This window comes from Chelonoidis abingdonii, chromosome 7, assembly GCF_003597395.2.
Source record: "Chelonoidis abingdonii isolate Lonesome George chromosome 7, CheloAbing_2.0, whole genome shotgun sequence".
Lineage (NCBI taxonomy): Eukaryota > Metazoa > Chordata > Testudines > Testudinidae > Chelonoidis > Chelonoidis abingdonii.
This window is the reverse complement of record NC_133775.1, coordinates 3032912-3168145: the sequence shown is the minus strand read 5'-3', so window position 1 is coordinate 3168145 and position 135234 is coordinate 3032912. Positions and strand designations below refer to the sequence as shown.

The window sequence follows — 135234 nt, the reverse complement described above, 5'->3', positions numbered from 1 at the left end:
ACATTGTCAGAATGCAGGTAGTGGAAATTTCCAGGGCAGTATATATATTTATATATATATGCAAGTGCAGCAGAGATATTGAGGTTAATTTATATAAACAAATGTTAGGGAGCTTTTTGGCATAAGGATTTAGCAATCTAAGAAATTAGGTTTTTTTCCCCTATAGAAAAGCAATTTTCAACTTAACTTATGCTGTTTTATCAAATGGATTCTTTAAAACTAGCAAGTTGAATTCAAGATTATTGATAACAGTGAGGTGGCAACATTTGGCAGATGATACAAAATTGCTCAAGATGTTAAGTCCAGGCAGACTGTCGAAGAGCCACAAAGGAGCTCACAAAACTGGGTGACGGGACCACCAAATGGCAGATGAACGTCGGTGCGAATAAGCTGCAAAGTAATGCACAATTGGAAAACTAATCCCAACTAGCCTATAAAACGATGGGGTCTAATTAAAGCTGGTACCAGGGTATTCACCCACGAAAGCTCATGCTTCAAAACATCTGTTAGTCTATAAGGTGCCACAGGATTCTTTGCTGCTTTTACAGATCCAGATTAACACAGCTACCCCTCTGATACCCTATTCAAGCAAGTGTGTACAGACCTTTGCCTACCAGTTTGGGCCCTGTGGGTGTGTGAGGTGGAAGAATGTCTGTCTACCCTGGTTTGTGCATCACAGTGTGGGTTAGGAATCTAGATGCCTGGTGTGGGGCTACAGCGCGGTCATGTACAGGCAGCAACATAAGGCACCTAAGGAACTGCTGAGGCAAGAATGTGGCTGCCGAGTGAAATTAAACATCTACAAAGTTCAGCAGCAGCTGTGTAGGGGTTTTGGGAATCCCAGTAGGGCCTGATTCTGGGATTTAGATGCCTAAGGTGATGATTAGGTGCATAAGTACTTTTGTGAATCTAGCCCCAAGTGATCAAAGAACTAGGGTTAAAGATGCACTGTGCCCAGGGGATAGTTGTCGGTAACGAATGTGCTGCAGTCAAGGAAGTGAATTAAATGTGTTTGTTTGTGTGCTGATTTTATTAGGAATTGATACTATGGGTTGATGTTACATAATTTGTGGGTTGGGCTGTACCTCAATGACATTTTTCAGCTGAGTTCTACCCCCAAAAATTCATTGAATGAACAAATAACATAGGGAATACATAACTACTTGATTAAAAAAAAAACAGTGAACTAAGAACACAGTGCAAATCTGAGGCCAGTGGAACCGTGGCATGGCCAAACTGAAGGCTCAAAAACTCCTGTAGGTGATGTGTTTGAAGGGGTTCTCCTTCTTCATATCCTGGTAGGTGGATTGTTCTGGAAGGAGTTGTAAAGCTTGAATGAAATGGTGATCCCAGTCTGGTATGTTCCCTATAGTCTGCAGGGCATTGCAAGGTTGGGGAGCAGTGCTTGACCTTTGTCCCAAAAGGTGCTCCAACAGCGCTGTTGGAGTCTGTATCGTGTCCCTTTCCAAGGCCATGCACTCTACTTTGATGCTTTGTGGTCACACCAGGAAACCTTCCCTCCAAACTTCTGCCTTCAAGGCCCTCTGTTGGAATGCAGTCACTAGTTCCTGGAACATTTCCTCTCGTCTTTTTTTTCCAGCCTCTCTGCAGGTGCTAACTTCCCTCTTCACATAGGCCGTGGCGTTACAGGTTCTAAAGGAAACCAGAAAAAATACAAGGCCCTACTGTCCCCAATCCTAGTCTTCATGCATTTACTAGGTGTCACGGAGTGTGGGGGAGTCCGGCCCTGCACCCCTCTTCCTGGGACTCACAGTGACTCTTGGACAGCCAGTAAAACAGAAGGTTAATTGGACAAGAGGAACGCAGGTTACAGCAGAGTTTGCAGGCACAGTCAGGACCCCTCAATCGAGTCCTTCTGGGCTTTCAGGGTGCTTGGATCCCAGCTAGGATACCCTGAATTCGGCCACACAGCCCTAAACCCAAACTGAAAACTACTTCCCTCCTGGCGCAGAAAGTGCTTATCAAAGCTCTTTGTAGGTTTGGGTCCCCCCTCACTCATCGCAGTCGGGGCCCCACTGCTTCTCAGCTGGGCCGTTCCAGCTCATGTTCGCTGTTTCTCCTCTCCTTCCGCTCATGTTTACGCTGGTTCCTCATGTTTACTCTGTTTCCCCTTCTCCTCCACTCTTGCCTCCTTAACTCGAGCTCCTCCGTTTCAGCTTCCTTTCATATTCCAGCCGCATCTGCTCCACGATGCCGAGCGTCGCCGGGGAGTCACGGTGCCCTCGGTATTCACTGGCTCCTCCCACCCTTCCCTAGGCCTAGAAGGAGGGGTCTCCCCAGGTAAAGCCCCTCCAGCTGCCAAAGCTGACCACGTCCGAGAGATGTTGTCGGTGGTACACGGTGAAGTGTCGCCCAAAGAGATATGGCTCTAGTTTCTTAAGGGCCCACACCATGGCCAGGCAATCCTTCTCGATGGCCGCGTAGTTTTGCTCCCGGGGTAGCAACTTCTTGCTCAGGTACACGATGGGGTGTCTCTCCCCCTTTTCATCCTCCTGCATTAACAACGCCCCCAGTCCCTGTGTCTGATGGCGTTGTGAACACCATAAAGGTTTGTCAAAATCTGGGTTTGCCAGAACTGGGGCCACTAACCAGAGCCTCCTTCAGCACCCGAGAGCCTGCTGGCATCTGCTCGGTGCAGACACCTTGTCTGGCTTCCCCTTTCTGCACAGCTCAGTGATGGGGGCGGCTATGGCGCTAAAGTGGGGCACGAACCTTCGATAGTACCCGCGCATCCAATAAAGGCCTGGACCTGCTTTTTGGTTTGGGGAGCAGGCCAGTCTCTGATCACCTCCACCTTGGCTGGTTCTGGTTTCAGGCAGCCACTCTCCACCTTGATGGCCCAGGTAAGATACTTCCGCCATCCCCACCTTGCACTTCTCAGCCTTTACGGTTTAACCCAGCTCCCGGTCGGGCCAGCACTTGTTTAACCTGGGACACGTGTCCTCCCAGGTCTAGCTAAAAGACGATTATGTCGTCAATATACGCCACGGCAAAACTCTCCAATCCCCCCAAATAGCTAATCCACCAGGCGCTGGTAGGTGGCTTGGTGCTCCCTTGAGGCCAAAGGGCAGGGTCAGAAAACTTGTAGAGCCCCAGAGGGGTGATAAAGGCCCGATTTCAGCCTGGCATCTGCGTCCAGCGGCACTTGCCAGTAGCCCTTGGTAAGATCCACGGTGGTGAGGTACCGAGCACCTCCCAGCTTGTCTAGGAGCTCGTCAGGCCTTGGCATGGGTAGGCATCGGATACGGTGATGGCGTGAGCTTTCAATAGTCCACACAGAACCAGATTGACCATCCTTCTTGGGGACCAGCACCAACTGGCAAGGCCCAAGGGCGAAAGACTGCTGGATCACACCCAAAGCCAGCATGTCCCTGACCTCTCTTTCTAGGTCCTGGCAGTTTTACCAGTGACCTGAAAGGGGAGCATCTTATAGGAGGATGTGACCTGGTCTCCACCCGGTGGACAGTCAAATTAGTGCGTCCAGGCTGGTTGGAAAACAGCTGTCTGTATAGATGCAGCACCCCTCTGATCTCAGCGTGCTGGACCAGGGTCAGCTGATCAGAGAGGGGAATTGCCTCCAGGGGGAACCAGCTTTTGTCCCAGGGAATAGATCCATTAAGGGATCATCTCCCTGCCCCTCCCAATGTCCACACACGGCCAGCACCACATTCCCCTGTCATAGTATGGTTTCATCATGTTCACATGGTACACCCGACGGTGATGTGCCCGGTTGACAGCTCCACCACATAGTTACCTCATTCAGTTGCTTGATAACCTTGAAGGTGCCTTCCCAGGCGGCCTGGAGTTTGTTTTTCCTCACGGGGATGAGAACCATCACTTGATCCCCCGTGGCGAAGGCGCCGGGCCACGCCGTGCAGTCATACCAGACCTTCTGCTTCCTCTGGGCTCGGGCCAGATTCCCCCTGGCCAGGCCCATGAGCTCGGCCAGTCTTTCCCGGAAGGTCAGGACATACTCCACCACTGATTCTCCCTCGGGAGCGGCCTTCCCCTCCCATTCGTCCCTTATCAGGTCTAGGGGCCCCTTACCTGCCTTCCATACAACAGTTCGAAATGCGAAAATCCGGTAGATTCCTGGGGTACCTCCCTGTACGCGAAAGCAGCAGGTGAGGTAAGTACTTGTCCATAAATGTTTTAGCATCATCTTCAGTGTTCCGTTGAATCTTTCCACCAGCCCGTTGGACTGGGGGTGATACGCTGAGGCCCAGTTATGCCGGACCCACATTTTCCCACAAGCACCAGAGCAGGGCCGACATGAAGTTAGACCCCTGGTCCGTTAAGACTTCCTTGGGGAACCCCACCTGGCTGAAAATTGTCAGCAGTGCATCTGCCACGGTGTCTGCTTCGATAGAGGACAAGGCCACCGCCTCTGGGTAGCGAGTGGCGAAATCCACCACCACCAGGATGTATTTCTTCCCCAACCAGGTCGTCTTGCTGAGAGGTCCCACTAAGTCCATGGCCACCTTCTGGAAAGGTTCTTCTATGATGGGTAAAGGCCTCAAGCCGCTTTCCCCTTGTCCTGGGCCTTCCCACCCTCTGGCAGGGGTCACAGGATTGGCAGTACTGTCGGACCTGGGTAAAGACCCCAGGCCAGTAAAAGTTTCTGTAGCAGCCTCTGCCTGGTGCGCCGGATTCCCCGGTGCCCTGCGAGAGGGATGTCATGGGCCAGGTACAGTAGCTTGTGGCGAAACTTCTGGGGGACCACAAGCTGCTTCCTGATCCCCAGGAAAATTTCTACTTCCCCTGGGGGAGAGCCATTCTCAGTACAGGAACCCTTCTCCCACAGGAACCTCTCCTTGCAACCTCTCCTCATGGTCTTGTACCACACAAGGTCAGCCCGGTCCCTGGGCTTCCGCAAGGAGGGATCTTTCTGCAACTCGGCCTGGAACTCAGCAGCTGGGACAGGGACGGGGACCGGCTCTCTCTTGCTGGCTGGGTCTGAGGCCACATCCTCTCTGAGCCGTGTCCCCTGGGCGTTCCCCGCGCCCCCAGGTTAGAGTCCTGCACCTCGGGCCGAATACTTTCCCCATTGTCGGGGCGCAGTGTCCTTTGCCGACTCTGACTACGAGTCACGACCAGGGCACTTGGGTGTTACTAGGCCACTCCTCGAGGTCCCCTCCCATTAACAAGTCTGTGGGCAAATGTGAGTTTACCCCCACGTCCTTGGGGCCCTCGTTGGCACCCACTTCAGGTGTACCTCGCCACGGGCACCTTGAATGGGGTCCCGCCCACACCCATCAGGGTCAGGTAGGTGTCGGGCACCATCTGATCTGAGGCCATCTCGGGCCGGGTTCTTCCCTCCCCTTTTCTTCAGCGTCTCTCTGCGCCCATCCCTCCCCCTTTTCCCCTCCCTTCCTCTCTTCTTCCCTCTCTTCTCCCCTCTCCTCCTTTTCCCCCCCTTCTTCCCCCTTCTCTTTCCTTTGTGTCCCAGTAATCTCCCCAGTGACCTCCCTCCCATCTACTACCTCCAGGGAAACAATGCACTCTTTCCTGAGGGGCAGCCCGCACCCACCCGGTAAACCAAAACCCGAGCCTGGAGCATCCAGCCCCCAGAGGAGCTGACCTGGGGATTCCTCCTCCTTCACAGTGGTATGCTGCCAGCCCCCCTGTCCTGGGAATGTAGCCCCTCCTCCGACTGGGTTTTTAGCCAGTCAACCCTCTGCGGCTTGGGTCTGCTTGGTCTGTTCCTGAGCTTGGGGCACTGGGCCCGTATGTGGCCTCATTGGCCACAGTGATAGCAGCCATGTCTCGTGGGTCGACCTTGAGTGGGTCGGAGGGACCTGACACTGGATGTTCCCCTTTTGGGGGGTTCTCCATAGGCCCCGCTGGGAGGTCCCATGATGATTCTCTCTCTGCGCTGAGGCAGGCCTGCTCCTTCGAGACTCCTCTGCCATCCCTGCCCGACTGTCCACAAATTGGTCGGCCAGCTGGCCTGCATGCTGCGGGTTCTCCGGCTTCTGGTCCATCAACCACAGCCTCAGGTCGGGTGGGCACTGCTCGTACAGGTGCTCCAGGATGAACAGGTCAAGCAGGTCCTCTTTAGTTTGGGCCCCGCTGTCCAGTTGTGGGCATACCCTGTGCCCGGTTGACCAGTTTTGTAGGTATGTGACCTCACGAGTTTTACGCTGGCTCCGGAACTTTTCCAGTACATCTCAGGAGTCAGCCCAAACTCGCAGAGCAGGGCCTGTTTGAACAGTTCGAAGTCCCCTGCCTCCTGCCCCTTTCAGTCGGCTGTACACCTCCACGGCTGTGGAGTCCAGTAAGTGGGTGAGAACTGCGATCATGTCTGCAGGGTCAACCCTGTGCAGCTCGCAGGCATTCTCAAAGGCCGTCAGGAAGATATCTATGTCCTCCCCCTCCTTACTCCGGCGCAGCAAGTGCTTATCAAAGCTCTTTGTAGTTTGGGTCCCCCTCACTCATCGCAGTCGGGGCCTCACTGCTCTCAGCGGGCCAGTTCCAGCTCATGTTACGCTGTTTCTCCTTCTCCTTCCGCTCCATGTTACGCTGGTTCTCCTCATGTTTACTCTGTTTCCCTTCTCCTCCAGCTCTTGCCTCTTAACTCGAGCTCCTCCCGTTTCAGCTTCCTTTCATATTCCAGCCGCATCTGCTCCACGGAGGATCCCCTGCCGAGCGTCGCCGGGGAGGTCACGGTGCCCTCGGTATTCACTGGGCTCCTCCCCACCCTTCCCCTAGGCCTAGGAAGGGGGGGTCTCAGGAAGCCCTCAGCTGCCAGCTACCACTCCCAGCGGGACAGACACTTGGTGCCTGTCTGCATCTGCTCAGGACTGCTTCCCTCAGAGACAGGGCTCCGTCATGTCAAGCCGGTATCCCTCCTCCACTGAGCAATCAGCTGTCCTTGGTAAGCCTCCCCCCTTCGCCAGCCCCTCTGCTTGCACAGCTCCACAGGTCACAACTTGCGCCACCGGCATACATCTTCTGCTGAACCCACTCACAGGCCGGGGTTGCTCGCCGCTCCCCATGGTTTCCAGGGGGAACCCCCTAGTGCACCAGACATTCTTGAGGTCACCAACCTCACTCCAGGGTCAAGCTGCAGACTCCTCCACCCCGGGTCTGCTCACTACCAATCCCCGGGACCATGTTACTGCGAAGTATCTCTACTGGGCACACACCCCAGGGTTTAATCACCTCTCGTTTGACTGCTCCCTAGTCACCTACTAGCAGGAAGCGCCTGTCTATCGGGTACGGTATATCCAACCTCTGCACCAGTTGTCAACGGCTGTGGGGAGTCGCCCTGCCACCGCCTCTTCCTGGCGACTCACAGTGACTCTTGACAGCCAAGCAAAGACAGAAGGTTTATTGACAACAGGAACTGCAGGTTATAAGACAGCAAGAGCTTGGCAAGGCCAGTCAGACCCCTCATCGAGTGCCTTTCTGGCTTCAGGGTGCTGAGATCCCCAAGCTAGGATAGCGCCTGATTTCCCAATCCTTTTTGTTCAGCGGAGCAGGGCCCAGAGAAGCGCTCAAACGAAACTAGTGTGGCTCTCTTGCGAGCCCCGTCTTTGTCTTTCTCTTCCGGTGGCGCTAGGTGTTTGATCCGTCGCCCCTGCCCCTTAACCTACTATTCGCAGGATTTACTGTTTATGTCTCGTATGGTCCAGATACTCCATACCGCCTCCCTGTTCTCTCTATCTCTGTCATGAGCACTAACTAAGACATTTACCCTCATCGCGCCTACCCACACTTAAGTGTATAGAGAATGCCTTGCCAGCGGGTGGCCAGAGGGAACCGAGATCAAGTAAATCAATGAGCAGGTCCGCTGAACAGATATCAATGTGTGTATCACGAAATCAAGGAGTCTGAGCATGAGACCCATAATCTTGTGAGGGGCAGCCCCAGTACGAGCGAGCAGCTTAATAGTACGCCATGGCCTGATCGCTACACCCTTAGAGGCCACCTGCGAGGGAAGAATCAGAAAATACCTCTCTGAACTCCAATCTTCAATCATCATGGCAGTAGTTGGAGCATTACCAGGAGAGCACCGTGTTTCTGTGCTGTGTCCAATACTTCTGACATGGAGTTCCTGCTATGAACTCAATGCTGAGCAGAGCCCAGAGTCCCCTCAACTGTCAATTCCCCAGCAGTGTCTGCAGAGCCGTTTGTATCGCGCGAATCATACTCCCAATGGGATCTGAGTAGCTGAGCCAAAAACGCGTTCATATCCAACGAGGACTTTTGAGGAGCCTCCGTGCTCCTTCTCTTATAGAGTTAAAATCTGCTGCGGGGAACGATTCTCTTTGCCACTGTTCAGAAAATTACACGTTTTGCCTGCCAATACCCCCCCGTTCCCGGTTGCCCCTGCTGCAGGCCCGGCCCCAACACACAGGGGAACCCTGCTCGCGTGGCAGCACGCCCACGTGTAGCCGGCAACTGTGGACCGCCCCGCCCCCAGACGGAATACACTCCCAGCGTGCACCGCGCCGCCGTAGAAGGCCCCGCATCGCCGCCGAAGAGAGGGGCCGCGGCATGACCGGAGAGATGTCCGGTAGTGCGGCAGTGTTGCGCTTAGGCCGAGTCCAGCACGGCATGCTGGGAGGACTTCCCTGTGCACCAGGCACTGCATGCTGGGCGTTGTGTTCGCGAAGCCGCTTCCCGGTAGCCCTGCGCACGCCGAGCGCGGAGTTAAATCGGCGGCGGTTGTGGGGCGCCATTCCAGCTGCTGATTGGACGCGAGGTGCCGTGGCCTACAGACCACCTTCACGACGTCGCCCTTTTCTAGCGGCCCGAGGACCACCCGCTCCCAGCGCTATGGACTCCGCGTCCGCAGCCGCCTCCAGCCCGGCCGGCGTATTAAGATCAGAAGAGCAACGGTAGTGCGGGGGGGGGGTGTCTGACGGGGCCTGCAGACCCCCGCAGTCTATTCCTGCTACCTGACCCCTCCTATACGGCGAGGGGGTCTAGAGAGGCAGCCTACAGCTCCCCTGCTGGCAGATGCTCCTGGGCACGCACGGGCATGTGACGGGACCCAGAGGCCCCTCCCTGAAAACCCCCATCGCGGCTTGTCCTGGCCTGAGCGGAAGCGGGGGCGGAGGTCTCGCCTGGAGCGTCCATACCCCGCTCTGTTTGGGCTGCTCCCCGCTCGGTCGTTACCCACGCGCGGGCTCGGGCGTGAGCGCTGAGCGAGGCGCCCGGAGCTGCTCCCCGGGCACTGCGCATCGCCCTGCGCTGCTGCTGCTGCGCTGCACGGGAGTGGCTGGCCGTGGTTGGTCCCCCCCCCAAACACGCTACCTTACTCTTCATTGAGTCAATCTCATTTAGTCTGTGTCCACTCACTTAACCCCAGGTGTTCCCTGGTGCTCCGCTCAACCCGGTTCCTTTTCCCCGTGTGTGTTTGTGCAACTGATCTCTCCATTTATCCTCTTGAATTTCATCCTGTTTATTCAGAACACTCTTAGTCTATCCGCAAGATCATCGAATTCTAATCCTCCGCTCAAAAAAGATTGCCAACCCCTTCGCCAGCTGTTGGTATCAACTGCAGACTTTAATGCAAATATAGCTCTAGCTGATTATCGCACAAGTGGTTTATGACAGTTCGTTCAATAAAAACAGTTATCCCCTGCTAGGCGCTTCGTACTCAATATCCCCTTTCAAGCGTGACGAGACGACACCACATTGAGAGACTACCGAGGGAGTGAGTATGCCAGTATTTCACAACTCTGGAGAGGAGGTTCCATCTAATCTGTTCCAAGTTTGATTATGCACAAGGTCACATAAGACAGTATTCAAAAAAGCACTGTAACTAAAGTATAGCGAAGATGCACGTCATCTGTTGCATCCCTAGCTCCCAAGCAAAGGTACATGCTCCTAATATGGATACTCCCTGTCATCTTACCTGTTCCTAGTTATGTTCCTGAAAAAGCCAAAATGATATCAAACGAAGTCTCCATTTTCCCATATGAAATTTAATCATTGAAAATGAGATGGGTTAACTGTCAGGAATATCATCTTGATCACACACAACAGATATACATATTAGTCGAAACCTCATACAGTATAAATTCTTAAAAATCAAGACAGCAACTGCGTGTATATAGTCGGGCTAGAATTGACTGATGCGGTGAGAAGTCTAGTTGACGATGGAGGGAGGCAGAGGATAGTGCACGGGAACTGCCTTACGCTAAAATGATGCTAGCATTGACTGAGCCCTCAGGTTAACTCACCTCACACTTCTACAAGCAGCCAGAAAGGAAAAAGAGCGCAGACATGAGTACACACAGTCGTATGTCGTAGAGAATAAAATTGCTGCCATAGTTTCCGCTTATGAAGTAGCTGACCTCGACTGCGAGAGTGCGGAGTTTGGGTAGCTCGAGGATTACAGGCTAACGTATACAACACTTGTCGCTGTTTAATTAATCAGCTGCTAGAGCACTGGACAGCTACTCGCTAGATAGCTCCCCGCGCATCGCGTAGTTCCACCCTGATAACGAAGAGAAATTTTTTACTGGATATATTCGAAGTCTAGGAGCTCAAGGGAGACGGAGCACTACCGCCCTCGACATTTAGCGCCCCCCCACCCCCCCCCCAAGCAAGCAGGAGTCTTCTGGGAGTAGCTTCAAAGGCAGAGGGCGGGAGCAGCACGTGGCAGTGGGGGGAGGGACAGCTCTGCATCAGGGAACTTGGGGAGCTGGTGTGGGGTTGGGCTGCTGGTCCAACCCTACTTCCAAATCCAGCAGCTAGCTTGCAAAATGGGCTCTCTTTCTGCAAACAATGTTAGAAGGGAGCATTTCACAACTTGAACTAGCATGTTCCCTAATTGATCAGCAATTTAACATCGAACAAGGTTAACCAGAGGACTTTAATGAGGAGTTCCTTCTGGTAGGTTGGTTTGACTGATTGTTTTCTTCCCAAATTGTATTGATCTATTACTTATACCTTATTCTTCATAGTGCTTACAATTTGTTGTTTGTGGCCATATTTTTCCAGGTATCCGAATAAGAATGACTGTCTATAATTCGCATGGGTTATCTAATGCCTCTTATGATGGGTACTATATTGCCCTTTCCAGTGCTCTGGGAATCTCTCTCTTCCTCCAAATTCTCAAAGATAATTGTAATGGCTCAGGGCTCTCTTCAGCATTTTCCTTAAAAAATTTAGGACAATGGTCCCCACCTTTCATCTGCGGGCGCCAAAGACGAAGGACTGTGCAGCGCTCAAGCATCCACTGAAATGCCGCTGAATTCAATTGGCGACGCCTCTAATGACGCCGCTTGTCATGTGGCAAGCGGCGTCATCGAGAGCATCGCCAACTGAAATGGCGGATTTTGGTGGCTACTCGACCGCCTGTCAGGACCGCAGGCGCACTAGATGCCCCCATGGTGCCCGCGGGCACTGCTGTTGGGGGACCCCTGTTTCAGGGTATTCTGTCAGGGCCTCTGACCAAGAACACTAACTTGTCTAAGTAAGGGTGTGGTCTAAGAATAGAAATTAGGACTGTGTATGACATCCTCTCAGGGTTGAAAAATCCACACCCTGAAGCAATAGCTTCCTGGTTAGGGCACTGGTCGAACTGAAAAATTTTTCTGTTGCTCAGCTACTGCTCTGAGAGGTGGATTACCTATGTCACAGGAGATCCTCCCGTTTTCCATTAGGTAGTGTCCTATGCTGTAGTATTGTTAGTGCAGACATACCTTAATCTTAACTTGTCGTTCACCATATCTTAGCCTCTGCCTTCCTAACACGTACACTAATGTTAACTATTTAGTCTCGAATCATGCTAATCTTTCTGTGAAGACTGAAAACAGAAAAACATTAACAATTTGGCCAATTGCTGCATTTTCTGTTATCTTCCATCCTTATTGTGTAAACTGGCCTACTCTGGCTGGGTAATTCTCTGCTCTAGTGTATTTGTAAATAGGTTTCCTGTGTACCAGGTCTTATGTCCCTAGCTTAGTTTAATCTATATTTGTGCCGCTGTCTTTTCTAAACTTTGTCCAACATGCTTGTGGTTTTGTTTTGATATTGCATCACTTTTGTAATGATCTAAATTTCAGGGCTGTAAAAGGTTAACCATTAACCCTGGTGGCCAGCCCCTCGCATGCCAGCGAGACCGCTGCCAGGTGTCGTGGGCTTGAGTCGGCCGGTATCTCATGTCCCGACTGGATTGGCCCCAGCACCCCACCATGTCCCAGCTACTTTGGCTAACAGTTAACTGGTTAAAACAAAAGTAACTTTGAACTTTTCTACACCAGTATTTACAATCCCTCTACTTCTTCCTTCCTTTGACTCTGAGTTTCAGGCATTAAAAAAAAATCTTTCTCCAGTTAGAGCCAGGATGGTCCTTTCATACTTCCAATCTTTCAGGCATTCAGATAAGTTCTTTTGGCCCTTAATAATGTCTATTTAAAACTGCCAACTCTTGAAGTTCATTTTTTTTTCTCCTAAGACTCGCTTCCATAGGACCTATGATAGTTCTCAGAGTTTGCTAAAGTCTGGCCTTCTGAAGTCCATTGTCTTATCTTGTGCTTCTCCTTCTACCATTCGTAGCAATGCCCCACCTTTGGGAAGCAGTCTGTCTATTGGGGGGTGAGGGGAAGGAGGAGAAGCCCACCACCCACCTGGGCCTCTGGCTGCAGCGGGGACAAGTCCCTTCTCCTCTGTCCTGTCAGCACTGAATAATGCAGAGGGATTTGTCGAAGCTCCATGCTGATATAGGGCTGTCGTATTCACTATGGATTGTGTGCATGCTGCCTCACCCGCCCCATGTGTGACTTTTCCTGAAGTATCCTGAACTGGCCAGTATTGGCAACAGAATACTGGGTGGACATGGGCCTTTTGGTGCCTGACTCAATAATGTGCCATTCTTAATATGCCAGCATCTTAGCTTTTGGTTGCCTCCGTGGGAGCTTTGCTGCTTGTGATGCCTCTAGAGACTGGTCTTGTTACATGACTTGGCTTTTTTCCTTCCCATTATTGATTGAAACTCTTTCCAAGTGAACAAGCATATGAGACTCAGTCCCTTTCTAAAGGAGATGAAAATGAGGGGATGCTGTAAATTCATGGAGTGTAGCAGATTTCAGTGCAAATTAAATAAAAGTGGTTTCTGTCCAAACAGACCCTGACTCCCCAGGCAATCTCTGTGTGTAGTTTTCTTTTTGATGAACTGTTTTTTTCAACTTTTAAAATTTTTTCATCTCCCTGGTGCTGTGTAGGGAAAAACCCCATATAAATTGGGAAACATATACAAAGTGCTGCAAAAAGAAGCTAAGTAAGTCAGTAAGTCTTTCAGTGTTGGCTTAAAAATAGCACATCACATCCCTGCCAGAAAGATGTTTCGTTAGTGTGCCCACAGCAAAGGGCAATAATAGCTTAAATTTCCTTGGCAGCTGTGTCCTCAGTAATTGGGATTCTGACGAAAATTGCTGGGCTGAAACAGCAGAGTTAACAGCTCATTGCTTTTTTGTGTTTGAAATGTTATGCCCAATATTATAATAGAAGGCCATTCCCAGATTTAACAAAGCCCTCATAGCTTTTGGATGCTCAGAATACTGGCAAATTCCGCTCTGAAAATAACTAGCTTTCCATCTTGAATCGGTATACAGAGCTGAATATGGGACTTGTCTCTCAGCAAAAGTTAAAGCTTGTTGTATTGAATGACCTGATGAAATGTGAATTTATCTTTAATCCTTAGGCTTAATTCACAGTGCAGTTATAAAGACTGTAAACATGAAGGCTTCTGTCTTCGGTAGACTATGTCAGAAGGGAGAATGCAACCCAAAGAAAAGAGGTAAGTGTGAGAGGTGTCCCATGCCAATCAATCTGGAAGTAAAGCAGAACTTTGATTGCGTATTATAAAGCATAGGGCTGAAAATCCATGACTCTATTAAATAAAGATCTCTGGGCTTAAAGCACAGTTCTCTTACACGTTTCATTAGAATCTGTGGTCATAAACTGAGGTTTAAATATATCTTGAGGGGTATTTTCTGTCACCTAGGACATAGGAAACAGCTTGGCAGTTCACTTTCATCCTCCATCATCCTATCCACTTGTTATACCCCTCCACAACAGCGAACATAGCCACGTATGAACTTAGACCCTCGTCATATCAATGCTGTACTTTTGGACCTAGCAACCTCTACCCTCCATTGGGAATATTGCAGATATGTATTCCATATGCCACCATTCAGGATCTTAAACCAAATTTTGCACCCTCGAATTGGTGAAACGTACTCCCTCTTCAGCCCTTCCTTTGTCCCTCTGGCCAGCCAAGGTGTTGACCTTTCCCCTCCCTTACCTAGCTCAGGTTACAGGCTCCGGTAGGTCCATCCCCTAAGTCCTCCCCTGCTCCCACTCACACAGACAGACCCTACTCCATCACATCTGCTTCCCCCCTCGAGACTGAAACTGAGCAGGGTACTCTGGCCCAAGGCTGGAGGAAGTTCAGGGACCCCTCTTCCAGGCACAACGCGTCTTGCTATCAGGTGTGCACTGTCCAGCGGGGACAGACACTGGTGCCTGTGCTGCATCTGCCAGGCTGCTTCCCTCAGAGACAGGGCTCCGTTCATTCAAGCGGTCTCCCTCCTCCAGCTGAGCAATCAGCTGGTCCTTGGTAAGCCTCCCCCTTCGCAGCCCCCTCTGCTTGCACAGCTCCACCAGGTCACACTTGCGCCACTTGGCATACATCTTTCTGCTGACCACTCACAGGCCGGGGTGCTCGCCGCTCCCCATGGTTTCCAGGGGGACCCCTAGTGCACCAGCCCTTCTTGAGGTCACCACCTCTCTGCCAGGGTCAAGCTGCAGACTCCTCCACCCCGGGTCTGCTCACTGCAATCCCCCGGGGGACCATGTTACTGCGAAGTCCTTCTCACTGGGCACACACTCCCAGGGGTTAATCACCTCTTCGTTTTACTGCTCCCTAGTCACTTACTGCAGGAAGCGCCGTCTACGGGGTACGGTATATCCCACCTCTGCCACCAGTTGTCACGGCATGTGGGCGAGTCCGGCCCTGCACCCCTCTTCCTGGGACTCACAGTGACTCTTGGACAGCCAGCAAAACAGAAGGTTTATTGGACAACAGGAACGCAGGTTACAGCAGAGCTTGCAGGCACAGTCAGGACCCCTCAATCGAGTCCTTCTGGGCTTTCAGGGTGCTTGGATCCCAGCTAGGATACCCTGAATTCCACCCACACAGCCCCAAACCCAAACTGAAAACTACTTCCCTCCTGCCAGCCCCTTCCTTTGTCTTCCTTCCCGGGCCAAGGTGTTGACCTCTCCCCTCCCTTACCTAGCTCAGGTTACAGGCTCCGGTATGGTCCATCCCCTAACGTCCTCCCCTGTTCTCCTATTCCCCACACAGACAGACCCTACTCCATCACACTAGGAGGATGCCGCCAGCTGGTGCAGGGGGGGAAGGAAAGCATGGGCAGTCCTGAAAGAAATCAAGTGTGTCAGAAATCAAGGCTGGCATGAGAGCCAGTCTTTGGGCAGCCTCAGGTACACAGCTGGCTTATAGTAGGCTGCCTGATCGCTACACCACCTGCCTGGAGGGAAGAATCAGAAAACCCTCTCTGAAACCCAATTCATCATCACATGGGCAAGTAGTGGGAGCATTACCAGAGACCCTGTTCTTGTTGCTTGTGTTCAGATACTTCTGCTGGAGTTCCTTTGCTCTGACTCAATGCTGGGACCAGCTCCAGGAGTGTCCCCTCACTGTCATTCCCCTAGCAGTGTCTTGCAGAGCCGTTTGTTCTGGCGACTCATCTCCAGATGGGACTGGAGATGCTGCCAGCTCTCCAAAGAGGACTTTGTGGAGTCTCTGGCTCCTTCTCTTTTAGAGTTAAAAGCTGCTGGGGAACGATTTCTCTTTTTGCCTGTTTTCAGTAATTACCTTTTTGCCTCCATTTCCCCCCCGTCCCGGTTGCCCCTCGCCTGCAGGCCCGGGGCCCCAACACAAGGGGAACCCTGCTCGCGTGGCAGCACCACGTGTAGCCGGGCAACTGTGACCGCCCCGCCCCAGACGGAATACATCTCCCAGCGTGCACCGCGCGTAGAGGCCCCGCATCGGTCTGAGAGAGGGGCCCGCGGCATGACGGGAGTGGTAGTCCGCAGTTTGTGCGCTAGGCCGGAGTTCCACGGCATGCTGGGAGAGGACTTCCCTGTGCACGCACTGCATGCTGGGCGTTGTGGTTCCGAGGCCGCGTTTCCCGGTAGGCCCTGCGGCACGCCGACGCGCGGAGTTTAAATCGGCGGCGGTTGTGGGGGCCGCCATTCCCAGCTGCTGATTGGACGCGGTGCCGCTGGGCCTACAGACCCCTTCACGCCTCCCCTTTTCTAGCGGCCCCGAGGACCCCCCGCCTCCCAGCGCTATGGACTCCGCGGTCCGCAGCCGCCTCCAGCCCGGCCGGCTTATTAAGATTCAGCGGAGCAACGGTGAGTGCGGGGGGGGGGGTGTCTGACGGGACTGACCCCCGCCGCTTTCCGTACCGCCCCCTTCGGCGAGGGGGTTCTAGAGGGGGCCCTACAGCTCCCCTGCTGGCAGAGCCCTGGGCACGCGGGGCTGGACGGGCCCCAGGGCCCCTCCCTGAACCCCCCATCGCGGCTTGTCCTGGCCTGAGGGGATACGGGAAGAGCGGGTCCCGCCTTGGAGCGCCCTTCCCCCGCTCTGTTTGGGCTGCTCCCCGCCGGGCGTTCCCCAGCGCGCGGGGCTCGGGCGGGTGAGCGCTGAGCGAGGCGGGGAGCTGCTCCCCGGGCACTCGCATCGCCCTGCTGCTGCTGCTGCTGCTGCTGCACGGGGAGTGGGCTGGCTGTGCGTTTGTCCCCCCCCCCAACGCTATTACCTTCTTGGCTCTCATTTAGTCTGTGGTCCACTCTTAACCCCAGGTGCTTCCCCTGGTGCTCCCTCATCCGCGGTCCTTTCCCCTTTTGTGTTTGTGCAACTGATCTTCTTCCATTTATCCTCTTTGAATTTCATCCTGTTTATTTCAGAACACTTCTTAGTCTCTCAAGATCATTCTGAATTCTAATCCTCCTCTCAAAAAAGCAGTTGCAACCCCTCCCAGCTTGGTATCAACTGCAGACTTTATGCAAATATAGCTCTAGGCTGTTATCCAAGTGGTTTATGAAAGTTTTTAATAGAACCAGATCCCTGCAGGTCCTCGCTCAATATCCCCTTCCAGCTTGACTGAGAACCATTGATAACTACCGATGAGTATGGTTTTCCAACCTTATAGCAGGTTCATCTAGGATCTGTTTCCCAAGTTTGATTATGATAAGGTCACATAAGACAGTATCAAAAGCCTTACTAAAGTTGAGCGAGATCACGTCTACTGTTGCCTCCTAGCCTCCACAAGGCTTGTTACTCTCCTAAAGGAACTCCTCACTTAATGTTCTAGTTATGTTCCTGAAAAAGCCAAAATGATATTAAGCGAATCCAATTTCCCCATAAAAATTAATGTAAATGAGAGGGTTAAGTTCCAAGGAATTTTCTTCACCAGACAAGATATACATATATGTATACATACAGTATAAATTTTAAACAAACAGTACTGGTACACGGTGATGATGATTGTGAAGCTTGGTTGAGGTGGAGGAGTCAGAGGGTGGGATATTTCCCAGGGAATGCCTTACCGCTAAATGAGCTAGCAATTGACTGAGCCCTCAAGGGTTAACTCCCTCAACACTCTACAAGGCAGCAGAAAAGGAGAGAGGGCAGACAGAGACACACATCCTGTGTGAGAGAAAAAATGCGCATTTCCCCTTTAAGTAGCTGACCCCAGGCTTAAGTACACTGCCTTGTTTATTTAATCAGCTTGCTGAGATGGCAGCTACTGCCTAGAAGCTCCCTCCCTCCATCGGGAGTCCCCTCTGCTGTATGGAAGATGGGGTAAGTGAAGTGCAGGAGCAGGGGGGAAGCGGAGACACCCTGACATTAGCGCCCCCCCCCCCACAGCAAGCGGGAGTCTCTGGGAGTAGCTTCAAGGCAGAGGGCGGGAGCAGCACGTGGCAGTGGGGAGGGACAGCTGCTGCACAGGGAACTTGGGGGAGCTGGTGTGGGGTTGGGGCTGCTGGTCCACCCTACTTCCAAAATCCAGCAGCTAGCTGCAATGGGCTGCTCTTCCTGCAAACAATGTTAGAAGGGAGCATTTCACAACTTGAACTAGCATGTTCCCTAATTGATCAGCAATTTAACATCGAAACAATGTTAACCAAGAGGACTTTAATGAGGAGTTCCTCTGTTAGGTTGGTTTGACTTGATTTGTTTTCTTCCCAAATCTGTATTGACTATTACTTATTACCTTATCTTCTAGGTGCTTACAATTTGTTGTTTGTGCCATTATTTTTCCAGGTACCGAAGTTAAGATGACTGGTCTATAATTCCATGGGTTATCCTTAATCCTCTTTTTATTGATGGGTACTATATTTGCCCTTTTCCAGTGCTCTGGGATCTCTCTCTTCCTCCACAAATTCTCAAAGATAATTGTTAATGGCTCAGGGCTCTCTTCAGCCAGTTCCTTAAAATATTTTAGGACAATGGTCCCCAACCTTTTCATCTGGCGGGCGCCAGACGAAGGACTGTGGCAGCGCTCAAGCATCCACTGAAATGCCGCTGAATTTCAATTGGCGACGCCTCTCAATGACGCCGCTTGTCAGTGGCAAGCGGCGTCATCGAGAGGCATCGCCACTGAAATTGGGCGGCATTTTGGTGGCTACTCGACCGCCTGTCAGGACGCAGGCGCACTTAGATGCCCCCCATGGTGCCCGCGGGCACTGCGTTGGGGACCCCTGTTCTAGGGTGTATTCTGTCAGGGCCTGCTGACTCAAAGACATCTAACTTGTCTAAGTAAGGTGTGGTCTAGAATAGGAAATTAGGACTGTGTAATGACATCTCCTCAGGGGTGTGAAAAATCCACACCCCTGAGCAGCATAGTTCCTGGTGTAGAGGGCACTTGGTCAACTGAAAAATTTTTCTGTTGCCCTAGCTACTGCCTCTGAGAGGTGGATTACCTATGTCAACAGGAGAATCCTCCCGTTTCCATAGGTAGTGTCTATGCTGTAGTATTTTAAGTGCAGACATACCTTAATTCTTAACTTGTTCTTCACCTATCTTAGCCTCTGCTCCTAATCCACGTACACTAATGTTAACTATGTTAGTCGTCCGATCACTGCTAATCTTTCTGGTGAAGACTGAAACAAAAAAGACATTTAACAATTTGGCCATTGCTGCATTTTCTGTTATCTTTCCATCCTTATTGTGTAACTGGCCTACTCTGGCCTGGGTATTTCTCTTGCTTCTAGTGTATTTGTAAAATGTTTTCTTGTCACCCTGTATGTCCCTAGCTAGTTTAATCTATTTTGTGCGCTGTCTTTTCTAACTTTGTCCCAACATGCTTGTGGTTTTTGTTTTATATTCATCCTTTGTAATTTGATCTACTTTTCAGGGCTGTAAAAGGTTAACCATTAACCCTGGTGGCCCCAGCCCCCATGCCAGCGAGACCGCTGCCAGGTGTCGTGGGCTGAGTCGGCCGGATCTCAGTCCCGACTGGATTGGCCCCAGCCCCCACCATGTCCCCCCAGCTACTTTGGCTAACAGTTAACTGGTTAAACAAAGTAACTTTAACTTTTCTAACCAGTATTTACATCCCTCCTACTTTCTTCTTCCTTTGACTCTGAGTTTCAGGCCATTAAAAAAAAATCTACTCCTAGTTAAGCCAGGATGGTCTCTTCTCATACTTCCTATCTTTCATGTGCATTCAGATAGTTTGCTTTTGTGCCCTTAATAATGTCTATTTAAAACTGCCAACTCTTGAAGTCTATTTTTTTTTTCTCCTAAGACTCGCTTCCCATAGGATCCTATGTACTAGTTCTCAGAGTTTGCTAAAGTCTGCCTTCTTGAAGTCCATTGTCTTTATTCTGCTATTTCTCCTTCTACCATTCCTTAGCATGCCCCACCTTTGGGAAGCAGTCTGTCTATTGGGGGTGAGGGGGAAGGAGGAGAGCCCCCACCCACCCTGGGCCTCTGGGCTGCAGCGGGGACAAGTCCCTTTCTCCTCTGTCCTGTCATCACTGAATATGCAGAGGGATTGTCGGAGCTCCATGCTGATATAGGGCTGTCGTATTCACTATGGATGTGTGCATGCTCTCCTCCCCCAATGTGTGACTTTTCCCTCTGAAGTATCTGATACTGGCCAGTATTGGCAACAGAATACTGGGTGACATGGGCCTTTGGTCTGACTCAATATGGCCATTCTTATATGCTCACTCTTGCTTTTGGTTGCCTCCGTGGGACTTGCTGCTTGTGATGCCCTCTAGAGGACTGGTCTTGTTACAGACTTGGCTTTTTTCCTTTCCATTATTGATGAAATCTTTCCAGTGACACAAGGCATATGAGACTCAGTCCTTTCTAAAGGAGATTGAAAATGAGGGGATGCTGTAAACATGGAGTGTAGCAGATTTCAGTGCAATTTAAAAAGTGGTTTCTGGTCCTAAACAGACCCTTGAACTCCCCCAGGCAATCTCTGTGTGTAGTTTTCTTTTTGATGGAACTGTTTTTTTCCACTTTTAAAATTTTTTTCATCTTCCCTGGTTGCTGTGTAGGAAAACCCATATAAATGGGAAAACATATACAAAGTGCTGCCAAAATAAGCTAAGTAAGTCAGAAGTCTTTCAGTGTTTGGGCTCTAAAAATAGCACATCACATCCCTGCCAGAAAAGATGTTGTCTTTAGTGCCACAGCAAAGGGGCAATAATAGCTTAATTTCCTTTGGGCAGCTGTGTCCTCAAGGGTATTGGGATTCTGACGAAATTGCTGGCTGACAGCAGAGTTAACAGCTTCATTGCTTTTTTTTGTGTGTTGAATGTTTATCCAATATTTATAATATGAAGGCCATTCCCAGATTTTAACAAAGCCTCATAGCTTTGGATGCAGAATACTGGCAAATTCCTCTCTGAAAAACTAGCTTTCCAGTCTTGAATCGGTATTACAGAGCTGAATATGGGGACTTGTTCTCTTCAGCAAAAGTTAAGCATGTTGTATTGAATGACCTGATGAAATGTGAATTTATCTTTAATCCTTAGGCTTAATTCACAGTGCAGTTATAAAGACTGTAAACATTGAAAGGCTGTCTGTCTCGGTAGAATGGTCAGAAGGGGAATCAACCAAAGGAAAAGAGGTAAGTGTGAGAGGTGTCCCCATGCTCACTCAATCTGGAGTAAAGCAGGAACTTTGATTGCGTAGTTATAAAGCATAGGGCTGAAATCCATGACTCTATTAAATAAAGATCCTCTGGGCTTAAAGCCAGTTTTCTTACACGTTTCATAGAATTCTGTGGCTCATTAAACTGAGGGTTAAAAATATAATCTTAGTATTTCTGTCACCTAGGACAAGGAGAACAGCTTGGGCAGTTCACTTTCATCCTCATCATCCTATCCACTTGTTATACTCCACACCCGAACATAGCCACTGTATGAACTTCAGACCCTCGTATCTCAATGTCTGTACTTTGACCTATCAACCTCTTACCTCCATTTGGGAATATTGCAGATTATGTATTCCTTATGCCACCGGATCTTAAACCAAATTTTGCACCCTCGATAATCTGTATGTTATTTCCTGATAACCAGAAACTTCTGTGCTTAAACTCTGTAGCATTCACTTTTTCTTAACATTTTAATTTTTTTTAACCTCTTCCAACTCTTGAGATTCAAAGGCATAAAAGTTGTAATATTTGGTTTGGAAATGCTGCAGATGAAGGTTTATCTGTTGCATTACGTTCCCATGAAAATTAAGATTTTATTGGCCTTACAAAAACTAAGTCTGTTTTAACAAATCCTTAATTTTGGGCCATGTTTGTCTTTGGCTCTTTAGTTTGAGAGTAGGAAAGCTGTGAAAACCCCTCTCCTGTAAACTGGGCCCCTATAATCCAACTAATCACAAATAATTATTACAATAGTATTGCTGACACACAGTGCCTCTGATGGCATTGTTTTTTTTCTAGTAAGAATAGTTGATTCAGAATAAAACTAAATGCTTATGTATTTATATGCATAACCTTGTTTTACGACTCATAAGTGATGAGTTATGACTTCTTCATTAGTACTGTACTGTCATGTTCTTAACAAAGCCCCGGCTTACACAACCTTAGCAGCTCTATATTGGTATTCAGCACCTTTAATGATCTCTTAAAAATTTTCTGGAAGAATTCCCTAACATGGCAAAATGTGAGATTAGTTGGATACTTTGGGGATCCCCTACCCAGTTATGCATTAAAACCATACGTAAACTTGGTGATCCAATAAAATATCTCCATTGTCTTTGAAAGACAAGTTGAGAAAGAACTGGAGGTATTTCTAATATTCTGCTGGACATCTTCCTACTCTATTGGCTGTAGAAAAGGGTTTTCCCTTGTTTCCCGTTATTTTGGAATCTGATTTTGTAAATCTCCTCCCAGCTCGCACAATTTACCACATTCCATTCTTTAGTTCTGCTTATTTTATTTACACTCAGGGAAACTTTTGCTTTCTCTGAAACTTAGTGTATGTTTATAGTGAGGAGTTTGCTCACGAGATCCCAGATGTCTTTGCAACAGATGGAGAATTAGCCGTGAGGTTTGGGCCAGAGTCCAACTACTAATTGCATTTTCTGAGACTTGAAACTCTTATCAGATCTATGCTAGTCAGAAGTCTGAATGTGTACTGGCAGCTAGAGTAGATCTGAAAGATGAGGTGGTGCTCTGTCATTGAAGCTGGGTATGCTATGTCATGCATAATCACCACTGATAAAGGTTTTGTAGGCAAATTAGTTTGAGCTCTACCAGTGCAAACCCATGAGCATAATAAGATCAATGAGGTTGCACAAGTATCATGGGTGGCCTAGGTTTTTGACTTGCGGAACCTCCAAAGTGATCTGCTATCCTAACAGGAAGAAACTATGACTGTCAGAGCCCAAGTGAGTTTGAGGGACTGTCATTTAACAAGATCTTACTTAGAAGTGAGTAAACTTGATGATTGTCTTGGGTTTTCATAATGCTTGGAGAGAGAAACACTATCTATAAATCAATTTTAAAAATCTGGTGAATACTTTAACTGTTTTGTATGAGAACAGTTAATATTGTATTTTTGCTCATTTTACAGAGGATTAAATAACGTTGTTTTTATTAAACCCACTAAAAGGTTAATATTTAATATATAAACTTAGCACCTATTCTGCACAAGAAAGTTATTTCAATATCAGGCACCTTAGTTTCGGTGGAGGCTGAAGTGATAATTATACAACTCTGTGGCATACAAACTCTGTTCTATAGGGTTATCTTCACGCAGTAAAAATAAGGGAGAGAGGTTCAGTTTGTGCCTGTTTTCTCCTTCACAGCCCTACTCCTCACTACTGCGTGTGGCCCCCCCAAAGCATTTGTGACATCACATTTTCCCAGAGCTGCAGAATGTTGTAGATAAAGGATTATGATTTCACTACAGGGTAAACCAGGAGTTTGGAGGTTGAGGTGAAATCACTTATTTACTCCTACTTGCAAATAGCAGGAGGGTGAATATGGGGAAAATGCAGATGAATTTAATTGTTTTGGTTTAAATGCTGAATGCTTAATTTACCTCAGTGTGAGCAGTTTTTTAAAAATTATTTCAATAAGCACAACTATATTGTAAACTCTTAATGCTCTCGTAGAGCAGAAATCATGGAGTGATTGAGAGCTTTACTAAGATTAGCCACAAGAGATTAAAACGGTGACAAATGTGCTTTGGGTGCTTCTGAAAACATTAGCAATGGCTCCTGCGGAACTGAGTGGTGGCTGGCAGACGCTGGTAGATGGTCTAACTAGCAGATTTCTATTATAGTCAGATTAGACTGCTCAAGTGGAATTTAAAATACTAAATTACTAATCAAGGCAATCCTAATTTTCCACATCAAACAAATTAATGGCTTATAGTTGGTTGACTTTATTTAAGGTTTATGTCAAGCTATTTGTCTTCCATTGGAGTTAGAACAGAAATTGTCTATCTAAATCTTGTCTTTGCCTTTGTAGATTGAGATTGAAGATGTGATAACAATAAATCCAGAGATTTTAGAAGAAATTCCGTCGGCTTCTGATGTGAAAGAGAACCTGCCTCTGCAGGAGAATGTAACTGTACAGGTATGTAATCCTTAAACTCTTAAGACTCTCTTGTAATGGTACTAAAATTCAAACAGCAGCATGTTGGATCATAAATGACATTGCAAAATAATTACAGATTATTTTTAAAACTGCTCTGATTCTTTATTTATCTTCATTTTAAACTTTGAGGTCTCTGGGTATGCATGTTTTGTTCCATTTGGATTTTTTGGGGCTTTCTGTGCTGTTTTTATAAAAACAGGCACATTCTTGTATTTGTTACCATATCTTAATTATATAATGCAAAGAGCATGGTAGATGCTTCAGATTCTTACTGCAATGGCTTTTTAACTTTTTGCAGAAACAAAAACGTAGAACAACCCTTTCAAAAATTCCTGCTCCACGAGAAGGTAAAAATAACTCTTAATTCTTGTCTATAGTCATAAAACAAAAATAAATTATGCTGGAGATTTACTCTAATGTAGGCAACATATTGCTACAAAATGTACTAATTAAGCAACTGTACTTTATGCTGGTTCCTTTTTGAAATCTGAGTCGTAAATCATAGTTATAAGGCATTCTGAGGTTTTTCTACGTCTTGGAGGGTTCCTTCCTTGGGTACCCTAATACAGGCCTACTGCCAGCAAGCTGCTTTTGTGTGTTTGAGCTGGCAAGCTGGTTATAACAGTGTCTTGTTGTTTTTTTCCTCTTCTAAGTTGTATAGTTCTACAGGCTTCAGGGGAATTCTTACTACAACTAATACTAGTAAATTCCACTTTGCAAATTTCATAATCCAATGGAAAGGGAGTGCATAGAGAGGCTCCAGAATAGGGTCAGTGGTTCTTGTATCAACAGAATAAAAGGTTTTGAACAAAGCTAGTTGAAGATTGGTGTGTTGCAAGGCAAGGTGGGGTCCATAAGAGGTTATTCTCCCTGGGCTGGGAGGTATGGGGCTAGCTGGGAAATAGTTCCCTCCCGATATCTAACTTCAGCTTTCAGATTGTAGTTGCCTAATTTATTCCTTGGGACTTTTTGTTAGTTTGGGGAAGAAAGATTACTAGAGTGTGTGCAGTTTGCCATGTGAATGCTAATGGTCACACATGTGACTAGCTCTCCATAGAATTAATTAGCATTGTATACTATGTTCTCCTTGCCCCCTGCCACATTGGCTCTGCCTTCCTTCCCTCCAGAAGTGCAGTAAGCTTCCTGCTTGCTACCATTTGTCCTGTCCAGTACAGTAGTGCTAAGTTCTGGAACTGGAGGCTTCCACCCCAGCTGCTACTGGCTTTCTGAACTCTCTCCCTTTCTTGGTTCTCTGTGTGATGCTGGAGATGGAAGGCAATACAAACCTTTTTGCAGGGAGTGGCAGAGCTGATGCAAACAGCCCAGACATCCCAAACTGACAAATGCTCATCCCTGTCACTAATCCAGGGAACTTTCCATAAAACTGGTAGACTGGAAATTGTACTAGGAGTTAAGTAGTGATTGTCTCTGGACTGGTCACTCCCTGGTAGTGAATGGCTAGCTGACCAGTCAAGTGCTCTTAACCCAGCCAGTCACTGCCAGATGAGCAATGCATTCCCTAGAGGTCACTGGTGTAACTCTGAAGCATACAATGTAACTGAATCTGCACTGCATGTTGCCTGGCTATTGTCCCAGGGTTTTAGTGCAATGGTTCTCAACCAGGTGCTTAGAGGTCTTCCAAGGGGTATATCAACTCATCTAGATATTTGCCTAGTTTTACAACAGACTACATTAAAAAGCACTAGAGAAGTCAGTATAAACTAAAATTTCATACAGACAATGACTGTTTATATTGCTTTACATCAGGGATTGGCAGTCTGCGACATGCATACCAAAGGCGGCATGCTGGCTGATTTTTAGTGGCATGCTGCTGCCAGCTGGGATCCTGGCTGCCGGCCCCGCTCAGCTCGGTGCTGGCCTGGATTACGGAACCCCAGACCAGCAGCAGGATGAGCCGCTCAGCCCGCTGCCAGTCTGGGGTTCCAGCCATCGGCACCTTGCCAGCCAGGGTCCTGGCTGCCGGCCCCGCTCAGCCTGCTGCCAGGCTGGATGGCTGGAACCTGGGCCAGCAGCAGGCTGAGCAGCTCAACCCACTGCCAGTCTGGGGTTCTGTCTGCCGGTCTGGCTCGCGAAACCTTAAATTAATGAAGATTAGGCACCACTTTCCAAAGGTTGCTGACGCCTGCTTTATATACTAGACACTGAAATGTAAATATATTTATATTTAATTTGGTTTATTTTATAAATATCTGATAAAAATGAGAACAACTTGAGCAAAAAATTGCTTGTCAGTAAGTAGTTTAAGTGAGGTGAAACTTGGGGGGAGGGAGGAATGCAAGACAAATCAGACTCCTGAAAGGGGGTACAGTAGTCTGGAAAGATTGAGAACCACTGTCTTTGTGCATAAAGAGAGACCAGCACCGAATCCAGCAGGAAAGCAAAGTAGTCTGTGTTCCCTCTTGCTAAACATCTATGCTACAGCAGCAGGGAACAATATCCTCCTATTTTGAGTTCTGCAATACATTGGTTAGAAAGTTCAACACTTTCAGGTCCTGTAGACCTCTTAGGCTGAGCCCATGAAAGGAAGCAGAAAGTCACATTACATACTGATGGAGTACTATTGTATCTGCGCCTGAGGGAAGCAAAAATAAATGGCAACTCTTTTCAAAGTTAATTGTAAAACCGGCTCTGCCTAAACTAATCTTGCTAGTCTTCTGAAGTATGGTATGGAGCAGTGGTGTCAACATACTGCATGCCACTTCTTTCCGTAATGAAGTGATCAGAGTGCTGGAGACACTGAGTGTTTCTGGGGAGCTCAGGTTTGGAAATTATTACACTTCACAGAGGACATAGCATTTAATTCCATCTCCAAGCATAATGAAAGTACAATTCTTTTTTTTCCTAAAGTGGCAACGGTGACACCTAATGTGTCTGCGCCCGAGCAGCAGCAACCAGGTAAAGAATTCTGGTGTGATCTGCTTTGAGCTCCATGGGCACAATTACAACTCCTGTGCACAGGGTTTATCCACAATTCTAAGAAACATTTGGTGTGCAATGGAAATCTTGTCTTCACATGAGAATGCTACTGCTGTATTCTGGATAAATTCCTACCATTGCTAGAGGTGATGATAGATCTAATTTTTATATTGCACTCCAAATTTTTCGTGTCAGACTTGCTTTCTTCACAAAAAAGTCCTATTTTAAACTATTTGAATGGGTGATACTTGGAAATTCTTTTAGAGCTTTTATGCCAAGGCTGTAAGAAGCTGGCCACTATCTTAAAGTAATAGATACCCAAATGTGTGACTGCTAAGACATTAATTCCCTTGCAGCTTGCATGGTAAACCTTGGGAGTGCAGCTTTTATTAGACACATGCTGTAATCATAGCTTTTAAGTGAATTTAGCATTGGTGGAAGTTTCCACACTGGATCTAACTGTTCTTAGGTGCCATGGTGATGGGCATGATACCTCCTCAACCCTCACCTGGAGAGACAGTGATGACAAAGAAGCTGCCTCCACGCTTATGCTGTCTTTGGAAGTCTCCACAGAGACTTTAATCAAGGTGCCAGTTTTGTGATGCGTGGACTGAGACTGACCTTCCTGTCAAATAGTCACTGAATTTACAATACCTTTGTCAAGATTAGTTGATCCAGTAACCAGGAGCATGAATATGAGCCTTCTGGTCCCTTTCAAGAGTGGTAGTTCAGGAACCTCAGCATAAATTAATGAGTCCTAATTTTCTTTTTAATTAAAGTGGAATAGGAAAAGGAATCCATTTCGCTCCAGATTTGCAATTGCACTATTCATCTTGCACTAGGGGCATTTTCCAAGAACATTCTTCACCAAACTGATAACTTTCTAGCACCCTGCCTCACTCTAAACTTCTCTAAAGGTTCTGAGATCCTGCTGTGAATGGTATCTTTTTAAACAGGCTGCTTTCCTTATTGCTCTGTACTTTCATGAGCATACTGATCTTTTTTTGAAGAAACTGACCTGCTGTTGTCAGTGCTCAGTACTGACCTTGAATTCTTTGTTTCCTAAGTATTACGTAGCCGTTCTACCAAGATGTCTGTCATCACAGAATCCCAGGGCAGCCTCCAAGATAATGAGATGGAGGTGGATCCCTCCACTTCTACACAAACAAGAAACCATTCAACAGTGCCCGGTGAGTGGCGACAAGCCCAGTAAAATGTGATTAAACTGAATGTCTTATGTGTTTCAAAATGCTTATCTCATGGGTTGCAAACTGTAGAAGCAGAAAGAGCTGACCAAAATATCTTCCCCTTTTAAAACAGAGAAGGGAAGAGACCACAATAGGTTGGTGATTGTGCATTTTACATAAAGCTTCTAATTAAGAGGGATCTCAAATCACTTTAAAAATTCTGCTGATGTTGAAAAAATAAATCACTTAATCCACCACATGTATGTCTTGGGGTGAACCTCACATCTGTTTAACAATGCACAATAGCATACGTAAGGTTAGGATGGTAAGTGAAATATCTGCTCTCTTGGAAATGCAAAGTGTATTTTTACCCACATGGCAATTTGGTTTGAATGACAGGGTTAATGGCCTTACTCTTGCTAAAAGAGCTGTTAATAGTGCATTTTATATGTTACCTGAAAGGCTTAGCAAGGATAACTTATGATAGGAATCATATATGGGGACAAAAAAAGCTGGATTGCCTCTGAGCTGTACTGGGTTGACAGATTCCATTAATTGGGGATATGGATGTACTTGAATGTAGCTAAAGTACTTCAGATTTTCTACATCAGTATTGATTACAGGTACAGTCACATTTATTTACACCTATTGGGTAAGGGAAGAATTTGAGTCCTGCTTTGTTCTTTTGGAAATGCAGACTTAATGCTTTATTGGTAGCTACTACTGTTAATTTTCCTACACCATACAGCAAAAGCATGTGTGATGCATGTTCCATATTGGCTTTCATGATGGGCCCTGAACTTTTAGAGAGGTTGTTCGTTAAAACTCAGTCTGTTCCATGCAGACTTTGGACTGTGGCATTGAAAAAGTAGTCTAAGTGTAAAAGTTGATTTTTTTTTTTTTAATTTTTTTAATTTTTGTAAATTGCCTGTTACGCTTGTGTGACAAATATGGGAACTAGTAATTGGAGTCCTATATGTGCCTCAGTTTCCCTCTGTGTGCTTTGCATTGCTATGCACAGACACTGAAAGGTTAAATCTGCACTTAGGGCGGAGCAAGTAACATGAGGTGCATTGTATCACAAGTCTGGGGTGAAATGAATGAGTGGTTAAAGGTCTGACTGAAACAACTCAATCAGTGGAGGATCCAGAAAGGCAATGAGAACCCCAAGAACTGAACAATTGACAACTATCCACAGGAAACTCTGGCAGGCAGAACATGTGAACTCAGCATGAGTCTGCAGGAACAAGGCAGTGTCCTGCGGTGACAGGAGGCTAGAGTAAGGGTTGGCCTTTGAAGAGACCCAGGAGCTCACCTGGGATAGAATCATAGAATATCAGGGTTGGAAGGGACCTTAGGAAGTATCTAGCTCAACCCCCTGCTCAAAGCAGGACCGATCCCCAATTTTTACCCCAGATCCCTAAATGGCTCCCTCAAGGATTGAACTCACAACCTGGGTTTAGTAGGCCAATGTTCTACATCTAAAACTTATGCTGATATAACTATGTTGCTCAGGGCTGTGAAATTTTGCACCCTGTGCTCTGTATTAGGTCAACCTAATGACCACTGTAGATACAGCTTGGTCAACAAAAAATTTTTTTGGTCAACCTAGTTACTGCTTCTTGGGGTGGGGAGGGGTGGTGGATTTACTGCAGCACAGGAAAACCCTGCAATCACTGTAGTAAGTCCCTGCACTACAGCAGTGTAGCTGCAGCTGTGCTGCTGTAGTGCTTGTACTGTAGGCATAACCAGAGAGAGGAAACCAGTATGGGAGCTCTGGCTTGGCCACTATGGACTGTCTTAACCTTGGCTTCTGTATGGTAACCAAAGGACTTCCCGATGCTGTGCTCCAGTTGACTAATAAACCCTACTCTGCTTTGGTGTCGCTGCAAATACATGCCGAGGTTCATTGATCCCTGAAGAGAACAAAAAGTCTCTGAACAGGGGTCTTCCCCAGTTAGACTCCCTGGGCAGAGTTCATGTTGTGAAACGAGTGCTGGAGCCCAGAGGCTCAGCTGTGGAAGCGTTGGATCCGTTGCTGGTCTGGTACGTTGAAGGGGTTCCTCCAAGGGGCTATGTGAAAAAGCTGGGGCATAGCACAGATCCTGTGGCTCTGAAACAGCATGTATAACTAACTTTAAGGCTAGACATGCATCGTTATGCAGCTGCAAAGCATTTTCTTAAGCACAGTTCTCAACTAGTTTGCTTTAAAGTTACACTGCTTATAGTAGGCAAATGCCCTGCTCTTCAGACTTGTATCAATGAGATCTATAAATTGAGAAAACTTAGCCAAGGCTGAAGATACTGCATAGATCTTGAAACTTGATTTCATTTAAATCTCAGACCTCTAATATGAGTCAGGCTTGAGGGGAGAAAATTAATAAAACTGCTAAAGTTATTCACATTTTAAATCAAGACAACTCATCCTAAACTGTGGTGTGCATAACTGAGGGAGTCTTGAGCCTACAGCTCTTGCCAGTTTCCTCTTAATAGACACTTTTCCCCCTAGCCAGCACTTTTTTGTAGCTTCCCAAAATTTTCTTTTTGAGAAAATCTAAAGGTCCTACCCTATTCTCATTGAAATAAATGGCAAAGTGTCCCCATCTGCTTCAGTGGGAGCAAGATCAGGTCCTAGGGCTACTCAAGCATCCATAAGTTACTTTAAGGCTTGAGAGACACGGTGGGTGAGGCAATGTCTCTCTTGCCGACAGAAGTTGGTCCATTAAAAGATATTACCTCACCCATTTTGTGTCTCATATTTAATCCTTTACATGAGTTTATGCTGCTTAAATCTCTTAAAGACCTCTTTCTGGTAGAGGAGAGGTTGGTATGGGGTGAGAAGCACTTGTGCCTCACTTAAAAACAAACAAACAAAAGAACCCCAAGAACAAACCCTTGCACACTTTATGCATTTAAATAACCTTATGTGGAAATATGTACTTGGCCTGCAATTCTGACGCTGGGCAAATCTTAACTTTAAGAAATTAGTGCAAAAAATCTATCTGAATACAATGTTAAGGCTGTACAGGTAAGTAATCAAGATAGGAAATGCAGAAGATAAGGTACAGTGCACAGATATCTTCACTGCAGTAATCTTCAGTTCCTTAGTCAAGTATTTCAGTAACTTTATCTTGAATCAAATACATGCAAAGATGCGATCATATAATTGGTATTAGTGCACACAAATGAGAATTAAGAAGTCCTGAACCCACCGACCTGGATTCCATCATGTGAGGGTCATCCTGTCCTCATTACCCGGCCCGTCTACTCTAATCATGGCTATGTGTAACCCATTATATGAGCGATGTACCCTCACTGCTCCCCTACTGTATCTTGACCCCACCCACCGTACACCCCGCATTGGGGACATTACAGACTGTATATATTATATGCTAACCAAATACCAACGTCCCCTATACTCTGTATGTTACCCCCGATGACTAATAACTGACGCATCAAACTCTGTGTATCATCTTTATTTAAATATTCTCTAATAAACATTTAACCTTACAGCAGAGTTCTGCAATATCCTAATAGTGTTATATGTCGGCCTATTAAAGGAAATACTTACAAATTGTGAACTATTATTGGATTGGCAGTTTTTTATACTAAATTTACTATGGAGTGGGCAGTGGGTGCCTGCATCCCATGCCAGTGCTGTACCTCATGGATTAGCCCTGTCTCCCTCACCTGCCATAGAATTGGAGAGCAGGGCAACTCATGGCTTGATTTCTCTCCCTCCCCACCCTCTACTGTTGTCTTGGGGCCCTACAAATCAGAAGGCTGTTCTCTCTCACTTCTGAGGTCTAACAGATACTCTTCCATTGACCTGCTTCCTTTCAACAGCTGGCCGAGCCCGAACTACCAGGCCACATTGTGCTACAGAACCCTTACTGACAAATGTACATGAAGTTCTAGAAGAACATCCATCTATCAGAAGCAGCTCTTCAGCAAATCCAGGTAAATAAGGACTCTTGTCTGAGGACTGGCTGGCTCATTAACCAGCATTGCATCTCTAAGCAATGGCGGTTAAGATTGTTTTCCCATATGTTCATGGGTTTGATATGACTTCCTGGAATGTGGCTTAGCAGCCAAAGCAAACATCCTGATGACTTTAAATTTAAATATGGTGCAGTTTTGATATACAAATAGATCTGCTTGGAAGGACTGCTTAACCCCAGAGTAGCAATACAATGGCTTTCCAACTAGTTTCGGTAGCTGGTAGCTATGCCCTGTGAATACACCACTGGTCACTGTAATTTTTGTTGTGGGGGAATCACCCATACCAGTAAGGTGACCTCCTACCTTTTAGCTGTAGGTGCCTTAATGGTGTAATGCTGTGCTGCTATGTCTTGGAGCCCTGACACTAGTAGCCAGCCCACAAGCATAAAGTTCTCCTCTGGCTTCCACCAGCCTAGTTACTCATTGTTGGGTGACCCCAACAGCCCTTCCAGTCTCAAGTCTACTGTAAGTTCTGTAACTGCCAGGCACTCTGACTTCCCCTCTGCTTGTCACCGCCCCCCCCAAAGATGTGAACAGCCCCCAGTCATCAGTTCACTTTGGCATGCACATTTCACACAGATTGCACAGCAGAGACATGCTTGAGGTAAAAATAAAGTTCATTTTAATAGAAAAATCACAGATGAACTAGTAAGGAAAGGCAAACACAAGTTACGCAAAATAAACGTAGACACAAGTTCAGGCTTTACACATCTATACTGGATAAATTCCCTTTGTTCTGATGCAATGGGTAACTGTATTAGCAGTTTTCCATCATGCTCCCTGTTGCAGAGGGGATCCAGTGTTTCATGGACTGCTTCCTGCATGGAGGCTGCCCCTCAGTTTCTGAAGCCTTTGTCCTCAAATCCCTTCCCTTTTTAACAGGGTTTACAGCCTTTTTTCTTTCTCTCAGATTATGGTTATTCAGAGTATGGGGAATTCCCTCTCTGCTTGATAGCTGGGGCATTTCAGTGTCTTCCCATTAACTGTAATGGTTCTGTTTCTCTTCCTGGGCTATATTATGGATCATCACTTTTGTTTGGTTTTGTGTAAATATCTAGCTTGATAGGAGCCCCTGCCTGCTGTGAAGTGTATTTGAAATTCTAGTACAGTGTATGAGCATAATACTCTATGTACATAGATTCATAACCACAATCTGTATAAACATCACCTAATGACTGTCAAGTTCAGAACACTACAAGCTTTCATGAGACCTTACTTGATATATTTATTAACAACCTTGTATACAAAACCAGATGATTCAGTTGCTAACTACTTGGGATTCAGACTCTTGTGGTGTCTGTACCTGGATTGTCACAACCACTGGACACAGCTAAGAAAGAACGCTCCTCTCCAGAACCAGACTCTAGGTCATGATATCCCAGTTTGTACAAAAGAGGGTTTTGTATGCCTGTGGGCGGGGGAGGGTGTAGATAAATTATTCTGCTTAAAAGAAACTTGTTTGTGGTAACAACTTTACATAAAAGTGATGTAAATGTCTGTCTTTCCAGTTCGGAGGAAATCAAATATTGTGAAAGAGATGGAGAAAATGAAAAGCAAGAGGGAAGAGAAGAGAGCCCAGATAAGTGAGATCAGAACAAAACGGGCACAGGTGCAGTATTTGATCAGGGAATAACTCTTGGTTCTGCAGAATAAACTTGGATAAGAAAGAAACCTATAAGATAGTGTGTTTGTAGTGGTCAAACTAAAACACATTTTGGACTCGTGCCCAGTGTTTGGTTTCAGTTTATACTCCGTGTGGATTTTGTTTTAAAGTGTCACGCATAAGGATGTAAACAGAACCTGTCTGATCTCTCTAGGCTGAATTTGTTTAGGGGTCTCCTGGGTAGCTGTTTCTGCAGTTGAAGGCTTTTAAACACCAGACTTGCTCTTTCAGTTGCAGGTGGCATTTCTGAATCATAGAACTGGAGGGGGACCTTGGTAGGTCGTCTAGTCCAGCTCCCTGCACTAAGACAGAACCAAGTATTATCCAGACTGGCATTTTTCAAACTGGGGCCTGTGGACCCCTGGGGGTACTTCAGAGATTCTGCTGGCTCCACTGATCAACTCCTTCTCCTCTCTCCCAGCACGTCCTGCACACCGGGGAACAACTGTTCCCCGGTGTGCAGGAGGTGCTGGGAGGGAGGGGGAGGAGCAGGTACGGGGTGTGCTCGGGGGAGGGAGCAGAATCATGTCCAAGGCTGCTGGCCCTGTTGATCAGCTAGGGTTCAACCCTCCTGGTTTCTCCAGGAGTCTCCTGGAATCAGACTCTATCTCCTGGATACTGAAGGCAAACAGGGAGGTTTTAGGTACTAAAAATGTGGCAGGGCTAAGGCATGCTCCCTGCCTGTCCTGGCTCCGCATTGCTCCCAGAGGAATTTACCATGCTTAAAACTTAATGCTCTTACTGTTCTGCATTATCAAGTCTTGAAACTCATCAGTATTGCAGTCAGTGTAAACTTCCTAGCGTGACTGAGGTGCTGCAGTGCAGACACAGCACACAGATTTGGTACTGTGGAGAGGAAAATTGGGGTACAAATGGAGAAATACGTGTTTTTTATTTTTGGTGGGAGAAGGCAATGGCCGGGTAGAGAGGAGGTGTGCTTATCAGTAGTTAAAATGAGTACTGAAAACTCCTTCAGCTCTGTCCCTCCTGCCGTATAGGAAGATTTCCCCTTCCAAGCAAAATGAGTTTGGAGTCCTAATCATTCCATCAGGTTATTACTAGATCCAGAGTCTTTCACATGTCTTTGCTGCATGAGGACAGAGTAACAATATACTGAGCTCTTTAGCTGCGTCAGATAAAGTACACTAATGCCTGTCTTTGCCCTGCAGGAATTCGATAGCAGCTGTCCAAACTGGGAGTTTGCACGAATGATCAAGGAATTCAGAGCTACTTTAGACTGCCAGCCAATATCTATGAATGACCCAGTAAGTAAATATTGGAATCCTTGATTGCAACGTACCAATATTGCCTGTGATTTCTCCCCCCCTCGCCCCCATTGAACACTAGTGCTTAGATAGTCACTATTGAAGACATAACCAGAAATACCTTAGGTATGGATAAGCAGGAACAGTGCTACATCATGGCTCAGTATTGAGTTCACACTGCAACATGGAAAATGCAAGTTAAATATTAGGAGTAACTTCAAAGTAGATCAGCAGAGCAAGCTGTAAATGTAGTGGTGGAAACTGCCACCACTAGAGTTAAGACTACATTAAATGCCAGAATAACTGAAGTATCATCCTACCCTCAGAAAAATGTTACTCTGATCTGTTGGTGACAAAACTTGAGTCAGGAGAAGTAAAATGTAGCTTGCTAGCTGTCAGCCCGTGTTCCAAACTCTTGACATGTTGGTCAAGTGCCTCTAACATGAGGAGGCTGAAAACTAAGTGGTGATGTAAATGCCACCAAACTACAGAACAGGGATTTGGTCAGTCCACAAATTCTTTAATAGCTCTTCTGGCGCAGCTCAGCCAGTGGCATATGCAGAATGTGGCCTTTCCCAAACAAAATGATCCTATAGCTGGACTTCAGCAATTCCTAAACTTACTGCAGTGTTAATGAAGAGCTCAGATCTAGTGAGGTCACTATGTATTAACTTTGCAATATGCAAATCTGGTGATTACAGACTAATGCAGCCAAATTCAACCTTAGCGTCCCACTGAAATCAAGGGAGCTACCGGAGGGCTGAATTTGGCATATTGATTAAAAACATTGCAAAATATCACGTCAGTTTGAATTTTTAATCTGTTTTGGACTAGGCTGTATTAGCCCAGCACACTATGTATAAATCTTACAATATTTGGAGCAGGGTGAGCTTACTGCAATAATAGGATATGGTCTTAAAAAACCTGCCAGCAATTGCTCTGCTCTGATCAGTAGTATTAGAATAAACTCTGGTGGTATTCACAGAATAGTGATGGGAGGAAAGGTTGGTGACATTTGGCCATTTCTATGCTATTGACTTAGTCGACCTAACGTAGGTCAGCTTTATAGCCATGGCAGGAATTACTGTGGTGGTTCATGTTCACACGATCTTCCTTCTGTCTGTGGTGTGTGTCTTTACCTTGAGCACTTCCACTGACTTAAGGGGACAATGTGCGGGGCTGAGAGCCAGCTCCCTCCCAGGCTGCCCCTTTCCTCTTCCTTCTGACTCCACGCCAGGATTGGGGGCAGTTGCACCAGGCCTCTCAGCTCCCTGCCAGGGGCATGGCAGCTAACTCGACACTAAGTGCAGAGCTTCTTGCTGGGCACAGCTGTGCTCCTGGTGGGGAGCAGGGGCCAAAACCCAGGAGGGCAGCCGGGCTCCAGTGAGGAGATCTGCACCCGGTGTCCAGTTGGTGGCCCCGTTCCCAGCAGGGAGCTGGGAAGCCTGCTGTGGCAGTAGGGCTCCCTGTGGGGAGCCCGGGCGGCAGCCCAGCTTGGAACAGAGACCAGGCAGCAGCCTGGCTGCAGAGTATGGAGCCATGAAATTGACAGGAATGGCAGCCAATAGGTGCAAGTAACCTAGTTTTTACAGGGACACTGTGTCACCCGAACTACAGTCACATAAGCCCCACACCTTTGTGTAGGTGTAGTAGGGCTCTTACTTTGGCAGGAGAAATGTCAGTGTACACAATACAGCCTGATTAGGTTGACGAAAGCTGCCTTATGTCAACCTAACACTGTAGTGTCGACCAGCCCCTTGTATCCTTTCAGCCTCCACTGCAACACTGATTAGGCACAGGTGTGGCTGGGGGGGAACAGTGATACTCTGTATTTAGTCTTTCTGTAACCTTTCCTTCTCCTAAAGATAGAAGAGCGCAGGATCTGTGTTTGTGTAAGGAAGCGCCCTTTAAATAAACAAGGTAAGTGTGTATGTGTATTGGCAAAATTTAGCCTGCACTCTGACACCAGTTTGACATTACTCATTCATGTTACAAATATTTTTTCCATCAACAGAACTTCACAAGAAGGAATGTGATGTGATTACAGTTCCCAGCAAGTGTGTCCTGCTGGTGCATGAGCCGAAGTTGAAAGTGGACCTAACAAAATATCTCGAGACCCAGGCATTTAGATTTGATTTTTCATTTGATGAAACTGCTTCCAATGAAGTTGTTTATAGGTAATGCATCTTCTTACATAGTAGGTATGAGCAGCACAGGATTAGCATGGTCAGAATGAAAATGTAAAGGGTTACTACCTCAAATTGTCTTTGGTTAAAGGGATTGATATTTTACAATACAGCTAACCATATTGGTTTTGATAGAGACCAGTGGACTGTGAAACATCTAACAGAAGCCACTAGCTTAGCTTCTGTCTGATCTCAATGTTTACTACTGGATCCACATCCATTTGTTGGGATTCCTGGGAATTATTTGAAGATTCTAGAGGTACAGTGATTGCTGAAGCCAAGTATGGGCTAGTCAAGAGTCTGCCTACTTTCTTTGTGCCTTATTCTTTTTATACTTTTGAATTCCTAGGTTCACCGCGAGGCCTCTTGTACAGACCATCTTTGAGGGCGGAAAGGCTACGTGTTTTGCGTATGGCCAAACTGGCAGCGGCAAAACACATGTAAGTGACTGACTGGCTGTCTTCTAAAGGTCTCAGATATCTCAGTTTAGATAAACTGATTAAAGCACTTTTGGATATTTAAGGCAAATAGCCTTTCATCTAGCATTTGGATCTTGGTTTTTGATTGTCCTTTTGAAATAATAATGGAGAGAGGTCACTTACCTTACCAAGAGGGAGTTAGTAACCATTAAAACGTCAGCAAGCGAATAGCTGCTTCCTTTCATATTGCAGAGAAAGTAATGAGTCTGACTCTGCCAATGTTTAGTGGCTGAAGACCAGGACCAGGCACTGCTGACTTGTAATCCTGGCTCTGTCACTAACTTCAGGCAAGCTTCAATCTGTCTCCGTTCCCCATCCTGTGAAATGGAGTACTAGCCTACTCAAAAGTTGTAAGGATTGTTTGTTTGTATCATTTTGAAGATGTACACTTTAAAGGCTCTCTCAGCTTTTCCAGAAATACTTAAAAATAAGCCTTTTCTCATACATGGGTACTCCCTGATCTGGATATTACTTGTGGAGTGGGCAGATCTTCATTACTGTGAGTTAGGTATCTTAAGCTTTTCTCTCTCACTTCAGACTTTCTGCAGATGTTCTGTGGCATCACACTCTGGTCCTGGTTCACTGCCTCCATCACACCAGCTTTTAGACTGGGGATCCCTTGCTAGTGTGGACACTTTTTTTTTTTTTTTGCCTACAGGATACTCAACACTAGACTTTCAGTAACTGGAACCTGTTTCCTTCCCCTGTAGCTTTCCAGTTATTAGAAGTTAAATCTGAATTTCTTTCCCCTCAGATCACCTGTCAGAGTAGCCTAATACACCGCCTTGTGTTTCTTTGGTAATGACTTTCCCCAGGTCATGTAGCAGTCGTCTAACTCAAACCTCTATTTGGTTAGTATTAGTTAATTAGACACATGACTAATCCTGGTATAAAAAGATTGATGCTAAGGAAGATAAAGGCCCAAAAAATAGCTTAGGAATTGTCTTGTGGCTTGTTACTTCCCATTGGTGTTACCCAGACATACAAAGAAAACAACTCCTTTTACAACTTTTTTTTATTTCTCATAATGGAGGTGATCCCTGGTTGTGGCCACTCCCTAAATACCTTATTTATTGATTTTCAGTGGGCTTCTAAATGTTTACACCTATAGAATATGAGGTTTATTTAGCTTCATCTAAAACCTTCCTGGTCATCGGTTTGGTGCTGCTACAGTCCAGTGGCAGAATCTGATTTCACAGGCAAAGAGCTTAGGTCACTTCAATTAGTGTGGAATGGGCAGGTCTGTCCCAGCAGTGATGTTCAGCTAAGTAGGTTCTACTAGGAGATCTAGATACAAACTATAGGTGGTTAAACTACATTTTTTTGTTTCCATTTTTGATCACTGATCCAGTATCAGAACTAGTGCTGGAAAAAAAATGGCTGCTTGTGGAAGGACTTATACTGTACATTGAACCCTGGCAGACCAAGATACTGGATCTTGTTAGGCTAATGGTTTATATTAAATAACTTCCGTTCCAGACTTTAGAGGGTGTAGTGTTAATAACTGTTACAGCAATTAACTTCAGCAGCTACCTTAGTTTTGTTGGAACTGAAACTATCATGGATGAATGAGCAAGATGGTAGTCACAGTGATACTAACATAAGGTTCTGCTGGGTTTGGAAACCAAGTGAATTCTGCCTTTTCAATGCCACATGGAAAATTTTGCTATCTTGGAGTGCAATTTTTTTTTGCTCTCTGAACAGAGGAAGTCAGGTAACATTGCTAAAATCCCAAATTCTTCCTTGTAGATAAATAGTTGGCTGGAACTCATGTGACTTCCTCTTACATTTCATAGCACCTAGAGGGTCCCTTTGTCGCAGGTCAGGGGTTCCCAAACTTCTTGCTGGTATGACCCCATTTTAATGAATTATTTCTTCCCAGGACCCCAGACGGCATGGAGGACACCATTTTGTAGAGCAAAATGGTGCCTTCCACACAGCGTGACCTCTAATGCATCATATATATGCACTACATACATGCTCTCCAAAATGGTGTCCTCTGCACAGTGTGACCTCACACACACTGTACATGTGAAGTGACTTTGTGCAGAGCAAATAGTGTCCTCCACACATTAGGGATTGCTATGACCCCATGTGCCGATGGCATGATTGCACTTAGAGTAGGGTTACCATATCCTAGAATATCAGGGTTGGAAGGGACCTCAAGAGGTCATCTAGTCCAGTGGTTCCCAAACTTTAACAACCTATGAACCCCTTTCACTAAAATGTCAGGTCTCATGAATCCCCTTCTAAAAATGAATTTCCAGGGATTTTCTTCTTTATCCAAGTATAAATTATAAAAGCAGTGATCTTGGAAATACAATTTTTTGACATGCTTATTACACACTATTATTCGCCATTACAGTATTTTATTACATTATGAAAACAGCAGCACTCTTCCAAGATCTCACTTTCGTAGCTTGTATCACTTTGAATAAGCCTGGTATAAGACAAGGCTCCTATGTTTCACATCTAATACTCCTCGATGAAACAACATGAAGGTATTTAAGAAACCAACTCAGAGTTCCTCTTACACAAGCATTCAGGTCTTGAGCAGTCTATGCAAACAACGCATGTTACAACAAAGCCTAAACTTGCTATTTTTAATATTATGAAGAACACTAGCTGTCTGTTTTTAATTTTGAAAATAGCAAAAAAATATCCACTTCCCTTTCCATTTCTTATAAGGAGTCTTGAAGTTTTAAATTTCCTCAGTGTTAGATATGCTTGCTTTGATCTACTTAGCTCCTGGAAGTCCAAGGGCTCTGGGTTGCTGGCTCTATGGGGTGCCTATGGACAGCTCTGTCTGCCATTAGGGATTTTTTTTTTCCCCCCGAGATTCCCCTGTAACACTTCGCGAACCCCCAGGGGTTCCTGAACTGCAGTTTGGGAACCGCTGATCCTAGTCCAACCCCCTGCTCAAAGCAGGACCAATCCCCAACTAAATCATCCAAGCCAGGACTTTATAACGCCTGACCTTAAGAACCTCTAAGGATGGAGATTTCACCACCTCCCTAGGGAACCCATTCCAGTGCTTCACCACCCTCCTAGTGAAAAAGCTTTTCCTAATATCCAACCTAGACCTTCTCCACTGCAACTTGAGACCATTACTCCTTGTTCTGTCATCTGGTACCATTTGAGAACAGTCTAGATCCAGCCTCTTTGGAACCCCCTTTCAGGTAGTTGAAAGCAGCGATCAAATCCCCCCTCATTCTTCTCTTCCGCAGACTAAACAATCCCAGTTCTCTCAGCCTTTCCTCATAAGCCATACTTCAGCCCCCTAATCATTTTTGTTGCCCTCTGCTGGACTCTTCCAGTTTTTCCACATCCTCCTTGTAGTGTGGGGCCCAAAACTGGACGCAGTACTCCAGATGAGGGCCTCATCAATGCCAGAATAGGAGGGGAATGATCACGTCCCTCTATCTGCTGGCAATGCTCCTAGTATACAGCCCAACTGCCGTTAGCCGCTCTTGGCATTCAAGGCACACTGGCTCATATCCAGCTTCTCATCTATTGTAACCCCAGGTCCTTTTCTGCAGAACTGCGGCCTAGCCATCGTCCCTAGTTGGAGCAGTGCAGGGATCCTTACGTCCTAAGCAGGGACTGGGCACGTTGTTCCTTTGTTGAACCTCATACCCCCCCCCCCCCCCCCCCCTCCCCCCCCCACCCCCTCCCCCCCCCCCGGTCCCCCCCCCCGCGACCCCCCCCCCCCCCCCCCCCCCCCCCCCCCCCCCCCCCCCCCCCCCCCCCCACCCCCCCCCCCCCCCCCCGTTTCTTCAGCCCAATCTTCTAATTTGTCGTAGGTCCCCTCGGTAGCCTTTCCACTCGCCAGCCATATCAACACTCCTACCAGTTTGTGTCATCTTGCACTTGCGGAGGCTCAATCCCTTCCAATCCAGCGGCATTGTCTGGGTTTCCCCAACATTTTCCTCTTGTCAGCAGATTTTTTCCCCCGAAATGAAGATGGAACAAGCCAGGATTTCTCCACAGCGAGGTGCAGCTCAGAAAGAGCTGCTCGCCATCTGAAATGATTTCTCCTGCTGTGTCCCACAGCTGCCGATCTACCCAGGCCTGGCTCTAGCTCCAACCCTGGAAGGCGGGAGATGCGAGGGAGGCGGCTGAGCGGACAGTTGTCACTGCATCCGCAGGCCGTGCCCAGCCACTGTGACCACAGAGCAACATTGCCCCCCACCCGAGATGAAGCCACAGCATCCCCGGCTGCAGTGTCCTCTTTTTTGGAACCTGAAAGATAATCCGTGAATTGGGGTCGCAAGCCACAGGTTTGGAACGTACTGGCCTAGTGCTGGGAAAGAACGGGTTGTCACACTGAGCTAGTGGTCGCAGATACATTCAGAAGAGTGACGACTGACATCAAGCTGTAGTTTATCCTGATATTACATTGCATAGCATCGATGTCGCAATAGTCCCTTGAGATCACAGGCTGTTCTGTTATCATATAGACTTTTCCTAGCGAATAGTTGTTGGGAACTACATTTCGTGACGTGAGCTTGACTGCTTGGACTCACCTCTATAATGGCTTTTTTTCCATTAGACTATGGGAGGGACTTCTCCGGGAAAACTCAGAATGGTCGTCAAAGGGGAATGATGCTTTTGGCATGTAGAGGCCAACTCTTCATTGTTTTTCGAAATCCAGATTGGTATGATTTCCATTCATAGAAGGACTTCATAACTCTCTCAGCATTATATGAATAAAGGCCTTACCTTCACGTAAATTCTTTGTAGGAATTCTTTAAAGTATTGATCATGAAACTGCTTATTATCATGGGTTGTCCCCAATAAGGCACGTGATGAAATTTAGTGCCAATATTTATGTAAAGTCACCAACTAGTAGAATTAGCGCTAATATAAGTTGCTGATATAATTGTTGTTAACAATTTCTTAATTAAGGGCTCTGCTCAGAATGTTGTTTGCTCTGTTCTGCTTAATGCTCGGTGTTGGTTGTTGTTAATGTGCTAGGGTACTTGCTGGTCCTAACAAATTTGTGGTAGTAGCTTGGCCCTGAAAGAAAGTTGTTTGGTAGTGTGGTGTGGTGGTGTTGTTTTTTTTGTGTGTTTTTATTTTTTTGTTTTATTTTTTTTGGGCGGTGGTGGGGAAAGGGCAGAAGGGAGTGGTGAAGGAGTTGATTTTACTTTTGACTCTCCCTGTTCAGAAAACTAGAGAAGATTCCTAGTTGGGACTCTACTGCAAGTGCTCCTTGTCTAGGAATCCCAGACTAATAACAGCTTTAAAAAGCAAGTGATTCAAAGCTATAAAGGATGTAGAGGGTTAGTGCCAACTGATAACTTGTCTGTACTTAACTAAGCAGAAATAAAATCACTGCTCATGATAACTCAGAAGTAGCAGCTCCCATAGAGTGCTCTCGTCCCTTGCTGTTTGTCAGTCCTAATGAGGACACAGCGAAATCAGATTCACGTTGGAGGTGTCTTATTGGATTCAGAGTAAACCTACTACTCTGGCTGGGGCTGGGGGCATTATAGATGACTATAAGGTGCCTGGCGATAAAGTATTTTGGAAGGGCAAGAGGCAGCTGAAATTTGTGTGATTCTAAAATCTGGTTAGGTCATTTTTTTTTTTTCCCGCGTTCCCCATCAGCACGCGATGTCTTCGTCCTTCAAAGGCCAACCCAGGTACAGGAATCAAGACCTGGAGTGTATGGTGACATGCATTTGAAATATACTAATGGAAAAGGTGAGGATCTTGGCTTGAGTTTTAGCCTTGAGGTGTTGTGACTGGGTGCATGTGATAGCATGGTATGTTTTATTTGAGCTATCTGACATGGTCATTGCTGGATCTGATGGGCCCTTCGGCGGTCGTCTAGTAGGTTGAATTGGAAAGTCTGGGTATGCGAGGTTTCTCGTGATGGCAGTAGAGATCGGCATGCTATGTACCTGTCGCTGTTAAAGTGAGGAAACTGGTGTGAAATAGATTCTTGTACGTGTGCATCACATCCTCTTGCTCAAACATAGGTGTTTAAGAATCTCAAATAATAAGAAGGCAAAAAAATACGAAGTAGCCATATAGAGACAGTGGAAGCGCGCGCAGTCACAGTAGTCTGGCCTCCACAGAAAGACAGGTCAGGTCGTGTCCTGCCGAATGATGCTGGATCCAGGACCTGATCGAGATGGGCAGGCTGCCTGCCAGGTTTGTTGCCCATGGAGCATTGCTGCTTCCTTAGAGGCGTTAAGCTTCTTGCCTTTATTCGCTGGTCCACGGCACAGTCTTTCGCGCTATAGAGTGCGGCTCGCCTCGCCCCGGGCGTACCACAAACCGCGTTCATGGCAGTGAAGCGACTTGACGTCCCCGAAGTAACAAGGCACGCTAGGCACTGCGGAACACCTTGAATCCTAAGCGTGAGGAGGAACGACAAAATGCAGGGCCTGGACCCTTGCTCCAGAAGATAGGACGGCATGGCATACTGAGTGCTCCGTGCAATCAGTTTTAACGATGACCAGCCTCATCGCCGATGATATTCCAGAGAACTAATCAAGGTAACTCGTCGTGTCTAACCAGTACCATGGGAGTATCTTGCCTGAGGCAGGTTCCAAGATGGGAGCAGGACTTCTGCTCCTGACGCTAACTTGCTGGTCACAGAACAAATCAGAACTCTGAAGGGCTCTTCCTCGTCACCAGCGGGTGAAAAAACACCAGTGGCTGACAGGCGATGGGCTGGATGCACCTTGCTCGATCCCACGACGAGATGGTGGGTGGCTTCTCTGTTGAAGGCTCCCCTCTCGGTGAGCTAGTCTGAGTTTTTAGAGAACGACTTTCCTCCGCGAGCTCCTCCGTATAACAGAGGCTGAGCTAGGCAAGCACATCCTGCTCACCTGACTCCTGCAAGCAGGCGGAAGCCTGCAACTCCCCACACAACTCTCGTTAGAAAATCAGTGTTGCAGTGGAGGCTGAAAGGGTACAAGGGCTGGTCGACACTACAGTGTTAAGGTTGACATAGAGGCCAGCTTTTCAGGTCAACCATATAATCAGGCTGTATGTGTGCGCGGACAGTTTTCTCAGCTGCAGGAAAGTAAGCCCTAACTACAAGACCAAAAGGTGTGGGGCTTATGTCACTGGGTAGTTTCGGTGACACACAGTGTCCTGGTAAGAGAACCAGGTTACTTGCACCGTATTGGCTTTGCATTTACCGTCGAATTTCGACTGGCTCCATACACTCTGCAAGCAGGCTTGCGTGCCTGGTCGCTGTTCCAAGCCTGAGGCTGCGCCTGGAGTACCTACGGGAGCCTATGAGCCACAGCAGGAGACTTCCCCGCATCCCAGCATGGAGAAACGGGGCACACCAACTGGACACGCGAGGAGAGGGCAGATCTCCTCCTGGGCCCAGGCTGCCCATCATGGTTTTTGGCCCCGCTCCGCACACAAGGAGCACAGCTGTGCCCAGGCAAGAAGCTCTGGCACTGTATAAGTGTCGAGTTAGCTCCAAATGGCCCCCTGGCAGGAGAGCTTGAAGGCATGGTTGCATACGCCCCATCCTGAGGTGGAGGTCAGAAGGAAGACGAAAGAGGGAGCTGGGAGGGAGCTGGTCTCAGTCCCCGCACATTGTCCCTAAGTTCAGTGAAGTGACAAGGTGAAAGGATCACACTCACCACAGACAGAAGGAGAACGTGTGAACATACACCAAAGTAATTGCCTGCCATGGCTATAAAGCGTGAACACTAGTTAGGCTCGACTTAGTAAATAGCATAGCAATGGCCAAAATGTCACCACTTTCCATCCATCACTATTCTGTGAATACACCACCAGAGTTTAATTCTAATACTACTGGGATACAGAGCAGGAGCACAATGTAGCTGGGCAGGTTTTAAGACCGATATCCCTATTATTGCAGTAAGCTTCACCCTGCTCAAATATTGTAAGGAATTTTATGATACATAGTGTGGCTGGGCTAAATACAGGCCTAGTTCCAAAACAGAATTAAAAATTCCAAACTGGACGTGATATTTTGCAATGTTTTAATCCAATAGTGCCAAATTCAGCCCTCCGGTAAGCTCCTTGAATTTCAGTGGGACGGCTAAGGTTGATTGGCATGCATTAGTCTGTATCGCCTCAGTTATGTATTATTGCAAAGTTAACTAATTATGTGGACCTCAACTAGATCTGACCTCAATAACACTGCAGTAAAGTTCTAGGATATTGAGCTGAAGTCCGAGCTATAGGCGTCATTTTTGTTTGAGACAAGGCCACTTGTGCATATGCCTGTGAGCGTGCGCCAGAAGAGCTATTTAATATATTGTGGACTGACTCAAGTCCTGTTATGTAGTTGCGTGGCATTTACAATCACCACTTAGTATGTTCAGGCATTCCTGCAGTGTTAGAGGCATTATTTTCTTGTGACCACCCATGTCAGAGTTTGGAACACGGGCTGACAGCTTAGCAAGCTACTTTTACTTCTCCTGACTCAGTTATTGTCAAACCAACAGATCCCGAGTAACATTTTTTCTGAGGGTAGGATGATACTTCAGTCTATTACTGGCATTTAAATTGTGTACTTAACTCTAGTGGTGGCATTTCACACACTACATTTGACAGCTGCTCGATGCGATACTAACTTATGAAGTTAATCCTAATAGTTTTACACTTGCATTTTCCTGTTGACAGTGTGAAACAGCAATACTGAGAGCCATGATGTAGCACAGTTCCAGATATCCATACCTATAGGTATCTGGTTATGTCTTACAATAGTGGACTATTACTAAGCACTATGGTTTCAATGGGGAGCGAGGGGGAGAAATCACAAGGCATATTGGGTCAGCGTTCAATCAAGGATTCCAAATATTGTACTTAGCTGGGGTCCATATCATGAGATATTGCAGGATGGCAGTCTAAAAAGTAGCATCTGATCCTATGATCATATACGTGCAAACTCCCAGTTTGGAACAGACTGCTACGAATCCTGAGGGCAGACAGGCATTAGTGTACTTTAGTGCTAGTACGCAGCCGTAAAGAGCTTAGTATCGCATTGGTAGACTCCTGTCCTTCAAATTGCCCAGCAAGACATGTGAAAGGAACTCTGGATCTAGTAATAACCTGATCGATAGATGGATTAGGACTCCAAACTCATTTTGCCTTGGAAGGGTGAATCTCCTATAACGGCAGGAGGGACGAGCTGAAGGAGTTGTTCAACGTAACATCATTTTAAACTGACTGGATAACGCCATCACCTCCATCTCTACACCGGGGCTATTGCTTCTCCCAACCAAAAAGATAAAAAAACACGTAATTTCTCACATTGTACAGGCACCAATTTTTGTCCTACCACAGTACCAAAATCAGTGTGCTGTGTCATGCACTGAGGGCAGCAACTCAGTCCACGCTAGAAGAGTTTTACCTCGACTGCAATACATGATTGAGGTGTAAAGACTTGATAAATGTCAGACAGTAAGAGCATTAAGATTTTAAGCAAGGTAAAATTCCTCTGGAGAATGCGGAGCGCAGGCAGGCAGGGAGCAGTGCTCTTAGCCCTGGCCACATTGTTTAGTACCTTACAAACCTCTGTTTGCCTTCAGTAATCCAGGAGATAGAGTCTGATTACCAGAGACCCTGGAGGAAACCAGGAGGGTTGAACCTAAGCTATCAACAGGAAGCCAAGCAGCCCTTGGCCATATTCATGCTATATCCTCTCCCGGGAACCTCCGTACCTGCTCACTCCCCCTCCCTCCCCGACCCACTCCTGCACAGCCGGGAAAGTTTGATTCCCCGGTGTGACAGGAAGTGGCTGGGAGAGAGGAGAAGGGAGTTGAGTCAATGAGCCAGCGAAATCTACTGAAGATTCCCCCAGGGGTCCACAGGCCCAGTTTTGAAAAATGCAGGTCTGGATAATACTGTTTCAGTCTATAGGTGCAGAGGTAGGTGGACTAGACGACCTCCAAGAGTCCCTCCAGTTCAATGATTCAGAAATGCCACCTGCAACTGAAAGAGCAAAGTCTGGTGTTTAAAGCCTTCACTGCAGAAAGCTACCAGACAGGGGAACCCCTAACACAATTCGACTAGAGAGATCAGCACAGGTTTCTGTTTACTATCTTTATGCGGGACAGCTTTAGAAACAAAATCCACACGAGTATAAACTGGGAAAACCAAACCAGCTGGGCACGAGTCACAAAAATGTATGTTGTTAGTTTGACAGCACTAACAAACCACTATCTTTATGGTTCTTATCTATCAAGTTTATCTTGCAAGAACCAGAGAGTTCTTCCATGATAAATACTGCACCCTGTGCCCGGTTGTTTGTTCTGCAATCTCACTTATATCTGGGCTCTCTTCCTTCCCTCTTGCTTTATCACTTTCTCCACTCTCTTTCAACTAAATATTTGATTTCCTCCGGAACTGGAAAGACAGAACGATGCTATCATAACTTGTTTATGTTAAAGTTGTATACTGACAACAAGTTTCTTTTAAAGGCAGAAATAATTATCTGCTACACGCCTCCCCGCCACCAGGACATACAAAAGCCTCTGTTGTGTACAAACTGGGATAGTCATGACCTAGAGTCTGGTTTGGAGAGGAGCGTTCATCTATTAGGCTGTGTTCCAGTGGTGTGTGACAATCCAGAGGTTTAAAGACACCACAAAGAGTCTGAATCCCAAGTAGTTTAGCACACACTGAATACATCTGGTTTTTGATATACAGGTTTGTTTAATAAATATATCACAGTAAAGGATTCATGAAAGCTTGTAGTAGTTTCGGAACATTTTTTTGTTTCTATTGTTTGTTTTTGTTTTTTGTTTGACAGTCATTAGGGAATGTTTTACAAGATTGTGGATCTGCACGTCTACTTTCATAGAGAATTGATCGCTCATACACTGTGACTAGAATTTTCAAATACAACTATCACAGCAAGGCGAGGGGCTCCTACACAGCTAGATATTTACACAACCAAACAAAATGATGATCCATAATGAACCCCAGGAAGAGAAAACAGAAATTACAGTGTAATGGGAAGACCACTGAAATGCCCCACTATCGAAGCAGAGAGGGAATTCCTGCATAACACTGAACATAACCATTAATGCTTGAGAGAAAGAAAAAAGGCGTGTAAACCTGTTAAAAAGGGAAGGGATTTCGTAGGACAAGGCTCAGAAACGAGGGGCACGCCTCATGGCGAGGAAGCAGTCCTGAAGAGCACTGGACCCCCTCTGCAACAGGGAGCATGATGGAAAACTGCTAAATAACACAGTTACGCGCATTGCATCGAGACAAAGGGAATTTAAAGCCAGTATAGATGTATGTAAAGCTGAAAGCGTGTCTACGTTTATTTGTGCGTAAGCACTGATGATTTTGGCCTTTCTTACTAGTTGATCGTGTGGATTTCTCTATTAAAATGAACTTTTATTTTATACCGTCAAGCATGTCTCTGCTGTGCATCTGTGTGAATGTGCATGCAAAGTGAACCTGATGACGTGGGGGCTGTTCACCATATTGGAGGGAGAGGGCGGTGACAACAGAGGGGAAGTCAGAGTAGCCTGACGTTAGAACTTACAAGTAGAACTTGCGACTGGGGGCTGTTGGGGTCACCACACAACAATGAGTAGCTCTAGGAGCTGGTGGAAGCCAGAGAGAACTTCGGCACAGGTGTGGCTGGGGGGGAACAGTGATACTCTGTATTTAGTCTTTCTGTAACCTTTCCTTCTCCTAAAGATAGAAGAGCGCAGGATCTGTGTTTGTGTAAGGAAGCGCCCTTTAAATAAACAAGGTAAGTGTGTATGTGTATTGGCAAAATTTAGCCTGCACTCTGACACCAGTTTGACATTACTCATTCATGTTACAAATATTTTTTCCATCAACAGAACTTCACAAGAAGGAATGTGATGTGATTACAGTTCCCAGCAAGTGTGTCCTGCTGGTGCATGAGCCGAAGTTGAAAGTGGACCTAACAAAATATCTCGAGACCCAGGCATTTAGATTTGATTTTTCATTTGATGAAACTGCTTCCAATGAAGTTGTTTATAGGTAATGCATCTTCTTACATAGTAGGTATGAGCAGCACAGGATTAGCATGGTCAGAATGAAAATGTAAAGGGTTACTACCTCAAATTGTCTTTGGTTAAAGGGATTGATATTTTACAATACAGCTAACCATATTGGTTTTGATAGAGACCAGTGGACTGTGAAACATCTAACAGAAGCCACTAGCTTAGCTTCTGTCTGATCTCAATGTTTACTACTGGATCCACATCCATTTGTTGGGATTCCTGGGAATTATTTGAAGATTCTAGAGGTACAGTGATTGCTGAAGCCAAGTATGGGCTAGTCAAGAGTCTGCCTACTTTCTTTGTGCCTTATTCTTTTTATACTTTTGAATTCCTAGGTTCACCGCGAGGCCTCTTGTACAGACCATCTTTGAGGGCGGAAAGGCTACGTGTTTTGCGTATGGCCAAACTGGCAGCGGCAAAACACATGTAAGTGACTGACTGGCTGTCTTCTAAAGGTCTCAGATATCTCAGTTTAGATAAACTGATTAAAGCACTTTTGGATATTTAAGGCAAATAGCCTTTCATCTAGCATTTGGATCTTGGTTTTTGATTGTCCTTTTGAAATAATAATGGAGAGAGGTCACTTACCTTACCAAGAGGGAGTTTTCTTTCAGCCCAATCTTCTAATTTGTCTAGGTCCCTCTGTAGCCTGTCCCTACTCTCCAGCATATCAACCACTCCTACCAGTTTGTGTCATCTGCAAACTTGCGGAGGGTTCAATCCATTCCATCCAGCGCATTGTCTGGGTTTCCCCAACATTTCCTCTTTTGTCCAGGCAGATTTTTTTTTTTCCCCCGAAATAAGATGAGAAACAGCCAGGATTTTTCCACAGCAGAGGTTGCAGCTCAGAAAGAGCTGGCTCTGCATCCTGAATGATTTCTCCTGCTGTGTCCACAGCTGCCGGATCCTACCCATCCTGGCTCTAGCTCCCAACCCTGGGAAGGGGGAGATGCAGGGAGGCGCTGACGGACAGCTGTCACTGCATCCCAGGCCTGCGCCAGCCACTGTGACCAAGAGCAACATTGCCCCCCACCTCGAGATTGAGGCCACAGGCATCCCCTCTGCAGTGTCCTCTTTTTGGGAACCTGAAAGATAATCCTAATTTGGGGTCGCAAGCCACAGTTTGGAAACTACTGTCCTAGGTGCTGGGAAAAACGTGGTTGTCACACTGACTAGTTCCAAACATTCAAAATGAGTTGACACTACATCAAGCTGTAGTTTTATCCTGATTTACATTGCATAGCATCATGTCCAGATAGTCCATTGAGATCACAGGCTGTTCATATAGACTCTTTTCCTAGAATATTGTTGGAACTACATTTCAGTGATAGCTTGACCTGCTTGGACTGCACCTCTATAATGGCTTTTTTTTCCATAGACTATGGGAGGTGACTTCTCCGGGAAAACTCAGAATGTCTCAAAGGGGATATATGCTTTTGCATGTAAGCCAACTCTTCATTGTTTTCAAATCCAGATTGTGTATAGTATTTTTCCTTCATAGAAGACTTCAATAACTTCTCTCACATTTATATGAAATAAAGGCCTTATGGACTTCAGTAAAGTTCTTTGTAGGAATTCTTTAAATATTTATTCATAAACTCTGATTATCATGTGTTGTCCCCAATAAGCAGTGATAAATTTAGTTCCAATATTTATGTAAATCACCAACTATAGATATTACCTAATATATAGCTTCTGGATATAATTGTTTTAACAATTTCTTTTTTTATTAGGTCTCTGCCTCAGAATTTTTTTTGCTCTGTTCTTTGCTTAATGCTCGGTTGGTTGGTTTTTTTTAATGTGCATAGGGTATTGCTGGTTCCTAACAAATTTAGTGGTAGTAGCTTGGCCCTGAAAGAAAGTTTTTGGTGTGTGGTGTGGTGGTGGTTGTTTTTGTTTGTGTGTTTTTTTTTTTTTATTTTTTTTTTTTGGGCGGTGGGGGGAAGGGCAGAAGGGAGTGGTGAAAGGAGTTGGATTTACTTTTGAACTCTCCCTTTCAGAAAATAGAGGAAGATCCTAGTTTGGACTCTACCTGCAAGTCTCCTTGTCTAGGAATCCCAACTAATAACACTTTAAACAAGTGATTCAAAGCTATAAAGGATTGTAATGTTATGCCAACTTAAAACTTGTCTGTATTAACTAAGCCAGAAAATAAAATCACTGCTCACTGATAACTTCAGAAGTAGCAGCTCCCATAATCCCTTTCTTTTTTTCAGTCCTAATGAGGACACAGCTGAAATCAGATTCACTTGGAGGTGTCTTATTATTCAGATAACTCTACTACTCTGGCTGGGGCTGGGGCATTATAGATACTATAACTGCCTTGCTGTAAAGTATTTTGGAAGGGCCAGAGGCAGCTGAAATTGTTGTTCTAAAATCTGGTTAGGTCATGTTTTTTTTTTTTCCTCCTTTCCCCATCAGCACGCGATGTCTTCGTCCTTCAAAGCCAACCCAGGTACAGGAATCAAGACCTGGAGGTCTATGTGACATTCTTTGAAATATATAATGGAAAGGTGAGATCTTGTCTTGATTTTTAGCCTGAGTTTTTGACTGTGCATTTGATACATGGTATGATTTTATTTAGCTATCTGCATGTCATTGCTGGATCATGGGCCCTTTGCGTCTCTAGTATTGAATTGGAAAGTCTGGGGTATGCATTTCTCATATGCATAATTCCATGCTATGTACCTGTCCTTTAAATGAGGAAACTGTGTGAAATAGATTCTTTACGTGTGCATCTCCATCTCCTTGCTCAAACATAGGTGTTTGATCTCTTGAATAAGAAGGCAAAACTCCGAGTGCTTGAAGATGGAAAGCAGCAGGTCCAAGTAGTTGGCCTCCAAGAAAGACAAGTCAGTTGTGCAGATGATGTGATCAGAATGATCGAGATGGGCAGTGCCTGCAGGTTTGTCTCCATGAGCTTCTGCTTCCTTAATGTTAGCTTTCTTGCCTTTATTTCCTGTTACAAGTTTTTATAGGATATCTATAGCCAGGCTTAAAAAAAGGGTTAATGAACATTGTCCCCAAATAACAAGCACGTGACTCAACACCTTGAATCTAAGGGAGAGGAAGAAAATCAGCCAGTGGACCCTATCTCAGAGATAGGACAGCATGGATATGAGTGTCGTGCAATAGGTTTTAAACATGACCAGCTCATGCATAATATTCAAAACCTATCAAGGTAACTGTCTGGTTAACAGTACCATGGGATGTATCTGTGGGCAGGGTTCCAAGTGGGAGGCAAGGACTGTCTGTCTGACGCTAATTGCTGGTCACAGAACAAATCAGAACTCTTGAAGGCTCTTCCTGTACCAGGGTTGAAAAAACAGTGGTGACAGCATGGCTGTGCACTGCTGATTCCACACAATGTGGTGGCTTCTCTGTGAAGCTCCCCTCTGGTAGCTAGTTGAGTTTTTAGAGAAGCTTTTCCTCCAGCTTATAAGAGTTGAGTAGCAAGCAATCTTGTCCTGACTCTGAAGAGGCTGGAAGTGCAATACAAAACTTAGTTTAGAGCAGGCCTTGTGTATCACACTGGATATCTGCATTGATCTACCCTAACCCGTTCTCAGTCTAGAACAGGGGTTTCATACTCAAATGATCATGAGGGCCACATGAGGACTAGTATATTTGGCCTGAAGGCCGCATTACTGACACCTGCCCCCACTCCACCCCTTCCATGAGGCCCTGCCCTGCCTCTTCCCATCCTTTTCCTGCCTCCATTCCAACCCCTTCCCTGAAATCCCCAACCCAACTCCACCCCCTCTCTATCACCAGGGGGTACAGGAGGGGTGTGGGATGTGGCAGGAGGTCAGGGTTCAAGGTGGGCAGGGGGTTGGGGTGCAGGAGGGTTGGTATTGCAGCATGGGGCTCAGGGTAGTGGGTTGGGGTGCAGGGTGCGGCAGGGGGTTCAGGGCAGGGGGTCAGTGTGTGGGGTGCAAGAGGGGTGTAGGGTGCAGGAGGGGTGTGGGGTGCAACAGGGGGCTCGGCAGTGGATTGGGGTGCAGGGTGCGGCAGGTGGTTCAGGGAAGGGGGATCGATGTGGGGTGTGGCAGGGGGCTCAGGGCAGGGGTCAGGGTGTAGGAGGGGTTCGGGGGGCAAGCTCTGCCTTGGCGCGCACCGGAGGCAGGGCAGGCTCCCTGCCTGCCCTTCCCCTGGTCTGCGTCAGGCCAGAGCCGCTCTATGTAAATGATGGAGGAGGGCGGGGGGGGCCGTGAGGAGCTCATGGGCTGCAGAAAATCACCCCAAGGGCCGCATATGGCCCGTGGGCCACATGTTTGAGACCCCTGGTCTAGACTTCTTAAGCACATTCAACTTAAGTTGACAATTGGATTTTTTTAAAACATTTCCAAACTCAAATACTTCCCACAGAAATATGTTATGAAGAGTTGCTTTGGCTTTGGCTACACTTGCAGCTGTACAGTGCTGAGAGTTAAAGCTGTCTTCGTACAGCTGTGTAGGGAAAGCGCAGCAGTGTGGCCACACTGACAGCTACCAGCGTGGCAGTGTGGCTGCATTTGCAGTGGTGTTGGGAGTGGTGCTTTATGGGCAGCTATCCCAGTGTTCAAGTGGCTACAACGTGCTTTTCTAAAGAGGTGGGTGGAGTGGAGTGTGACAAGGCATGTGGGGGAGACAGAGTAGATTTTTGGAGCTGACACTGTGTCAGCTCCCTGCCTTGCAAGTTTCGACTCCTTCCCCCACCCCTCTCTCATTCACTAAATGCAAATAGCCCTCTGTTTTTTTTCCTCACAGACCAGATAAGCAGCTGCTCCAAAACAGACCCCTCCTCCCCCTGCAAAGCCGCGCTGCTTCTCTCCTCAAGCAAACACTAGCTGTGGACATTCATCCGCCTGCCTGCCTCTGCTTGAGCAAACCAGTAGTTGTGTTGTGTTTTGGTTTTTAGATAAGCAACTCCGGGAGCCCCGAGTTCACAACAAAACAGAGTGTTATCTTTACTTAAAAAGCATTATGGGAAGGTTTCAGAGGTCAGCTACAGCGTAGTAAGATTAATCACTGTTTACACTGGCACCCCAGCACTGCAGCACCAGCACTGTTCTCTTTATTCCTCTCATCGAGGTGGAGTACAACCAGCGCTGTAGCCAGGGGGATACAGCGTTGTATGTGCCTTGCCAGTGTGGACGGGGAGTAAGTTACAGCGCTGTAAAGCCACCACCAGCGCTGTAACTCTCAAGTGTAGCCAAGCCCTTTGTCTCCCTAAAGGTGGGAGGAGAACTTAGCAGCCTTTTCAGAGTGCAGATGACAATGGAAGTCAGGGGAGGGTGGGATTATGAAGGTAGCTTATCTACTGTCATGCTAAACGTCCACACCCAAATGTGATCCTGTCTCAGCGTGCCCAAGATTGTATGTCACCTTTTTACCTCCAGCCTCTGACATGAGAGAGTTTATCTTGTGGTAGCTGGGGTCAGCTCTTGTACACAACTAGCCTTTCAACCACTCACGTTCTCCTCAGGACTCTGCCAGTCCTGTTTTGCTTTGCAGGCTATTAGGTGCACCTCACAGTATCAGCCTGTAGTGTCCGGTCCCTGTCACTGGCCATGCTGCTACCAAGTCTGCTGTCTCCCAAAGGGAACTGTTTTGATTCAATATAGGATTCACACTTTGCTTAATACCACAACACTGAGATGTAGTTATACATTGATTCTTTTTTTGTATTGTTAATAAAGAACAGAGATTCAAATGAGTAGTTGAGTAACACTATTCAGATCAGGTTACAAATAAAATATCAAATACAATCATAGGTGTACACTGAATAGTGGTTACCTTTCCTATTCAATCAACTAGAGGTCCTCTCCAGAATTCAGTCTTTGATAGAGCTGGGTTTTCAGCCCATAATCAGGGTCCAGATTTTCATGAATTCTCCTGTGTCCTACAAAGGGATTCTTTACCCTTCTTCAATAGTCCAGTAAATCTTTGAAATGTGTTCTTTTGAAATGCACCCCTGAATCAGACTTCTTCCTAGTTGCTTGTTCTCTAGTATGCCAGTACTATGTGGAGTTCACATTCCCTCCCCATCAACATGTTTTTCATGTTGACTCTGCATGCAAATAGGACTTCCTTTGTGTCAGCTTTACCATGCTTAATTTCCATTGTACAGAGACTTGCCTTCCCTTCTGTCTGGAAGAGAATCTGTTTCTTTGTTTAGGTACAGACTTTAAAGCATAGTATTAGTAGGTACACACAATGCGTCATATAGTGTCAATGCATACATTTCACAACAATAGTGACAACCAGTGTGTCATCAGATTTCATTTGATACTGCACAAGACACTTCATGGGTAAATACTTTGAAAGAAGTGTGTTAGGTGTAGTGGGTTTGTCAGGCCTGATAAGAGTTGCTGACAGAACAGAGAGCCCTTTGCCAGCTGGCATTGAGGGATTCTTAGGATAAAATAGGTATATCTCCATTAATTTTTTATTCTATCCCCTAGAACTGGAAGGGACCCTAAAGGGTTGTCGAGTCCAGCCCCCTGCCTTCACTAGCAGGACCAAGTACTGATTTTGCCCTAGATCCCTAAGTGGCCCCCTCAAGGATTGAACTCACAACCCTGGGTTTAGCAGGCCAATGCTCAACCACTGAGCTATTCCTCCCTCCTTGATCACACTATATACTTGCTGAAGACATGTATTGCTGCCATGCAGCAAACCAAATCTGGACCTGTCAACCCTCCAGGGGTTATTAATTAACATATACTTTAAAAAATCTTTTTAAGGATTTCAGAGCATCTACAGCGCATCAGACAGCATCTTGGGAGTAGGTAACTGCTGGACTGACTTGACTGGATAGGTGGCTGGGGTGTGGTACCCAAGTGTAAATGGTACTAAACAATGGGTAAACTGTATCAAAATAAGGAACTTCTCTCATCCTGCAGTATAAACATGCTATGGCGTGTGGTGTCTAGTCTATTCCAGGGTATAAAAGGTAGGGAAACTGAATGAGGGTTATAAGCCTTTAAGAGAGGGCAGGTATCATTCTAGGCATTAAACACCTGTAAGGAATCTGAGTGTAGTCAGTTAGAGGCATTCTAGTTAGGAAAGCTGTTTCTGTACCCTGAGATCTCTAATTGCTGGCAGTGCACACTCAAACTACAAAACATCAAGGTCAGACTTCTGAGGCACCCAGGCTGATGTATTTCCTGTTATTAGTTGGGACTGATGGTAAACTGCTGCTTTCTGAAGCATTTTTCTCCATGCAGTCTGGAAAAATGTTCCTTAGTAATAGTTACAACCTCCATATACAGCTTCAAAGTCTCTTCAAGAGATGTTTGATTTGAGCCTCAAAGTGCAGCCAATAATGGGAGTATATGCAAAGGAGTATAGCAGGGAAGGGTTTAGGGCTTGTTTAACTCAAGCTGTGGGAATAATGAAATGACTTTTTTAATTCAGTTGTACTAATGTCTGAACATTTTTGTTGGTGGTGGCGGTTGTTTAAAACCGAGCAGATAAACTAGACTTCTTACTGACTTCATTTGTGAATAGCTTATGAATGTTCTTGCTTAGTGCTGGGGACCTAGGCGTGGAAGATGCTTTGTGACATCTAAAATTGTAATAACTTCATCCATCTCTCCACTGTAGGACATCTGGACAGACCTTTGCAAACTCTAGCTCCTCACGGTCACATGCCTGCTTCCAAATCATCCTACGCAGAAGAGGGAAATTACATGGCAAATTTTCCTTGGTAGATTTAGCTGGAAATGAGAGAGGTGCAGATACGTCTAGTGCTGATCGGCAGACACGCATGGAAGGGGCAGAAATAAACAAGAGCCTTCTGGCTTTGAAGGTAGAGTATAATTCAGAGCAATGTCAATGTTAATCAGCAGAGATTGGATGGAAATGACCTATTGGATTATCTAATCCATTTTCTTGCAATGCAGGGCTGTTCCTTATAGAATGCTTTTTAGTCCATATATTTTTAAAAAATGGACAGTCCTCAAAGGAGCCCAACTCTGTCCATTGAAAGTTATGCTGCATGTCTTTCCATTCAGAATCCTTTGGTCAGGAGTCTAACAGCAGTCCCCGGGCAGACAAGGTTTAAGCTATAACAATTCGCTGAAGCTCTACCCAAGTGTATTTAAAAATCCAAGCAGTTAGACGCTCATAAGGTGTTCCTGTAAGAGTCAAATAGTGAAAAGCTCTGAGGCAGGGGCTGTATCTTCTTGTGTCTGTATAGCACTCACAGAATGCGGCCTTGACCCTACTTGAGTCGTCTAGGTGCTGCTACAGTAGCTTATTATTGACTAGTTCATCAAGTGCATGCTCATGTCTATTCCATTCTAGGTGTGCGTGTGCCCACGTGTATGGCTGTTGAGATTTTTGCCTTAGGGTCAGCTGTGGCACCCTCCTGAGTGTCATGCTCATGCATCGATATATTAAGTGCCCTCGGCCCTACACCCCTTTAGTTCCTTCCTACCGCCCGTGGTGGCTAGTCAGAGTGCCTTTTCCTTGACTAGAGGGGAAGAAAAACCTCTGACTTCGAGCCTTAGGGCCTTGTAAATAACTTGTTTATAGTAGTTAGAGTCCCAGTGAGGATTTCTGCTTGGACTGCAACAGGCCTAAGCCTGTTAGTGACCCCCCCCCAGAGCAGCTGCCTGAAGTGCATGGGGGAGTCGCATGTGAAGGACAAATGTTGCATTTGCAAAAACTTTCAGCTCCAGGACCAAGAAGGAGCACGTCATCCATCTGAGGGCCCTCCTCATGGAAGCTGCTCTTCGCCTGGCTTCCGAGCCTTCCTGTCCAGACTCTACCCCTAATACATTGGTCTCCGTGTGTAGCTCAGCCCAGCACAACTTTCCATCACCGGTGCCCAGAAAGAAGGTCAAGAAGCATGTCTTTCTGGCCCCAGGCAAGAAAGACCATGGGGTATCAGGCAAAGGACCCAGTTCAGGCTGCCTGTCCGCACTGGAGCCACATGGACATGCCTCCTCAATTGGGGCCTTAGCCCCTCAAGGGATCCACCACTGACTCCCAGGAGTGGCAGGGGACCCAGACTTGTGGCAGGGCCGACTCCTTCCCAGGCTGTACTGGCGCCTAAAGAGCAGAGGCTGTGCTGCAGGAAGTGGCAAAGGCTCCATTCAAGGGCAAACCAGCCATCAGGACCCCCCAGAGGGCAGTTGAGTGCTGCTGATCCCTAACGCCAAGGCAGTGCTTTCCCACTCCATGCCACAGATCTCCAGCTTCACTGCCCAGGTCCTTGGTGGTTCACCCAAGATCACCAGCACCACAACTGCAGTCTCTGGACATGGGTCACTAGGGGGTGGCGCCGGTCAGTTTTACTGGCACTGTTCACTCTCCCACTGGTCGTCTTCTCAGCAGAGCCCCATCCTCTGCATCATGGGAATACTCTCCATTGCAGTATCGGTCCCCCCGGCACTGGTCTTAGAATTCCAAGCACTGGTCTCCAGTGGTGATGGTTAGCTAACGGACGCAGGCATCAACAGCCCCACCGTGGTTACCGGAAGGGGATTCCTCTGGCACAGAAGGAGTTCAGCCACTCAACGAGGCATCACTGGTGCAATTAGGCACTGGAGGCTGTCGACCTCTCGGATGCTGCCTTAACAAAATGGCCAGTGGCCAACGCCATGGTCCTATTGGCATGTGTGTGGATGCCTGTGATGCTGATTTCCCCTTTGCACCATTCATTGGCCACCACCTCGGAGCAACAGTGGACAGCACTGGGTTTGGAATGCGAAGTGCATTTGGTGTTCAGGGTAGAGGAGCAAGTGCCCATCCTGCAGCCCTCTTCCCCCATGGGGGAAGATACCCCGGGGCCTCCCCTGGTAGTACAGTTGTCGTCACCGTCCTCCCTGGTGGTGGCAGGGTCTTGGAGGGCCAGCCCACCAGACGATTTTGAAGAGCACCAGGCCCTGCTTTGATGGGTGGCCGACAGCTTGGGCCTAGGAGTAGAGGAGATGGCCGAGCAGGCGGACACCCTGTTCAGTGTGATCCCGGTGTCTACCCCTGCCCATGCTGCATTGCCAGTGGATGATGGGGTCTTAAAAAATGCCAAGACTCATTGGTAAACTGTATCTGCTATCCCTCCCATCTCCAAGAGGGTGGAGAGAAAGTACTTCGTCCCTGGCAAAGGCTTTGAGTACCTACATACTCACCCACTTCCAGGCTCGCTGGTCGTCTCAGTGAGCAACAAAAAGGACAAGCAGAGGACCACCAGCTCAACCCCCAAAAATAAGGAGGAAAATGTATTCAACAGCCAGCCTTCAGTTCCAGGTGGAGAACCACCAGGATCTCTTGGGCAGATAGAATTTTAACTTCTGAAGGAAGTCCCATAAGTCTCTGCCCCAGGACTTGGCCCAGGAGTTTGACACCCTGTTGGGGGAGGGTCTGGCTGCAGGGAGGTGCTCCCTTCAAAGGGCATGGAACGTGGCTGACTTGGTGGCTAGGGTGGTCACATTGGTGGTGTTCATGAGGTGCAGCTCCTGGCTTCAGACAGCTGGCCTGTCCCAAGAAATGCAGGTGTCGAATCAAGATCTCCCATTTGATGGGAATGGCTTCTTCGCAGAGCAGACTGAGCAGACTGACTCATGGTTGCATGGCCTAAAGGACACTTGGGCCGCCCTTTGCTCCCTGGATCTGCATACGCTGCATTGTTGAGGAAGCAGTTCCGGCCAGCTGCTGCCACCAAGGCCTCAACAGGGGTCTGCAAGGAGAAGGTATAGAGACACGAGCTTTAGCCATCACTTTCCTGCCTCCTCCCACTAGCCCGTGCAGCCTGGCCCGCAAAAGCATTCTGGGGCCAGAACCACTCATTTCGAAGGTGTGCTCGAGAGTGACGTTCCCGTCAACTCTCCAGATCCACCTTGTTCTTTCCTCAACCATCTCTGTCTCTACCATTTGGCCTGGTCACAGGTCACCTCGGACTGCTGGGTGATAGAGCTAATATCTCAGGACTATATCCTGCAATTCTCAGCCGCCCCTCCCACCCTCTACAGGGACCCTTCTCATGAGCAACTCTTTGTTCAAGAGGTTTGAGAACCTCCTGCACTTGGGGGTGGTGGAGGAAGTTCCTCAGGACATGAAAGGACTGGAATTTATACTCCTGCTACTTCCTAATCCCCAAAGCAAAAGGGGGCCTCGGATCCATTCTGGACCTGCGATGCCTCAAGTCTCTCAGGAAGCTGAAGTTTCGCATGGTCTCCCTGGCCTCCATCGTCCCCTCTCTGATGTAGTAGGAAGAGAGCCTGAGACATAACCCCTTGTATTAGGGCCTGGTACGAGGCAAGGCCTGCTCACAATCTGGCAAAAATAGGGCTGATATTGCAGAAATACACATTCCTAAGACGTGTTAGTCAGAGTATTCATGCAAACTGATATCAAGTGGTACCAGAACATCCTGATTTCAGCAATGGTACAAAAACATTACCTGAGGATAACAGGAACACGCTGACCCCTCCTAAAAGATAAGGTCAGGATGACAGTATGTAAGGGAGGTTTTGATCGAAACAACATATACAAGATGGGTGATAACTAGTGATGTCAAGGGGCAGTAACTAACTTATTTGTATTGGGGTATAAAGATGTATCTCAGAGGGAGTATCTTTTGTCCGACCTTAAGGAGGAACGGAAAGTCCCGCCGTTCACTGAGCTGGTCAGTTGTTATGGGCATACATGTATTAGTGGTCCGGTAGAGTTTGCGGGATACTAGTACCATGCTTTGTTGACAATAAACCTGGCTTGATGTCTTTGTCCTTAACGGATTTTGTGGTCATTGGGCAGTTTGCTCATGGTCTGCCGTGCCAGCTATTTGCACAAAGGTGGGACCACACCCCCTCCCCCCCACCTAACCACACTGGTAACCCCCGACTACTGATCAGTAAAGTAAACGAGCAGTCATCTGTAGGAATCATGATCTAACATAAAAAAAAAAACACAAGCTAGGGAACCCCCTTAACCTCTTCCTATAAATCCCCTGGTTTTTGAAAGGTCTGGAGAGCCTCTACGTGCACGTCAGGGATCCCATCCCTCCCTGAGACCTGAACCTTGTGCTGTTGTGGCTCATGGGTCCTCTCTTCAAGCCTCTAGCTTCCTGCTCCCTTCTCCTCTCCTGGAAAGTTTCTTTCTTGGTCGTGATAACATCTGCCCATTGGGTGCTTACTTCGGAGCTGCCCTATATGGTGTTATACAGGGAGAAGTCCAGCTGCGGCCGCACTCAGTGTTCCTGCCCAAGGTAGTTTCAGTTTCATACTGGCCAGGACATATACTTACCTGTCTTCTTCCGAAACCCTCATAAATTGGAACAGGAGTGCGGAGTGCATGCTCTGGACGTCAAGAGGCACTTGTTTTCCACATCATCAGGGCTAAGCAGTTTCTCAAGTCAATGCAGGTGTTCGTTGCAGTGGCAGACAGGATGAAAGGTTGCCCAGCGTCTGCTCAGAGGATTACATCCTCGATCATGGCCTGCATCAGTCCTGCTATGAGCTGGCAAAAGTGCTGCGATGGGTTGGATCACAGAAACCCCCTGGGCGTTGCCACCTGATGTGCCAAGACTACTTCTGCCCCTGCTTTCCTGCCCTGTCAGCCTGGGACTTCAGTGCTCTGCCTGGTTTGAGCCAGACCCGCTAGCCTGCTGCAAACCCAGACCCAGGTCTGAACCACGTCTCCTAACAGCTGCTGGCTTAATTGAAAGCAACTTGCAGAAGTGGTCCTGTCTTTTGGACTCGGGTGTCCAACTCACAATGGGGGCCAAACCCCAAATAAATCTGTTTTACTCTGTATAAAGCTCAAAACTGCAGGTAGCAGCCATTGTTCACATGGTACACCTCTACCTCAGTATAATGGTGTCCTCGGGCGCCAAAAAATCTTACTGTGTTATAGGTGAAACTGCGTTATATCGAACTTTGATTGATTGATCCACTGGAGCGTCTTCTCTCTCCTTCCCCCCCCCCCCAGAGCACTGCTTCACTACTGTCATTGGAGATATCATGTTATAACCGGTGAATAAAAGGTAGAGTGTACTTGAACGTCCTCAAAGTAACTTCTTATGTGAGTGGAGCTTCTCAAGATCCATGTTCTTAGTGCTTCTTGACTGGCACTTAAACTTCGCCAATTCCTGTCTTAAAGAAACTGACCAAATGCCTTACAAAGCTTACTTAAAAATCAAGAAGTGATACAAAATGTCCATAATTAAAGTACAAAGTGTACAAATAGGATGAATATAAGTAGACCATAACCTTTGCAGAGATATGTTTACTGGCACAGCAGCATCAAAATTCTATTCGCAGTTATGTATAATTCCCATAAAGCATTATGGGATACGTGTCCAGTGCTCCACCAGTGACCGGGACTGCTCAAAGACGAGGATGCAGCTTCGGCAGGCCTTCTAAGACCAAGTACCGATTAGATATCTCAGGCCACTACTGTGTCATCTAACTCCACAGTTTACGTCTCATTATGCATCTTACTAGCAGCGCCAGACCACTCTGCTTTGCCAAGAGCAGTGTTGCAAACCGGTGAGCTGTGAACTCTGAGCCCACCTCCAGGATACTGCTTGTGGGTCACTTGGATGAAATCGACCATTGAGCAAGCACTCAGAAGGAAAAAACGTGTACTTTTGTAACTGTTAAGATGTGTTGCTATGTCCATGCCATTCCTTGTCCTGCCCCTCTGTCGGACGTTGCCAGCAAGAAGGAATGAGGGGGCGTAGCTGGTGGACCTAAATATTGAGCATACATGGCACTCGACGGGCAGCCACAGCCAACCTAGGAGACTGCTAGGAAAAAACTCCGGCTGCGTGCACACACCTAGAATGGAATTGAAGCAACGCATCTTGAACAAAGTTACAAAGGTAATTAGTTCTCCTGCCCCCCCACCCCGCAGAACGATTCTGTGAGGACTTTCAACCAAGTGGTAGACATTACATTTAAGGATCTATGTTTGCCCTCCAGATGTATCCGAGACTTAGGTCAGAACAAATCTCATACACCTTTCAGGAAGCAAAGCGACCCCAGGTGCTGAGAGACTCATTCATAGGGGCACTCCGGACTTATGGTAAGTAAAATGCTTATGGGCCACTTAAAATGCATGTTCTAATTTCTAAGTATTATGAACTCACTAGATGATAATTGATACATGTGGGCCAACTCTTGGACAAGTGACTTTCTAGGTGACTGTGTGGTTTCATATTTTCTATGTCGCTATATTTAATTCTCTCACACCTTCCTATGGTTTCATCTAATTTATCACCTAGCAGGAGGGAAAAAAACTTTTGATGATAGCTAATCTAATTGATTAGACCTCTTCCTGTTGGTATGATACTTCCACTTTTCATGTTCTGCGATGTATAAATATCTCCTGTCTGTGTGTTCCATTCTGTGCATCCGAAAAAGTGAGCTGTAGCTCACGAAAGCTCATGCTGAAATAAATTTGTTAGCCTCTAAGGTGCCACAAGTACTCCTGTTCTGTTCTTTTTGTGGATACAGACTAACACGGCTGCTACTCTGAAACCTGATATTTGTCTTGGTGACTCCCGGCCAAATTGGATAATTTCAAGAGTGAAAAGATGTTTACCTTCTTTCCTTGCATCAGAAAGCTGGTTCTTGGCTGGTGATGATGAACCAGAAAGGCTGTGCATTCAGAGTTTAGATATTGCTTTATAAATACATGAACCAGAAAGTGAAATCCGCTCCCCATCCCATAGCTTTACAAAAATAAAAGTTAGTGAACTTTCTTGTCAAATCTTTGATTCTGAATAACCGCCATGAGCAGGGCCAGAGTAAATTGCTGAGTAGATTTGCACTTACTACTGAATGCTGGCTGGCTGATGCAGCAATTTGCTCCTATAGAATGTATCAGTGCCCTTTCAAAAGCCCCAGTGAAGCAGTGGCAGAGCTGGGAATAGAACCCAAGTTCCCAGTTTTAAGACTTTCTGTAGCTGTCAAAACTTCGTGCAGTGTTCTAGGAATATTTTTGCTTTCTAGAGAGCCTTTGTCTTAATCCATCTTTTGAATGGTTTGGATGAGGTGTCAGGCAAAGCATTTATCAGTAAGCAAAAGCTTGATGCATGCTTATCATCTTCCCTTTGTTTTCAGATAGCAATGATTTCCCCAGGCATGAGTTCGTGTGAGTACACCTTGAACACCCTGAGATATGCTGACAGGTAATGGCCTTTCTCACTTGTGAATTTCTTATCCCATTGCAATGGGGATCATGACTCATTAACTCCTGAGCAAACATTTTTGTTGCCCACCTTAGGTCACTCTTCAGAGCATCTTGGTTTTCTATGTTTGTTTGTGGCTCCAGGTCAAATCTGCTCAATCAAAATGGGCTGTAAAAGCCAATTAGAGCCTTCCTGGTTAGGGCATAATTACCAATAAAGAGAATGCAGTGAAACCTTGGTTAATGGGTTTCCTACCTTTCAGGTTAGGATTGCACTTTAAAAATGGCCTGAGACAGGAAAACAGGATTTGTTCCCTCTTCTGCTTCTTGCAGTTGTATAGATGTCAAAATAGGAGGGTGGAGGGGTTTAAAAAGAAAACTGCCTGCCTTTACCTTAGAAGGATCAGGAATGTGAAGTCTTGCCTTCCCTGGCCTGCTGTCAGCCTTGGAAAACTCGGAAATCCCCAGGCCATGTTTGGCTAGTTTTTCTTCGAGCTGTTTGTCAAATATTAGTAAAATGAGTGTTAATTTTAAGCTGCCTGGATCCAAATTGCTTCACTTCATATCCAATGTTGTACCAACTATAGCACATCAGGCTATTTTTCAGGGAAAAGCAGTTTGGATAAGACCAGAATTTCTCTGAGGAAAAAAGCAAACTCTGGGGAAAAACCCAAACCTTTCAGGCCTTTTATACTTTGTCGAAAAGAAACAAAAGGACACACTCTGTTTCCTTGTTGCAGGTCATCAAAGGCAAACTGCAGAGTGACTATCTAATTTAAAATTGTATTAAATTTATGTACCAGTTGTGTTGGGGTACTCTTGCAAATAATGCTAAGTCTCCTGAATGATTCCTTTTCCCTACAATGCTGGCTAAAGGGATGTGTAGCCCATAAATCTGTATGGTAACTTGCCAAGCTGTCTGGAGGTTTTTAAAGTTGTAATTATTGGCTAAGGCGTTAGGCAGTGTCTAATTTGGTTGGGAGATGTAGTTGGTAGAAGATGGGTAGCTAGTGATTGATCAGATGTGCCATCAACATTAAAGTACTTTAGTCCTGAATGCTACTGACTTTTAAACAGATACTATCCCACAGACTTATTAGGGTCAATCTGGCAGCACAAATTTAAATATTTACAGCCCTCATTACCATAGTATGAGTGCCTCACAATCTTTAATATAGTTGTCCTCACAATGCCCCATTCAGGTGGTAGTATTCCCACTTCACGTGGGGGGGGAAATGAGGCACAGACTGACTTGCCTGTGGCAGAGCAGGGAATTCAACCCAGGTCTTTGTAGTCACAATCTAACCCTAGCCACTGGATTATCTTTCCTCTCTTCCACTCAGTTCAGTGCCTTGTTGAGTTCTTATTTCTCTCTAGTCTGAGAAATGTAACAAGACTGCAGTCAGTCTCATAAAGTGAGCACTGTATGCTCTGATTTCAATTGTAATATAGAATATAATATATTTGGAAATGTAGAAAAACATCCAAAAATATTTCTAATTTAAATTGGTATTCTATTGTTTAACAGTGCGATTAATCATGACTTTTAAGATCTAATTAATTTGTTTTGTGTTAATCGCTTGAGTTAACTGATTAATTGACAGCATATTGAGAGCCATTGGGAAAGGAATAAATAACAAGACAGAAAATATCATAATACCACTACATAGATCCATGGTGTGCCCACGCCTCAAGTACTGCGTGCAGTTCTGATCGCCCCATCTCAAAAAGATGTTCGAATTGGAGAAGGTACAGAGAAGGGCAGTACAAATGATTAGGGGTTTAGGACAGCTTCCATACCAAAAAAGATTAAAAAGGGACTGGTTGGTTATCTTAGAAAAGAGATGACAACTGAGGGGGAAGGATATCATCGAGGACTATGAAATCAGGAATGGTGTGGAGAAAGCGAATAGGAAAATGTCCCTGTTCTCCCCCCCAAGAGTAAAGGGTCACCCAACAAAATTAATAGCAAGCTTAAAGCAAAGAAAAGGGAGTATACCTCTACCCTGATATAATCCTGTCCTCCAGAACCAAAAAATCTTACTGCGTTATAGGTAAAACCGTGTTATATTGAACTTGCTTTGATCCACCGGAGTGTGCAGCCGGCCCCCCGGAGCACTGCTTTACCATGTTGTATTCAAATTCGTGTTATATCGGGGTAGAGGTGTACAATGTTGCCAGGGTGTCGTGAAAGCCAAAAGTATAACTGTGTTCAAAAAAGAACTAGATTCATTCATGGAGGATAAGTCTGTCAGTAGCTATTAGCCAAAATGATCAGAGTTGCAACCTCATGCTCTGGGCGCCCTTAAGACTCTGGCTGCCAGATGCTGGGATCACTTGATAACTGGTCTGTTCTGTTGATTCCCTCTGAAGCATCTGGCACTGGCTGCTGTCAGAAGGTAGGAGAGTGGGCTAGATGGATCACTGGTCTGACCCAGCTTGGCCTTTCTGCTCCTAAAGTTGGACATTTTTTAATTAGTGGGTCCAAATAACCTGCAACAAGAGTGTGTGGGGGTTTTTTTGGTGTCCTCCGCCCCTGGAGCTTGCTGGTCTGAGTTTTTTTTCAATAAGTCTTGAGGCACTGGGGAAGTGCCAGAAATGGCAAAACGTGAATATTGTGCCAATTTTTAAAAGGATAAATGGGCTGATATCGGTAACTACAGACCTGTCAGACTGATGAGGTGGCTGATAGGGGAATCTATTTTTAAAGAATTAAAGGCAGGTAATATAACTAATGCAAATCAATGTGGGTTTATGGAAAATAGATCCTGTCAAACTCACTTAATTTTTTGAGTACAGGTTTGATTGGTAAAGATAGTGTTGATGTAATATAATATAAGGCTGTTTAAATGTCATGCAGTATCAAGTAAGATTAAAAAACCAGAACAGTACACATTAAATGGATTAAAAACTAGCTAACTGATGGCTCTCAATGTAATTATAAATGGGGAATGGTCTTTAAGCAGGTGTGTTTCCAGCAGGGTCAAACAGGTACCCGTTCTTGGCCCTATGCCATTTAACATTTTTATCAATGACCTGGAAGAAAAAATAAAATCACTGAATGTTTGCAGATGACCCAAAAATTGGAGAAGTGGTAAATAATGAAGAGAACAGATTACTAAGTCAGAGCGGTCAGAATCGCTTAGTTAACTGGGCACAAGCAAACTATGCATTTTTAATATGACTAAATGTTAATGTATAAATCTTGGAACAAAGAATGTAGGCCATACTTATAGGATGTGAGTGACTCTCTACTGGGAAGCAATGATCCTGAAAAAGATTTGGAGGTCATGATGGGTAATCAGCTGAACCTGACCTCCTAAGGTGACACTGGCCAAAATTGCTAATGGGATGTTGAGATGCATAAACTGGAATCTCAGATAAGAACAGAGAGGTTTATTTTACTTCTGTATGTGGCACTGGTGTGACCACTGCTGGAATATTGTATCCAGTTTCTGATGCCCACAATTCAAGAAGGCTGCTGATAAATTGAAGAAGTTCAGAGAAGAGCCTTTGGAATGATTAAGGCATTTTTTCTAATCCTTTGAGCTCCTTGATTCTATCCCTTTAAACTATTTAGTTTAACAAAAGGAAGGTTAAAGGGTGACTTGATTAGACTGTAAATATCTATAGGTGAAAATGGGCTCTCCAGTTTTTCAAGGAAAAGTTTAACATGATCCAGTGGCTGGAAGTTGAAGCTAGATACATTCAGACTGAAAATAAGATGTGTATTTTTTTATTGGTGAGAATAATTAATTAACCATTGGAACGATTTACCAAGGGCTGTGGTGGATTTCTCCATCACTAATTTTAAATCCAAATTGGATCTATTTTTTATTTTTTTTTAAATCTGCTCTAGGGATTATTTTGAGGAAGTTTTATGGCCTGTGTTATACAAGAGATCAGACTGGATGATCAGAATGGTCTCTTCTGGCCTTGGAATCTGGGGGTGAGGGGAGAAATCCCACTGATGCAGAACTTGTCACTTTTGGATGATGCCTCATGTTAAAAATCAGGCACCTGCTCTCCACAAGTTTCTATTTCTCTGCAGCAACTTTCCCCAGTATCCCATGAAAGGCCATTAAGTATCAAACATTATGAAGGGAGCTGTCTCTGGTTCATGGATGTAGATCTGCAATCATTTTCTGAGGTGTTAAATAGGATTTTCTTTTGTCTTGGATCATCTCTTTGGGTAGATTGTGACACTTGCTAATCTTGACATGTGTTCTTACTTCCAAATCTGATGTTCCACTTTCGGATCACTGATAGTGATCCTTGCTTTTCCCAGTCTCTAAATTCCTGTGTTTCATATACGTGTGTTGGGAGGTGATGGTAACAGCTGCGGCTGCTGAGGTGGAATCCTCTTTCACACTGACCTGACTTGGGCCTGGTCTACACTACAGAGTTAGGTCACTGTAAGCTGCCTTACACCGACCTCATTACATCAGTGTCAACACTACAGCCTTGCTCCGACCAATGTAAGTGCTCAGCTACACTGATGTAATAACTCTACCTCCACGAACGGCGTAGGGCTTGTATCCCTATAGTCAGGAGGATCCAGTGTCTGGTTTACAGCAGCCCATGTCAATTTCACAGCTCTGCTCTGCTGCAGGGGGCTCACAGCTGGAGCCACGAAATTGACAAAGGCTGGTGGACTCCCTACTGTGAACCCTATGCTGTGGTCACAGCTCGGGCTGTCACCCTGAACTGGGTAGGGGGCTCCAGCTGGAGTCTGGCTATTGCCTGGGCTCTCAGCCCCCCTCCCACCCCCTGCCTGTTAAGTCAATGCAAGCGCTCCTAGTGAGGACGCATACCATCAACAAGAGGAGGATAGTGTGGACATGAAAAACTGCAGTAATTACTGCAGTGGCTGTATGTTAATTTAAGTTGACTTAAGTTTGTAGTGTAGACATTCCCTTAGTCCAATTTCCTTATGCCAACGTCATTCAAACAACTTCTAGGTGTAACACTGGAGAAGGGTGTTAGTGCGGTGACCATCTAGTGCCTGCTGTGTGCCCAGCTGCGTACCGGGGTGGGGAGGGGAGTGCAGTATATGAAATATACCATGGCAGGCTTAATTGTCATAAGCGGTTTCAAAGCTCTTTAAGGAAATAGCTCCGTGCAGTCACTATCCAGATCTAGGTGAGAGAAGCAGAGTTAGGATGCCTTTCAGCCTTTCACCTCGGAGCCATAACATTTGAATAAATGGTTCCAATAATCACAAGTGTCCCTTGCTCAGATCATTCATGGTTATGGGGAAAAGGAGCTGGTGGGTTGATCTAGTGACCATCCCCCCTTCCAGGTAGATTACAGCTAATTTTAGTACTGAGTAGTCAAGTCACAGCTTCTGTCTAAAAGCAGCTCATAAAGCAAATGTTTAAGCAGTCTTTGAAGTTAGCGGACCTCAATGCTCAAGTCCTAGTTGACAATGAAACGTCAATTTGGTGACCAGTGAGAAGTTCATCTCCAGGTAAAGCTCAACTGACAGTTTTCAGTGTTGCCGACCACCTTGGCAGTTTGTCTTTGATAGAAACGGTGGCTTGATTAGATGCAAGTCCTAGAAGCCAGGTAGACCTACACTGATGAGGCACCTTGGGAGAAGCACCTCCCAATTGTTAAGGAATTTAACCTCCCAGCACCCCAGGAGGGTGTTCACTACCTGTGTGTCTGCTGTGTGGTGAGAACATTCAGGGCGGTCAACACGGCATCTGTCTCAGAACTGAACACTGGCTTGGAGAAGTCTGGAAGTAGCAGTAGCTATTAAAGGTGACCCTTACCAAGTAACCGTTTGGGGCAAAGCAGACTTTGTCATAACGCAGTCTTCCTCCTGTCCAGAGTGAAAGAGCTCAGTCCTTACAATGGTGGGAGTGGTGAGATGCAGAATTGTATGGAAACAGAGAATGAGGAACTGGACACCAGTGAAGAAGAGTCAAGTCTTCAGCATGACGTATGTTGATAAACTGTATAGTTAATGGCTTTCCCACACTTTGGTTTGTTATGAAATATACTTCAGAGACCAAATAACCAGTGCTAGGTATGTACTATGCTACAAAATGCTAGTAATGCACATTTTAAAGCAATAACTAGATGCTTTTGCAATTTTGCATCAAGAGAATAAATAGGTATATTTGTGCTAAAAAATTGGAAAAATAAAAACAAACCATAGATCGTAGTAAATGATTTGGTCTCTTACACAGATTAACTTAATTTATTTATAGTGTAAAAGTGTTTTTTGTTTTTTTTTTAGTAACCCAAATTTAATCACGGGGGGCATCACACAAACAAAAACACCAGAAAAATATCAGTGCACAGCTTAACAAAAAAAAAATCCTTGGGCCTCTAAAGGGAAAAAAAGTGGGTGTTTAGAAATTATAAACTCGTCCGCTGCATGCTAGTGGCCATATAGGGTAGATTGAAGTGCAATCAACTATAGAGATGTTCTAAAGACTACTAGCCAAGCCAGGTCTATCAGTTATTAAACTGATTTTGCTTAATATACACCCGTGGTTTAAAATTTCCTATTAATATATAGCTAAACTTGATGATTATGTAAAAGGAAATCTATCATTATTGTATACTTTCTTGATAAGATGCCATTATATTAACAATATGCACAAAAATCAATGGATGGGCAAAAATCTATTTTGCAGTCTAGTATCTTTCACACTAAACTTCAAAGTCTAAAATTATTGGTTACATTTCAGAATTATTTAAATTTGCAATATCTGTTTAAAGCAGGGGTCTCACACTCACACACATTTTAAGCCTCAGATAGTGAACATAGCCCAGCAGCTAGAAGTAACCCGCTTTGGGAACAGAATTTGGAGGCTCAAAGAACAATTTCTCTCTACTTATCAGAGATTTGTTTCTTCCCATGAACACTAGCTCTCCAAAGAGGAGGAAGAGGAGTTGTCTCCCCATATGTCCAGTTTCCGTGAAGCCATGACTCAGATTAGTGAACTGGAGGAGAAGGCTGTAGAAGAACTTAGAGAAATGAGACAGGTATGTTTGGAGATTAAGGTGAGGCCAAGTTGTCTTCTGCATATGGATAGCAACTTGCCATATTTGAGTAAACTGTGTTGGGTGTTCTTGGAACTGGGATTGTGATGCACATGGGAATTAAATATTAAAGAATGTTCACCTTTTGCTCATTAGTGACTTATTCTAGCTTTTTCTTTCCCACCCTTAAGGTAAATTGGCTTGTGGTAATGCCTAGCCGCTTCAGATGGTTGGGGCTGGCATTGGCAAGGGACTGTCTTCAGAAGCTCCGATCTGCTTAACAGAAGCATAGGATGTGCCATGAAAACATTCCAAACTTGCACAAAGCCAGTTCCTAATCAATGTCACTTTTCTAAATCTAGAGGATGACTGAACTCAATGACCTGTTGGAAATGACAGAGCAACCAGACTATGATCTGGAGACATTTGTGAACAGAGCCAGATGCTTCATAAAGGAAGGATCAAGAAATTTCATCAGCATGGGAGGTAAGCTGGGACTACTTCAGAGCTTGCTGTCAATGCATACCTTCGAAACTCTGTTAGTGGGAATTCCTGTGCCGTTTGTAAAATATTCTGGAATCGTTCTGGATGCAAGTCATCCTCTTCCAATGCCTCCTGTGGTAGGGACAGAGCTGAGGTGATTGTCTAAGCAAATGGTATGTCCTGTTGCCTGTTCTTTCCTAAGCAATATTCTGGCTGGTGTCATCCACTCACTAACTGGTTAGTAAAGAAAAATCCTTTCCAAGGGTACAGTGTAACTTGGTGAGCTACGGTACCCAGCAAAGCCTAGCCAAGGATGCTGATGGTATCCTGGCTTGTCTAGGATGTGATCGTACGTTTTCCCTTGTCTGAGGGACCAGTGACTGACTGTTTCAAGGTATAGGAATGGATGCTGTATACCCCTGGAAAGCTTGGGATCTCTGCCTTCCATTGATGTATATCAGTTATTTTGGTCACTCCCAGGAGAAGGAACATCAGTTTAGACTGGGTCTTAAGTCTGACTTGTAACAGTTGCTGATATGCAGGTTCTAAACATGGCTTGTGGCCATCTACCACAAGGCAATATTTGTAGCCACTGCAGCGAACCATGTCTTGCCAGCACGCAGGGCTGGTGTGCACACTTCCTTTTTTGTAAATCCAGGCCATAGCACTTGCTGTAGGGTCTCAGTTCCCCCCTCTATGTGCGAATAACCCAGCTCGCTGGCCCTTCTTCCCAGATCTGTGCAGAATGAATTGCCTTGTACAGAACAGTATCAGAAGTGTACATGTTCCCTAGGCGCTATCTCAGCTACCTTGATTTTTCCCAGAATGGACTAATAGCAACAGTGATGCAGGCAGCATATTGTGAATGTACACGGTTGGCTGGTTGACACGTGGTGATGTTGAGGAACTATTTACATTTTAGCTGTGTTTCTACCCAGGCCAGACTAATGTCAGACTGGCTAAACAGTATTGGAATACTCTTGGCTTTTTGCCCCCCACTTCAATATCAGCTTGGCTTTAATGGTCCCTGTTCAGAAGTACTGGGGGCCACACCAAACCCTGAATGCCTGCTGAAGGGCGGAGGCATTAATCTCTGTCCAGGAGCACATGGGAATACTAGCTGCTAAAATCATGAGGGACTTGAAGTGAAATGTTTGGGGAGCAAGGTGGTTTCTGTACATAAATATCCTCAATCTGCAACCCTGTGATGTATGGCAGGATCCTGTGAGTCAGCAAGTGGAGTTGATGATTTGGAAGAGGATGACCTACAGCAACTAAGACCTGCCCCTAGTCTAGCCTCCTCCAGCCCCTGGAGAGGCCAGAGAGGCATGGCATTCCGCGGGCTGCTTTGTGTGGCACAGGTAGAGGAAGTAATGTTGATTTGCAGCTGGGAGATGGGAACAGGGAGCAGAGTGAAGAAGCCCCTCAGGCCAGGCAGGGAGCCAGAGCAGGAGCTGAGGGAGTAGGACATTTCATGGTGCAATCCAGACCAGTGAGGGCTGTCACCACTTGCCCTGCACCCTGGGGTGCCTTGCTGCTGTAGCTCCCACCTGGGTTCCTGCAGGTCACAGCCTGAGTGTGTGTCTGTAAAGCCTGTCAGCAAACACCAGCCACACTCTGGCTTCCACCAGCCTTGGTTAGTATTTGCAGGGTGACCCAACACACTCCTAGTCCCAGATTTTCCCCCAGAAATGTCTTGCACTGTACAGTCCTCTCCTTAACAGTACAGCTAGGTCCATCGCCCTCTGCGGGGATCAGTACACAACAGCTTGCCACCTTCAATGGAGTTACCTAAATGAGTCACTACACTAGATTAGATTAACTTTGATTAAAGAACCAAACAAGTTTAACTACAAAAAGACCGAGTACAAGTAACGAGGCATAAAAGTTAGAAATAATAATAAGAAAAATAAACAGAACCTTCTAAACTTGGTTCAAGGTGAAGTTCTTACCATAGGTTTTCAGTACATTGCTGACCAAACTCTCAGACCAGGGTCTGCTCCCGAAGTCCGTAAGAGAGGCAGGGAGAGATCACTTATTTTTCTAGTTCAGTCACCCTTTCAACAGCACTTTCCTGAGTGTGACCCCTACTTACATTTCTTCCCAGCTGAGAGCAAGGAGACATGGAGTCTGATGGAGGAGGGAGGCTTCCTGCTGTTTCGTTTTCACCTGTGTATTGAAATGCAGATTTTCTTTATCTGCTTTCTTCTCTTGTTGTCTGAGGACTCCATTTCCCTCCGTTTGCATATTAACTATAAACACGCACCCCTTTGTTTGACAGGCCTGTTGGTCAACCTGAGTTTGAACATGTGCCCATAACATTACATAGGAATAGTACGTGTACACTTCACCATGTCATTGACCAGTGAAGAGGAGTTCAAACAATACCTCACAGGGCATATTTTGTACAAAGAGGATTACAATAGTGTTTCTGGGGGGGGGGTGAATACCGGGGTGCATTTCCTTGCAGGCAGGTACGGATAGGAGTCAGGGACTCAAGGGTCTCATCAACCACCCAAAGTTCCTGCTGTATTCTTACTTCCCCACCTCCTCCCTGCTCAGCTCCTAGCTCTTCCTGTCCCCTTCAACCTCACAAAACCCAGATTCCAGTCTCTGCACACGGAACAAACGTGAAATTGAAACAGCCTCAATGCTGAAGTCGCCATGTGTCCAAGTCAGTTTGCCACCTAACTCCCAAACTTCATTGCAGATGTTGTGGAGTCCCTGGCTCTTGCCATGCAGCTGGAGGAGCAGGCCAGCAAGCAGATGAGTAAGAGGCGGCCTCAGTAAATATACCAAAACCTGATTCACAAACACCATTTTTCTCTTCTCTGTATGTGTCTATCATATGTCAGTGGTTTCTATGTTAACTCGGCCTATTTTAAATGTGATACAATAAAGTATTCTTAAGTCAGGTCTACCTGAAGACAAGAGGTCAGAATAGCAGCCTTTGACCATGCAGGCCCCAGGATCTGTTGGGACTTGGCAGTAACTGTTCTAGAAATGCTCTCCTGACAGTAGGGAGGGGGAAACTTGTAGCTCTTCCTGTCATTAGCTACCTTTTCCCCTCATTTAGTGACAGAATTATCTGCTCTGCTATAACTAGAGAAACGTGTGTATTCTAGTGTACATCAACTTTTTTTGCTTCTAGATATATTGTGAAATGGTTTAAAAACTGCAACTCTAGCTGCTTTACAAAGGAAATGGACTACACTTAAGTGTAAAAAGAATAAAATAAAGTCTGTATTTTTTTAAGAAGTTTGGCTGGTAGATAAATATTCCTGGATTTATTAACTGACTTGTAGAAAATTTCTTGTCAACTGTCAGTTCTTTAAGATATTCTCTGAAGACCTTCCCTCCAGAACAGACTGGCCTTTATGGCAGAGACTGGCTTTTGGGACTGGTTGGTCATTAAAATCTTTTGAAGTTTGTAATGTTTGTATTTAAGTAAAAAAATCAATTAAAGTATCTTGTCTCTTGGTTTTTGGAAGGGGAACAGGGGACAAGTCTTTGGACTAGTGACTCTCCTAAGCAATAGGTGGCTACAGCCTGGAGTGCCTCAAATCCACGTCAGTACTGGGTCAACTGGTTGAAATTATAGTAAAGAACAGATTGTCAGACACATGGATTAACATAATTTGTTGGAAGAGTCAACATGATTTTTCTAAAGGGAAATACCAATCTACTAGAATTCTTTGAGGAGGTCAACAAGCATGTGGACAAGGGGGGCCCAGTGGATATAATGTACTTGGACTTTCAGGAAGCCTTTGACAAGGTCCCTCACCAAAGGCCCTTAAGCAAAGTAAGCTGTCGTGGGATAAGAGAAGGGCCTCTCATGGATCGGTAACTGGTTAAAAGATAGACAAAGGATAGGAATAAATGGTCAGTCTTCAGTAGGGAGAGAGATAAATAGTGGTGTCCCCCAGGGGTCTGTACGGGGGCCAGTGTTCAACACATTGATAAATTAACTAGGGGGGGGGGGTAAACAACAAGTGGCAAAATTTGCAGATGATATAAAACTATTTAAGTTCCAGGCAGACTGCAAAGAGCTACAAAAGGATCTCTCAAAACTGGGTGACTGGGCAAAAAAAATGGCAGATGAAATTCAATGTGCATTTTTTTTGCATTTATCAACATTGGAGAACATAATCCCAACTATACATATAAAATGATGGGGCTACATTAGCTGTTACCATTCAAGAAAGATTTTGGAGTCATTGTGAATAGTTTTCTGAAAACATCCACTCAGTATGCAGCAGCAGTCCTAAAAGCGAACAATGGTGGGAATCATTAAGAAAGAGATAGGCAAGACAGCCAATATCATGTGGGTGTATGATGAATTTATACTTAGGCAACATCTTGAATACTGCGTGCAGATGTAGCTGCCCCATTTCAAAAAAAGATGTATTGGGATTCAAAATGGTTTAGAAAAGGGCAACAAAAATTGGGGTATGGAACTGCTGCTGTATGAGGAGAGATTAATAAGACTGGGATGTTTCAGCTTGGAAAAGAGAAGACTAAGTGGGGATATGATAGAGGTCTATAAAATGACAGCTGTGGAGAAAGTAAATAAGGAAGTGTTGTTTACTCCTTCTCATAACACAACTAGGGGTCACCAAATGAAATTAACAGGCAGCAGGTTTAAAACAAACAAAAGGAAGTATTTCTTCACACAAACTCAGTCAACCTGTGGAACTCCTTGCCAGAGGATGTTGTTGTGAAGGCCAGGACTATAACAGGGTTTCAAAAAGAGCTAGATAAGTTCATGGAGGATAGGTCCATCGATGGCTATTAGCCAGGATGGGCAGGAATGGTGTCCCTGGCCTTTGTTTGCCAGAAACTGGGAATGGGCAACAGGGGATGGGTCACTTGATTACCTACAGGCCACAGCTAGTGCCCTCTGTTTGCAGCTTTACGTTTCAACATAGAAAATATGTGGATTACACTAAATTAAGTGCACAGAAATTACTAGGGGATTAGTTAATATTTTAAATCCTTCATTTGGAAACAAAGTGACATTTGAAAATGTCTCAAAGTTATTTTCAACAAGCCTTTATTATATAAACATTGAATTGGCAAGTAACTCATGCTGATAAACATATTGGACCAAACAGCAGGATTAATATCTGTGACAAAATGTACCCTACTGGAAAAATAGCCTCACCAACATAATGGGAGCCTAAAGCATTTCTAGGCTTAATTTGATGGTTTCACAAAGAGCAAAAAATCTCTCACTTTACATGAAACTTTTTAAATAAATCTAAATAATTTAAAAAGGCTTGAGTTTGAGAGACTTCCAGTTTCTCTTGAAATGTATAACAATTTGACACTCATCCTGGGCAAGTGGCTGGGACCCTGGTCAGGGGGCTGCTTGGTTCCACACCTAGGGCAGGTGGAGGGTCCCCTGTGGCTCTCCACAGCTGACCACCCAGCTCTTTCTTACTCCTACTGCCCAGGCTGTAGCTCTGAGCCACCCCCACCAGCCAGAGCCGGGTCAGGGACAGCAACACGGGTAGCTGTGAGGAGCTGTGGCAGACCCTCCACCTGCCCTGGGTGGAGGGCCCAAGCAGGCTCTGGCCTGTGTCCCTGCCCCCCCATCCAGGGCAGGTGGAGGATCCGTGCTGCAGTTCCTCACAGCTGCCCACCCAGCTCTTACCATCAGAGCCCTGCTATCTGCAGAAATGGTCCAAAGATGCAGCTACCAAGTGGATTTGCAGGGCTCTAGAGATAGGCATGGCCTGAGAGGGAGGCAGAGGGCACGGAAAAGGGGAAAGAGGCAGGGCAGAGGAGCTGACCTCATTCCGTTGTTTGAAGTTTTCATTCTGTGCTTCCTTCCTCTGGAAGAACAAAGCAGAGCCCTGAATCGCAGAGAGGCAGTGACACCAAGGAGATCTGGCTGCCCCTGCTGTTAATGCTAGGCAGGGTTGTATGGGGAACCCTCTAGCATCCAGACTCTTACATGGGACAACACCTTAGCTCCATGCAGGGACCTGGGATTCACCCTCTGCTCTGGCCTCTTGCTCCCTGGGCTGGCCCCACCCCCATCTGAGGCTCGATTCTCCTCTCCCTTCCACTGGGGTATCCCCACTGACTTAGAAGGGCTGTCTCTTGATTTACACTTGTCTAAGCAAGAGGAAAATTGGGCCCTGGTATCTGAGTCTCGCTTTTCGTGACCCCCTACACACCTTCCATGGGCAGCATCCCTTCTGGGCTTGCTAAACTTCCTGGGATGTTCACTTTATTCGATGCCAGAATATCAACCTGTACTGCATCCATCTTCATGTACAAGGTCTTGGCATCTCTCTAGAGGAACCAGCAAAAAAGGCAAGAGGTTAGCAGCTTACAGGGACTTGAGGAGCCAGCAAGGGCACGAGAAGGGCCAGCCAGAGGAGGAGGAAGGGTCCTGACAAGCCCCCTCAGATGGGCGGTCTTGACAGTGAGAAGCCAGTGGAGTCCTAGCAAAGTTTCCTTTTGCCAGTCTCCACATGTCATTGCACTGAGCATAGCCCTCAGCCCAGGGGCTGGCTGGTGGGACTGATTCCTGAGCAGAGAAACCAGCAAGGGGACTAGGAGCATGTTGGATAATCTTGGCTCTCCCCAATAAATGACTCCTGCTCTGTGTTCCCTCTTTTTTACATCCATGTGTGGAATGGATTCTGTTAGGTGTACCGATATGGAGGTGATGTGTGGCAGGTGGGTCTGAGGGGTTCAGAGTGTGGGAGGGAGCTCAGGGCTGGGGCAGAGGCTTGGGGTGCAGGCTCTGGAATGAGACTGGGGATGAGGGGTTCAGAGCATGGGAGGGGGCTGGGGGCAGAGGCTTGCGGTGCAGTGGGGTGAGGGCTCTGGCTGGGGCTGAGGATGAGTGGTTTGGGATGCCATGGGGCTGTGATGGGGAGAGAGAACTCCACCGAGCCCCCTCTCACTGCAGCAGCCCGAGGCTGGGGGAGAGGTGTCTCTCCCCACTGTCCCTCTGTGCTGCACAGCTTAGAGGGAACTTAGCTCTCCACTGCTGCAAGGCAGAGGCTGTTGACATGAGAACAGTTTAAGGGCTAATTCCCTGGTGAGCGGTTGGCTTCAGGGCAGGCCCGCTAATCAGGGTGTAACCTGTGCTGCAGGGGAGATACCATGATCACAAAGGTGGTTTTCCCAGGGTGAGGCTCATCCATTGCACTGCAGGTGTGCTGACCCCTGCGATTTCCCCAAATGCGGGAAACTCGACTGCATAATTTGTGGTAGTGGGGGACTGCGTTCGTGCTTTCCCCTGGCACTCGATTAAGCAAAGGAAGATGAAGCTCAGCAGTCCCAGACTCTTCCCTCCTGAGCACTGTGCAAACGTACAGAGCCAGACACCCAGATGGGGTAAATCGGCACAGCCCTGTGAAGTTAACAGAACCAGCTGTGTCTCTTTTTGCCAGCTGAGTTTGCCATCTACCACTTCCCCTAAAAGGAAATAAAATGGAATTGGGAAAGTCTTATTAGGCCCCATTGAGTCCAGGATGGGTCAGGATTGTTGCCTGCAGGACATTTCCTATGGCTTTGTCCTGCTCAGGTTTAATGGGCTCATGTGACAGGGCTTCCTCTGATTTACATGGTGGTCTGTCCTGAACTACCTCAAGGCAGGAGAGCTCAGATTCAGATGGAGGCTCATGCCTAACTCCTCATTCTGGGATGCTGCTAGCCCTGCATGTCTCGCTACTTTTCCAATATCACCACGTAAACGTGAGTCCAGACACATCCTTCAGTGTTACTGCAGTTACACTAACGACGGACCTCAGTCAGAAAAGAACCATCCCCTCCCCGCAGACTTCAGGCCCCGCTGTGATTTGCGCCAATCGTCCCACCTCATTAGTACAGATGGATAGTGCAAGTGCACACTGATACCCACTGCATGGAGTGAGGTCTTTGGGGGCGTTGGGCCAAAACCAAAGCAATTCATTTAACTGAGGACATTGTGATCTGATCCCCGTGGTCTCTGGAGTCGGATCAGGAACTGGAGCTGCACTGCGGCTTTAGAGAAATGAAACCCAGTCCCCATTATCCCTGCAAAATGGACCCATGTTCCAGACCAGTAACAAGCCCTGGCGGGTAGAGAAGCCCATTTACCATAAAAAGCTGGAACAGAGTCTCTCCTGTTGCCTTCCTCACATGCTCCTCCACAATGGGAAATGTCTGGACAAAATACTGCAACAAAACACCCGAATAAGTGCAAAAGGAGGGAGGGGGTGTCTGGCTCCACTGAAAAGCAGCATCCTCACAGGATGCTGCTCCTTCCCACCTGGGATTTATCTGTCCATTGCCCCCATTCTGCTGTTCGCCTCTGAGCGCCAACGCTGCTGGGGGCCAGGGTTCACTAGATGGGGAAAGGGTCAGTACAACACCCAAGCCCCACCCATACTGCGAGAGCAGCTGGATATTTCAGCTTCTGTGATCGGCAGGGATCTAGTTAACCATCGCACCACTGGCCTTTAGAGCCGACACCCCCTGTGGACCAGAATGGATGACCTTCACTCTGGATTTCTCTAGGCTGCAGGCTTTGGGTTGGGTTTGAAGCATGCTCTTTATGTTGAATTTCCCGATTTTGTATTATTCAAAACTGTGACCCATTCCATGAAGGTTTCTTCTCAATTATTGACTGCCCTTAACTCCACCTCAGTGAAGGGTTTTTGTTGGGGAATCATGACTGTTGAGCAGGAGAACTGGGCTTGGGAAGGGATAAGCTCATCCTCAAGCACTAGCAGCAGAGGGGACACACAAACTGTAGGTACGTTGCTGTATCAATGATCGTTTTTTCCAGCCTTGCCCCAGTGTGATTGATCCCCTTTATCTGAATAGCGCCCACTGCTCAGGAGCGTAAGGGGAGGAATCCACATTAAAATCCACATTGCCCCCCACAGAGACACTCACCTCTAGAGAGATGCTGGCCTGTCTCTGGCAGGTGGTATGATCCTGGTTCCCCATAGCACACATAAGGCCGTGCACCACTCTCAGCTGGATCATCTCTTCAGCCAGTTTGGTGGAGTCCTGGGCTAGGATGCTGCAAGGAAATCAGCACAGTCAGGCTCCAAGGCTCTTCTGCATGGGAGAAGACTCCCACAACAACAGGAGCTTCCTGGGAATGAAATGAAAGACCCACATCTAGCGATTTGGAGGGACCGATTCTAGTCCTGTTGCCTTAGGTGTGGTGCTGATCCAAGTGCAAAGTGATGCCTCCATCTTTCCATGTTCACTAGCGAATGACTAACACCAATGAACAAGGACGGGTGCTATTCTTAAACTGAACAGGAAGCCCATGGCTGCATGTGACCTTTTTAACATCTATGTTTGGGGCTCTACAATTGTTTTTAACGATTGACAATAAAAACACCTGATTTACATATTATATCCTAGGGAACCCACCATGTTACCCCATAGAATGCAGCATCCAGGGTGGAACAGTAAATTGCATTATCTTATTATTGAGCACGTCACTGGAGAAAGCAACATGGTCGGTATTATTGTCATCTTCTGCTTTTAAAGGGAGCAATTTGGCATTGGACCATCTTGTGGACTCTGCAGATCTCTAACAGGAAGTGAACTACAGAGAAGCATGGAGACAGAGAGTTTCGGGATTCACTGGGTCAGACACTGACTTTGGTTCCATGCACTACGCTGTTGATCTAAAGTTGTTAAGTCGAGGCATTTCACTACAAGAGACTCTCTCCTTCCCTGAGAATACAACAGGCTCTGTACTGTTATGTAGCATGGTTTGGTGCAGGTATGTGGCAAGGTGCTAACGCTGTCCCTCTCTATGCTGGCCTGGAAACAGAGGGAACATTCTGACTCTGTATTAATGGCCAGAGTAAAGGTTGACATATTTCACTTATAATAAAGGCTTTGAATAATTTCAGGTGTTGTTAGTAACAGGGGAGGGTCTGGATTTTGCTACCCAAGCAGAAGTGCTTCTCTCTAAGCTCCTGAGCACTGTTGTGAATGGATGAAAGCCCCCAAAGTCTACATGGAGAAGTTGCAGAGCTCCAGGGAAATACTCAGATTTTTTTTTTAAATGGCAGAGGACTAAAGATTCCCTCTGAAGGATAACGACTGGCCTTTTCTCCTTGAAGGAAGCAGCTTCTTTAAATCCTGTATAAATCTCCTTTTGTAGTTTGCTCTGAATGTTCTTACCCGATGGTTTTTGCTGCAGCGGCTTGCTGTATATACACCGACAAGGGCTCAGGAAGATGGAGTGTGACTGGGTCTGAATAGGGGAACATTAGATAGGATGAAAACTACGGCTGGAGCCATACTGCTGCCAGAAAGCTTTAGTTATAACCTGGGGGATTAGAGCAGAAGCACCTGAAGAAAAGAGGATTTGTGAGATTAGAGCAACATCCCCAAGGGAATCTCCATTCAAATGTACTGTAGCCCAGTGCTTCACAAGGAGCTCTCACTGCTCAGCGACTGTGTCAGGCTAATGCAGCAACTCAAACAGCCTGGGACCTTACAGTCTGTTTCATTGAGACAGGATATGGGGCAGAAAACCAAGGTTTTCCTGACTCTTGAAAAGGTGTCCTGGGATCTTTAATTCTCTCTGGCCACATGCAGAAGGGAATTGACTTTAAGATCTCTGAAAGACAGCGCCGCATCCTCTGCTTTCCAGTAACTTTGCTGCATTAACTGAACAAATCCACACAGTTCACAAATAGCATCAAAATTCCCATTCCTGCTCCGAGGGCTCCAACAAGCTGGATGTTTGTTGTTGCCTGGCAGTTCCCGTTACCCAAAACAGACAAAGCTGATCTCTGCAACTCGCCAGAGGGTCACTGGGAAACAGGACTCAGGAGCCTGCATCAAAGGAAGCAGCATCAGAAGAAGCTGTGACACCCATATGTGGAGGTACGTCTGCAGTGGGGACAGGGGCAGGGGATATGGAGGCCTGGAGAGTGCAGTGCCGGCCTCCAGCTGCCATGGGGGCCCTGCTTGCCATCTCCTCTCACCTGTCACAGGAAAGGAGAAGAGAAAAGAGAGGGCGGCTGCAATCCCAGGAAGGACACCCCACGTGCTGGGACTGCACCCACATACCCCTGGTGCTCAGCTGTCCTGGTGAAGTAGGGAGGAGAAAAGAGGGAGATTCTCTTCTACCTTGGCCTCTTGCCAGGACCGGCTCTAGGCACCAGCAAACCAATACGTGCTTGGGGGCGGCACAATGCCAGGGGCGGCACACCGGCCATTCTTCTTCCTTTTTTTTTTTCCCTCAGGCAGTTGCGCTTTCGGAGCTTTTGGGGTGGCAAAAAACTAGAGCCGGCCCTGCCTCTTGCAAGGCAGAGCTTAAGAGACACGTGGTTTCTAGGCCCTCCTGGGAAGGGGATGGGGGTGCCTCGCCCCTTGTTTCCTGTGGTGGTGGGTATCAGCCTCCCAGCAGGACCCAGCACCAGCCTGTTGTTCTCCTCCCACCCCACCATAGCCTACCACTGCAGGTGACCTCACTGCTCCCTGGAGACGGGGTCCAGACTTCAAGAGGAGCACACAGGGCCCACTGCAATGGGTACCGTGCCCACTAGGATGAGACTTCTGCATCTCCTCTTCTGAATAGCCGTCACCGTCTCAAATCAGCCAGAAGGTTGGCTGCAGCATCTGACCTCTGCCAAGGCAGCGCAGGGATGGATTAGCGAGGGCCAGTTCCACCAATGGATCTCAAACTTTTGTACTGGTGACCCCTTTCACATGGCAAGCTGCTGAGTGAGACCCCTCTTATACATTAAAAACACTTTTAAAATATTTAACACTGTTATAAATGCTGGAAGCGAAGCAGCGTTTGGGGTAGAGGCTAGCAGCTCGTGACCCCCCAGGTAATAACCTCGTGACCCCCGGAGAGGTCACGACCCCCAGTTTGCGAACCCCAGGGTTCCACCCAAGGAGACTAAGGTACTAAAGTTGCCCATCAGTGGCTGGTGAGTCACTGAGCAAGCAGAGAAAGAACAACCCACTTTGCAGCACTCTGCAGCCTCCAAGCAGACATGTGACCTCTTACCTTCCAGGGCTTTGCCTTTCACTTTAGCAGTCTCTTTCCCTGGCGGTTTAAGTAATTCAACCAGACCCTTCAGCAACGCTGGCCGGACGTCATAGGCCATGAGATCCTTTATCAGCTGAATGGCTGAAGACAAGGAAAGAGAGCAAAGCGCCACCTTGGTGCTCTAACAAGGCTGCACAGCAATCCCAGCAGCAGGTGGAATGTCAGAGACAATGGTCTGAACGCTGGCGTCTGAAAGAGCTGTATTTTCCTTCCACCTCTTCAAAGTAAACCTCCTTGACTAGGGCTGGATTCTGCTCTGTTCCCGTCTGGAAGTTGCTCGGAAACAGAACAGGAGGCCAAGATACGCTCTGTGCATCTGAGAGCAGAAACACGTTCTTCTGGCTTGTAGATAATACCCCATGGGCTGGCCAGCTAGAGTATGTGGATGGCAAAGAGCCCAACCAAAACATGGCTGGCTTTCTATTATGGCACAGACCGCTGGTTGCATAGAACTCTCTGGGACACAGAAGGAGGGTGCTGGGGTACTGGACATGTGAGGGTTACATACATTTTACACATGTGCACCACTGAGAGCAGCGCTGCCCCACTGTGCTGCAGGCTCCAGGGGGACGGGGCAGGAGCAGCTTCCCCACACACCTTTCAGGAGTTTCAGTCTGGGAATGTTGGGAATTTGGAAAGTGCTGGAACACAGAGGCAACAGCTCCTGCTGGGAACTCGTAGGCCCTCCACCTGCAAGGGGCAGAGTCAGGACCCCGGAGCGCCTCAGAGTCATCAAGCTCCAGGATTAATGCAAATATGAAACCTTTACCCAGTTATGTAGTAAATATGCAGGTGCCACACACAATGTCCCCTCAGCTTGCAGCCACCTGCTCTGATGCCTCCAACAGCTGGGCAGTAGAGCCAGCCATCCCCAGGGCAGCTGCTGAGAGGCTAAAAGCAGCTTCCCCAGGAGCACAGCTCAGCTCAGCTCACACCAAAAGGGAGAAGCTGGGTCTGGTCTGGGAGCAGGACTCTGGGAGCACCAGCTCATTTGCATACCCATGATGCACTGCACATTGAACAGCCTTTCTTTGAGCAGTTCAGTGTCCGTGGAAAGATGTGCTAATTTCTGTTCAACTTCCCTGATGAGGATTGGGCTGTACAGAACACAGAGCTCTACAATGAAAACATTTGTAAGAACCCTCAGCTCCCCTCCAAACATCCTCGTACTTTTATATTTAGCATTTTTTTCTTCTCAGAATAAATCTTTTGCATTTCACTAAACATTTCCATGGCAATGAGCTTTTCTGAGCTTACATGCAATTTTTTGAAATGTTCTGTGAATGAGTCTAATTTTTGTGGAAAATTAGATAACATTTTTATTTGATGTCTATAAAATAATTCATAAAGTGATGAGTCAAATGCTTTGGTTTCACAAGCCACTGAAAGTTTAAGTAAAATTGTTTTTTCTAGGGGGGGGAAAAGCCTAATTCTTTAGAAGTTGCATGAATCCCATTCTGTCAAGTATCAGAGGGGTAGCCGTATTAGTCTGGATCTGTAAAAGCAGCAGAGAATCCTGTGGCACCTTATAGACTAAGGGATGTATTGGAGCACGAGCTTTCGTGGGTGAATACATCTGGCATCTGACGAAGTGGGTATTTACCCACGAAAGCTCATGCTCCAATACGTCCGTTAGTCTGTAAGGTGCCGCAGGACCTTCTGCTGCTTTCACAGATCCCATTCTGTGTCCTTGCACCCCCTGTCCATACGTGTCCCTTTACCCCACTCAGACACCCATTCCCCCCATCCTCATGTGGCCCTGCACCCTCTCCCCCTGTCCCTTTGTGGCTCTGTACCCCCTCTGCCTATCCCACTGTGTCTCTGTGCTCCCACTCAGCCACTCCCTGTCCCCATGTGTCCCTGTCTCTCCCCTCCCCCTGTTCCCCCTACCCAGCCATTTCCCTGTCCCTATCCCCCCTCCCCCTGTCTTCATGTGTCTCTGTGCCCCCACCTATCCCTATATAGCTCTGCAGCTCCTCCCCCATCCCCATGTGGCCCTGCACCCTCTCCCCCTGTCCCTTTGTGGCTCTGTACCCCCTCTGCCTATCCTGCTGTGTCTCTGTGCTCCCACTCAGCCGCTCCCTGTCCCCATGAGTCCCTGTCTCCCCTCCCCCTGTTCCTCCCACCCAGCCATTTCCCTGTCCCTATCCATATCTCCTCCCCCTGTCCTCATGTGTCTCTGTGCCCCCACCTATCCCTATGTAGCTCTGCACCTCCTCCCCGATCACCATGTGGCCCTGCACCTCTCTCCCCCCTGTGGCTCCGTGCCTCCACTTCCATTCAGTCTCTGCACCAGTCTGTCCTCCCCTACTAGCCCTTATAAGCCCATCTGACTGTAGAACTGATAAATAAAATTGTTTTCAATTGTTCACTTTATTCATGTAACTTCTGTTCACCATTCACTACACTTGCCTACATTGTAACTTCTGTTCACTGTTTGCCATATTGTAATTCAAACTTCATTTTAAAACGCTCACTCCAATTTGTAAAAGCTTCCTCCAACCTTCATTTTTGCAAACCCTCCTGTAATCTTATTAGTTAGTTTAGATGTGTGAATGAGGCATGTATGGATGATAAAATCAACCTCCAGCCCCAGCCTGTCCTGATGAAATAGAGTTCAAACCCCACCGGCTGAAGATGCAGACAAGAGCCCTAACAAAGTCAGAAGAGTCCACCCTAAAAAGAAAAGGTACAATAGAAGGAAGATCAAGGCCAGGTCCCAGGCTGAAAGTCACACCTGCAATTGACGGGTGATCAATCACCAAACCCAGAGGCAGCGTGATGCAGCAAGACCTATAGACTCTGGATTCAAACTAAAGCCTACAAAAAGGATGGGTGAGATGGAAGACTTTGGAGGGTAACATTGTGCTGCCAACATGGAAGGGCATCAGTACATGCCCAACCGAGACCCATCTCGTCCTTGTGCCCGGCTTTCCTGGCCAGTTAGCCGCCACAAGCTACAAACCCAACCTGCAAAATCAAGCCACGAACTCAAGCTATGTCCTGGACTGGTAACTATGCAGCAGCTGCAGAACATCTGATGGATGTGTGTGTGTGTGAATGTGTGTTTGTGTGTATATATAAGGATTAAGATATTAGTTATTGGTTATAAATCAAATTGTTATCATAATAAATGTGGCATCTTTGTCTTGCCCCTTGAAAAGATCCTGTGTAGTTTTGTCTGTATAACATGACTCCCCCAGCGCTCCATGCTGTCTGTCTCCTGACCTGGCCTGACAGGTGCTGGGAAGAAGTTAGGCTCTCTCTTAGCTGGCTGGGAGCTGCTGCTTTGTTCAATCACCACAGCACCCTCTGGTGGGAAAAAGGCAGAACTGCAGAAGCTTTTTTCTGAGCAAAAATTTTAAAAATATGGGGGGTTCATTAATTAATTATGCATGCAGGAGCACAGAATTCCCCCAGGAGTAAAAGAGAAATGGTGTAACTCTGGGCCTTCACAAAGTTGTTACACTAGGCAAGTAGATGAGCTGCTGTAGCTATTGCTTTGGCAGAAATTACTCTGCAATATCAGTGCTTCAGGCTGAATTCACCTGCCAAGCTGTTTGCCCAGATCTTCTCAGTCATGAATTCCAGAACTAATGTCACATATTATCTATAACGTATAATCACATTAAAAAATAAATAGTTTTTGAGCAAGGCCTTTCAGCATCATTAGAGTTCTGCTATGTAACTTCCCAAAAAGATCCACCACAAAATCCAACCGCCAACAAGTGAAACCTTCAAGCACAAACTTTGTTCCTTTCATTTTCTGCACAGACAATAAACCGCATTAAATTACAATAAAACTCCTGAAATCATTCTATTTTTTACATCAAAAAGCAACCTCAGTAAAATAAGACTTCCTTTGTGTGTATGTTACTTGCTTTAACCTGGTAAATAAGTTTCTTATGTCTTCTCCTAGTTAATAAATATTTAGTTAATTATAGGATTGCCTATGAGCATTGTCTTCGGTTTGAGATCTGAGGTGCAACTGACCCAGGTGAGTGACCAAGAATGGCCTGTCACAAAGACAGGCTCATCTGGGTGGCCAAGAGGGGTGTCTGTGACTCTGTGTTAAGGCTGTTTTAGTGCCTGAGGAGTTCACACTTGATACTTGGTTGGTGAAATCAAAGTATAAAACATACAACTGTCTGCCAGTCCTGGGCGCTCGGGGCTCCTGCTGTCTGCCAGCCCTGGGCGCTCGGGGCTCCCACTCTCTGGGGCTCTGGCTGTACTAGAAAGAAAGGTACATTTCCAGCTTTCCCGCTTGCAAAGGAAATGTTGAAAATGGGACCTGAGAGCACCTTAAAGGTTCAGAAACCAGAGGGAAATAAAGAGACCCCATATGACATTAAAAACAAAAATCCTCATGATTTTTAAGCCAATCTCATGATTTTAGGGGATCTTACTCATGATTTTCCAATGGTGAGGGATGGCAACAGTGATAAGGATTATTATTTAGAATTTGCATTACAGTAGGTTTGAAGAAAAAAATCAAATTGATCAGGACTGGGACCTCTGTGTGCTGGGTACAGCACGACACCCAGTGCCCTCACTTGATTTTACAAACCAAGATACATGGAACATATGCTGGGTGGGGAGAAGTCTATGTAACAGGCAATTATTTATATATCTGAGACTTTCAATATTATAGAAAAAAAATTAAGAAAAATCTCCCTCACAGACCCTCAAGTCTGGAAAGCATTAATTCCTCATATTGTCAGAAGGGTTCACAGCAGAAAATAAAACCCCAGCTTTAAAAACAATTCTCCAGAAAGACAAAGAAACTGACATCTATAGACTCACAGAAACTTTAACAATATTTCATAGTAAACAAACCAATGCATTTTAACTACTGTAAAGATCTACTTCAAATAAGACATACAAAACAATCTCCTTACAGTAAAATTCTTGCTATTTTTCTAACCAGAATTTTGTCCCCAAATGAAAGGTACCATTCCTAGAAATACTACCACAGCATGTTGATACATGGGGTGGACAAAGCAAGCTCCTATTCCATCACCCTACTTCAAAAATCAATTTGATGTACACTGCTCAAATAAAACACATCAGACATTAAATTGAAAACATTAGACAATACACTTGATTTTAGCTGAGAACAGCAGAGATTTAATGTAGAAGCCCTCAGATGCTACATAGTTCCCCTGCCAGAGACTTGATTTGAACCTGCAGTTTATTCTATCACTGCTACAAGCCTGAACCAAAAACTTTGCCATTACTGTATGTAATTGATTCATTTAACCAATTCTAGCTCTCATCTCTATCTTTTTCCCTTAATGAATAAATGTTTAGATTTTAGATTCTAAAGGACTGGCAACAGCGTGATTTGTGGGTAAGATCGGATCTGTATATTGACCTGGGTCTGTGGCTTGGTCCTTTGGGATCGCGAGAACCTTTTTTCTTTTACTGGGCTGTTGGTTTTCATAACCATTTGTCCCCACAACGAGTGACACTGGTGGTGATACTGGGAAACTGGAGTGTCTAAGGGAATTGCTTGTGTGATTTGTGGTTAGCCAGTGGGGTAAAACCAAAGTCCTCTCTGTCTAGCTGGTTTGGTTTGCCTTAAAGGTGGAAAAACCCCAGCCGTGGGCTGTAACTGCCCTGCTTGAAGCGATTTGTCCCAAATTGGCACTCTTAGTTGGGTCCCACCAGAACCAGCATTGTTACAGGCTGTCCCAGGCAAAAGGATTGGGCCCAGACTAGGAAGGAGTCTGGTCTGTGAAAGAAGCTGATTGGAACATCTCTGAGAGTGAAATATTATCTGTAATCAGTTTCTTAATGTATTAGGGTTAGATTTCCAGTTTTTTGCTTTTTTTCGCTTGGTGCCTTACTTTGTTCTATCTGTTATTACTTGAAACCACTTAAATCCTACTTTTTATATTTAATAAAATCACTTTTGTTTATTAGTAAACCCAGAGTAAGTGATTAATACCTGGGGGTGCAAACTACTGTGCATATCTCTCTATCAGTGTTATAGAGGGCGGACAATTCATGAGTTTAACCTGTATGAGCTTTATACAGAGTAAAACAGATTTATTTGGGGTTTGGATCCCATTGGGAACTGGGTGTCTGGGTGCTGGAGATAGGTTAACCTGCTGAGCAGTTTTCACTTAAAGACAGCAGCTTTGGGGGCGTGGTCCAGAGCCAGGGTCTGTGTTGCAGCGGGCTAGCGTGTCTGGCTCAACAAGGCAGGGTTCTGGAGTCCCAAGCTGGCAGGGAAAACAGGCTCAGAGGTAATTTCAGCACATCAGGTGACAGTCCCATGGGGTTTGTGTGGCCAAACCCATCACACCTCTGTTTCTACAGCCTATTGCTCTGGCCCAATTAAACCATGAGTTTGCTCCTCGGAACCAGGGTCTCTGGGAGCAAACATCCCATGGACCAGGGAGTCGGAATGTGGGTCATGATACACAATGCATTATGGGCATGCAAACAAGCATCCTGGGTAGGTCTGAGACTGCAGGGGAGCCCCGGCTTCCGAGCTGTGGCTGCAACCCCTGGAATGTGGCTCCGGGCAGGGCGGTGGCTCCCAGGGTCCCCGCAGCTGCTCCAGGCACAGCCCCGTGCACTGGTTATCCAGGGGCACCCAGACCGCAGAGGAGATGCCCCTGGAGCAGGACCCTGCAGGTGCCAGGCTCTGTGCCTTGAGCGGTGCAGGCAGGCCTGGGTCACTGGTCGCTCCCATTTGCCCATGGGAAAGGGCTGGTGAAAGGGCCGCTGAGCCACCCCGAGTGAGCTGGGAGGGGGCTGGACCGGTCTTTGTCCGGAGCCTGCAGGGGATCCCGTCCCCCCCCTGTGGTCAGTACAGCCCACCTGGGGGCAGCAGAGATAGGGCAGCTTGTCCCTAGCCCCTGCCGCCCCTGGGCTCTGTGCCAGGACTGGGCTTGGTTGGCCTGCAGCCATCGCACAGCTCGTTAACCCACCTGTGGAGACCTGCATCCCCAGTCCCGCTCCTGCAATCCAGTGACGGGAGACATCAGCCCCCCTAGGTAGCAGGGGAAAAGCCGGAGACATGCACAGCCTTTGCACGAGCAACATCGCCCCTCCGGGCTAGGCATGGAGGCTGGAGCTGTGGAGTGGCACGCTGACAACACGCAGCTGGGTTACAAATCCCCCACCCCCCATCAGAGGGTAGCTGCCGGGGTTGCGGCCCCAGCTGCTTGGTCTGTGCAGTAACGAGCACTCCGCCTCTGGGCCTTGTGACTCGCCTGTTTTCCTTTCCTGTTGCCAGGTCAGTTAAATTCCTTAGAGCTCAGTGAGCAGCCAAAAGGCAAATACACCCAGCCCAGTGCTCACACTCTCAGCTTGAACTGAGTTCCGGGGACACTGCGGCTGCTGCCTGGAAGTGACTCTTGACAGGCTCACTGAGAACCTCCCCACAAATGACTCAGAAGTCTGCTTTCCTCCTCAGCAGACAGCACAAGGGATGTTTCCTACCTTCATACTGTGATACCAGTGATGGTTCTTACCTTCATACTGAACTTCCAAGTGCATTGAGCTGAGCACGCCCAGCACAGCGTCTACAATGCTGGGATGGGCTGATCCCACAATAGCCTGACAATGAAAGGAACAAGAGGGTGTTATTCCTCCCGGCTCTCACATCTGCAGCCCGCTGAAATGTTCACACGTGTTGGATCCTCAGGATACAGAGAACTGCACAGCATTTCGCTCAGAGAAATGGTCTCTTGGGGCTGATTCTGCAACCACTACTCAGGTTAGTGAGCACTTATTCTTAAACAGGACTTCTCATGTAAACACTCACCAATGTAATGGGTGCCCAGTTTAGCCCTATGGTTCTCAGACTAAGGACTGCAGTTATTGGGGCAGCAAACTATTAATTACTATTATTTCATATTTTTAATATGGCAGCACCCAGAGGCTCCAATCAGGATCGGGGTCCCACTGCTCTGAGGGTAGACTAAGAGGAAGAAAAGTCCCCTGCCCCAAAGAGCTTACAGTGAAAGAAGACAAGTGTTCTACAAAGTGTGGAGACAAAAAAATGGAGACAAAATCTCTCCTCCTCTGGAGACTCTTCAAACTTGAGCATGAGATTCATTGATCTCCAGCTAACTGAGGCACTAGAACAGCGTTAAGATTTTAATAGTGCTTCATATGGGAGCCTCTCTCTCTCATGTGGTATGTAACAGAAGAGATAAAGAGATTCATTTTATGTTCAAAGGTCAAAGATCCATGTTCCTGCAGATTTTGTGGGGAATGGGAGTGGCAACCCCCACCCTTCCTTGATGACAAGGGACTGAAACTTCAAATGGCAGATTTTCAGAATTAAATTCAAGAGCATCAGACTGCATGAGAGCTGCTACCCACCTACCTCACTGCTTAGCTCTGTCTTAGTCTGGGTAATTAACATATAGCTAGAATTTTTTATGTAAGTGCATATTTCCAGGCCAGGGAGAATTTAAGAGGGGTCAGAAGACCACAACCCCATTCCCTCAATTAAAAAAACAGCACAACCAAAGTGCAGGATTTAAAACAGTAGCATTAAAAGCTGTATAGTTAATCCTGCATGCCATTCCCTTTGAAGTTGCCTATGGAGTAAGGGCAGGATGCGTCTTTAGAGGCATATCCTCTCCTACAACTGAGGTCATACATTTTCATACCAGACTTTCACAATAAGTAACAGACCGGAGGAGAAGGGGAATTATAAAATATCTTCCAAATTCAATTTATTTAAAAGCAGCATATTAGATCCTGATGGAGCAGGGACTATGTAGACAAAAGTAGCAGCCTTTATACACTCAGCACTTGCTCACACACAGCCTTGGAGTTTAGCATCTGTGTTAGTGAGAGGGAAAAGTCTAAGGGGGGAATTGTTCTTGATTTCATTATCCAAATCAGCCAGAAAACAGTTCTGTGCACCCTACTCCTTTTCAATGCGTTCTCAAAGCTCAGACACAGGAACTGCTGGGGAACTTGAAGAGCATACTCTGTGCTGATGACATGCAACTGAGCGCAAAAGGATCCTGGCTTCAGACTTCTCTTATCCAGTACTACCTCAACAAGGCACTTTCAAACTGCGTTGACTTATCCACGCAGGGTATGCAGCCTTAGACATGTTAGGACACATCAGCTGAGTACACACTGGGTGTGCTTGTGGATGCAATAAGCTCTTCTCTGGGCTACACACTCAGCCCAGAAGAAAAGTCTGTCCTATCTCGGGGACTTTCTTTCTGCCCTGCCACCTCCACCAACATGATACAGTTCTGCGGCGATCTGGAAGCCTACTTTCGCCATCTCCGACTCAAAGAATACTTTCAGGACAACACTGAACAGCGCACTGATACATAGGTACCCTCCCACCAACAGCACAAGAAGAAGAACTCCACATGGACTCCTCCTGAGGGTCGAAATGAGAGTCTGCACCTATACATTGAATGCTTCCGCCGACGTGCACAGGCAGAAATTGTGGAAAAACAACATCGCTTCCCTCACAACCTAAGTCGTGTAGAACGCAATGCCATCCACAGCCTCAGAAACCACCCTGACATTATCATCAAAGAGGCTGATAAAGGAGGTGCTGTTGTCATCATGAACAGGTCTGACTACCAAAAGGAGGCCGCCAGAGAACTCTCCAATACCAAATTCTACAAGCCACTTCCCTCAGATCCCACTGAGGAATACACTAAGAAACTGCACCATCTACTCAGGACACTCCCTACACTAACACCAAACAAATAACATACCGCTTAGGAGCCCCGACTAGGGTTTTTCTAATCTACACCGCAAGATCGCACAAAGAGCCCGGAAATGCGCTGGACACCCCCATCCATCTCGGGCATCACTGAGACTGTCTGGATATGTGGACTCTCTACTCAGACCTATGCCACCAGCACTCCCAGCTATCTCCGTGACACCACTGATTTCCTGAGGAAACTACAATGCATTGGTGACCTTCCAGAAAACACCATCCTAGCCACCATGGATGTAGAGGCTCTCTACACAAACATCCCACACACAGATGGAATACAAGCTGTCAGGAACAGTATCCCTGATGATGCCACAGCACAACTGGTTGCTGAGCTCTGTGCCTTTATCCTCACACACAACTATTTCAAATTTGATGACAATATATATCTCCAGATCAGTGGCACCGCTATGGGCACCCGCATGGCCCCACAATATGCCAATATTTTTATGGCTGACCTGGAACAACGCTTCCTCAGCTCTCGTCCACTCATGCCCCTTCTCTACCTATGCTACATTGATGACATCTTCATCATCTGGACCCATGGGAAGGAGACTCTGGAAAATTCCACCACGATTTCAACAGCTTCCACCCCACCATCATCTCAGCCTGGACCAATCTACACGGGAGGTCCACTTCCTAGACACCACGGTGCAAATAAGTGATGGTCACATTAACACCACCCTATACCGAAACCTACCACCACTATGCCTACCTTCATGCCTCCAGCTTCCATCCCGGGCACATCACACGATCCATTGTCTACAGCCAAGCACTGAGGTACAACCGCATCTGCTCTAACCCCTCAGACAGAGACCAACACCTACAAAATCTCCACCAAGCATTCTCAAAACTACAATACCCACACGAGGAAATAAGAAACAGATCAACAGAGCCAGACGTGTACCCAGAAGCCTCCTACTGCAAGACAAACCCAAGAAAGAAACCAACAGGACTCCACTGGCCATCACATACAGTCCCCAGCTAAAACCCCTCCAACGCATCATCAGGGATCTACAACCCATCCTGGACAATGATCCACACTTTCACAGGCTTGGGTGGCAGGCAGTCCTCGCCACAGACAACCTGCCAACCTGAAACATATTCTCACCAGTAACTGCACACCGCACCATAGTAACTCTAGCTCAGGAACCAATCCATGCAACAAACCTCGATGCCAACTCTGCCCACATATCTACACCAGCGACACCATCACAGGACCTAACCAGATCAGCCACACCATCACCAGTTTTATCTCTAGCTTGCTTGCATATATATACCTGCCCCTGGAAATTTCCACTACGTGCATCTGACGAAGTGGGTATTCACCCACGAAAGCTCATGCTCCAAAACGTCTGTTAGTCTATCAGGTGCCACAGGATTCTTTGCTGCTTTTACAGATCCAGACTAACACGGCTACCCCTCTGATACTCTCTGGGCTCGTTAATAAGGCAAGAACTGTAGTAGGATTTCCATTCACTTTTAGCCTCTAGATTATGATAGATTCATTATGAAACAGAGTGTTCTGATAAAACTAAAGAATGGGGTAAAGTTTGATTACATCCCGTTCTGCTCACCTGCACAGTTCTGAGTGTCTGCAGAGATAGCTGTTGGGCTTTAGGGGATGTGCATGGCAGCAAAGCAATCAGGCCTTTGTATACTTGGTTCTGATACCTGGGATTGCCGTGGCCTAGAGAATCCAACAGAATTTGCACTTGTTCTTGAGTCTCTTCTGACTTGGAATTGGCCAAGAACTCGGCTATTGATCTCACACCTGTGTATAAGAAGATTCACTGAGTTGCGTGGTTACACATCTGAGGTTAGACAGCAACTTGGTAATTTTATTGAAATCGAGAAGGAATCAAAAACACTGTCCCATTTTAACCACTGTTGCTGGAGAGATAGAGATGGTGAGTAACCTTTATCAGTAGCTATTTCACTGATTTTAAAATATAATGGGCCAAATTCTCAGCTGGTCTAGAAGGGAAAAACGCTGCTGAAGTCAATTGAACTACATGCATTTACACCAATAAAGAATTTGGCCCCAGGAGGTAAATAGTGCATGCTGAGTCTCACTTCACTGATTCCATCACACTCATCTCACTGCTGAGGAAGCTGTTCAAACCTTGAGCATCCATCACTGATTGTAGTGATGGGTTCCCTTTTACAATGGAAAAAGCATTTATTTTTTTCCAGTCTTCAAAAACATCTGAAGAGATCTAGCTTTCCCTTTCCAGAAAAATTCCTGATTTTTCAGTAGACACCAATCATAGAAAATGTTAGCCCCAAGAGGGGAGGTTTGGAGAGGTAGCAGTGGGTGAACAAAGCAGGTTATAATGGAAACTCTTTTGCAACCTTAGCCATAGCAGTTGCAACCAGCATGACTGCTGTAATACATCAAAGGAAAAATACTGTACAAAAAGTAGGATCATTAAAAATGAGAAGGGGGATGAAATGTAACCAGTCAGCAATGGCTGAGACTCTGAACTCCTTTTGACAAGAAAAGTACTAAAATAATCTTCCATCACTAGGACTCTCGTAGAGCGAAAGGAACAGGTTCAGTTCTGTAAGGAGCCCTGGACGTTTGGAGGTCAGAGAGCAGAGACTTGCCTAAATGGAGGTAAGCCCATTCCATTGATAAAGAACATGGATGGCACGGAACTTACCATAACTTTCACAAATCAGCTCCTTATACTTCCTGCCAGCGTTTGCTATCAGTTGGAGTAGCTTTATCGACTCCCTTTTGTCCTCTTCCTTCAGTTGGTTCAGACCTAGTATTTCCAGGAGAGTCAGGACACCTCCAATCTCCAAAAATTCAGTAAGATACCTGTGGCTACCGAGATGAGAGGAACAAAGCAGAAAATGTAACACTTTGAACAAAATCTTCCTTCCTCGGATCTCCATATTACTGGGAACCTTCTTCCAACCTCCTTGCCTCAGTTTGTGTCTAAGCTCCTGGATAGAGACAACAGCTACCAGAAGCTTGACTTGGAACCCAAATGTGAATGCCTCACCTGGCACTATGATGTGCTCCCAATAGGCTACCAGGTGAGATATTTACCTCTGAGTGTCCACATCTGGATACTGACCTACATGCACAAAGAACTTGGGTCTCCATACACAGGGTGCTTATCAGATCCCTGACTAATGTGTTAGCAATCAAACTGCTCCTGGGAAACATGAGGGACTCACTGAGCAATTGCATAGCATGGGCAACATCATAAAATATTTGCAGTATTCTTAGGAAGCACAAAGGGTCCTTTTCCCAGCCTTGTGTGAAGTAACATATGCAGCACCTCCCACCTGCCCATGACTGATCTATCTATTTCTACAGAGTGCTCATCACCATGGTATCTGACCTCCCCAAACAGGGGACACAGTTCAAAACAGGTCCAAATGCACAACCTACTAAGAGTGTGTGTGAGAGTCTCCAGGCATGAAGGAAGCTCACAGATTGTGGGGATCCAGAGACCTGCAGAGGAGATAGGAGACGCTTGCCCAGTTATGAGTACGTGCTGACAGCAGGGTGCTCAAAAGCATAGATCATGAGCCTCTGTTGCCCTTTCCCAGACCAACCTTGTAGTAAAATATTAACACCGGCCCCCCCATCTCACAATTCCCACCTTGGTCTGGCCTGGTCTGTTAAAACCCCCCAAACAATTCTTGCTGAAGTGACACAGTAGTACTCACCTACTTGCAGCTGACAGAAAGATGCCAATGGACTTTAGCTGCTGATCTAGGTATATTCCATACATGTAGCTGTTTGACAATGTTAAGGAGCAAATACCGAGACAATTTTTCACATTAAACCTGGTCGCTGCACCTGGTCTGGCTGGTAGCTTGGTGACAATGTGTGGCACTGCACCTGGGGAACCTGTCTTTGGGAAAGGGCACAGGCTTTAATTTTCCAGGCCAGCTGGGTCGCAAGCCACTAAGGAGGCAGCATGCTCATCCCTAGAGTGGGTTTGAAGTGGGTGCCTGCAGCATTGATGGGCTTGGCAGGGAGCTTACATTTTGTCCTCAGCAGGAGGATGGGATGTCCTGAGGCAGAACCTATGAGAGGGGATGGAGAAAACAAGGGGAATCTTGCAGAGCAACTCAGTAATACCCTTGGTGTGGAACTTCCCTCAGATTCCAGCTTTCATGGGCTGGGCTCTTCTCCGTGAACAGCTTAGCTGGACTCAGGTATTTCCACAGAGAGGGGCTACCTTAAATTGTATTGGGGAAAAGAATATTTGGGAGAGAATCTTCCTCTCGATCGCCCCACCACCCCCGCTGGCATCCTGAGGAAGCAGATACGTCAGCCTCAGCCATGATGTTAGGCGGGCCAGAAACAAGCTGGCTCCCTGGGAGAATTCCAGCTCCAACTCTGGCCCTGTCTTTCCTTGATTTGCCTTAATGAAATTATCCAGCATGTGGCTACGAGCAGCTTTGCTAGCATTGTCCCATTCCTGCAAGAACCCCATCAGTCTGCTGATGGCTGCCTGCTCCTTCGTGGAAGTCATGATCAATACTGTCCTATAGAGGAGAGAGAGAGGTTATAAAAACCCTTAAAGATAAATGTAGGCTGTACAAATGAGTAACACCAGCTCTAATTATACTTTCCCCTTAATTAGTGCTTTCCAGCTGAGGATCACAGAGCACTTGACAAACACTGATTAATGTAATCTTATCTTCCTTTATTCACATTGCTAGCTCCATTTTACATCTGGAGAAACTGAGGCATAAAGAGATTAACTGATTTACCCACGGCCACATGGTAAATCTGTGGCAGAGCTGGGATTAGAATCCAGATCTTCTGCTTGAACCACAAGATCATCTTCATAAGAGCAGTCTCCCTCCCAGATAGGAATAAAGCACTTTAATGTTGCAAATTTTCTTAATCTCAAGATTCTTGCTAGCTTCCCAGGATGGATACTTGATCCCATGATAGGCCCTGCCAGGGGGTAAGTAGGATGAAATAAGAGCAGAGATGCACAGGACCTTGACAATGTGGATTTGGGAAGCTATTGCATTTTGAACCTTTTTGTCCTAGTTCATGTCTTATTATTTAATTTCTCTTTGAGTGCTGAGAACTTTCAATGGCATATTTTTAAATAAACTCAGGGGGGAAATGAAATAATAATCCAAGGAATAGGGCAGCTACAGAAAATCCCACTGACCCTGTGACCTTCAATACAGTGACCCCCATTTTGCCCAATTTCTTTGACACATTTGGGCACTCGCTGTCGCCCCGTCCCTCCTTTGTGGTGTAATTAGTTCTGGTAAAAAGTGCAGATTGACAGCTCTGGAAGCTAAAGATAGTTTAACCACATAGGTCCCGATCTTGCAAACACACAGGCTTAATTTTAAGCTTGTAAGTAGTCCCAATGTGGGGCTTAAAGTTAAGCACGTGCATGGGTATTTGTTGAATCGGAGCCAAAGGAGGTACAACACAGGCAGCAATACTGCAAGCTTCTCTCCACACAGCCCTGTCAACATGCTTCATCTGTGTGGGCGACAGAGAGTTCAGTCTGTGCCTCTTTCAGTTCTTGGCCCCTTTGCTGAGACTTAGGCCTTGTCTATGTGAGAAAGTTGCATTGGTTTAATTTAAGATGTAATTTAAAAGCAAATTAGTTAAACCAATGCCACCCCCTGTCTGGACACTTATTTCAGGCCTTCTCTCAGTTTAGTTTAAATCTGTTAGGTCCGTTTGGGTCTGTCCTAGTTTTCCTACTCCGATCTGAACCTTAGAGTTCAGAAAATAAGTTGCTAGCATGAAACTTCCAAGCTTATTACAGCTGGGACTATAGCGTGCCACCAGCCAAAAATCCAAGTGTTTGGCTCACTCTGGCTCCCCAAACCTTCCTGGGGACCCAAGACAGATGCCTGAGCTCTAAAACAAGGGAAGATACCGCCCCTTCCTCCCTTTTACCTCCTCCCAGGCTTCACTCCTGGGTTACCTGGAATTACTTACTTATAAGACTCCTTGAATTACAAAAGAGAGACAATTCACCTCCTCACTCCTCTTTCCTCCACCAATTCCGGTGAGCTGCAGGCCAACCCCCGACCCCACTAGAAAAATCCAACAGGTCTAAAAAAGAAAGCTTTATAAAAAGAAGAAAAGAATAAAATGGTTCTGATCAAAAGTGACAAATAAGGGCTATTGGCTTAAAAAGAAACTGAAAAACAGCCTATCAAAAAGAAAAACAATTAAAACATCAGCAATACACACATGTAAAAGCTATTATATATATATAATATAAGCCTATGTTTTTCTACCTTTGTACCACGAACTTGGAAACAGAATTAGAAACTGAGATGAGAGATCCTCTTCAGAACGAGAAGAGCACATAGAAACAAACAAAGAACCCACACCCAAAAACTTCCCTCCCTGAGCTTTGAAAAATCCGGTTTCCTGATTGGACCTCTGGTCAGGTGTTTGGATCCCTTTGTTAACCCTTTACAGGTAAAAGAAACATTAACCCTTAGCTATCTGTTTATGACAGGGTCCATGCCTATTTCCTATCTGTAAAGGGCCTAGTACTTGCTACTAGGAACTTGACTGAGATTCCAAATCCATTTCACAGAAGGCGTCAGGTGGCTGCTCAATGGTCACTTTCAGTCACTACTGCCTGGGCAGGATTGAAACCAATGACCTAAAGGTGAAATGCTCTGTAGTTAAGTGTATTAAAAAAATTTAAAAACCAAAAAACCCACCACCCTAGAAAGTTGGATAAAGAAACAATTCTGTGGGGTTAAGAGGAGTTAGCATTTCATTAGGGAATTAACAGTGTGTGGTTTGTAGGAGTCTGTGTCCTTGGCAAAGTGTATTCAGGATCTCCTTTGAGGGAGGACAAGGTTTAAAATAAATCAGTTTCCCCAAAATAGTTGTGATTGAAAGTGTTATTAGCCATAACAAATGTTAGTGCTGATGGGAGACTGGCCTGTTAGGAGCCCTTTGTAGAAAGTCGTATTTCACACTATCATGAGCTTTTTCAAGTGATTTACAGAATATTTGTGAAACATTACATGCAAGGCTCATGATTGATACTGAGAGAACAACGAGTGTGTTGAGGGAATGAGTATTTCACAGAGACCGTTTCCATGAAATTTACAGTCCCATAAAGAGCTCCTATGTCCTCTACAGAAATCTAGTTAAAAGAACTTAACAGTCTGAAGCATCCCAAAATTGATTCTAAATTAATATTTCCATATTTATGTTTGAGATGCTGATGCTGTGCTCTTATCCTGCTTTTATTAGGAAGCAGCAATAATCCTCACTGTTCAGAAACACCATCACCAGCCTCTGGACAGGAGGATTTGAGGAATCAAGGGTGCTCTCCTATTATCCAGCCAGGGAGAACAGTTGGTCTGAAAATGATCACACAATACAACTAACTGAGGACACAATGGTACCAGACTCTGACTGTTATAATACTATGCACCTATATGATGCTCTTCATCCAAAGATCTCCAAGTGCCCTAGAGATAGAGGTAACTATTCTTATTCTCCTTATTTTACAGATACGGAAACAAATTAACAGAGAGGGGAAAAGACTTGCCCCAGCTCACACACTAACTCAGTGGCAGAGTCAGAACAGAACCAAGTCTCCTCACTCCAAATTGTCTGTTCTAGCCACTCAGTGAGTTGCCTCACTCATCTCACTAGCTCTGATAAGCTTAGAGGGTTGGACACCAAGTCACACTTGGTTGGGAGGACTCTAAGAAAAACCCAGGTGATTTAGGAACTGTTGTTGGCTATTCACTGGGTAGCACTTTTCCTTTTGAATCACTTCTGAATCAAGGAGTTATGGGCTCAGGAGCACTGTGCTGCCAGAAGTGCCAGCCTCAGTTGTGAGTGGCACCTTCAGTTTAGGAGGTGCAGCCCTGGATGAGTTGAGAGATGGGAGGGAAAAGGTGGTGGTTTTAAGATATTTTTATACCCACTAGATTCCAAGCCTTGCCCAGCTCCTGGCACAAGTTAGAGCCTGCTTGGCCCATTCACTTTTCACCATGGCCCTGCCCTTGCTCATCCTCTTCCCCCCAAGGCCCAGCCCCCTGGCCAGGCCGGCAGCTGGAGCCTGGCCCCAGGAGTCTGGCAGCTGTGGAGAGCCGTGGATCCTCCACCTGCTCGGGGTGGGGGACACAGGAGGTGGGGACACAGGCCAGGGTCTGCTCTTGGGACCACCCCACTCCAGGCAGGTAGAGGTTCCCAGGCTCTGCTCCGGCTTGGCTGTGGGTGGGGCCTTTGGGGGAAGAGGTGGGGCAGGGGTAGAACCAATGGGGGGCAGGCTAGGCCCCTCCACTTTTGGGAAGGCTGTGCTGCCACCCCACCAAACACACAATCCTCACTGATCCAGCAGGCCCCTTCCTTCCTCCCTTAAAGTTCTATGACCCTTGCTCCTTCTCCAGAACCCCTGCTCCAGCAGCCCCCTCCAGGCACCTACTATTCTCTCTCTTTGGTCCCACTGACTCTCCCAACACCCTTTTGCCCCAAAACCTGGTACCTACTCTCCCTCTAACCCAGTTAGCCCCCAAATCTATCTAATACTAGTTCCCTTGCCAACCCTGTGAAACTCCATTTCCTCCAATGCTCACCCCACCCCAGCCGCGATGCTCTACACCCTCTTCAATTCCCCCATGATTCCCAATAGCTCTTTGAGGAAGGGGCTGTGTGAGATACTGGTCATTCCCCCTACCTGTGGTTGTCTTCTGGGGGTGACTGGCTGGCTCTTGCACCATGCTCATTATTCCATGAGGCACTGTGTCTCCTCCAGTCCTAAAAAAAATCTCTCAGCCTTACTCCTACACAGCCAAGCCAACAGCAAACTAAGGCAGCAGGACTCCAGCTTATTGCAATGGTTTGGCAGCACTTCCTTCCCCAAAGGGGAGGATGTCTCTGCACTGGGAGTCTGAGCATGGGCAGAATTGCCAGACTCCTGTCACCCAGTCTGCCACACCCCCAGCCCTCATCCCACCCTCTCTCGCTGGCACCCAGCGAGTCCCAGCCCCATCCATCCACCTCATCCTCACCCAACCCCACCCTACCCACTTACCACCAACTCCTATTGACTCAGCCCTCTCCCCATCTGCCTGCACCCACCTACCCACTCCATCCTGCCCGTACTCACCCCATCTGTGAATAGAAATTCCTTGTTTGAATAATAAGAGTATAGCAGTAGGGATATATTACTGACCACCTGACCAGAAGGTGATGGTGATGTGAAATGCTCAGGGAGATCAAATTAAAATTAAAATTGAAAATTCACTAATAATGAGGGATTTCAACTATCCCCCTATTGACTGGGTACATGTCACCTCAGGGTGGGATGCACAGTTAAAGTTTCTAGACACCATTAATGACTGCTTCTTGGAGCAGCTAGTTCTGGGACCCACAAGGGGAGAGGAAATTCTTGAGTTAGTCCTAAGTGGAGGATCTGGTCCAAGAGGTGAATACAGCTGAACTGCTTGGGAATAGTGACCATAACGTAATTAAATGTAACATGCTTGTGGAGATGAAATACCAAAAGAGCCCACCACAGTAGCATTTAACTTCAGAAAGGGGTACCACATAAAAATGAGGACACCAGTTAAATGGAAATGAAAAGCAACAGTTACGAGTGAAATGCCTGCAAGCTGCATCGAAACTTCTTAAAAAACCACCACCATAATAGAGGCTCAAATTAAATGTATACCCTACATAACAAAATAGTAAGAGTATCAAAAATATACCAGCATGGTTTAACAACAGAGTAAAAGAGGCAGTTAGAGGCAAAAAAGCATCTTTCAAAAATCAGAAGTCAGATCCTACCGAGGAAAATAGAAAGGAGCATCAACTCTGGCAAGTCAAGTATAAAAGTATAATCAGGAGGCCAAAAAAGAATTTGATGAGCAACTAGCAAAAGGCTCAAAAACTAAACCAACAATTTTTAAGTACATCAGAAGCAGGAAGCCTGCCAACCTGTGGATCATTGGACAATCAAGGTGCTAAAGGAGCACTCAAGGAAGACAATGTCATTGCAGAGAAGCTAAATGAATTCTTTGCATTAGCTTTTACTGCAGAGGATGTGAGGGAGATTCCCAAACCTGAGCCATTCTTTTTAGGTGACTAATCTGAGGAACCGTCCTAGATTGAGGTGTCACTAGAGGAGGTTCTGGAACAAATTGATTAATTCACAGTGATAAGTCACCAGGACCAGATGGTATCACCCAAGAGTTCTGAAGGAAATTGCAGAACTACTAACTGTGGTTGTAACATACCATTTAAATCAGCCTCTGTAACAGATAACTGAAAGGTAGGTAATATAATGCTGAGTTTTAAAGGGCTCCAGAGGTGATCCTGGCAATTACAGGCCAGTAAGCCTAACTTCAGCACCAGGCGAACTGGTTAAAACTATAGTAAATAATAGAATTATCAGAAACATAGATGAACACAATTTGTTGGGGAAGAGTCAACACTGCTTTTGTGAAGGGAAATCATGCCTTAACAATCTATTAGAATTCTTTGAGAGGGTCAACAAACGTGGACAAGGGTGATCCACTGGATATAGTGTACTTGGACTTTTAGAAAGCGTTTGACAAGCTCCCTTGCCAAAGGCTTGTAAGCAAACTAAGCAGCCATTGGATAAGAGGAAAGGTTCTCTCATGGGTCTGTAACTGGTTAAAAGACAGGAAACAATGAGTAGGAATAAATCGGTGGTTCTCAAACTTTTGTACTGGTGACCCCTCACATAGCAAGCCTCTGAGTGCGATTCCCCTTATAAATTAAAAACACTTTAAAATATATTTAATACCATTATAAATGCTGGAAGCAAAGCGGGGTTTGGGGTGGATGCTGACAACTCGCAACCCCCCATGTAATAACCTCACGACCCCCTAAGGGGTCCCCACCCCCAGTTTGAGAACCCCTGGAATAAACGGTCAGTTTTCAGAATGGAGAGATGTAAATAGCGACAATAAAATGGCAGATGAAATTCAGTGGTGATAAAAGCAAAGTAATGCACATCGGAAAACATAATCCCAACTATACCTATAAAATGATGGGGTCTAAATTAGCTGTTACCACTCGAGAAAGAGATCATTGTGGATAGTTCTCTGAAAACATCTGCTCAGTGTGCACCAGCAGTCAAAAAAGCAAACAGATTGCTAGAAACTATTAGGAAAGGGATAGCTAATAAGATAATAAATATCATAATGTCACTATATCCATCCCAGTACCCCACTTTGAAAACTGTGTGCAGTGCTAGTTGCCCCATCTCAAAAAAGATGCATTAGAAAGGGAAAAGGTATAGAGAAGAGCAACAGAATGATTAAGTATATGGAACATTCTCCATATGAGGACACATTAAAAAGATTGGGACTGTTCAGCTTGGAAAAGAAAAAAACTAAGGAAAGATATGATAAAGGTCTATAAAATCATGATTTGTGCTGGGAAAAGTGAATAAGAAAGAGTTATTTATCCTTTAACATAACTCAAGAATCAGGGGTCACTCAATGAAATTAATAGGCCGCAGGTCTAAAACACACAAAAGGAAGTACTCCACACAATACACTGTCAACTTGTGGAACTCATTGCAGGGGACGTGTGATGACCAGAACTGTAACAAGAATTAGATAAATTCATGGAGGATAGTTCCATCAACAGCAATTAGCCAAGATAGTCAGAGAAGCAACCCCATGCTCTGAGTGTCCCTAAGTCTCTGATTGCCAGAAGCTGGCAGAGGATGACAGGGGATGGAGCACTTGATAACTGCTCTGTTCTGTTCATTCCCTCTGAAGCATCTGGCATTAGCCACCATCAGGAGACAGGATACTGGGCTAGATGGACCACTAATCTGACCCAGTATAGCAATGCTTATTCCTATGTACCGACCAACTCCTGCTGCCCGCATCCATGCCATCCTCGCCGTACTCCACTCCATCCTGCCACTCCCACCCCTACCTACCAACCAACCCTCAGCACCCCCATCTGCCTGCACCCACCCACCCCACCTACCAACCCACAGCCCTTCCCCCATCTACACCCACCCCACCTAGCCCCCAGTCGCCCACTACACCCACCTACCAATCCCCAGTTCTTTCCCCTGCCTGAACCACCCACGCCACCAACCCCCAGCCCTTCCTCAACACCCCACCTGAACCAACCGCCCATTCTGCCCCCCTGCCTGCATCCCACACCCCCACACCACCAACCCCCACCGCCCCCATCTACAACCACCTAACCATCCCCAGGCTCCCCCAGCCGCACCCACCCACCCACCAACCCCCAAGCCCTCCACCAGCACAGCCCACCCTCCAACCTCCCCATGCGCCCCCTGCCGCACCCACCCCACCACAACCCACCCTCCCCTACAAACCCACCTACCAACCCCCCAAGTTCCTGCCTCACCCCCAGCACCCACCTCCCCTACCCCCAACCCCCGTAGCCCCTCTGCCCCACCACCTACCACCCGACCCTTCACCACCTCACCCAACCCCACCACCCCATCTCCCATCACCCACCTAACACCCACAGTGCTGCGCCCTGCCTGCCCCACCCACCCCACCACCGACAACCCCAGCCCTTCCACCAGGCTACACCCACCTCTACCAAACCCCCCAGTCTGCCCTGCCTGGCACCCACCACCCACCAACCCCCCTTCCCTACACCACCTACCACCCCCAGTTCTCCCCCTCCCTGACCCACCCCCACCACCAACCCCAGCCTTCCACCAGCCTACACCACCTTACAACCCCAGTGCTGCCCCCTGCCTGCACACCGCCCACCACAACCCCAGCCTTCCCCTACCCCACGCTGACCAACCCAGTTCGCCCCTCCCTGACCACCCCACCACACCAGCCTTCACCACCACCCTCACCACCGCACCTCCAACCCACCCACACCCCGATCCTCCCAATCTACACCCACCTACCAACCCCCATTCTGCCACCTCCCTGCACCACCACCATCCTACCCCCCAGCCTCTCCCCTACCTGATCCACCCACGACCCCGCCCCCCTCCCCTCCCCGCCCAGCTCTCCGGGCCCCTTAGCGGGGGTGTCGGCTGGAGCCGGCTCCCGCTCCCCAGCTAGACTGACAATCCAGACGGACAGACCACAGACCTTCGACCACCCGTAGCTCGTTCGACCCGGGGCGGGGGCTGGAGAGACCGCGGTTGCTAGGGGCGCGGTTCGTAGCTCCCGCGAGGCGCGTTGCTAGATGTGAGGTCACAGTGGACCTGATCTCTCCTATTGCTGGCGTCGCCGAGAGGCGGTCACTCCGTGCGGAGGGCGGGCGCTTCGGTCCGAGAGTGCGACTGCGATTTCCCCAGCGCGCCGAGCATGGGGCAGGAGCTGGACTGTACCGATCGAGCTGCCGCCGGGGGGCCGCGCCGTGCGGGTCACACTCCGGCGGGGGCGGGGCTGGGGTGTCCGAGACCCCGCGGGGACAGGACGGGGGGGGGGTCTGATCCCAGGGGAAGGGGGGGGAGCAGGTGCGGGGGGGGTCGTTGCCCCGGGGGAAGGGGGACAGGGCGGGGGGGGGGTCGATGCCCAGGGGAAGGGGGGACAGGCGGGGGGGCGCGATGCCCCGGGGAAGGGGGGGACAGGCGGGGGTCTGATGCCCGGGGAAGGGGGAACAGGCGGGGGGGGTCGAGCCGCGCAAGGTGAAGGGGGGGACAGGCGAGGGGTCGGAAGCCCCAGGGAAGGGGGGACAGGCGAGGTGTGGGCTTGATGCCCCAGGGGAAGGGGGGACAGAGGAGGGGGGTCTGATGCGCGGGAAGGGGGGACAGAGTGAGGGGGGTCGATGCCCCATGGGAAGGGGGGGACAGAGTGAGGGGGGGCGATGCGCAGGAGAGGGGGACAGAGTGAGGGGGTCTGATGCCCGGGGAAAGGGGGAACAGGGCGAGGGGGGTCTGATGCCGCAGGGGAAGGGGGGACAGGGCGAGATAGGGGGTGTCTGATGCCCTGGGGGAAGAGGGAGGGGAGACAGGCTGTGGGGGTGTGGGCGTCTGATGCTCCGGGGGGAAGAGGCGAGGGGAGGCAAGTGCCTGATGCCCCCAGGGGCTGTGCAGTGTTGTCCCTAGTAGCCCAGAGGGCTTAGTGGCAGGGGTATTACTGTTGCAGGATTTGCCCTTAATCCTATCTCACATTCCTGTTAGCAAAATACTCCTGTTTGAATACTGGGCTGAGCTCTCTGGTGGCTTCAGGTGAGCTGAGGATACACAGGGCTCCCACCTCCTTTAAATCACTGGGAGTGTTAATCAGAAACTGTTATTAGTGGCAGAAAGGTCTGTGTATGGAAACAACACACCGGGCAGGGCCAGACCATCACCCTGTAGTCTTGTTGCCTTGCCCAGGTCCTTCTGCCGGTGTCTGTCGCTCTTGTTCCACTGCAGCTGATATTAGGTTGGAAAATCTTTGGGGCAATGACCACATCTTTTTATGTATTTTTAAAGGGCCAAGGACACTATTGGGGTGGCTTAAAAACAAGACAAAACTAATATCTTGGGGCTTGCCTACACATGGCGTTGTTCCTGATTAACTCCCCATGTGGACACTCTTATTTTGGAATAATGGTGCCTTGTTTCTTTTTAGCGTAACCCACTTTCAAAGGATCAGAGCTAACTCCATGTGTAGACAAGCCTTAAGTAACCAACTGAGCTGGAAACTTTTTTTAATGCGAATGTAAACTTCTCCAAAAATCAAGGAGCCTGTACCGTGATGGAAGAACTTGCTATTTGCCACTGGTAAATGGCTTTTTTTTGAAACCTGTTTTTAGAAACATTTATAATGTGAGCATCTAGTTTTAAGCATCTTCACCCCCTTATTTGTGTCCTACCTTGGCCTGTAGCCTTTTGTCCTTCCTTACACTGTGAGTTGTTTGGGGCAAGATTTGTCATTTTATTTTTTGTACTGTGCCCAGTACAGCTGGGTCCCACAAATAATACGGCAATAACAGCTAATTGACAGGCTATAGAAGGAATCCAGTTCTAAGCACAATAGTTGCAGTCCAGGCTTGGGGTGGTGTCAAAACCGCTATCCTTATTAAGTAGCTAGATTGCAATTTCACTCTGACTCTAGTGGACTGAAGAGCAGTTTCATTTTTTAAAAATCTGGTTTATTTCAGACACTAGTCCAGAGATGGGAAACAAAAATGACTGGCCTGTGGTAATTCTGCTGGGGTGGGCTGGCTGCCGTGATAAACACCTGGCAAAATACAGCACCATCTACCATCAGAAGGTGAGTAAATCATTCATCTTTCTATGCCAATATAAAGCTGTGGCAAGGTTCCCTGAGGAATCTTCTCCCCTGCACTCTGATGAAAAGACCTTACCCCTTCTTACGACTTCAGAGAAACCCTAGAAGAAAGTGTTGGACTTAGTTTTGTGTGAAAGCTCCTTGCATTTTCAAATAGCATGTTAGCACTCTGCACACTGCCTTTAAGACCCTGGTTATACTGTATGTACAACAGAGAGCCTCCTAAAAGGAATTCTTTTTTTGCCTTTTTCAAAGTTTCTGAAGTTTTAAAGATTTGAAAACCGGTGTAAATCTTTGTCCTCCATTTATGCACAGACTATGTATAACATGGGCAGTGAGAGTGCAACCTGCATATGTCTGTACGGACCTGGCAGGGCCAACTTTAAGGGTCAAAGGCAAGTTCAACCATGGCTTATTCAGCCTCTGGCTTTTCTTCTGAGACTAACAAGGGTGCTGGTTGTTGGTGGCTTTTTGGATCAGGTTGCCTAGCTACTGGGAATTGATTTGATGCCCCTAAACTCATTTCACACAATGTATGGAAGAGCCATCAGATGGTAACAATGTTCAGTCATTGCCAACCTGGACAGGATTTGATATAGTGACCTAGAAGTGGAAGTTTCTGATAGTGTCTGTCTCATTATCAGTCCCCTTTTAAAATATCTTGCTTTGTTGGTCCATGGAATGATGGAAAGTGCGTGGCTTTTGGACCTTGTGGAATTTAGGCCCATTATTTCTTACCTGTTTCTCAATATGTGACAATGGACTTTGTTTTGGATCCAAATTGGTTGCAAAGATAGATGCCAAAGTTCTACTTTGAATGCTACCCTGCATGACTGCCTCACATGGCAACCTCTGAAGAGTTGATGTTTAACTTGACACGTGAGAGCCATAAATTAAAGTGCAACCACGAGTCCTGTGGCACCTTACAGACTAACAGATGTATTGGAGCATAAGCTTTCATGGGTGAATCCCCGTATATAAGGTGCCACAGGACCCTTTGTTGTTGTTTACCGATCCAGACTAACAGGGCTACCCCTCTGATACATAAATTAAAGTGTGTTCTAGTACAGAATGACTTGTGACTCGATGTCTCAGGATTGGTAACAGCTGGGTTGCTACTGGCCACAGCATTCTGCAGCTGCTCAGTATCCTACATGAAATGCATCTGGTATCTCAGTCCCGTTGCCAGAAAGACAGGTGTCTGCATTCTAAAATACACAGTTTCATTTAGTCCTAACTAGTTCCCTTTTAAGCAAGCCTAGCAGAGACTCTAAGGATGGAATGAGCCATGGAGAACGAACTTCCTTCTGACACTTATGATGAATATTTAGCATTTTACAAGGATTAAGCCACACAGTTGTGTCTGGCAGAAAAATTTCTATTGCCATTTTAATGGAAAATTGGGTTTCTTGACTAATTTTTTGCCAAAAGCATCTGCTTTCTGTGGATGTGTTTTTTCTTACCTCAAACACCCAAAACCAGAACATTTGATTTTCATGTGGGGTGCCCCGGTGCCTTATGTAGTTCTTTTATGTCATGTACCTGTTCTCCTCTGTGGGCTGAACACCCCAGCTAGGCTGCACCTGCCACATGCTGCTGTCCAGTTAGAAAAATTAAACAGCTCTTTGCCCCAAGGATTTTATTTCCGAAGGGCTTGATCACTGTAAATGCTAGGGGCGGGTGTGGTGCTTGCATAGTTTCAGTGTAACCACTATCCCAGCTATATTTATACAGACAATGAGTAACAGTTTCAAATCGTAAGGTGTTGGAGGGCTGACAAGATGCGAGAGACTCTTGGGAGGGTTTGTCTTTTGGTGTGCTTAGCTGCAGTTATTTGAGTGGTTATGGTACCTTGGCACTTTTATTTCCCTAATTCCGAGAACTCTTAAATGACCTTTTTGAATCTTTACAAATGAAGCTGAAGCCATAGGGTGGTTATGGACTCAGAAACTGAATGGGGAGGGTACACCTGATAATTTCTCATGGCTTTGTGTTCTGCAATGCCATGTGGGAGACCCCAGCTTCCCTGCTAGCCTCATGCTCTGTGTGGGTGGCCATGCTCAGCCCATGGGAGAAGATGGGTAATGCAGTACTTGTTACTGCCCAGCGGCCATCAGTTACCCCTGCTGGTCAGATGAGCATTTCTGACATGCTGCCATGGGACTCTTGGCAAGTCTTCCTTGGCCAGAAGGATTATGGGCAGGGTGCAGACCCTCGAGGGTAGGAAATCCAGGGGAAGTGAAGGGATGTGTAGGATTCTAAAAGGGAAGTGGGTAGACCTTCCTTCCTCTAGGAAGTAGTTGAAATCTATTAGAATAAGTGAAGTTTTCTTCCTTGCTTCTCCCCAGTCCCCTCTGGACATAGCCGTTTTGATGCCTTTTCTCGTCATTTCTCAAATGGCTTCTGTATAGGAGCTAATGTGAAAGATTGAGCACTTATACAACTAGCTTCATCTACATTTATTTAGAAACTTCTGTGGGGGCCCATTTCTTCAGCACCTGGATGCCTGACATCATTAAAACCTGCCATTAATGAAGAGAATAGTTAGAGTAACACCAGGCATATATCTAAATGTGGGGTCTTAGCTATATAGCCAAGCGGCCCAAGCTCTTAGGTACGTGGTTCCGCTTAGGAACAGTTCCTCAGTTACCAGCAAAAGCTGCCGTTATCCATCAGTTGGTAATAAGTGGAAAGCACACTTGCAGGGCTGCAGCCAGGGAATGAAACACTGGGATAGACCTTCCCTGATTGCAAACCTGCATGCAGGCAGGGCAGCATCAGGGAGGGGGCTGCAGCCCAGGTGCTGGGGCTTTCTACAGGGAGCGGAGCACTGGGGAGCTGCGGGGTTGCATAGTGACTCTCCTTGACCTCCCTCTGGGTTGGGGCTCAGAGGTACTGTGCAGCTCTGGCGTTTGGGCTGCATCCTCCACTCCTTCCCTGCTCGCAGCCCCTTACCTCTTGTGCTATCCCTGGGCACAGGCAGGTTTACAGGACTACAGTCCTAGAAGGAAGCGCAAGGACAGAGTGAGTGCTGGCTGGAGGCAGGTTTGCCTGGCTGCAGTGAGGGAAGGTGTGTCCCAGCACTTCCTTCCCTGGCTGCAACCTTACAAACCTGCCTACAGTTGGGGGCTGCCTTCTAAAACGTGTTGTTAATAACCAGCATGGTATTGCCAAGATCCAGATCCCATTCTCATTAAAGTCAATGGAACGGGATTGGTTCCCACCCAAATGTTGCTATTAACCAGAAGTTATCAATATCAAGGTGGCTATTAAGTGGAATCTTCTGTGACCAAACCGCGCTCCCCCCATCTGATCAAATAGCTGGAGGTTAGCAAGGTTCAAAAAAAGATTAGCTGTAGGCCACCCATAAAAATGGCTTCTATATAGGATCTTGGCTGGGGTAAATATTACCAGATCCTGATGCTACTGTGCCCAAATGATCACCAGTCAGGGACAGGAGGAAATTCCCCCTCCTTCACCAATGTTGTGGATGATGTTATACTAAAGATACACGAATGGTGAGCCAGCACTGGCCAATTCCTGATTCAGGAAGAGGGACCATTGCTCAGTCCTGTAGGGCAAATGCTGTGAACACAGTGGCAGATTAGGATCCTGAAGGAGCTTACCTTTCTATGTAACATGCAGCCCTCAATAGGTGTCTCTCTGTTCCTCCCAGGGGTGCACAGTTATCCGCTACACAGCTCCATGGAAGATGACGTTTTTTGCAGAGTCCTTTGGCATCAGGTCCCTCCGGACCCCAGCTAGAAAGCTGCTGGAGCTGCTCTTTGACTATAAAATTGAAAAGAAACCCCTGCTGTTTCATGTGTTCAGCAATGGCGGGGTCATGCTTTACCGCTACACCCTAGAGCTCATCCACACGCACGGGCAATTCAGCAGCCTCAAGGTGGTGGGCACCATTTTTGATAGCGCCCCCGGCAGAAGAAACGTGACGGGGAGTCTGCGTGCCTTGGCAGCTGTCTTGGGATCAACTAATGTGCTGCTCAAGTATTGTCTCCTGCTTGTCTTCACCGTCCTGGTGGTGATGCTGCGGATCTTGCTGTATCCAGTGACTCGCTTCTTCCATGAGACCCATTATGATGCCTTGCTGAAGGGGCCTTCGAAGTGGCCTGAGCTCTACCTCTACTCCAAGGGTGACAGGATCATCCTGGCCAGTGACATAGAGCACATGATTGAGGCCCGGAGGCAGCACAGTGTTGCAGTGAGAGCTGTGGACTTCGCAGACTCTGCTCATGTCAGTCACTTGCTGGCATATCCCTCCTATTACATGAGCCTCTGCACTTCTTTCATGTATGACTGCGTTGGACGCTCATAGGTTCCACCCAGGCAGGGATAGCAAGTGCCTGTGTAAAGACCCCAGCAGATGCTCCTTCTTCACTGGGATCACACCGGAAACGAACTCTACACTCTCTCTCTCTGCCTCTCTTTCTTCAGCATCTCTCTGCTTACAATAAAATCCTGATCCCAACATCCTTCCCCAGAGCGTGGAGGCACAGAATTGCTGATTTCTCGGCATCCAGTGCACAGCTGGGTGTCTGAAGCCTCCAAATCAGTTGTTGGGCTGGGCAGAGGTGATGGTGCTAAGTAGAGCGAAAAGAGTCTAAATGAATATAACTTACCTGATAGGGGTAAAATCCGGACCCCACTGAAGTCAGTGGGAGGTTTGCCAGGGCTGGAATTTCACGATAGGAGGCCAGAGAAAGGAGTGAATTACTGTGAGTGGGGGAGCACGGCACCCCCCTTTTTATACCCTCTTCCTCTCTCCCTGCTGCCCTCCACTATCGTATTTCCTGATGTATAACTTACATCACCGTCCACATCCACTCTCCAGCTTGTTACACTGGAGCAATTCTGTGACCCAGGGCTCTCCAATTAGCCTAGGTTTTGGGTTTTTTTATCTGCTACTTCCTCCAGCCCACTGAGTCAGCTGAAGCTCTGCAGTGTCAACTCATTCTCCCACTCCCCACCCCACCCTTCTATTTACACTCCTCTTGCTCAGCCCTGCCTATAGTCCCATTGAGGAGGACAGAATGAGACTCTTGGCAGAGTCTTTAATAGGGCAGATCAATGCAGGTCCCTCCCTGTCCCTGTCCTCAAGGCGCTGCACCTCAGCCCTACTCCTAGCTGGAGATCAGCTGCAGCAATCAAACGCAGGGTCTCCAAAAGGGCAGTGCAGGTAACTGCGAGTCAATGTGTCAGCCTGGTTCTGTTTAATAGGGCTGAAGCAGAATGGCCAAGGGGCTGCTGCCTTGCTGGATGACTCAAACCCCCATAACTGAGTTAATTTTAAGCTTTATCTGTGAAATATCTAACATGTCTCAGGGTCTGGTCTTTGTTCCTCTCCGCTGATGCTTCCCTCTCATTGCTGACATCGTTGGGTGAAGAGCTGTGCTTTGCTGGGTAGATTTACCGGTCTGCTAAGGTGTGTGTCTAGGAGTGCAGGGAGGTCACTTTGGGTATCTGTAACCCTGAGTTCTGTCTCCCCTCCTGGGCCTTTCAGAAACTGCTTTCTCCCTGATCATCTCTCATTACCAACTAGCATCATTTGTCACATTCCAGAAGACTGGTTGACTAATCTACACATGCAGACACTAAAGAGTATGTTGCTTACTCCCTGCACAGACGTGTTTGATGGGATGAGCCAAGCTAGCAAACACACTGTTGTTTGGATTTCCTCTGTGGAGGGGGAGTGAGGGGTTAAAGTAGGGGAAGGGTTATACTACACTCTACTGAGGGTGAACTGGTTGAATTCCACTGATCTGACTTTCCGTGTGTTCATGGATCCTGATATTTTGGGAGGGCGGGGGGTAGATTGAATGATAACCCTGGAAAAGCCTGTTGCTTTCCAGCACAGCATGATTTAATCTGGGGCCTCTGAAATGATGCTAGTCCCTCAAAGCATCCAGTGCCTTGTGAACACCTGTACAGCTGGCTGAGGACACAGTTCGTCCCTGTGGTTTCCCTCCTGCATACAGCCCTCATGCTGACAAGAGGATGTTAATGAGTTGTTCCCCCAGCAAGAGCCACTTTGTAATGTCATCACTTTTCTCCTCTGCAATCCCAAAAATGTGAATCAGAGCTGAGTAGTATAGTACCCTGTCACTTCCCTGAGGGGTCCAGTAGCAGGGTTGGGAGGAAATGCTTATTCAAATGCACTTGAAATGGGGATTTAGAAATGTATTCATACTGTTTATAATCTATTTTACAATCTGCCTCAGTTTGCAAGCAGAAACAACAGTCCAACTGCAGCTTTTTTCAGCTTCCCAAACAGCTCAGAGAGGCCCTACCGCAGAACTGGGGAGTCCTTCTGCGTCGTCTTTTGACACGTACATGACTGTCTTTGTTCTTAATAGAGCACAATGTTCTGCCTGTGTCGCTGAGGTTTGCACATCATGTTTCCTGAATCTCTTCTGTTAAACTGACCCCAAAAGCCGAGGAATTAAAGGTGGGAAGGGAAAATAAAATATCAAACTTACAATGACTTTAGGAAAAAAAGTCGCCATTTCTGTCTGTCACCATGCTCTAGAGGCTGTTCAATGAATCCAGTGTAACACAGACCCTGAAACTCACTCCTTGTGCCCAATGGAGAAGCAGATTGTGGCATCCCGTTTCCAGCTGTTGAGCTTTTGGTGGAGATAAAAGCAGTGTCAGTACATTTCCCCCCTCCTCCTCACTTCTCTTCTCCCCCCACCCCGCCCCAAGCATTGCAAACAAACTACAGGTACAATGAGAGGGGAGAATGCAGGGTCCAGGAGCAATGGGAAGCTCTAACATCTCTCTAGAGAGAACAACTTGCACTTTTTAAAAAGTGTCAATATATCATGAGTTGTTACCAATCCCTGAGATTGTGGGAGGGACAGTGAGGTTGCTTTTAGGTGAACTATGAAGGAAAAGAATAACAAACAATGTAGCAACACAACCCTGTCTTTACATGTTGTGTGCAAGCGACGTGTGTGAATTAACTGGAAAGATGACACGCAAGTGTTGACTTAATTGGGTTCAATTTAATGAACTTGTAACAATTTTTTTAATTGGTAGTTTTCTTCCAGCACTGGAGACATTTTTCTGTGATTTGCGTTATCTTCTTCCCCCTTCAGAAGTCTCTAATTCAGATTTTTCCTCCCATTCTGCTTGTGAAACGGACATAACTAAACTGTTCTGCCTGTATCTCAAACAGTGCCTTCAGAGCAGTGTATGGACCGGAGCGTTTGTTTATGGTGTATTTTTAACTTTAGATGTCAAAAGCAGTCAAGAAGCCAATCTGGATATAGTGTTCTTTTGGGAGCAAGCTGCTTTCTCTAGCATTCTTGTTCACCAGTGGAATCCACATAGCCAAGGCTGTATTTTTGTTTCTGAACATCAAACCAAAGAGTTGCAGAAATGTAAAAGCTCCCTCTTAAGGAGCAGAGATACTAAAGAAAGGTTATTAAACTAACTAGCACTTGCCTCTGCACTGACTTCTGTAGGTGCAGCTTTTATAGATGCGTTTAAGCGCGTTCCACTGAAAACACCTCCTGAATTAATACAATCACAGTGAGTGGGAAATGCAGTACTCAGATTTGTTGACTCAAGTACTGAACGTTGTGGAGCATCTATTTGTGTGGCTATTCCACAACATGGCCAGGCGGTGGCAGCACTAAACCAACTTCATCTGCTCTATTGTCTAGAGAGAAAACGGCTGAAATCTGTTTACACGAATTTCCCTGATTAATGAACCTTGTTTAAAATTAAGGACTAATGTACACACCCAGACATCCCCTTGAATATTAGGCAAATGCATATCAAGCCAACTGAGTTACAGAATAACCTGTAACCACAAAGCTTCAGCAGTGGGCTCATTTTTCCCCATCCCATGAGGGACCTATAGTTTTAATTGTGGTCAAGTGTGGTATATTATTTGGTATTCTATATGGCTTAACATCGATTTTTGTCTCTTCCCCTCTTTTCTGCTATATAATACATGCCCCTTTTTTGTCCCTTTGTGTTTTCGTTCGCTATTGTTTGAAACCGTGGGTTAATACACCGGCTATTGGTGACTGGAGAGGTACATTCAAATACTAATCAGATCACAAGTGAAAAATGGTTTCTTTTTGTTTTATCTGTCTTATTCCCCAGCAGGCCTCTGTTCACTTTTCCAAGCTGCCATGCATTGTGGCACAGCTGATCATCTGTGCGAGCAGGAATCTCAACATTAGAACAGGAGGCCCAGACGCAGGCGTGTTCGCAGGGCTGGAAGATCCTGGCACTAGACTAATGTGGGGTATTGCAGGTCAAGGCTAAGGGGTGAAGCCTTCACAGTAGGGGCTGTGGACACAAGGGGGACCTAGGTGACCAACTATCTCTTTAAGGGCCTAAATACAACGGTTAGATGCCACTGGCATTCACAAAACCTCTGCTCAGCCACTGCCTAACCCTGTAGCCATCTAAATTCCCTATGTGCCTAAGTTTCCACTGGTAAAGTCCCCAAGGCCCCTACATTTCTACTAGTGGGCATGCATCCTGCCACTGGGGTCTTGCATGCAGCTGCCACTGTCCTGCATGCAGCAACAGTGCTCCTGACCCATGCCTAAGCCCCACTGGGATTCCCAAGGCATGAAGAGGAGAAGGTGGTGTTGGCACCTAAATCTCCCTTGTGAAGCTGGCCCTAGCTGGTTTTACCGGATAAGGAGTAGGGAGTGGTATTAGCACCTTGCTGCCAAATTTACCAACAAATGAAAAAACGAAACAATTATTTTCATTAGACAAATCACCTGCAGATCCAACCCATCAAATCAGGTCTCTGGTAGCAAGTGAAGGAGCCTGGAGCCCTCTAGAGGTTCAGGACAGTAATGCAGATGGCCCAATTTTGATTAATTTCACAAGTGCACACCTGCAGGTACATAAATCACAACAGGCTTGTCTCTGTTAGGAGGTTAGCTGTCTATTCAGCCAGTCATCCCCTGTGTGGCTTTTCCTTTATAGCCAGTAATGAAGTTAGAAAACCTGTCAACAGGAGAAAGTTTAGTGTGGTAAAAATGGATATATAGTTCCATTGCAGTATGTAACCCACAGTGACTAGCTATATATACACTCAACCCTTGACCAGAGTTTTGCAAATTCTAGTCCTAAAGAGGATTGCTATTGAGACGATACTGACCATTAAAGCACTTTGAGGTTCTGGGGTGGTTATTCCTTTTATACTCTGCAGACCAGGGTGATATTTGGTTCAGCTTACCACCAAAAGTCATGGCAGAATTTGGCACAAATGGCCAGCCCCACCCCACCGAGCCGCAGAACTGGAACAGTAGGGGGTGTGCAGAACAGACTGGAAATTCAATGGCAAGAGCAGTTCTCTGGGAATTACCTATGTAAAAGGTTCTCCTAATGTGTGCTTCTGGCCTTTCGCATTTGACGACCACCACATTCACTCAAGCTTTTGTGTGGGAGAGGTGGATGAGCGATTCTGTTTACATTTCTTTAGTTGTTGAGATGATGCAACACATAAATGTTAAAGCTCAACTGAAGTTGGACAAAGGGAATTTCCATGGATCTCACATAATATTCTACATTTACAATAATGGTATCATCCAATTACGAACAGGCCCTGGAATTTATGACAATATATTGCACGCACAAACATTTCTTGAAATCCCTGTTCTCATGCTTATCTTTGTTTTGATATAAGATCATCATCCAGCAAAACGTGCTTAACTGTAGGCCTGTGAAGTCAAGTTAAACACGTGCATAAGCACTTCACTTGATCAGAACCTAAATCTCTGTCCAGCAGAGCATGCACTGTAGAGACTGGAGTAAGCATAAAAAATGGATTAAGTTCTGAAGTGGTGGAAAGATTGTTAAAGAGGCAGGATTTAAAATAAGGCAAATAAGCAAGAGTTAAACTATGCACACAATTAGGAAAGCAATTTTGAAAGGTCTTCTGTTGCATTCCCTTCCTCTCCTCCAGACTGTCTCTTGTCTATTTATTTGGACAGTAAACTCCGTGGACTGGGGCCCTGTCTTCGTATGTGCCTGGAAAGCTCCATCTATACCAGTGGGGCTATATAAATAATTAAAAAAAGATAAATCATGGATGACCAAAAAACCTACATAACCTGCCCCCTCCCCAACAAAACAAAGCTCTCCCATGCACGCACCATTTCCCCCATGGGAGAGGATTGGAGAAAGGAGCCAAACATGGCAGATCTTCATTATGTTGCTGGAAGGTGCTCAGATACAATGGTGAAGGAGGTAGGAGAACCAATATCGGACAGGACTGTGCTATAAATAATGGCAATTTATGGAAAAGATACCTGGCATTCCAAGAAATGAGCAACAGGTGGCAGCACTACCCCTATTTCTCCTGTCTTCTACAGTGTGATTGATGTTGATACTATAACCAATTTTTCTGCAAGTCAGACATTAAAAAAAAAAAAGTTTGATAACATTCTGAAGGTGACTCTTGTTAGGTCATGTGCTTTCCTTTTGCATCTGAGTAGCTCTGTGGCAACACAGCACTACAGAGGTCATGTTTGCAGGGTGCCAAGCATCAGAGGGGTAGCCGTGTTAGCCTGTATCCACAAAAACAATGAGGAGTTCAGTGGCACATTGAAACTGGAAAGGTTTATGAGAGGCAAATAAAACATAAGAAGGCCTTCTCCAGGCCCCACGCACTACCCGTATGTCCTGGGGCCAACCACCTGCAGTGGGTGCTCAGTGCAGTGCCTAGCAGGAACCGTGCACAGGTTGCAAATCTGGGTTCAAAAGGCTCTGAACTGGGTGGGAGTTGGGAAGCTTTCACGTCACACAGGTGATTGGGCCTGCATAGCCACCACAGAGAATAAGGAAGGTGGGATTGTTCCGAAATAGGGGAGAAGACTGGGATTGTTTAACTTCGAGAAGAGATGAATACAAGGGGACAGGATAATAACGAATGGCCTGGAGATGGTCGAGCAGGAGCTTGCATTCCCCCAGTCTCATAGCACCAGAACAAGGGGACACATTCATTGGAATTGAAATGTGGCAAATTTAAACTAATAAAAGGAAATACTTTTTCACACAATGCCTACTTAGCTTATGGAGCTCGCTGCCACCATATCTCACTGGGGTCCAGAACTTGGATGCTTTTAAAAAGGGTTGGACAGTTTAGATGGAGAACAAGAGTTATGATGATATGGCTTAATAATAACCAAGAGTCTTGGCAGGGCTCTAAATCCTCTTGGTTCAGGGCTCAAACCCACCTCTAACTATTGGGAGTTAGGATGAAGCTCTCCCTATAGGCAGGTTACTCCATAACTGCCTAACACTGGGTTTCTTGTGCCTTTCTTCCAAGGCATCTGCTATTGATGATGTCAGAGACAGGATTCTGGACTGGGCAGATCGCTAGTCTGAGTCAGTCTGGCAATCCCTATGTTCCTAAGTGTATTCCTGTAAAAAGTGTCTTTTCAGAAACACAAGGAGTGGGGAAAACCATCAAGAAGAATTGCAAGTGCTGCTAAAAAGGGAGATCCTGACTTCACTGGAGTAGCTGGGATATTCTTAAGGCTTGTCTGCACCTGAACATCATTTCAGGGTGTGGTTTTCAGCTTTAACTAATCAGGAATAACTTCCCACAGTCGGGCATCCATCCAGCATTGTTTATGCTGGTTTAAGGCATTTCCCTTTTAAATCATTGTGGCCACACAGCGCTGCACTGTTTAAAAATAAATGCATAGTATTCTGAGCACATAGACCAAAACTAGGGATAGTGGAAACACCAGGATTCTGCGCCCAGAGAGAATTTTATCTGCAACAAACCAACCCCAAAACATGCAGCATCTCAGATGTTCCTAGGCCACCCAGTGCAATATTAGGCTGGAGTCACCAGAGGGTGCTAAGAATCCTAGTTTGACAAGGTCTGGAGCTTTGTGTGGGGTGCGTGTGTGTGGGGTGTTCTGTGCCTCAGTGAGGGGGCTGGGTTCAGAAGCAGTCGCAGTAAATTTGGCTCCCTTCCTGAGCCTCCCTAGTGAGAATCATTTCACAGGTGCAGAGCAAATCAGCACAGTGCTGAGGGTCTCTGCAAAGACACAGCAGGTATTTAGGTGCCAAAGTTCCACTGAGAGGCTGCGCTACGGGGAATCCTGCGCTAGGAGGGACTGGGCTGTAGGGTGAGGGTAGGGATATAACAGGTCTTCTCCATCTCTGTACATGTCAGTAAGGATTTTCTCGTTGTGTGGGTGCTTGTGTCCATGTATGGATGTGTGTACATGGCCATATTCTGCCTGCCTGCTTGCAGTGATGCAAGTGAATGTGCCTGTGTGTAGCTGTGCAGGTGTTTGTGTGCGTGGGTGTGCAGGCCTGGCTGTGTGCAGGCTTTTATTGGTGTGTATGCAGCATATGTGTGCGTGGAAGTCACACAGGAGCTCACAGCTGCAGACCCCTCCCCTGGTGATGTTTTGAGAGTCTCTAATGATCAAAGGTAATTTCAGTTTCTTTTAAATAAACAATAAGCGTCTAGCCCAGGCCTGCTGAGGAGCCTGGAGGTGCCAGGGCAGAGCTCTGTTTATGGGGAGGGCCCGGCAGGGGTGGGGGTTGGCCTGCGAGTGGGGATTGAACCGCATCAGCAGAGCTGGCGTGGGACGGCCAGGCCTGGACTAGCAGGGAGGCTGCAGGCTAGGATGGAGACACATCTAAACACGAGACATTGGCCATACCCTTCAGCAGACCATCGTAAATGGGCAGGGCTGAGGTTCTCCACGGCCCCAAAGTCCTGCCATGCCATCATGCCTCAGCACCGCCACAGCCTCTGCCCTCGTCCTTTGATTAACGAGCTGACAATAGCGTATTGATAAGGAATTAACCTTGATCCCTTGCTGCCTGAGTGTCAATAGACCAGGAGCCAAGTACATGCATTGGATTGGAAATCTGTGTTTAGCCTCTCAGTGCCTCTGTGCACATTGATGCGTGAGCCCATGAAGCCGGAGTCTGGGGGGCCAAGGGTTGTGGGGGTGGGATGAATCCCAGTCTGGCGTGATGTGCATGTGAATGAAATTGTTCTCCCCCAGCTGCCAGGGAGCTCCACAGACCCTGCATAGGTACTCCCTGCACCCCCCTCCACCCCCCGCAAAGGGGCTGGCTTGAGCCATAGGGTTCCTTACCCATCTGAGTGTAGCCATGGTCTGTGATTATAAAGCAGCTTCTGCCCCAGCAAATCCCCACATGGAGACAAGCGAATACACAGAGACTGAAGTGCAGCCACCTCTGGGGGTGGGACGCAGCAGCAGGTTAACAGTTGTGCAGAGATGCTGCACAACACTTCAGAGCAGAAAGTGGTGACTCCTGTACTGGGGTAGAAGTGCAGGGGGATTTAGGGAGGCTGAAGGCAGTGCCTAGGGCACAGGGGATCTCTTGCCTGGGCTGAGCTTTGGGATCTGTAGTAAGCATGGCCCTTGGGACTGCCTCACTCTGCAGGGTGTCAGAGTCTGACTGGGAGTCAGGCTTTTGGGTACGTCATCTACAATTTGTAGCTGGTTTCACCCCTCCCCACTCAGGGATCAGCACTATCCCTTATGAAGCACAAAGATGTGCCCCCATTTTAACCCCAAATTAGAAACCTCAGCCCATCAGCCAATACAGGCAACATGGGGCACCCTTTGGCGTCAGGCTGTGCTGTCCCTGAATCAGCCAGAGGAGTTGCTGTGGAGCACACTGGACTGAGCTGACCCTGCAAAGCACCAAGTGTGGGCCAGAGAGCGGGTCCCTTTGCCCCATCAGCTCCAGCACAAATCCCTCAGCGGTTCCCCCACAGAAACCTCCTACTGGTCCCTGGGGGGTGCTGTGTGTGGGGTGCACAGGGTAGGTTTATACATGGAGTGGAGATATGTGGGTGCAGGGTTGTGTGCATGCTGGCTGTATGTATGTGCACAGCTGGGCAAGTATACGAGTGCTGAGCTGTGATGATTGTTTATTGTTTATATTATGGTAGGTCCTACAGGCCCCCATGGGGGGTGGGGCTCTGCTGGGAGATGATGGCCTCTCCGTGTGCCCCAACGCTTGTTCTGAGAGATAGGGGCTGGGTCCCAGCCAGCCCGCAACTCCACTTGGAGGCCGGTTTGTTTAATTAAGCGTTTTGCCTAATGGGACTGCCTTATTTCCATAACAAACTGGCGGGCTGTCGTCCGCCCAGCTCCCTCATTCATTACTGTTAATTAGATATGGATCCCCCAGAAGGCGGCGCGGGGTGATGGACGAGTCCCCTGACATGCACTGTTACACATTAGCATTTTCTCAATACATTCAATACATCACTGCCCTCCACTTTTTAAAGATATTTTAAATAAAATATTAGCAGCCCATTGGGGAGAGTCCTGCCCGCAGATGGGCCTCACAGCCCCTGGCTGACCTGGAAGCAGGTAGCCACTCAGGTTGCCTCTCTTTGCAGCTCTTCCCCTGCCTGCTCGTTTCAGACCCCCACACTCCCTTTCTGATGTCTCCTTCCTGCTTTGGAGTGACTCCCAGCAGGTAAAGGGGGGGACGCATTGGATTCCTCTGGCCACAGGTCTCAGGGCATCATCCTTGGGCCTGACTCCTGACACCTTCCAGTGCTTACCAACCTGTGCCAGATGCCAGCTGATGGCCTGGAGGTTTCCCTTGCTCCCTCTGTCATTCGCTCAGCTCATACCAACCCCTGGCACATCCTGCACCCCTCAGGGGTGTGGGGCCTGCTCTCACCAGATGGAAACACAGAGCAGTTTGTAAGCCCAGACCAGAGGCAAGAAGGAAGGTTGCAACCACAAGCTCTGTGCTACCAGCAAACCCCAGCTGATGCCCAGAGCAGCTGGCAGGTCAGCCAAGGCAGACAAGTCACTTGATGAACCACTGGAAGGAAGATGCCCAGACACCACAGTGATGGGGCTATTTAGTGTGTTTCTTAAAGCCCCAGCTCCTGGAGTCCTGTGATGATGTGAGAATCTCAGCTTGTGTTTTTTTTAAAAAGTGAGTGTCTAACCCTCCTAGTTGTGGGGAAAAACTTGAAAACATGATGCAAGTGACACCTCCACCAACTGCCCAGAGATCAGGCAATAAAGAAAAGCCCAAGTTTATGAGAGTCTCAAACCAATCTCATCAATTTGTGAGACCTGGCGCCTGATTTCTGTGTGCTAGGGAGGTGAGGGTGGCAATTCTGCAGGAGAAAAACCTGAACAAGATGGACCGGACTCCAGCAGGCTGGCTGGAAGGGAAGGGGAACCTTTCATAATAATGTGAAGCAAATGCTGCTGACAGAGCCCAGTGCAGGATATAAGGGAGAACAACTCAGAGCCATGATGGCCTTAGCTCGCCTCTACGAGTCCCTTCCCCAGTGTCCCTCCACGCCCCTTCAGTTAGCAACATGAGAAGGATTTGAATGATCCTAATCTGTGCCTCAGCCTTCTGGCCCTTGGCTTTTGGCCCAGAGACTGGTTTTCCCTTCCTGTTTCTAGCCTGCTGCACTGGCTCATTTGCGCTCTCCAGCCTCGTGCTGCTGCAAACACCACAGAGGAACATTTGAACAGGAACTGTAAAATTAATAAAACCAGCCTATTTCAACTGAAGTAAAAAGATCCTGAAAATGTGTCTATTCATATTGCACTGGGTGTATATCTGCCTTCTGCTGTATACAGTCAGACCAATCATTTGTGTGTCATAAGCCCTGTACTGCAAATACCAACTGAAGATTCTCCTTGCCCCCAAGGCCTGTGCTTTTGGAACAGGCCTATCTGCATTCTTGTCCTGCTGTCTGAGAAGTTCTGAGTGGGCACAGACTTCAGCATAGCCACAGCGGAGCCGTCCCGGTTGGCTATGGTTTGTAACAATACTGCTCATTCATACTGCAAGCGACAGAAAGCTGCTCCCTTCACATGGCTTGTCAGTGGCCTCTTGTGTGAAATGAGTTGGAAGGTCTCAGTCCAGTTCCCAGGCATCCTCATACTGCCTCCCCTGTCTCTGCTCTGTGGAGAATGACAGCACAATCTGGATCAGATAATTCATGACCCCCAGTACCATGGCCTCTGAGCACATTTACATGCACCCCCAAGAGGCAGGCTGAGGCTGCTAGCCCCTTCATGCAGACGGGGACCTGAGGCACCGAGAGGCTAAGTGACCCACCCAAGGCCACACAGAGAGTCTGTGACTGAGCAAGGAATTGACTTCCCCCAGACCTCCTGAGTCCCAGGTTGGTGCCGACCCCTGGGCATTTTCAGGTTCTCAGTCCAGCTCCTCTAAACACTCCGCACACTCTGTTATGGAGCACCACGTTCTCCGCTCCCAGGGCTGGGCCTTGCCCATGCAGCTTGTTCTGCTCCTGCCCCTTCTTCCCAAGGACACAGATCAGGGATAACACCCTCAGCTGTGCACTCAGAGCACCCTGCTGCCCCTCCATTACACCTTCCAGACAGGGCTGGGCAAACTGCAAGGCAATGCCACAGCTCCCTTCTGAGGAAGGTTTTACAGCAAGGGAAACCGAGGCACAGCATAGTTAAAGTGACTTGCTCAAGGGCACCTGGTTAGTCAGCGTCAGGGCTGGGAATAGACCCCAGGAGTCCCAATTTCTACTCCCCCGCCCTTGCCCTCCTGGAGCTGGGAACAGGATCCAGGTGTCCTGCTTCCCAATCCCACTGTACACTAACCATGGGATTTCATGGCAAACCCCACCTGTCAGATGAGGCCCATGCACACTCAGGGTTTGACTCCTGGAGTGACAACAGCACCTCCAGGCAGCAGCTGACTCCCTCGCTAGGCGAGGGAGCTGGAGGCGGGGAGCTGATGCCAGAACCCTGTGTGGGGGAGGCAGCGCTGTGCCTACTGGCTGGCATAGCCTAGGCCAGGGCTGAGCTCGGGCTCTGGCTTTCCCACAGCTACCAGGGCTGCATCAGCGGCAGTGCGGAACGGGGGGATGGGGGGAAAGGGAGCGGCTCAATCGACCCGTCTGCACAATGTTTGTAAACTAGCAACACTGGCGCCACCTGCATCCGCCCAAGTCAGTAGAGCTGGTGACCTCCAGCCCCTGCCACCCAGCCTGCTCCCCATGGCTCTGGCACTGAGCCCCGGGGTGTGGGGGGAACTCGACACCAGGGCCTGTGGTTTCCTAATGCAGGCGTATAGATCTGTTTGGGCTGCACCTCGGCCCCACCTCTGGCGAGGGAAAAATGCCAAAATAATGCAGCTGCTCTGACTTGATTAGCAGGGCGTTTAACAAACCTGACACCCCATCCTTGGCCTCCCTGGGCCCTATCGACGGGGTCAGAGGGCCGCCGGGACACGGACACGCTGGTCAGTTCCAATTGGGTTCTGGGTTCTTGGCAGGAATCGGGATACACGCTGCTTGCTGTGGTGTTCAGACAGTGATGGTGCGGGGAGGCTGGCCAGGCCCAGGTGTCCACTCCTGGGGGTGGCTGGTGCCGGCTGGGCCGTGAGCAGGACAGGGACTTGCCCACGCCACGGGGCAGAGGCTCCTGGCTGGAGCAAGGGCCAGTGGCGATGCTGCATTAGCAGTTGGAGTCCTCCTGGCTGGGCAGCACTACCCCATGTCCATCATCCGTCTTGGGGATCCTGGTGCCTCCACCTGCAATGCCAGCCCCGCTGACCCCCTCACAGTGCCCCATGCCCGTGGGGCGAGGGAAGAGCCAGCTCAGAGGAAGGACCGAGGGCTCAGGTGTCAGGCTGAGATGCAAGGGGGAGCTGAGTGCCCTGCTGGGGCTCATGCTGCCTGGGGTCCCCACTTCTCAGGGGCATGAGGGGCTCCTGAAAACTGATTCAGCACCAGCTGAGTGCCATTGCGCTGCCAGGGATTGAGCTCATGGGCGGTGGCTGCCATCGTCAGGTGTCCCCCCACACCACTGGGACATGGGGTACTCACCTCCCCCCAATTCCACCCTGTGGGGTGTTCCCTCTCCCTACTGGGACTTCAAGTGCACACCTCCCTCCGATCCAACCCCATGGGGTATGCACCTCCCTCCCTCCACTGGGACATAGGGTGCCCACCTGCCCCCAATCCCTCCCTCGGGGTGCCCACCTCTCCTGTCCTGGATGCTCCTGAAGACTCAGCCAGTTGGCTCAGGAGCACCCAGGTCTGCCTCTGCTGCTGGTGTCACCCTAGCTTCAGCCCCACCCGCTCCCAGGAGAAGGTTCCTGCATGTGTGGGTGCATTGTGACCCCGCCCCAGCACACACTTGGTGGTGCAGGCTGGCATGGCTCCAGCAGGGGGTGGCAGAGGGCCCTACGATGTCATTTGCTGTGCTGCAGTGACGGTACCCGCAGGACCAGCGCAAGCGAAGGCTTCCCTGGACCCCCACCTCCCCTCGTCCCCATGCAGGCTGAATCTGGCCAGGTCACTCGATGCCACAGGTCAGAGGTTCAAGTACACGTGAGAGAGGTTCCCTCAGGGCCTAGTGAATTGGGGGTGCCCCCCACAGGCGTCTCAGCGCTTTGAGTGTCATCCCTGGAGCCCGCGTGGGAATGTTTTCAGCCAGCCGAGCCGTGTGCCTCAGAGCAGGGGTCCGTGGCCGGGCTGGGAGCCCAGGAGCCATGACAGAGCAGAGCTCACACCGAGCCCTTTTCTGCCCATCCCCCGTTAGCAGGTCCAGGCCCTTTTTCTAGTTGGGTCCTGGCCGGTGCAGCTCCTGTTCACTCACTGGAAAATCTCTCCAGACATTTGCACCAGTGACAGCGTCTGCCTCAGCACAACCGGCTTCTCTGCTTGCCTCTTAGCTAACGGCTTGCTGCTCACCGTCGCCCGCTGCCGTACAGTCCTGCCTGGGGCAGAGCCGGCCCCCGCACAGACACGCCGTGCGCCTTTCACTGCATGTCAGTGGCATGTGTGTGTCTGCGCCCAGGGCCGCGTGGGGAGCTGAGAGGGGCTGCCAGCACCCCTGGAGCCAGGGGTCATTGTCTTTGGGACAAGGCTGGCTGCCAACAAGGACTGAGAGCCACTTCCGGCCACCCCGAGCTAGTGACATGGTCACTATAATCGGGCGGGGGTGGGTCTGCAGAGGCAGTGCCTGGAACCTCCTGGGTGTTATGGGAGGCATAATTTATTGGCTAGGCTTTAGTTTATGCTGCGCTTCCTGCAGCTGCCAATGCTACGCCCCTGTTCCCCCCTTCTCCCTTGGCAACTTCCCTCCCCCTCAGCCCCCAACTCTGAACATCTCTCCTCCACCCCACACCACATCCCAGAGGTGGTCTGTCATATCCGCAACTGCGCCAGGGCCAGCCGCTAAAGCCACCAGCACGCTGGCCTTAACAAAGCAGCAGGGTCATTGCGGGAACCTGGGAGGCAGGATGCCTGGGTTTTTTTCCCAAGCTTTGGGGAGAGAGGGATGCTGGCTGCAATCAGCGCAGGAACTCGGAGCCCTGACCCTGACCCTGACCCCGACCCCGACCCCCTTCCCACTCTGTGCCTCAATTTCTCTATCTGTAAAGGGCACAGACAGGTCAGATGGACTCTGGGCAGCTTCTACCTGAGAGGGGACTAGCTCAGTATCGGGCTCTGAGCAGTTACTAAAAGAGAGGTACTAAATTCTGGTGCAAAAGTCCCTTGACCCAGGCCACTGAAAGGCAAAATGAAAGTGTCGTATATTTATAGGACAAATAACACCACAACAGCCTGTCCCGCATGGTCCCCTGCTTGCTTCCGTGCCATTTTCAGTAATACCTGTTCCCCCCTGGAGGTGTCAGCAACCCCTCACCTGCTGGCAGCAGCTCTGCGCAGAACCCCACGCCCTGTCTCTGGTGAAGGGCTGCAAAGGCCGCAGCTCACTGCGAGGGGCACCCGCGGCCTGGTGGCACCTGCCCAGTGTAGGCCCAGGTCCTCAGGCTGGCTGGCGAGGAGGGGCCGCTGCATGCTGCCAGGGACGAGACAGCAGCCGTCCCCTGCCCCACTAACCCCTTGGCTCCGGTACCATGGCAAAGTTTCCTTCCCCGTCTGTGCCGAGCTTTGGCTGTGAACAATCAAGTCATGCTAAGGAGCCAGTGTTGGGTCGCAGCTTCCTCCCCCTGCGGACCCACACCCCTCTAGGCACAGGCCACCCATGCAGCCAGAGGTGGTACACAGGCACCTTCTCCCGCCCCAGCGAGCTCTGGTCCCTGCCTGCTTGGACTCAGACCCCAGATCAGGGTCTCTCCCCTAAAGCACATGGGAGGAAGTGGTGTTCAGCTGCTCAGGGAGGGGGCTCAGGGAGGAGTCTGGACTCCTGGGTTCCATTCCCCAGCTGGCCACTTGTCTATCATGCTTCACTCGTAAGCTCTTTGGGGCAAGGATCAGCTTCTTCTGAATGTACAGGCCTAAATACCGGGGCCTGGTCCCTGACTGTGGCTCCTAGCCACTACCCTACTAGATGCTGCAACATCTAGAGCACCCAGCACTGTGCTACCTATGCACCAGACCACACACTAACTCAGTGTTCCCACCTGCGAAATGGGGACAATGATCCTGACACATGCCTCGGTGGTGTGCTGTGAAAAGTCTTATACAGCACTTTGTGACATGCCCAGTGCGTGCTAATTATCTGCGAGGGGGCCGGGAACCACATGGATGCCGCCCCTGTTAGCCATGAGGTCTGTCCTCTAGCATGTTGGGAAGGGGAGGAAAACAACCTTGTGCATCCGCAGGCAGCTGGGCTATCAAGGCAGCTCACGCTAGAATTAGCACAGCACAGGGGTGTAATGGGCGGTCAGCCATAGGGAACTACATACTGACAATGAGGATATGAATGTGAATGAGAAAGATGGGGTCTATTTATGCCTCGATACAGTTTTTATTACAGGGAATTAGGGCTCTGATATAAACTCCCTGTCCTGCAATACCAGGGGCTTAGGGGGAAATAGATCATCTTAGCCTGGAGCAGGTGCCGCAGAACTCGCAATGCAGCTGGAGGGAACCAAGGGCAGGGGCAGAGGTACCACTCTCAAACCCCTGTGTCTAGGGCATTGGCGTGGGCTTGGCTTAGCCCCAGCCTGAGCCCTCTTGGCAGGTGAGGGGGTCGGCCCAGGAATGAGCCTGACCCTTCGGGGCTGCGGTTTGTAGGGGTGTGCTCTGCGGACGCTCCCATGCAGCTTTGGTGGCTACTGCAGAGATCTAACCACCAGCAGCGCCAAGGGGTGAGAGCCCTCCGGGGGCAGCCGTGGCTCAGCGAGTGATTTCCTGAGCACAGAGGGATACACCGGCTGCCACTGGAGGGTGGGTACTTCCAAAGTGATTTCCCAGGGAGACACCCCCGTCCCCACCCCATGGACTCTATCATGCCCCCTTGCAAACGGCTTGTCCTAAGCCCTGATCAGCAGCCCGGGGCATGTGTGTCTAGCCAATAGCCCACCCTCAACCACATCCCAGTCACGCTCCTCTGTCCTCACACTGCCACCCCAAGGCCCTGTCCCCAGGGAAAGGCTCCCGTCTCAGCTCTCCCTCGGGCCCAGGCACAGCCCCCGACTTGCCACTTCCGTAGCTGCTCAGCAGATCCTCCCTGCTATGCCCCGGTTGTTACGACACCTGCAGCACAGCGATCCCACACAGCGAGGGAGGGCTGCGTGGGACGAGGCTAACTGCCCTGGACACGGCTGGAAGGGGGCAGCACTTTCGGTGCCCTCCAGTGGTGGCTCTGAGGCTGCTCCTTAGCACAGGAAATCTGACCCCACTCAGCAGCCCTCTCACTTGGGAGCAGCCAGGCGTCGGCCAGTCTGGTCCAAGCATCGGTGCCCAGGTGCCACGCGGGCTCCGGACCAGAAGGGAACAGCAATAGAGAAGAACGGCTGAGATGCAGCTGCCTGGAGTGTCTCTCCTGCTCACTACAGCGGGATGGGGATGTGCGGGCAGGAGCCAAGGGGGTTCAGTGAGGTACAGCTCCTTGGGGGAATTGTAGGGAAGGGGCTGCTGTTCCCAGGGGAGACGTCCCTAGCGAGACCCACCCCGCTTTCCTCTCCCCCCTTGGAGTCGAATGGGAGCGGGACCAGGCTGATCCCTGAGTGGCTGCCAGCCCAAAGCTGCCCTGGTTCCCAAGGGAACTCAGCCCCACATGGCTCCTCTAAGGCGAAGCCGGCCAGGCCTGGTGTTACCCCACAGCTGCATGCTGGGCGGTGAGTGCATGCAGCCAGCACCTCCCACCCCCAGAAAAACCAGGCAACCCTGCAGCCCCTGCCCTGCTCAATCAACACGTCACTCACCCAGCAGCCAAACGGCCCCCAGACAGCAGCAGCTGGCACCTCCTCCAACTTTCAGGGCCGGATGCAGGAAGCGCTGCAGGCTGGGACAGGCCCCTGGGGGTTAAAAGGGGGCGGAAGTGCTGCAGGCTGGGACAGGCTCCTGGGGGTTAAAAAGGGCTGGGTGGGCATAACTGGTGGCAGCTAATGTTGGCCTAGCTGGGCTACGTGAAGGGCTCCATGCTGCCAGCTCCCCAGGCTACTTAGGTGCCTCATTTTGTTCGTAAGGAGAGGGACGTTTTTGCCAACGAGGCTGTAACACAACATAAAAGGATCTCTAAAGGCCGGAACCCAGCCCCAGCGCCCCCCCACCCCCCGATCCCTCTTCACCCCCAGCTCTCATTCCCCTGGGCCCCGCCGATGGTACCCTTCTGTGTGTCCGTCTCTTGATTCTGCCTCAGCAGCTCCCCTCCAGCCCCAGCATCCTGCCTCCCTGCAGCAGCGTCTCGGCAGGAAGAGCAACAGGGTGATGCTGCAAAGGTGCTGGTGTCTCCTGCAGGTGCTGCGGCCTGGCGTCTCCATGGCCTGGCCATTACTCGGCCCCCTCCCCTGCAATGGCCGTACAGGATGGAGATTGTTGTTGTGGACACTTGTGTCACGGACTCACAGATCGTGCCCACTCGTGGCCCCGTGCGGTCCGTGGGGGGTGCCCCTTTCAGTGAGACAGCCCTTCTCGGGGGTCCATTCTCTGTCAGGGTCAGGCCCCTCCAGCTCCTGGAGCTGCACCTCTCTGAGCCTTAGCACGTCTGTCTCTGCCGTGGGCCCCCCCAGGGAGTCTCCTCGCTCTGGACTCCCAGGGCCTCCTCACCCCCGAAGGGGTTGATGCAGCCCTGTTCTCTAGACCGGAGTGACTCTCAGCCAGCGTAAAACAGGAGCATTTATTGAGAGTTGAACACAGCACAGGAAACTCTCAGGGCCTCAGGCCTGGCCTCCCTCAGCCCAGCACATCCCAGTCTCCCTGCATCCAGGTGGGCTCTGCCTGCTCCCCCTCTCCAGCCCAGAGCCCCCCTGCTTCCCAGCTGGGCCTCCGATATCCCTGGCCCAACCTTCCCCTCTGTCCATTGTCTTCTCTCCAGGTAAACAGAGTCGTAAACAGGAAGGCCTGGGTCTCCTCTCTTCTCAGCCCTCCTCTGGCTGGAACCGACTGGTCAGGTCACTGGGGTCCTCTCTCTGCAGCCCATTGTCCTCCCACTGGCCAGAACCAGCTGTGAGTCCTGAGCTGGGTCTCTGGGTTGCCAGGTCACCAGTCGCTGGGCTCTCCATCCTCCAGGCCACCAGCCAGAGTCCCGAGTTTGTCTCCGGTTCTCTGTAACAACAAAGTCCCTCTCCCCTCACCTCGTTAAACCAGTAACACCCGGGGCCACTGAGTCCCATCCCCTGTGCATGCAAACCACTGGAAAACACAGAAAACCCCAAGGAAACCCCCCACTTCATCACATCATGTCCGCCCAAGGCCTCTGTTTAATTTCACACAGGGCTGATGAACAGCTGCTGGATGGTAACAATGATCAGTCACTGTCAGTCTGGGGCCAAGTTGAACCAGGGATCAGTGAAGGGATCCAGACCCCGGTCCCACCCCTACAAGCTCTCCAACGGATGGGCTCTCAAACAGTGCCATTGGCTGGCCAGCTCTGCCATGGTTTGAGCATGCTTAAACCCTGCCGCAGCCCCCAAGAGCTGTTCTTTTAAATATACCCAGGGAGCATCATCTGGAGGCAGCGAGGCCTAGCGTGCGTCAGGCCAGCTGGGTTCAGGGCCCTACGCTCTCCTGCAGCGTGACCTGGGGCACATCACCTCCCTTTCCTACTTTCTGTCTATTTCAACTGGAAGCTCTTTGGGGCAGGGACTTTCTCCTCCGTGCAGCGCTGGGACCTGAGCTGATCTGGGGCTGCTACTGCAATGTTTCTAAAGGCTCAGAGCACACCATGAGGCGGCTGAGCCAGCTGTGGGATTTGCCTTTGCCTAGAACGTGCCTTGAAGCTCAGGTCTGCGGTGTCTCTGGATGGGCAGAAAGCCAGAGCAGCGTCTCGCTGTGCCAAGCGCCCCTTGTGCAGTGACGTCCCAGCACAGCGCACAGGATCAAAAGAAAAGCTATTCACCGTTACCCTGCCTGGGAAAGGCAAGGCCCTAAGAACAGGAGTCACGTTAAACCGCATTAGGCCAACCACCCCCTCCCCCTGCTCGCTCTCTGTATTGATCAGGCTCCTAAAGGGGCTCCGGCTCACAGCGTGGCCATAGGAGCTGTTGCTGGCTCCCTCCGCCTGGCTAGTTCACGTCCCTCCTACCAACAAATAAACAATTAAAGGAGTTGCCTGGCAGGCTGAGGCAACTAGGAGTTTTAAAATCTTGTTTGCTTGCAAAATAAAGTGCCCCGTTCATTGCCTGCCACTGGACGCCCTGCCACAGGAGATGCGTCGCCCTTTCCGTACCTATTTCTGGGGTGGTCATTTATGATCTGGCTAGTCAGCGGCTGGGTTTTTTTATATCAGTGTGGGAGGATTCTGGCAGTGGCTGCCTGCTTGCATGAGGCTGGAATGAGAATGCCGGCGATTGTGTGATAGGCCATTGCAGGGGTTTCTGTGCAGGGGCAGTGCCCAGGCAGATGCAGGTACGGCTCCAGAGTCTCCTGCTGACACCACCCTGGGCACAGTGGCTGACAGGCCCTGCCATCGGAGGGCAGGGCACCTCCCAGCAGTGCCGAGCACTCCTCTTCTTGCAGGACGGCGCAGCGTACGCGCTCCTGGAGAATGGGTTCCACTCCCACTTCACCTGGTCTTGTATGTTGTGACAGGTGCCCGGAAACTATGGCGATGGGCGCACTGGAAATGCAAATAGATAGCCAGTTTGTCTGCATAGCAGCAAAGGTGGCTGCCCCGGTGTCACCCTGGGGCTCTGGTTCCTGCACTGGCTCCTTACCAAATATAGAGTCCCAGCCCACAGTCAGTGTTGTTCTACTGCCACGGTATCCTAGCAGAGCAGTGCTCCACTGGGATGCTGACACGGGCCACCAGCTTTGGGGAGACAGGAGTGTCAGGCTGGGGGGTTGACTGTGGAACTCACTGCCACAAGAGAGAAGTGACCACAGGCCTCACTGCAGCAGACCTAGCTGTGAAACTCAGCTCTGAGACCTAGCAGCCCCTGAATAAGAGCTACATACACACATTAGCACCCACAGCATGAATACTAATCTAGTAGAGCTCTGTTCCTCTGCAAGCATCCCGTGCCAGAAGGCAAAGGGCTCCCTGGTACCTAGCAATGCAACTGGCCTCAGCAGCTCAGCGTAACCCAACTCCCTGACCTATGTAAAAGGTGCCATGTAAGATATCACTGCGAACTGGTAACACACTGGTCAAGGTGCTGTGAGCAGGCTCCTGGCCCCAGGGCACTCAGCCAACACTGCCTAGCAAGACACACCCAGGGTTACAGGGCAAGTGGCGACAGATCCCCTTTCCTGCCTGGCTGAACCCCCAAAGCGTCACACTGGCTGCCTGCAGGCAGAGCAGATAGAGCACGAGCGCCTGTTGCTGTAACTTGACAAACGCCTAGATGCCCCAGGGCTGGGCTGTT

The 135234-nt window shown here is 47.8% G+C and overlaps 3 protein-coding genes and 2 non-coding genes across 10 annotated transcripts; 3 read left to right on the top strand and 2 right to left on the bottom strand.

Annotated features, from left to right (window-relative positions):
* The first annotated feature begins 16210 nt into the window (after window positions 1-16210).
* On the top strand, window positions 16211-75929 carry KIF2C (kinesin family member 2C). Its single transcript, XM_075067575.1, is given in 22 exon segments — window positions 16211-16422; window positions 21067-21161; window positions 24024-24131; window positions 24451-24499; window positions 28157-28279; window positions 32123-32236; window positions 33787-33887; window positions 35111-35206; window positions 37072-37126; window positions 37221-37383; window positions 37742-37832; window positions 51252-51315; window positions 52295-52386; window positions 52636-52778; window positions 57464-57673; window positions 63787-63827; window positions 63830-63875; window positions 64908-64997; window positions 70832-70943; window positions 71882-71998; window positions 72358-72481; window positions 75189-75929. Coding segments are annotated over 22 exon segments (2178 nt in total). The 5' UTR covers window positions 16211-16358; the 3' UTR covers window positions 75269-75929.
* A 1605-nt stretch (window positions 75930-77534) lies between these two features.
* ARMH1 (armadillo like helical domain containing 1) lies at window positions 77535-103180 on the bottom strand. Of its 3 annotated transcripts, none has more exons than XM_075067572.1 (12): window positions 102930-103180; window positions 98548-98766; window positions 97939-98007; window positions 96915-97081; window positions 95826-96022; window positions 92015-92099; window positions 84486-84608; window positions 82640-82712; window positions 81383-81512; window positions 80582-80659; window positions 78664-78781; window positions 77535-78315 (listed from the first exon to the last, which is right to left on the bottom strand). In XM_075067572.1, exons 2-12 carry the CDS (start codon window positions 98751-98753, stop codon window positions 78296-78298), a joined length of 1266 nt encoding a protein of 421 aa, XP_074923673.1. In that variant the 5' UTR covers window positions 98754-98766; window positions 102930-103180; the 3' UTR covers window positions 77535-78295. The 3 variants fall into 3 exon arrangements, with proteins under 3 accessions (XP_074923673.1, XP_074923674.1, XP_074923675.1); XM_075067573.1 differs by having other exon boundaries at window positions 96915-97075; XM_075067574.1 differs by lacking the exon at window positions 80582-80659.
* LOC116816418 (U1 spliceosomal RNA) lies at window positions 79579-79742 on the top strand. Its single transcript, XR_004371717.1, has one exon. It is a non-coding gene; the product is annotated as a U1 spliceosomal RNA (small nuclear RNA).
* Window positions 89469-89659, bottom strand: LOC116816419 (U2 spliceosomal RNA). The gene has a single exon (XR_004371718.1). It is a non-coding gene; the product is annotated as a U2 spliceosomal RNA (small nuclear RNA).
* Window positions 103181-107496: 4316 nt separating the features above from the next.
* Window positions 107497-116936, top strand: TMEM53 (transmembrane protein 53). 4 transcript variants are annotated; one of them, XM_075067563.1, is made up of 3 exons: window positions 107497-107602; window positions 109337-109449; window positions 113144-116936. In XM_075067563.1, the coding sequence occupies exons 1-3, from the start codon at window positions 107551-107553 to the stop codon at window positions 113798-113800; spliced, it is 822 nt and encodes a 273-aa protein (XP_074923664.1). In that variant the 5' UTR covers window positions 107497-107550; the 3' UTR covers window positions 113801-116936. The 4 variants fall into 4 exon arrangements, with proteins under 4 accessions (XP_074923664.1, XP_032621493.1, XP_032621492.1 ...); XM_032765602.2 differs by lacking the exon at window positions 107497-107602 and adding an exon at window positions 108227-108416; XM_032765601.2 differs by lacking the exon at window positions 107497-107602 and adding an exon at window positions 108227-108615.
* Window positions 116937-135234: the final 18298 nt, after the last annotated feature.

Excerpts from the sequence above, each read along its gene's own strand:
- ARMH1 (XM_075067572.1), bottom strand. The coding sequence starts at position 98,753 with ATGACTTCCACGAAGGAGCAGGCAGCCATCAGCAGACTGATGGGGTTC. Across the intron at positions 84,609-92,014 it reads CTTGGAAGTTCAGTATGAAG|CCATTCAGCTGATAAAGGAT; the intron begins GTAAGAACCATC and ends CCTTGTCTTCAG. Across the intron at positions 78,316-78,663 it reads AGGGATGCTGCCCATGGAAG|AGGAAGGAAGCACAGAATGA; the intron begins GTGTGTAGGGGG and ends TTGTTCTTCCAG.
- TMEM53 (XM_075067563.1), top strand. The coding sequence starts at position 107,551 with ATGGGGCAGGAGCTGGACTGTACCGATCGAGCTGCCGCCGGGGGGCCG. Across the intron at positions 107,603-109,336 it reads TGCCGCCGGGGGGCCGCGCC|ACACTAGTCCAGAGATGGGA; the intron begins GTGCGGGTCACA and ends GGTTTATTTCAG. Across the intron at positions 109,450-113,143 it reads GCACCATCTACCATCAGAAG|GGGTGCACAGTTATCCGCTA; the intron begins GTGAGTAAATCA and ends TGTTCCTCCCAG.